Source organism: Xenia sp. Carnegie-2017, unplaced genomic scaffold, assembly GCF_021976095.1.
Source record: "Xenia sp. Carnegie-2017 unplaced genomic scaffold, XeniaSp_v1 HiC_scaffold_23, whole genome shotgun sequence".
Taxonomy (NCBI): Eukaryota; Metazoa; Cnidaria; class Anthozoa; order Malacalcyonacea; family Xeniidae; genus Xenia; species Xenia sp. Carnegie-2017.
The window spans coordinates 14,222,690-14,325,539 of record NW_025813486.1 but is presented as its reverse complement, the minus strand read 5'-3'; the positions used below and the strand labels follow the sequence as shown (position 1 = coordinate 14,325,539).

Genomic DNA, 102,850 nt, shown 5'->3' with positions numbered 1-102,850 from the left:
GATGATGGTGATGATGATGATGATAATGATGAATATTGTGGAAGACTTTAGGAAGATATAAGGATACATTTAACTATTTGTATTTCAAACAACATGGTTTTAGGGGCTTAGTTGTTTTTATTATAAACTATTTAATGTAGTTGTGATTATTTGATTCTTTAACTGGGTCAATGACTTTAACAATGTCTGACTCATTTTATTGTCATATGCATGGAAACATCAGTTAACTTGTAAATCAAATGGTTCTTCCAAGTTTGTTTCAAACAATTCACACTGGTTGTTTTGCATTTCAGTAGAAGGTTCAGGATTGGTCATATCTGCAACAGCATCATTAATGCTTAAGCTGCTTATCATTAATTTGTTTGATTTGCTTGATTTGTTTCTCCAAATTGAACTTGGTTTGCTTGATAAATTACAATATATGAATAAGCGTTTAGGACAAATACTGAAGTATAGACATGACACAATTTTTCTCCTTTCAATATGTAAAAAGCTTTATATTATATATTTAATGGAATTTCTGGACTATAAAACATGTATCTCAACAGTAAAAAGTAATCTCGATAGAAAAAACCCAACTCAAACAAACAAAGAAATTCTCGAACAAAAAAAATTCTCGACTACTTTTGTCCACTATGGCTTTCCATACATGTTTGCAAAGCCAAAACCTTTTTGGCCAATAAGCAAGCGGCATTTTTGACCGATTAGAAACAATGGCGATCTCTAAAAGAAAAAGATTATTTCTTCTTAAAGTGCATATCTCACAATTTTTTTTATAGTACTTTCGTATTGCTTCTTCAAAAGTAATCTGAAACATATATTACAATATTTTCATGCGCTGCGTTGTTTTCGAGTTATTCTTGATCAAATATGAAATTTGACAGTAAAAGTTGATAAATGGCATAGGGCCTGGATCAAGTCTCTGGGACGTAACTTAAGGAACAAGACAAGCGCTTGTTAATCTTGAGAAAATCAACGTGTTATGTATAATGGCCATAAACGTGTTCATGCTATCAAATTTCAATCAGTTGTGGCACGTAATGGCCTTATTGCTCATCTTTATGGTCCAATAGGTAACTTTTGTTGCATATTGCATTATTGTTATTACCATTAATTCATTATATACGTAATATATATTATATTACATTTCTTGTAGTCTTGAGTTATAGTGCAAAAATATTATCAGTGCCTTATATTACAACGTGCTCTTATTCTTTGAAGGCAAACGTCATGATGCTGGGATGTTGAGAATGTCAGGCCTTCTTGAACAACTCGAGGAACATTGCAATTCTCCTTTTGGAGAACCCCTTATGAGGGGAACATTGCAATTCTCCTTTTGGAGAACACCATTTATGGTGACCCTGCCTACCCTTTGAGAAGACATCTTCAGAGGCCATACAAGCATCACAATCTTGATGAATGGCAAATTGAATTCAACTGTTCAATGAGTTCTGCTCGGGTTAGTGTAGAATGGGTTTTTGGAGACATAATTAACTATTTTAAGTTTATGGATTTTAGAAAGAATTTAAAAATTGGATTGAGTGTAGTTGGGAAGATATATTCTGTGTGTGCCCTATTGAGAAATGCATTAACTTGTCTGTATGGCTCGACTACAAGTTCTTATTTTGGAGTTGTTCAACCCACACTGCAGGAATACTTTCAACTATTATAATTACACAATTATTCAGTGTGTGAATTAACACTGTGCAACTTTCAACATAGTTTGGCCAAAATATAAAAATGCACATAATTTTCAAATCATATTCCAAAAAGAAAATGTCATGCGTTGATTACTAGCATATCAATTGGCCTTGCTTGTGAAGTGACATCAATATGATGCTTCATTTTACTGTTGCATCATTTTACTTTAATTTGTTTTCATTTTACTATTAATTATTTTCTTATTTAATTCACACACTGATTTGAATTAAAAATATGTGCATTATTTAGGAATTCAACATTTATTAACATTGGAAATTGACTTGTTTATACATACATATGTACAAAATATATTGATAATATATGTACAAATATAATACTTGTTAATTATTTCTTAACATTTATGTAAATTATTATTGTAAAAATATTATAATGATATAAATATCATATAACATGAGGTAATTTTTACATTTATTCAATAACAAAGAATTTATTAATTTAAAACAACAACACGTAACACTTAACATGTAATCTTTAGTGCTTAATTATTTAATTTCTTTGTAATTTCAGACAAAGTGTGTAAGATGGACATAGTTACAACTTGATGGCTTTGTTGAAACTGCTGTTGTTGGGTAACCATTGACTTTATCAACTCCTCTTGCTGTTTCAATTGAGTCTCCATAAGATTTAGTTCTTTTTCTCTTAATTCCCTTTCTTGTTCTTTTTCTTTCTTCTTTGTCTCAATTGAGGTCTTCATTAGTTCCATCACATCATAGTTTCGTCTTCTTTTTCTCTCTGGGGAAGCTAGTTCTTCCTTCTCTTCATTTCGCCTTCTTCTTGTTTCCCCGAACTTCTCGATAGCTTTTCTTCTCATCTCTTCAGCACTTTCCTTTTCCTTGTTTTCTTTTTCCTTTTTCATTTCTGGGGTCATTTCACATTCATTCATTCGTTCCAATATGTCAACCATTGCTCTATCCCTCTCAGTATACTCCACATCTATTCCACTTGCTCTTTCTTCCATTGATTCTTTTTGCTTAAATTCTTTAACAATCTTCTCAAACCGCTCCCTCACAGACCTTTGACTTGTCTTCATACCCATTTCAGTCAAGTTTGTGGAAATTTGTGTCAAATGGCTCCTCTCTCCTTTGAACCTTGACGATGCTGAAATGGTTCCAGCAAAAGCACTTGTCGAAGGAGAAGTTCATCTTGAATAGTCTTCTATATGAAATTTTCACGTTTACTTGGAGCGTTTGTCATCTAAAATAAGCAATACAAAAATATTTAAAATAAAATTTACACACTCAGAAATTATCAAACTTAACTTTTTATAGCAAAAAAAATCATTCAAAGCTTTCGTTGTGATAGAAAACAAAGAACTATTTAGAAATATTTTATCCTTTAAAATTTGGCTTATTAAAAGAAATTATAACAACAGCAAAATAAAGAATACTCAAATCTCCGCCGAACAAAACACAATTGACACAAAGTAATAACATGTTCTTGAATAAAAGTTCACTCTTCACACAGCGACCGAGTGTCTAGTGTCAGTTTTGAACATTTTACACTATAATATATTCATGTTTATGTATAGTGCATAATTTTAATGCTGCCGCGTATATGAGGGCAGTCAACCATTCTTTGCTATACTTGAATAGTTGTTTACTCGTCGTTTTGTCTCGCAGTTACATGAAATTTTCATGGTTTTACTTTTATATAGAATTTAGACAAAAGCTCAAAATACACCCCTTAAGGACAAGCATGGATGGTTTAACGTACTATTTTGACTTAATTTCACATGAAAAGATAAAAAATACCATCTTACCTGGCTTTTAAAAAGTTCGTAGTCGCGACGAGTTTTTTAAAAATCTTCGTACTCAGATTAATGACGGCTACGTGTTTATGTTGTCACAACAATGTTTTCGCGTCATAATGACGTATTCGTACCTGTAGTCGTAATCGTACTGTTTGCTAAAACCATTGAGTTCTATAATAACTGGAGGGGAAACGTCAACAAAATTAGTATAAATTATTAGCGCGCGGCCGCGTGGTCAAAAACATGGCGGATTTTGGTGGTCAAAGTCAGCGGAGAGACGCGGGCTCATGAAATAAAATTTTTGTCGCCCACCCTGATTTGACCACCACGATTGCGAGTATAGAAAATATCAAAACTATTTATTTTCCTAACATAAACACTTTTTTAAAACTTTATTTATTAAACTGCCAACTTTTGTGGTTTGCGGATGCTGAAATAGCGACAGAAAAGGGACATTTCTTGACTCCGGTAAGTAGCACAGTATTAGTTTTACCATTTTGTTTTTAACACGATACTTGAAGAGTGTTTCTACTACTAAGTTTTAATTTAAAGTTATTTTGGTCCAGTCTTGTTTGTTCTTCACTTAATCGCTCGCCAGACGCCAGACTCAATTTTTATCGAAATTTGCATCCATCTTGTATCATGATCAAGGCATCAAGCTAAACTCTCCTGATTTGAATTGAGTTTACCTCCCAAAAATGGGGCATAATTTGTTCATGTTTTTTTTTGAAAAGATGAAGGGAAAGTTTACAACAGAGTTGTGTTGAAATTGAATGCAGTGCCATGCAAATTTAATGAGAACTATGGTATATGTTGTATAATAAAAATAACTATTAAACTGTTTGCCTGCTCAATTTGACTGTATAGTGTAGACAATTATAATGGGATTGGAAAGTTGGATTTATGCAAACAGTTTTAAAGTACTACTTAGCGTTTCTGTAAATGAAGTATTTATTGTTATAGTAAACAGGTTACTACTTCAAAACCAAGATAAAAGTAGTGTGTTGAACAATGTGCTAAGATTTGTTTCTACCTTCAAATTTTTGTTCAACAGTAGCTTATGATTATATTATTAATATTCATTAAATCGATACTTGGTATGATTCCAGGTGATCCACAAATTCACATCGGATGCATTGGTTACAATGAAGTTGAATGTAGAAGAAGCAAAAACAGATGGCAAAGAAATTCTTTGTGTCTTGTGAAGAATTAGTAGAAATCAATAAAAAGAATTCTTTAAACAAATTGTAAACAAATTTAAATTTGCTCATGGTCAAGCAACCTAGTCAAAGAAGCAAAGTCTGTCTTCAACATGTTGGACCTTTCCAATTATTTAGCTTCTTTGTACAAAATACTATTTTCGAGAAACCTGATTTGTAAGTCTTTCATTAATATTTTTTTACCAAGAGATAAAAGGAACTAATTCAAAGGCTTGATGTAAAATACAAAGATTTAACAAGTTGTTTATCATTTAATTCCCAAATGTTAGTTTGTACATATAAATAATTAGTATTGGTAGCTGTAAGTTGTTTAAGCAAAACAGAAGTATAGTACTGCTCGAAGGGGTTAGCATTTTGAAAAATTATATCTTGTTCATGACATATATTACACAATTCAAAAAAACTGTAAGTAATGCACAATAATATCTATAGAATTTGATAAATTTCTTCACCTACACTGTCAAATAACTATTTTGCCTTCATGCTGCAATAGACAGTGTTTTTGTCAGAGAAACCAATGCACTTTAGTTTCCAAGTTTGTAATTTCAATGGAAAATTAATGTAGTTCTGTTCAGTAATAGATCCAAGATTCTGCCAAGCTGTTTACAAAATACAAATTACCAAGCAATAGTATCATGGTGTTTTTGAATTTTTTCTTTTTTGTAGCTCTTCTACTTCAACATACTTTGTTTATGAGTTTTCAGTAGATTTAACAGGTAATGACAATACACTTATGATACTTATCCATGGTAAATTTTCAGTTGACTTATGTCGTAGGACTGAAGCAAAGATTTTATCGCTTCCTTAGGAGCATGTTTACACAGATTTATCCATTTGAGCAAGAAAAATAGTTGCACCAAACTGTTTACAAACAGTCAAACACCAGGCCTGCCAATTCTCCCCGTTTCGCCGGGAGACTCCCGCTTTTGCTGCATTTTTCCCGACCTCCCGACAAAGATACTAAATCTCCCGCTTTTTTAAAGCTTAGGCTTTTAGAAGTTTGTTTGCATTTTTATTCATCGCATGGAAAGAAATACTCGATGAATAGCATTCAAAACATTACGTATTGTAGCCGCGGTGCGCCGGGAACTGGGCATGACATTGATTTTCGTTTTTTCGTATAACACAAAATGGCTGCCAGTGAAAATTTTTGTGCATAACACTTGAGGTAATTATTGCCATTTGCCTAATAATTCAATCTTAAATGTGAGTGTGATGCTCGCTATGTAGGTAGGACTTCTCAAAGGTTGAGTGAAAGAATAAAACAGCATGTACCAGCTTCTGCCAGGAATAAAATTGTTCCTTTACGACAACTACCAAAACGTGGGTGTAAAAGTGAAAATCCGATTCTATGTGATTCAGCGATTGGAAAACATCTTTTGAGCAACACTCGCTGTGCCAATGCTTATTCTGATGAAAACTTTAGAATAATTAAAAAATGTCGCTCGTTATTCCAGCTACACGTCATGGAGTCGGTATTAATTAAATTGACTAATCCTGTCCTTTGCCGACAAAAGGACTACGTGTTTAATCTGTCTCTGTTTTAAGTGTCATCTCTAAAAATAGGGATGACATTGACCTTTTGTAACGTTATAAATATATCATGGTTTGGAGGTTCTCGTTTAGCAGACGTTGACACCTGATGTGTAGTCTGCCGAAATGCATAGTGTCTCTCTCTAGCTGTAAATAACGGTTCCTTTGAATTGTTGGGTTAGTGTTCTGGTTAAAACAGTTCTTTTAAGAACTATTACATTGTTATTATTACCATTCACCATGGTATTTGCTATTTTGAAATCTATCTTTAATTCAATCTAAAAATATGTCGTATACAAGAATAGAAATCTCCAGTTTTTTTGCCAGATCTCCAGGTTTTTCTGCATTAATCTCAAGGTTTTGTATTCCTTGGGGTTGGCAGGTCTGAAACACACAGAAGCATAAAATAGTGTATAAGTTTGACGAGATTGACAGGTCTACTAATGCCGTTTGATTTTCACTTTTAAAAGTTTAAAATGTCATAAAATAACTTAAATGTTACAGCCAAAATATGCGTTTCTGTACCGTCGATTTTTTTTATTTTCATGTGTGTGTACTGTGTTTTCACGCAATGCTGAAGCGTTGGGGGTAGCTTGAAAGAATTAGGGTAGCTTGGTTCTCTAGGAGTAAAACACTGCAGCTTCAATTTCTCTCTTGGCAATGCTCATTTGATAGTGGGATAGCTTCCTTAATTGGGTTGCAATCCCCATACAGAAAAAATGGGCATCATCTTCCTCATGATTCAATTGCTGGTCAATAGACTTAAGCATCTCATCATAATCCATGGAGCTTTTCCTCTTGCATGCTTTCTTGGTTTTGGAGCTGTTGAAGTTGGTGTTGTTATTGATGGTGATGGTGATGGTGAATGTATGGGTGAGAGTGAACTGGGTGAGTTTACAAGAGATGAGGATGTAGATGGTTCGTTTGATGACTGACCTGATGTAATCGCAAGAAAGGTTGGAGTATTTAATACATCCAAATTATTGACTGGAGAAGGCGCATTTATTGGTCTATGTAGATTAGATGACGTGCTATAGTTAACAAATTAAATAAACTTTCATGTATAATTAAAAAATTGAAATGATATTAAACAAATAGCAAACCTTCTTTTTTTGTTAAAATCCAAATACCAATCAAAGTGTCGCCACCACTTCCAATTCGGCTCGTCAGTGGCAGCAGCACCACTAGCTCTTCTAAGATCGTACTGCCTTTTGTATTGCATGATTGAATCACGTAGATTTGCCCACTATTTCATGATAGTGTCAACTGTAAAATGTTTAAAAACTAATGGAAATGCATGATTTGATATAAAAAGTGTGTCGGCGGACTATAAATAATACTCACTATCCCACGCCAAGTCCGTAATTTTATTAAATTCATCCGAAACATGAATGTAAGTTATTTCTTTTCTTGTTCGACGAGTCCTTATAATCCGGGTGACTTTTATCATACAAAATTGGTTTTTCTCGCATCAGATTTATCAAAACCTCTTGCCACTCCGCCATGCTTGAACAAACCAGGGATGGCATTTATTCTTTAATAATTTTTCTTTAATCTTCTTTAATGATTAAAGAAGATTTGAATCAAAACTAAAAATTGTCTTTAATGTTCCTTATTTATGCTCTTACGTCTGAAATAGTGTTTATCCAATGTCACATTAAAATATTAAATAACAGCGTATTTTCTCCGTGGTTCACTTGTACATTCACTATGTAATATGAGGTTGTCTTGATGAGAATACAGAGCCTGGTGACTTGTTAAAGTCTCAAGATGGCGGCACAACAAAGTAAAAAATTTATATTTCATATTTGCATTTTGGCAAATGTGCATTATTATTTAGCATATATAGCACATATATTTAGCACATATAGCATATTTGCATTTTAGCTCAGGAATAAATATTTCCTTCTTGACAATTTGTTTTGATTTTTGTTAACGTTTTAATGGTTTTCTCGAAAAGTTTTCTTTAATTGTCTTTAATTGTCTTTAATTGAATTAAAGAATAAAGAAAAAAAATTTTTCAAAAAAACCTTCTTTAATCCATCCCTGGTACAAACTCTGATATTATTAGCCAATAGTGTGCGTTTTCGTTGATGAAAAAGGTCAAAAGTTCAACTCTTCTAATATACACGAAAACGAAATTTTCGTCGAGTTTTCGTTCAAAATTTTTGTTGCGGCAGTTATCGCTGATATGGACAATAGTGAGTCCTAGGCTGTACTCTTGCTAAAGCTCCCTATTATAGAACTCAATGTGGCGGCCAAGTTAGCCTTCCAGTTGTTATAGAGTTCACTGCTTTTGACATCATTAATCCATGACATCATTATAGCACATGCGCATTGACGTCTACAAACGTAAGTGCTGGATGTGTGGCGAAGACAGAGTTCAATTTGGTAAGGCTATGAAAGCGTAAAGGTTTGTTAAAAAGTTTCCTTTGAAACTGCATTTAAACGTGTGTTTGTAAACCAAGCTCATTTTCAGTAATCGTCGTACAGGATGGTTGATCTTTCCTTAATCTGGTCATCGAAATGTCGATGTTTTCGACCTATACGATGAAACACGAACTTGGCAATGTCGTGGTCAATGGTCGCACGAGTTGATTGACCGACTTATTTCTTCGTGCCACTTCCCTGCACTGTCGTAAATCTTGGCTATTTTTTTGCACTGAACCGTCTCACATCGAAATATGTCATTTATTCACTACAAATTCAAGAACAACCTCGATTACAAAACTCTTTCTTTCGACGGTTTGTCAATATCACTATGCGATTTGAAGCAGGCCATTCTATCGCAAAACAGAACAAAAGGCAGCGAAACCGACTTGGAAGTGACAAATGCTCAAACTAAAGAAGGTATGGGTGTCTTCAAGTTTAAGATTTTATATATTTTCTCTGATTTGTTTGTTTTTGTCATTTTCCATGTGTTACATGATGTGTGATTTTGAAAGATTTCAAGTATAATTATTTTTACAACCGTCCTCCTTCATTGTTTGTTGATTATATGAGAGAATTCGTTTGTGTAGCTCGTAGAACATGAAATTTATAAAAGATCTCTTATTACAGCTTAGCCAATATAGCATAGTAAAAACCGTAAGATCCGAAATAGACAATCACACTTCCCGGATAAGTAACCTTCGCTCCCCCATCTGAGAAGTCGTAAGTCGTGAGATGTTAAGGACACAACTTGCTGAATTTCTTACTAGAGTTTTATATTAGTTGGTAGGGGATCGTTATTTTGATGATTTCAAATGTTAAAATGATGGAAATTTGGTTTTACTCTTAATTTCAACGTAGGAATTTGTTTTTTGAATCTGTTATGACATGTTATGGAAGTATATCAAATTTTAAGGTTTGCTTCTCAAAATTTATGTACTGAAGGCACTTTATACGGTGTGTAAGATAATAAGTGAGGTTAGAGAAACATGGTTAAACTGTGTTCATGTTGGGATATTTAAAAATTGAACAAGTGAAATTCGATTGCAATTTTACTGATCTATTGTGTATAAAGAACAACAAACAAACAAACAAACAACATTTATATACCGGCCAGTATTAATCCCCGCTAGGGGGGTTGACCGGTCCATGAATTTTTCCACGCCAAACGTCTCTATCTCTCGCCATATCTCTCGTTATACCCATCGCCTTCATATCACTGTTCACAGCATCCATCCATCTCTTTCTCGGTCTACCTCGAGAAAGAGATGGATGTATAACTTGACTTATAGCAATGGAGGTTTGGTCACGTGTGTTGTCTTTGGTAATTTCTCTGTTGTCTACTTTTCGTGTGATGACTGTCTCAACTCTTAGTATATGACATGTTGAATATGTTTGCTAAATTTTAAAATCCTGAATGACTATATAATTGTGCAATTATATTGTAATGCCTTGTTTATGTAATGATGGTGAATTGCATTCTTGCCAGCTTTAAATATTTTCATGAAAACATGCAACATAATGTGATGTTTTGTGAACAGAAATTTGAGTGACATTAGGTTCATATTAAATACTTTCCTGATTGTAAACATGGTTTTATAACTTAGTTTTGTATTGAATCCATGTATCATATAGTATACTTGTTATGAAAAAAGTGAAAACTTTTTGTATTCAATATGTGTTTGGTTATATATAAGTGTAAAGGAAAAGATTTAAATCTGTTATGATATCATGTGTATTTTATGGAAAATTGTGAAACAACAGAAACTTAAGTAGACTTACAATTTTCTTAATGTGTTTAAAACTTTTGTGTTTACAGTATACACAGATAATGGCACTCAAATACCAAAAAATGCTTCAGTGATAGTCCGTAGAACTCGTTCAGGACCAAAGGAAAAGGCAATGACTGCAGCGTATGTATTCATGATAGTAATTTTGTTGCAAATGTGCTTGGATTTTAAATTTGCTATTTAAATTCTTTCATTTTATCACAGAGAAAGACCACAGTCGCCTGGAGAGGCATCTAAACCAGTACGTAATATGTTTTATTTTATAGTTAAATATTCTCACAGATATTGACTCGTAGTCCTTTCTTGATGTCCAGAAGTCTGTCTGCAACTTAGCCCCACCTACCCTCCCTTATTCATTTTTCTGCCTGTAATTATATAAGAAATACAATTCATGTCAATATTTGTGGGAATTCTGTTGATTTCTTTGTAACAAATGCTTTGTTGTACAAAGATTGTTCTTTTTTAATAAACATTTTATTTTCAAGTTTCTATGTTTTGCTGCACCTTGTTGTGTGAGCAACTTGGTCAGAATAAATTGATTTTGCTTTTTGAGTGTTTGTGTGTATGTGTGTCTACATGCATATTTCATTGTTATGCAAACCCATTTCTTTGAAAACCACACACAAGATCTGGGGGTGTTGTATTAACAATATCTCACCAATTTGTCATGAGAATGGCTAAAATTACTTGGTGATCTTGTGCTTAAGGCTGCATTGCCAATGTATTTGAGGCTCCAAAAGTATTTCATCTTTAAATGCTAAAAGTTTGATTCTATTTTCTATTGTTGATTTTTGTCATTTTTTTAAAAAACACAGGATTTTCGGCTACACTAGTTGTAATTTTTGCACAGTTTTAAATGTTTCCTGGACGATATTGTACCATACCATGTTTTTTAATTTATTCTTGAAAGCAAACTTATAAGCCGAAAGTACAATGAGCAAATAGCACTTACAAACAAAGGCACTTTGCTTTTGGCTCTTGTCAGCCTGACTGCTGAAATTATTTGCTAAGATAACCCAGTAAGGTTGATGATGGCTGTTTGAAGTATTAGACAACAAAGTATCAGCATTATTTCACAGTGAAATGGCTAGAAGCAAGAGGTTTTGTTTTGTTGGATCAATGTCTATGAACGAGAAACAGTCTTCTTAATGGTGTTGCTAAAAGGTGACCCAAATTTTGTAATGTTTGGTATATTGGAACTCAATATACTTAACTGGAAAGCACTTTTGCCCTCATAAATTGGACCTACTTCCAACTTTGCGTTTTGGGATTGCTAAATTTGTGCAAGCTTCATTTTTTGTACTGGCCAAAATATTAATCATAAATTCAGTGTCAGAGCTGTTTACTGTAAACTATCCGATAGTCGCCTCCATCAACTAAACGCCTCGTATCTCATAAATGCCTCATTCAAGCGTTGGTCAGTTTTAGACGTTTCTCTGTAATAAACGCGCCATGTGTAATAGATGCTCCTTGTGACATTACTATTTTGATAATAATATTAAAATTAAGTGGTTAATTGGGCTCAGAAACTGCATTTAGTCTTAGAATTTTATCATTTGTTGACATTAGACAACACTCTTTTAAACTCCTAGTATTTCTTAACGTCAACCCTAAAACTGCTAGAGTTTGTAAGCGCCCCTGGCGTTTATTAGGTCATTTAAAGTGCTGAGTGTTAGCCAGCTTTGGCTTATTCACCTTCTTGTTTGGTAGAGTTTTCCAAATCGAAACAGCCAGGGCTTTTTTCAGTTACTAAAATACTTTTCACCACCTTTCAGTAACTAAGCAAACGTTGATGCGTCGGTAAAAACGTCGTGAAAGTGATTTTAAAATGGCACATGAGTATCCATATATGGGCACTGTTCGTCATGCACATGCAGGGTGATTAACTGAAAAGAATTTCCTGTAATGAATTGGTTTATACTTCTAACTTATGAGCTGTCGACGTCAAAATATAGAGCTAGGGAAAGAGGGTTTTGAGGGTTACAGAAGGTCTTCATGGTCAATAGTTAGGGATACTGAGATAATGTTTTCACCTCTCTGGTGTTAGCAGTGATAATATTAGTATGAACATTGTAAACGACAGAAAAGCTTGGAGTATCCGTGCTGTTATATCTTATGCATTTATAAAATGTTGAGATATTAAAGTTACTTCTTGCGCGCCAGTTAGATAATTGCTCTTTGACTTGAAACTCTTTCTTGAAATCTGTAAAAATTAGCAATAATTAGTACTCTCTAGATTGTACGCTAAAACGTTGCACATAATTATTTGAGGTAATCGAGAACCATCATCTATAAAAGACACTATGAAACGATATAATTGAGTATCTGTACTATCTTCTCGTTAAGAAAATAACAATGATTCAAATGGAAAAAGGAAAATTTTAAATTCCTACATGTCGATTGTCAACTGCATAAAACAACTGAATCTCTATGAAGGGATGCTTATTTGCAAACTTAATTAAATCATCAGATTAATCATCAGGGGTAACGCATTTGTTGTTGAATATTGAACAACTACAATCATCCTATTGATGATTAAATTGTGTTTTTTAAGAATTCTTTTTTAGTATCTGTTCTGTTGGTTTACTTATTCGATAATTATTGCTTTAGAATTTGAAAAGGTCTGATGTTTATATGATTGTTGTTATTTTTAACATGAAGATGGGGCCTGGCTACCTTATTGACTTATATCGAGTCATACCGTCTTTTATCGTTGATGGCTCTCTTTTATTTCATGTTCTCTCAAGTTTCTTTTTCTCTTCCCGCAAAATCCCTTACTAAGCGTTTGTGACGATCTCAATTTCAATAAGTTCGACTAATGATTCCAACTGATTTTCAATTCACCGTCTTGATGGTTTTTACCTCAAATGAAAGTACGCCCTTAAAAAAATGTGTGTCAAGCAAGGTGCATTGCGCGCTATTGTTTATGCTTTCATCGTTATTTTTGAGTTTGCGGTACACTGAATTTAGTTTCGTCACTACCTCGTCTAATTTATCTGGAAATAAGCCGAAAACATTCATTAAAAACTCTTCTACATCAATTATTATCGTTGCATGGACTGCAACAACGAAATCTGCCATTTTCTCCACCCACAACATGGCCATGACGCTCTGCTTAACGTGCAATGCATCTCGGTTGACACACATTCTTCATATTATCAACATGTCATTCGTACATTGAACGCAAGCTATTATTACAAACTTCTAGAACGGGAAAGGTCGAAAACATGTGAAATTAAATTTTTGATACGTTTGAGGATATATAGGAGTGTTGTCTTATTTGAAAATCAAAGGTCTTGATGAAACCAATCACGGATACACAGGGGGATACATACTAACAAATAATTTGAAGCAACGTACGTTGAAGGAAACTGCTAAAGAAAAATTAGACGTTAATTTCGTCGCTCGGTTATATTAACTTACTCATATGTCACTGCTAAAGTTGTACGGTTCTGCTACGGTGATTATATCCTTTTCCATTAAATTTGTTGACAGTTGACGTGCAGGACTGCACGGGTTTTGCTTTAGTCATGATTTGTGTTGTGAATAAAGAATATGTAGAAAAAAAACGTTTCAGAAACCATTCAGTGTACGAGGCGGTCAAGCAATTGAACAGTTATATTTTGATAAAATGAAAATTAAATGTACTTCGATAATAAGAAGCGTGCAAATCAGTATCCAGTTTTACCGGGTCTTGAGAAAACTTCATAGTCGCCATTCTATAACGGTTATACCGGTTTCTACGCGCGCAAAGCTGGCTGGAGGTAAACAAAAAGCCAGAGTGATACATATGACTTACAAGTACCCCTACGGAGTATCCGTGAGTCAATTAGTTAGGAGTTGGTTTACTATGACAATATTCAAGAACATTGGTAGATGGCTTGTATCGGTAACAATAACTTTTCTAAAAAATTGTTGACGTTAACATTCGCAACCAAATGTATTAATTCTTCGTATGTAAAAAATGGTAGTAGTTTGACAGCCTTTTGGGAAACTGCTGATGGTAGATTTAAAATAAGTGTTGTTTAGATGCTCCATGGTACAGATAAGCAGTACTTACACCACACTGTTGTTACTCTGAACAACATTAGATAATAAACGATTTAGCTTGGCCTAGGTTGCAATAATTTGACACGCTTTAATAACACAATTGTGTGTTTTTCTTTTATTTAGGGAAACATCATTATGAACATTATTCAATTTCGTTTGTCTTCCGTTACAGTTGCACTGTCACTCTAATGTTGTTTTAGTTTTTTATGTAGTTGGTCAACCCCTCCAATCAGCAATTTTTACTGATTTTCACTATTTTTTAACTAATTCTAAAAATATAAGAATTTTCGGATTTCTACATCCTGAAAAGGCTGACCAATTTTTCTATTCCGCATTATTATAAATTGGTTGAAAGTCTTTACGAAGGGTTGACCATCTTCGATTGTGCACAATTCTCGTGCCTTTTTAATTGCATTTTTGTACTTGCAAACATACTTATTGTTCATTCACTTTGAGAAGACCGAGAGCTCAGACGACCCACCAGTTGTGCCATTGAGCAAGCTAAACAAGGTTAGTGGTTTACTGTAGAGAAAGTGACTCCACCTATACGCGCTGGTTCGTCATTGGTAGTTTTAGTTCATTGTGCAAAAGAAAATTGCTAAGAAAATTGTTCTCGACATAGAGTATTACTTACATGCAAGTCGTAAAGGAATGGAGCAGTGACTATGCAAATATGGTCGTGCTTGATAAATTTTAATGAGGCTACGTCGAAATATTTGCATCACAACTAAGTGGCTGGCCACGCTGCTGCGAAAGAGACTCGTATTGTAAACAATAGAAATAAGAGTTGCATATTCAAGATTACAACTCACTCCTTCTCAGTGAGCAAAGGCAATTAACTTACAACATTTAGTTTTACCTTTATTAGTATCATACAACTTCATTTTCAATTTGAGAAGGAAGCTTATTTGCAGGCTTTCCTTTATTACTTTCCTTCACGAGTTTGCTTGACCATTGTTCTCGCTTGTTTGTTTCCCATGTTGTGCCATTGTATTGTGCCTTAGCAAAAGTCTGGTATTGTTTTTCGATCACATGTGTGCATTTGGCAGTGAGACTTTAAACCTTGTTGGAGTTTTTCTTATGTTCATGTACTAGTGTGTGTGCTTCTACAGGTCGCAGATTTGGCGTCAGCAAATGCTTCCGAAGAAGACAAGATTGCTGCGATGATGAATCAAGCTGGAGAAGACTGGGATCCATCATCGTACGTTCTTTTTTTTTAAATGTCATAATGAAGTTTTCGTAGTAATAGAGCATATTTGTTTCCCGTAACCAATTCTGTTTACGATAACAACACGAATTCCTCGTTTTCTATCCTGTGTTCATGTGGTGTAGAAACAGGTCTGTTAAACTGCGACGGCCTATTGGTTGCTCATTAAGGCCATTGGAACTGTTTTCATGACATAGCCGGGACGTTGCAATGTTTTTAGCGAGTTTTGCAAAATTAAAACGACCATTGTATTTATGATCAAACCTACATTTACACTTCGTTAATGCTTATATACAGGGTGTTTGAAAAATAGACAGCTAGGAAAATGTTAGTAAATTGACTACCGCGTATTGTTTACAAAAAACCTTTGGTTGAAATAAGTAGTTGGACATCTGACTGTAAATTTCTCGCAAAAAAATAACGATTTTTAGAGTGGGAATTGGCATACCGAAAAGGACTTTCGAATTGGCCTGCGCCAAAATCAAAATTTCTATTTTTTGCGGAGTGATCAACTTATTCATAACTTACGGATTGTCTCTATTTTATTATACTTCCTTTATGGTATACAAAATGGCTATATAGCTTGTTCACATTTGCGGCATTTTCTCTCCGATATGACCCAATTTAGTTAACAGCGATATTATTAATCGCTCTCATATTTAATTATAATGATATACTTATATAATTTTAATTAATCATAATATTTATTATAATTATATTCGATGTAATTATGAATATTTTTTCTATAGCTATGCAAAAGCAAAAGGTCGACATTTTAATCCAGCTCCCCGTCAACCTCCACCGCCGCACTATATGTGCTTTCGATGTCGCAAACCTGGACACTGGATTCAAAACTGTCCCAAGAATAACGTGAGTTTATCATGTTTTGTTCACGATTTATATTCATTTGACATCATTGGGCAATGGCATTACATATTACATTGGATTAACCTAGCATATATAATTCTCCCCCATCCCCAACCCACGTTCTGGTTATGCATAATTGTTCGTCAAGTAAACAGCTCAATCAGTGTGGTCCTACTAGAAACAACTCAAAAACAAAAGGTTAAAGCTTTCGTTATGACCTCATCAGCCTTCTTTAACAACCCATTGTTTAGTCTTGCACTGTTGAATTTACCCTCACTTATGACGTTGCGGCTGCTGTCTATGACGTCACTCGCATTATTTTATATTGCTCTATTTCGTGCTGTATATTATGTTCCAATCTCTCTTGTTACGTTTAAGCTGTCGGTCGTGACGTTGTTAGTGTCCGTTCTTTACCGCTTGTTTTTTAATGTTGTATCTCGTTTACAGGATCCAAATTATGACCTAAAGATACGACGAACAACTGGAATCCCTAAGAGCTTTCTTCGTCCCGCTGAAAAGCCTGGTCAGAAAGGAGCTTTGTTGGTGCCTGAAACTGGAGAACATGCTGTACCGATTGTTGACCAGTAAGTTTTACTTTCAAGGGTTGCGTGTCTTTAATTTAGGGGCAGATTTTCTGGTGGTGAGGGGTGCGCATCCCCAGCCCCCTAAATTCTCTAGCAACAATTCCGAAAAGTTCTAAAGGGGTATCACGTACAGTAGGGGTATCACGTACGATTAATATAGCAGTATTAGAGGCAATGGAATTGTACACTTATCATTTCAAAGCCAATTACGTATTTTAAACTATCACCATTTGCAAGTGACAAATATCCTGCGGGTTTTCATTCAAACATTAAAATTGAAACAAATTACTAAACGCGCTTGCATTTCAAATTTTTTAAAAACTAACAGCACTTTCATTACGCAAATTTCACTTTTATGTAAGCCTAAAAATTCACAGTAGCCCGGGGCCTTTGCAACTTTAGCTTGGGTAACGATGCACCCCCTTGAATAATTTGCAGCTCTCCTGTAAAATTAACATTGATTTACCACTGTCTTAATCCATTTATTAAAGCTTTGAAAACTAGTAGTTCTATCTAGCATTACTAGAAAGTAGTGTTATGACTCAATTTTTTACGAAGATGCCAGACTGGAGTATACGAGACGTAAAGTTTTAGCCTAACATTTTCTGAGATGAAGACACTCGAGTAGACTGGAGTAAAAAATGACTGGATTTTTATCATAAGCTAACTTCCGCATGTTGTAGCACTTGACAAAGTGTTTAAAGACTCGTGTTTCAAAATCAGTATACTTCTTCGATTGTGGCTTGATGTAGGAGGCGAGTTTGAATATTAAATCATTTCTGAACTTCAACTTTTCAAATTTATTTAGCATTGCGTACGAACAAGCGGCGTTAAAGAAACGACCGGCAGCCATTTCCAGTCAAGCAGAAAACGAGAAACCCGTTCCACCCGAGTATTTCTGTCCATTGTGTAAGAATATTATGAAGAATGCAGTTGTTGTTCCTTGTTGTGGGGAGAGCTTCTGCGATAACTGTAAGTCACCTGTTAAAAGAGTGAGGAGTTTGGACATTTCAGACAAACGACAAATTCATAGTAAACATTTTTATAATAGAAAGAGATCTTTTGAGCAGCTTGCATCTTGTTATTTACAGTGTTGAATAAAAAATATAATACGAAATATGATATGATGAATTTATCATAAGTAACGTGTCATAGGCAGGCAACAGCCAACGTGCAACTGGTAGAGTACGTACTAAGTTTGATGGAATGTTGATATGATATTGTGTGGCTGCATTTGTTTGCTAAGGTTTGGTTTTTAGTGTATATATGTTAAAAGCTTCTTGAGAAAGCGTCATAGATTTGTATTTTTATGCACTGTCAATACTGGAGATGATTCATTTCAACTGCATTACAAAAATCAAGTACTTTTGCTTTATAAGTATATTGGCCACCGTACTCAGTCATTGCCATTCGATTCTTTCTTGCTGAGATGATGTGTCTCGATGTTCACCCATTAGAACTAAGAACTAGATTCTCCCGAAATTCTATTGTAATAAGTGTGACAAGCCGCCATCTTGAAGGTAGCAAAATTTACAGTACTTAGTATTTGCCCCTGAAATATCCTTCTGCATATGTTGTTGTCTTATTGTCTTCATTTGTCATGCTATGTTTAGGTATAGAGAAATATTTATTAGAAAACGATCACGTGTGTTTTTCATGTCACTCGGAAGAAGTATTTCCTGCCTCCATTGTTGTCAACAAGCATCTAAGACAGGTAAGCTCCCGACAGTTGGTGATAAACGTTTTTGGAATAGCGCCATAGACATAGTGTTTTTTAAATCTATTTGGGTTTTTTGTTTGCAAGTGGCTGCAGAAAGAAGAAAGTATCAGTATAAATAACTGTTTCTTAGAAATGCAGTGAAACAAAATGTTAGATTGTTCGTTTTTGGGCCTACTTCCTCGCCACATAGAAAAGAAAAACATTTCATAAAGAAACCTTGCAGAAGATTGATAATGGGGGGAGGGGGGTGTTCTCATATTCATATATTTTTATGTTATAATTCGCTATCCCAATTAATTTCAATAGGAGCTAATAGAACATGCGTGTGTGAATCTCTCCCCAATTGTCGATATTTCGCGGTTCTTGATAAGTGTGATTTTTTCACTAAAGCCGTTATTCCCTACTTTAGTCAATTATTAAGATCCAGTCTTCAGGATTTGAGGCGGGAGGATTGGGTACAACCATGTCTTCACCAAGTGGACACAGAGATGAAGAGCAAGGAAAGTAAGTTTAATTCCATGTGTATTATGTAATATTACTAATATATTGATTCTATAATAAAGGATGACGGGCTCCTGCGTAAGGGCTCTTATAAAGTGGAACCAATAGGCATTTTTGTGACTAAAATATGAGCCAAGTGACGGTTGTTTGTTGTCAGTCATTATACAGGGTGTATCAAAAAACTGAACAGTTAACGCTGCTTCACCCGCGCCAAAAATTGGTGGAAATAGCGATATTTGCCGAAACGTTTGGTGGAAATAGCGATATTTCCTAACTGTTTTTTTTTGTGGGTAGCGGCTGAACATGCGCGGTTTGTATGTTTTTTGTTTTCTCAGGAAAATATGAAAATATCGCATGTTGTTTCGATATCTGAAATATTACGCATTGTTTTCTCATTATTCTTCTGAGCAAAATTTTTCGGCGAAGTAAGATCAAACTTTGTTTGCTAAATTAAGTTAAATTACAATATCGCCCCTCAAGTAATTAAACTTGAAATATTTTTGTCATATTTTATAGTATCTCGATTGCTCATTTGTGCTTTTTTATCGAAAGTTTACGGCAGTTTATTAATCTTGTAGTGCGTAGTGCGTAATATTAGGGACCTTAAGATTTCACGACGCGCGTTACAACTACGCGAGTTTGGCGCGCATGGCCTGGTGCGAATGCGTCCGCGTGTCATTGTAAGTTAAGTCATTAAGATTGGATTTCCTTAACGACGCGAACTTGTGAGTTCACTACCTATACTTTCAAAAAAATGGCCTCCTTCAAAAAAACAAAAAATGCTATAGCTGTCGCGTATGACGCCGCTTTGATAAACGAAGAAGAATTTGCGCTTTTGTATGATATTTCGCGATTAAAGAACAATTTAGAAATATATAGTGGCCCAAATTGATATATCAGTACCGTTATTACAAAGTAAGACAAATTTCAAAGCCACTGGATGTTAATTTAGCTAAACAATTAATTTAAATCACGATAAATTTAGTGGTGTGCTTGATGAGCAATCACTTGATGCTGATGAAAACTGTTCTGCCATTTTCTTGCCTTGCTAAAAGCAAAAATGTAAACATATTTTACTCACAGATAAATATCAACATATCAATCACATACCAGACTCCACAGACAATTGTAACAGGTGAATTAAAAGCTGAAATACTTACTTTAAAACTTTTTTTTGTGAAAAATTCCACACTCGATGTAGGACGACGTGGGATTAAGCAAAGACGCCGCGTTGTAGAAGCAAGACAAAACTCAACGACGCACGCACATGCGCATTGGTTTAAAATTCATTTCCGCTCGCGTTGTAGATGAGCGCGTCGTTAAATCTTAAGGTCACTATTATCATTATGACAATGAATCTGAGCGCACTATGTGAGTACAGTCACGTGACATGCAATCTAAGGGAGGGTGTTTGGTAAATGCAGTATAGATTAGAATGGTACTTTTCACGACACTTGTCATATTCCGTAATTTCCATAGTCCATTGACGTTATTTCATGTCATGCAATGGTTTCCCTCGTTCAGTAATTCTTGATTCATAAACTCAAAACCAAAGTTTCAGCCAAAAATAACTCTGACAATGACCTCCTTAAAATTTTCATTATAATACCATATCTAGGCAAACAGGGTGAGTGTTTGGTTTTCTTTGTGGAGTATTATCGCAACGGATTAAGTTCAAACTGCCGGTAACACAACATTCTCCACTTCATCGCTGTTCGTCGTTATTAATTCTATACGCCGTGTCTAGAATTAATAAAGTTCGCACAAAAATTGACAAAAATCGCAACTTTAGGCGACTGTAGAAACAGTTTGAAAGGCCAATTTTAATTCTGTTTTCAGAATTCTAATCAGAAAAGTAACTTTTATAAAAAAAGCCTCATTTAAAGCCTAGTGAAAAATTTGTTGCATAACTACTTTAAAAATCCCCATCAAACCTATAGTTATATATCAAACAATAAAGACATCAATTTTCTGTCGCAAAAAGTACAAAATTCTCTAAAGCGAATATTACATATGAATTTAAATGTCCTGGTTGTGGTCAAACGTACACAGGCAAAACTGAACGAAACCTTATCACAAGACTTAACCCAACATGCTAATTACAATAATTCTAGTGCTATCTCGCAACATTTACTCATTTGTCCAGACGCCAGCTACATCTTACACCTCTTTTCACTTCCTGACGTTGACTCCGACCCTGATCTCACACGCGTACCATTTAATTCTTGTAATCTAATTCCAAGTAACACCAAAATCTTTTATCCCTGTGATTATAATAATTCTTTTCATAAAACGCAATATGCCACAATTTAATAGTTGTCTCGAAGCCTGTAAGAAATTATCTCTATTTTAAATGTGAATATTCTCCCTAATTGTTCAGTCTTGTACCTCTCTCAATTGCGTAACTGTCACTTCTGCTTGTAAATAATTATACAAAAGTTTCACAGCTTGCTTTGTAAACTATTAGTCTGATGATGTCTTTGGAATAAAGGCGAAATATTACACACACTGTGTTTACACTCTTGTATCATCTTTAATATCAAGAAACGAGATGTCTGTATTCGGAATTTGTTTTATTTTGTTCTATTTAAAATTGTCTGCTTGTCCTGGTTATTTGACTATTCAGTGAGCAGATATCACTTTATTAATTCTCTAACAAGTTAGGTGCAAGTATTATTTAATATATAATATTATTTGAGTTGAGTTTATGTACTTAACTTTATGGCCACATACTTGATTGGCCACCCACGTGTACGCACGTACCTGTTTTTTTATACGCGCTCCAGCGTGGCAGCACACTTTTTTTGACATGTCTCAACCCATTTCCCTGCGCGACCTATATACTGGTGAAATCTCGATTTGTGTCAATCTGCCTGTTGACAATTCTGGGACGGGGAGAGGGATAATTTTACGGAATGAGGAGAAGCGCTTATTCTCAGTGAAGTAGAACCTTTCGGAACTTATGTATAAGTGTTAGTTTGATTCTAAAGAGTCTGAAATCCGAATAGATATGCGACCTAACCAACGTAATACAGTAGATACTAATTTTGCCCGAGTGATCACCTACATCAATTATAAGTACATACTTCGTTTGGCGAAAAACACATGAAATGGATTTAACGTTCCTTATTTAGCTTTTCTGTTCACATTGTTTTTCTTGCATTCTGATAACCTCTAAGTTCAATGTTAAGCATGTATTTGTTTTCTTTCTGTGTGGATTTAACAGAGAAATAAAACGCATGGTGCAAATTTAGCAATGATTTTGTGGCGACTCGATCCGCCTTCAAAACGTAGACATTTAATGTCAGTCGCTGAGAATCATCGGGAATAAGGTCCGATCAATTGTTTTAAAGAAGATTGTGGAAGTGAAACTACAGCTGTATAGTATTGTCTGTTTTTAGGTGTGTTAACATGCGTTCGATTTATCCGTTTAGTGAACAAAGTGTCATACTCCTCAAATAGCAATTTAAAGGAAAATTTTTGGAGATATAAATATACATCTTATCCAAAAATTGTTTTCATTCGAAACGGTAATGATTTCATCTTTAAAATTATTTGAAATGTGAAATGAAAAAAGACGTTAAACTTGAGAGATATTTATGGTAGAAGCTCTCTGTCGGCTTTCAGAACGCGTGCTTTTGTTTCCACTGAGCACAGGAGCACTCGCTCCATATAAGGTCAACAGTGCATTAAACTGCGTATGGCATGTTGATTAGATACAAAGAAAGCTTTAAACTTGTCGAAATATTCCTTGTCAATGCAATCTTAAAAGTTATAGGGGCTCGCATGTAAAATTACTCAATCATTCGAATAACCCAATCAAAGCGTACCTATGAAACCACCTAGATTGTTGTACACCAAGATGTGGCCCTGAGGGGTCCGACTGTACCTTGCAAATTTTTTCTGACATTGGGGAATGGCCAGAACTTCCCCTTGCGCTTATAACACCTAGTTTAGAAATATTACAAAACAGCACCTATGTGTTTTTACCTGTAATCTTTACAAATGTTTATTATACTTGCAACTAGTCCACTACAACATTTTAAATCGCGTTGTTTACAAATTGCTCGGTTCACTATATTCTTACCATCACTTGTAACGTAAGAAGTATTTGCTTTCAAGCAAGTTTTGAGTAATAATAATATGAAATATATGTTGTTATTTGAAAGAAAAAACGGAAGAAGAACAGCTGGGTAAAATACATTACTTGGAATGAAATATACATTGCTGTCTGTACTTTTAACCAGAGAATGTTCAATTGGCTTATCAATGATTTGGTCTGGTCTTTAAATAATCAATGACTTGGTGTGGTCTTTTGTCTTTATAATTTGGGGAAAAATGCAGAAGTTTTGTCATTACTCAACTCATTAATTTTATAAGCTTGAATAAAAATTGGATCAGACTCATATGCTATATCAAAGTTTGTACAAACAGTAACATTTGTAGGAAACAAGACTGTTCTATAACAACAGAATTGTTTATAATGCACAAACAGTAATTTCTCTTTCAACAAATGCCTCACCAAATAGAAGCCTATACCATTCGGCATGCATTAGAATTAAATTTTAACTATAATCACAGTTTCACAATCAATAAAGAAATCAACAACTTCACATTAGATTGATAGAATATTAAAGAACTACTGCATCCAACAAATATTTTAAGTCCGTAATTTTACAGCAAAAAAACCTTTGTTATCTGTCTGCATTAAGTTTTCATGCCTGGATCACATGTGCTTCAAAACTGAACTTTGTCCAACTATTGACAACACTGATTCAATGGCAGGCACAGTTTAAGTCAAAATATATTATAGCAGCTCAATTGTCAATTCAAAATAGTTTTTAGTTTTAGAATAGGATTATTAGGGATGAATTTCTAAAGAATATATTTTACCAGTTAAGTTGCCTCTACGGTTTCGAAATGTAAATATAACCATAAATGAGCTGCAGTGATTTATTTTGACTTACCCTATACCTGCCAAAGCATTGATTCAGATCTGGACGTATGTGTAGTAACATGTTTTCCTGGCCAAGAATATGCAACCAAAATGTCGAGTATTTTTGCTATCGCTGTTGTTGAAAACTGCCAGAATATACGTTCACATACGTAAAAACACCTATCAGTGGGTCATGATTAGTTTCAAAGCACGAACTAGTCAACCGCAAATGTCGCTCAAACCCATAAAATTGAGTTTGGTTTGCAGTAATTATTTACAAAAATGCCAAAAGCTTGATTGTGGATTCCGATATATTTAAAATTTCCATTAAACAAGGCGGAATTGTTTCATTATTATGCTCATTTAGCCCATTTCACATAGTTTCAATCCAAGTTTAACTTGCAAGTAGGAACTAAAATAGCGGCTACGCCCTCGCCCCAGATCCATTGTCCCAAGAAATAGAGGGCTCTGGTATGTCCCAATGAATAATTTATTTGTGTTGTTGTATTTTTTTTATCCAAATTAGGTTATTGTGTGAAGCGTTTGAATTGTGTCTATCACTTCAGCGACAAATTTCACGATAACCTAAAATTCAATACTCGTAATTTTCAATCCTGCACAATAATCCTACGCACTCACTGCCCATGAAGTAATCCATTATTACCACAATATGACACTTTGTTCACTTAACCGATAAATCGAACGCATGTTTACATACGAAGAAACCACAAGACAATACTATACAACTGTACAACTACACCGATGTGATAAGTAATCATTTCAACAATTCTTTGAAGGCGAGTCTAGCGTATAAAACCATGCCTCTTGTCCAATTTTTTTGCATAATATCAACATTGACACATTTACACTATTATTGATAACTTTGAGTATTAATTCTTAGTTGTTGGCTTTTAATTTGATGTGGAATATGTTCTTGTTGAGGCAATAAACAAATTAAATAATGTTCTCACATTGTTTTTGTTTATACAGGTCAACGCCTGTTACAGCTCCCAATGCAGAAGCTTCTGCTGTGAGTGTGTTAGATGAAACCAAGAAGGCTGCTTCGGGCACTTCTACACCTCCGACAGTTTCGCAGCTCACAGTAACTGTAGCTAAAGGTATGCATATTTTTATCGCGATGTTTAACTGAACTGTGCATATGTTTATACCCTTGAGTTGTGAGGATTGAAAATAATATTTTTGTCTTTAACAGTCACTTCTGCCCCAGTCACAATGTTACCGCCTGGAGTGGTTCCACCTACTCAAGCTACGATGATTGATCCGCGCTTGCAAAGGTTTGTTGATATGTTCTCAAATTCAAGACACTCCTTTCACTCCTGATCAAGACACTTGATCTAAGAATGGAAAACACTAGACTGGAATACGTATGGACTCAAATTGCAACATTAGATCATTCGTGATGAAAAAATTTTATAGCTATATTAGGGTTTAAGTTTCAACATTTTTTCTGATGAAGACACTTGGTGTTGTATAAGAACTCATATTTCGCTGTCAGATTACCACTGGAAAAAATAAGTGCTTAGTTTCTACATCAGATCACTCTTAATGAAGGCAATAGGCTAGAGCCTATTAGAATTCAAGTTTCAACATCTGATTATTTTAGTGAAGACAATTGACTGAAGCAGGTAAGTACTTAAGTTCTAACATTAGATCACTTGTGTTAAAAACTAAGGATTCAAGTTTCAACGTCAAATCATTTTTTGGCGAAGACAATGACCGCATTTTAAGTTTTTATTGATTCAGACAATCGTCATGAATTTAGTGAACAACTTCTACATGCAAAAAAATTTCCATAAACAATATAAGCATAAGTACAGAATTAGAAAAGATAGCGCACCCAAAGTCCTTGGTCGCTTTCAACAGATATTATACACAAGATAGTATTATTAGTTATATAAAAATTATATTACAAATTATGCGTTGTCATAGAGCTGTTGCCTTGCTTGTATCTGTTTAAACTCTATGCAGGTACAAGATAAGTGTATTGCAATAAAAACTACATAATTTCCCTTTTTTTTTGCTTCCAGTCTCCAAGTTTTCGCTGCTTTTCTTCTAAAATCTTTGTTCTAGCCGTTATAACTTTGCTATTACACATTTTTCCCAAAACAAATTTGGGAGTTTTTAAATCAATTTTTGAGATCTATCAGCATTAATAAAAACCCAAAACAAGTCATGTGCAGTTTACACTTTCACATTAGTTTACTTTTGATGAAGATAGTATTAGAAGAGTGAACCTGCCCTTTAAAATTTACCAGGTCTGAAGGTATTCTCCAGCCCATGGCAGTCCCCTTGCATGTAGCTACACCTCTTCATCGACCAACCTTCGTAGTGCCAGCTCCTTCCTTCCATCATACATCGCTGGTACATCCAACGGTCCCTGCTATTCCATCACCGTTCGGTCACCATATCGCTCATTCAGCCATGTTGCCCCCAACCAGACATCCTTTTGCTAATCTTAATGCTGGCATGATGAATGAAGAGGAGTTCTATCGTGCAAAGCAAAAACTACAAGAAAGGTTAGTTATCGCGTAGTGATTATACAATTGCGTTCACGCAGTTTACACCATAGAGTTCTATTAAATTACTTGGAGTGGAAAAGGGGTGTGGGCACGGGTATCAAAAACATGGATGCCACTAGGAAACTTTGGGTGAAAAACTTCCTCTTGAAAAATTGTTTTTATCATTCACCCCCCAACCTGTGGCTGATGGCTGAACTTAAATTGAGTACTAGACAACTGACTGAATATTGCATGTAAACTGTAAAAGAGAAGTTTTTGGGGGGTAGATGGTCAAGTTCTTTTTATTACGAAGCGCTGCTGCGAAGTACTTGTTCTGTTTATCGAATCAGTGCAAATTGCGGAGATGATGGACACGTATTCATACGACGAAAAAGGTGATGACTTTGGAGTTTTGTTCATTTTTGGCTTTGTTTGCTGAATCCCGATTGCTCATTATATGACAGTCGTGTCGTCTACTTTCTTTTTCAGCCATCTAGATTCTAGGCTCAACTTTCTTTATTTTTGCTGAGAATTGTTGCACCTAAATAACTAGCTTTAAATTTTCCAATTATATTATTATGCAGTTTTTTACTATACCGCAAGTAAAGGTAATGGTGATATGTTTTTATAAGTTTTGTGTTGTATAAATTGTTGACAAACCATAAAAAATGAAAATAAAGGATTTATTACACGATTCATTGAGTTTTCGTTTTGTATTTTTTCATTGTTACAGGACTACAAATTTGACTAATATAATAACCTCAACACAAATTGTGTGGTTTTTGATTGTCATGTTAATTTGTTATCAAACAAAACGAGCTTCTGCTACTTTTTTGCCTGCCAATGAAAGTTGTAAAATAAAGAGGAGTGGTGGTGAAAATCATTGATAATACACCAAATATAAACCATCGACTATAAGCATCAACTGTAATGATAAAAGATAAATTAAAATGAGAAAATATTAAAGAAAATGAAGTGAAAAAAGCGATTGCAAAAAATTGAAAAAGTAACTAAAAAAGCGACGGCACTGAATTGTTAAGCAATAAGTACATTCATAAAAATTATATTCTTTCTTTCTTATCGGTGCATTGAAAACTTTTCATTTGCTGTACTATTTTGGCACCCAGGTACCGCACAATATTTCGGCATTTTAGAAAGAAAGTTTTGAAATATAAGACTTGCTAAGTATAACGAGTTACGAGTTACGACGGCGCAATAAGAATATGAAATTTAAAAATATTCTGGGGAGTGCAAAACTTTTCTTTGAATGAGGCAACGTCGTTTTTAACCCAAAATTTGCTGTATTTGGTATGACGGCATCCATGCTTTTGATACCCGGCCGCTCGTTAATAAAATATAGTAATTTGGATGTGGATTTCCCGTCCAAGTAATTAGTATACAGGTCAGTGGTTTAAACTAGGTGCAGAGAAATTGTAGACTGTAAACTGCAATTTTGAAGTTTACTGCAAACTTAGTTTTTTTAAATTTTTGCGACTAGGGTTTTTAATTTTCTACTTTTATCTCTTTCACTTCAAAAAACTCGAAGGCCTTCCATTTTAAATTCAAAAATGGCAGTAAAGTCGTCGCTATACACTTTTTTAGTTTTTGAACATTACAAATAGTTAGGTGATGTTGTTCATTCTTATCGCTTCCTTATACAGAGTGTGTAAAAAAGTGAACTACTTAAACATTTTTATTAGACATAAATTTAGCCTTATATGTTTTGGGTTGTTGATTGTGTGGGTACTTTCGAATTGCGTGATCCAAACACAGGCATCGACTAATCAGAGCACGCGTTTTGCTTATGCTACTTTGTAATGGTATTTCCCTTTTTTTTGCATTTGTATTTCCTACTTTGTGCACATCTCAAAACAGAAAAAGAGAATTTTTCGTTTGTGTTATTACATAAATTGATTTTTAATTCTTTATTTCTGCCTGAACAACCCCTCAAAATGTGCTTTTTTACCACTTTTTCTCAAATTTTCAAGGTTGAGTTTTCTGCTGTTTTTTAGTGTTCACTAGCACAAATGTACGAAATAATTGATTAAATTTATAGTCTACTTCGCATTTCAAAATTGTCCACTTATTTTTTTTGTAAGCAAGAAGGGTAAATGTCTTTAATGTGAGAACTTCCTGATAGCGTAGGGATTATTGTATGTGGAATTCACATCCTAAATTTTTTTCATTATGAAAATCTGCGCTATTTACAAAGCATAAAACCGCAAGAATTTTTTTATTCGGTTTAATTTACGCTTTTTATAGACTTAAAAGTTAGTAAAATACGTAATAATCAAATGTCATTTTGTCCCACCACCGTGAAACTGGTCCTGGGGAGGACATGCATTGTGACGTCACGAGGTGAACTCTCTTGTTCTAAGTATTGAAGATGTGTCTTTGGTTGACATCGAAATAAGCGACTATACACAAAAAGCTTCTTCGTCGCCTCTACTTAAACGATATTGTTCACCTCGTGACGTCATGCGTTCTTCTCTCGTCAGTCTCACGATTTTCGGTCGTGGGAAAAATGTGTACTAACTTTGCGAGTTTATTAAAAAGTGATATTTTATTCGAATAAAAAAATTCTTCAACTTTCGTATTCCATAAAAATTGCAAATTTTTGTAATGAAAAATAAAATTAGGGTGTGAGTTCCACTTTCAGTAAAGTAACCCCTCATGACGTGTTGTCAAATATATGCAACTTCTGTTTGCTGTGACATTGTTATTTATATTGTTTTTTTCTTTGCCGTGATAGACGAAAACGACGTAAAGATGGTGGCGATAGAAAAAGTCGAACGAAGAGGGATCGCAGCCCGCGAAGTCCAAGAGATCGACGTGGATCACCGGGCTCACGGCGATCACCTTTTGACCGAAAGCGGTCACCTTCTTGGTCTTCATCTAGATCTAGCTCACGTTCGTCGAGGTCGCAGTCATGGTCGAAATCTCCGTCGCGTTCTTATAGTCGCTCAAAATCGCGCACACCAATAAACTGGGACCGGTCACGTTCTCCGTCGCTCGAACGAAAACACGGTAGACATGAGGACGACAGAAAACGACGTCATGCACATGATTCCAGGAAACAATCTAAACATGATCAGTCTCATATTTCTGAGAAAGCTGTTGTGAAGTCGAAAGACAAATCAAGGATTTCCAATCCTGACACGATGAAAAACAAATCGCAAAAGTCATCAAAGAAAACAACCGAATCTTCTCGTAAAGAAGCAGTTAAAAATGAACCGGCCAAGGAAAAAATGGAGACAGGTACTAAGGCATGTAAAAAAGTCGAATCATTCCGCGATGACATTGGTAGGAAGGACATGAAATTGAAATTTAACGATAAATCGAAATCTGATTCTAAAAGTACTGAAATGATTAAGAATGTCAGCTCAAACCAATCGAAAACCGACCACCAACCTGTTGATGCAAAGTCGAGGAATAAAGTCGACAGCAGGAGTGAATCGGCTAAGGGCACGAAGAATCCCAACATAACAGGGTCGAAAGCTAAGGGCGTTGTCAACACGACATTGAAGAATAAAGATACGAAAGAGAAGAGTCAAAGGAATGTAGAGCAGAAAAAAGGTAGTAGAGAGGCCCAAAGTAAAGATGGCGAAGGCAGACGGACTAAACGAATGTCAAATTTACCAGAACCTTCAACGGAGTCGTCATCAAAATCAAAATCTCCTAAACACGACTCTAAAATTTGTAAGAAAACAGAGAAAATGGGAGGATCATTTCGTGTAATAAATGTAATAAAGGTTAATAGCAAGTGTGCTGTCTCTGATAGGAATAAGAATAGTGTATCAAAATCAGATAAAGCGAGTTCGAGAAGCGGCAGTAAAAAAGATTTCTTAGAAACTTCAAGAGATTTGCAGAAGTCGTCTACCAAAGACTCAACGAAGAATCGTGAAACGGAATTGAGTGGAAGCAGTTCACAGAATGAAAAACCTCGCAAAAAAACTGTTTATAAAACGAAAAAGAAAAATGTTGAAATGTCGACGGGTAAGAGCGAAAAGTTTATTGATAATTTGCAACGGCAAACTACTTCTCCCAAGACCGAAAGAAAGCGGAAATCTAATCGGGAAGGTAGTGCTTTATCGTTTAAAAAGGATAGAACTATAAAATCGGAAGGAAAAGGTGGTGAAAAACCTATTGTGCCAAAGACTACAAAACAGTATAAAAATGAAGGACCGACTCTCATAAAAACGATTACGTCAAAAAAGTCTACGAATAGTAGCGAGTTAGATAATAGTAACAAATCTAGTGTGTCTATAGTAAGGAAATGTTCCATATCCGATTTGAGAGATATTGTGATTAAGAATTCTGATCGATTAGATTCTGCGGGTAGCGATGAAAAGTCTATTAAAAAGCGGAAAGTTTCACGAAAGCGATCGAAAGATAATGAGGACAATTCGGACGATAGCTCAGACAAACCGAGAAAAAAGAAGAAAAAGCGATTGTCCGTCTATGAAGAAGATCATAAAGATCTAAAACGTAAAAAACGCAAACACAAAAGGAAACATCGCAAACATAAGCATAAGAAGAAGTCAAAGCGAAAAACAAGAAGGCCTGAAACAAGTGAGGAGTCAGAAGATGATTCCGATCGAGAATGCGACTATAGTGACAGTGACAAGAATGAAGATGATTCATTTAAGGTTCACAAAGGAAATAGTGCCATTGAATTTGGAGTGGGCCAACATTGGAGCAGGAAGTTTGAGCATATTGCTGAAAAGAAAAGTTTTGAAAGCGACCGATCAACACATAGGTGTAAAAATTTAACTAAGGCAGATTCATATGATGATGAAGATAACGATGACTGGAGTGCTATTGATAGTTTAAAAGTTGAAGTTAACACTGGTAGTTGTGATGTCAGTGACGATGACATTTATCTCGAGGACGTCGTGGAACAGGGCACCTCTGACGAAGAAAAGTTACAACATGATGAAGATGATGAGGACGAGGAACTTGACTATGATGAAGATACGGTTAAGGATTATGAAAGTGAAGAGGAGCTGAAGGTGGATCTTGAAGGGAAGATAGAAGCTGATGAGAAGGAGGAGGATTATGTTGTTGAAGAGGAAAAATCTGACATGGAATTTGAATCAGATGAGGGTGTTTCCGAGGAAGGTGATGATGATTGTGATACAGTTAGTGATAAGGTTGATTCTGATCTAGGAAAAGATGATGAAGAAGAAGATATCGAGGAAGTCAATGATCAAAAAGATGAGGAGGAAGATGAAGAAATGGATGAAGGAGAAGAAGATAATGAAGTGGAAAAAGAGGACGATGTGGAAGAAGAGGACAAGGGAGAAGAAGAGAACGAGGGAGAAGAAAAGGACGAAGGACAATTAGAGAATGTTGGAAGTGCATTAGAGGATAACGATGATGAAGATGATGAAGTTGATGGTGATGATGATGGTGAAGATGGTCAAGATGATAGTGAAGAAGTTGATGACACAATCGAAGAAAATAATAGTGATAAAGAAAATAAGGTTCAGATGGAGGTTGAAGAACCCGATGATAAGGATGAAGTTGTTGAAGAAAAAATTGATTTGGATAATGTGGTCATAGATAAAGACGATAAAGAGAATGATTTAGAACAGGACGTGACACAGGAAGATAATCAAGATGAGGTTGAAGAAAAAGAGAATCGGGTGAAAAGAGACGCAAATATTGAAGAAAATGAAGAAATGTCGGGGCAAGAGAGTGAAAAGGAACATGAAAATAGTGAGAATAAAGACGTAGAACACGAGCAAAACGAGGAGCAACATGAACACCATGAGGAAAAACAGGAATTGGAGGAAGAGCAAATTCATAAAGTAGAAGTTGTAGAAATAGAAGTGGAACATGACAATCCCGCTCAACAACAATTTACTGAGATTAGCGACGAACCTGAACAAAATAAAGTTACTAAAGTTGGAGTAAATGATGAACTGGAAATAAAAATGAGCGTCAATGAAAATGAACAAGTAGACCCAACAACAGAATTTGAACTTGAGAAACATAAAGAAACTGAAAGGGAAAATATTTGTGATGAAGAAAATGAAGGAGAATCAGTAACTACAAGCGTGAATAGTAGGGAAATTGCAGGTAATTTCAACAACAACACGCACGACGAAATCGTCTCTATGGCTACGGACGATAACAGTTGTGGAGGGTATGTATTTCGACATAACGTCGATGGTGACAATGAAACGGAAGATTTATTTGACGAAGCTCTGTTAGGGACTAACGAGGATGACTGGAACTATAATCAAAATTGCAATGTTGATGAACTGTATGGCGATGTTGACGTCAGCTTTCAAGCAAGTAATTACGTACACTGTGACGTTTGGAGTGGGGATAACAGGGACGTCGTGCTGGCTGTTGACAAGGTTGCCATTTCGAATGATCGAAATAAATTGGACTTTAAAGAAAGGGAGTGTACTACTAATAATGTTAATAATGGCTGGAGCGGAAAATCGTGTCACTCTTATCCGTGCCTTGATTCAGGAGTAAGCTCCGCTAAAAACACGCGAAGTGAGGAGTCACGTGACTCAAATTATAGTGCGTTTTAAAGTAAAATACTTCCCTGGCTTTTTTTACTCGGCTAATCGCGAGTACGTTGTGTGATTGAGTCTCTTTAGTCTTACTTCTACTTAAATTATTTCCTGCATTTTCTCTGCTATCGTACGTATCACAAGGAACCTTGTATAAAAAATTTTAGTGCGGATATTCTATAAAGTGATCAGCCGTGTGTCTTTTGTATGTCGTGTGTTTTGTATCTTTACTGGGTTTTTTCAAACAGAATGGCGTTTTCATAGTGTCTTCAAATAGCGTGCGAAGTGCTATTTCATGTATTCTTCCTTGCCCTCGTCTTGTTCCAGATTCTGACGTGTCGTGTACAAGCGATTAATCTGGAAAATTGAAACAGTAATACCATTTTAATTGACGGGGTAGGTTATTTGTGAATATGTAATGAGGAGTATTAAAATTTTTGTACAATGTTTTTCTTCATGAGAGTAATACATATTTTGTATATCTTAAATTTGTGTCTAACCTGATGCATGTTACGGGAAGTTGCGTGGCTACCTATTTTTGGAGGTATGTGCCTGGCTTGTATATGTAATAGCATGGTTTCGAGTGCAATTTGGGGAAAACATGCTCGAGTGAGTTTTTCAAAGACCTCAAATTGCATGAGTTCAATTTGAAGTCTTTGAAAAACTCACGAGTGCATGTTCTCAAATTGCAAGAGAAACCATGCTATTACTTAATACTATAAATGAAAAAATTCCACGAGCTGCCGGAGCGATTTTTATAATAAAATAAAAAAAATTCCCAAATTAAACCGTCAAACAGTTTGTTTTCTTTATCACCCAACACTTGGAACATTGAAAAGTCTTGATTTTGCAAATATCACGCTTACGTGATCTATAGGATTGAAGAAATGCTATTGGCTAGCTTAAAAACGTGATAAAATGTGTTTGGCTAACAAAATAAACGAGCAATGGCTGATCAATTTTGTTGAAATTTTGTAATCGAAGACGAAGTACAAATTAATGTTTAAAAACCGGGTTTTTTCTTTTTTTTCAAATACGTTAACTGCCTCAACTAGGTCGTCATGAATATCTTTATTTTCCCATTCAGAGAGGTATTGCGATAATTTTTTAAATATACCCGCCATTTTTTTGTTTTTATAAACGTGAAATTTTCTGTGACGTCATTCCGTACGTACGTCCTCTTATAGATCATAGCTCTCGACCATTGAAATTGCTCAAATTCTGGTTATTATATAAATGCTAAATAATACATGCAAAACTAGAAGATGAAATATTTAAAACATAATACAATATTTATGGTCCGTCGGCACACATATTTCTCATCAAAAATTATATAAATAGCAAAAGTATTTGATTAATAAATTCAAATTTTTAAAAAGGTTATTCAAATTTTACTAAATGTAAAAGGTGAAAAACTTGAATTTTTTAACATTTAAAGTCCTGGACCACAAAAGGTTAAAACAGATGAGTAAAAGGTTAAAACAATTTTTTTCAAAAGAGGTACGCGTTTTATACTTTCTCAAGTCATTGTGAAAAAGTTCCATAGGGAAGCTCCATCAAACCAAACTTTTCATATGATTAGTACGTGGTCTAGGCAAATGAAGTAAGCTGTGGCACCCACGAAGACTACAGTTCAAAAGTTCATTTTTTAAAATAAATAGGTTCGCAGACAATTTTGCTCTGTGTTATATAGCGTTTTGAACATCATTTTTCTTTCGTATTAAACCACTGTGCTTTTTAAAGCAATTAAGGCAATTTCCTGAATCATTAATTAGGTAAATTTGCTACTGATTTGTAAAGAACTGTAATACTTTTTTGATGTAATACTTGTTTTATGAGTCATTTTAACAGTAAAAAGCAGAACGTCTCAATGTTAAATGCCCTTTTCATAAGGAAAGTGCTATAGAAGTTCTCCCCCCCCCCTTCCCACCAACTTAAACGTGCTTTATACGCTCCTGCTGTTTCTTCACTGCAAAATTGTTTGTTGTACAATATTATGGAATCTTGATTGTGATTGGCTAAAAGCAAAAAGATAATTCTGAATGTCTGGTTTCCTCTAAAACATTAAAATTATCCGTAGGTGACGTAATTTTTAATGTACCATTGAAAACACAAAAAGTATAATGGCGGAATCTTCCTCGGACTGGCAAGCGTTTTACACTCGTTGTTTACGCTCGAATTATCTAGGATAAGAACGTCATATAGGCTACACTGTCAGTCATAAGGGTTTAAAAGCTTCTGCATTTATAATTGACAAAAAACAATTGTTGAATTCGGCTTTTGTATCACATCGAGAATTATTCAGACCCCGGTCAATATTATCCACCTCAGCTTCGTTTTGGTAGCAGGGGGTGTCATCAAAAAGTTAATTAGGGGTGTATATTCATGTATTAGTTGTACCTGATTGATTCAAATAAATTGGCTTTCCATAATTAGCTAGCAGCACGAAACAATGAGACATTTTAAACATAAACCACACATATTTTGAACTTTTTTAATGCAAACATGTTTCGACATTCTTATGCCATCTCTAGTGCAAATAAAAAAAATATGTCCACATTGTGTTAATTTAAAATTAAATATGATATACAAAAGGCAAACAAATGAAATGAACACAGAAGTCATTTACAATGCTTGTGTGATTGTATACTATGTAGTCTAGTAACTCCATTTCTTTTGCCTATATACATATCATATTTCATTATAATTAACCAGTAACCTATTTGTAAATATTTTTCTTTCATTCTGAAATGAAAGCATAAGTATGCCAAAACATGTTTGCATTAAAAAAGTTCAAAGAACATGTCCTTTATGTCAAATATTGAATTGGGAATAAATGAAGATATGAATATTTACCCACCCTATCCTCCATTCACGTTCTAGTTCAGGCTAATAACGTTCATCTCGGTCTGAACAATTCCTGATATCATGCTCAACTTTATTCAATACAGCCGATTCACATTGTGTGTTGAACGGAAATCTTTGTCACGTTCGTTGTGGCAGTTGAAAACTGATGTTTCCATGCACATAAAGATACGTTACTAAATGTATCACCATTATCCATGATCCGTCAAACGGAATGACGTGGCTTTTGACAAAAATGAGTAACATTAATTACTAAATAATTTATTTTAAAATCGTTGAATGAAGCGTTTTACAGATTTGCCAACCATACATTCACTGTTATTTACATAAGACAATGAAGATTGCGCAGTTTGTATAAAAATGTAAATTACAGCACCTGGAATTCATCTCCATGATCGTTAGCAACGTCTCTTTATGTGCATGGAAACAACACTTTTCAACGGCTTTGACGAAAGTACCTAACATTTCCGTTCAACGCTCAATCTTAATTGGCTGTAATTAAGCAAAAATGAGCAAAAATACTTACAATTTTCTCGAAGAATGTTCATCCAGCAGTTTGTGTGAGAGTCTTGATGAAGTAATCAATAATAGTCTGTAAACAGTTTAAAATTTTAAATATTATAGCGCTGTAGTTTTATTGGGTTCTTTCACCCGAGGATCGTCGTTGAACGTGAAACACTGTGTAGTGAATCATATTAAAATATTGTTCATATATAATTAATAGTTATATTGCTCTATCTGAATTGATATTGAGCACTTTATTATTTTGTATACATTTGATTTGATATTATATTATTTATAATTGTATGTTGAAAAATAAAAGTTTCTCCAGTCTTTTTAAATTATTTTATTAAACTTTCGACAAGGTGCTTCGAGCCTTTTTCAGAATATGGAAGTTATTTGTATTTACATTTGTTTTTTTTGCTTTTAGACGTTTAGAGCGTCTAATTGGATTAATGGATGGTTAAGATGATTGGATGAAGTGAAATGCGTTGTTATTGGTTTTGGTGTATTGTGAATATGATTGGTGTTAATATTAATAGAGTGCATTGATGTAGTTTTGATCTTGTTAGTAGATATTCTAGATTTTGCTGTTGAAATCGAGCATTTGGTCAGTGTGGGAAGTTTTGCGGTATACTTGTGTGTTCGGTGTGCCGCCATCTGCAGAGGCGTAACTAGAACGTTAATTGGGAGTTCATATTCATATATTCCGTTGTGCCCTACTGATTTCTTTTGAAAGTGAATTGAATTTCAAAAGAAATCAGTAGGGCACAACTGAATATATGAATATACACCCCCCCCAATTAACGTTCTAATTACGCCTCTAATGATCTGTTCTGGTTGGTAGGATATCAAGGAAAGTAAGTTGTTTGTCGTGTTCTTCGTCTTTAGTGAAGGTTATGTTTCTGTGGTATTGCTTATGGTGTTTAGGATTTGTTCAGTTTTGTCTTTGTTACCCGTGCGAAAATTTCACATTTGATTTCATAAATGAAATCAGAATTTGAAATATCAAATAGACATTTTCTTACATGAGAGAAAACATTTCACATATGAAATTACATTTTCACATGTGAAACTGAAATGTCACTTATAAACAGTCAGTTTCACACGTAACATTTAATTCTTCACATGTAAATTTTTCATATGTGAAAAACAATTCATATGTAAAATCACCCTTTCACATATGAAATTCCAGTTTCATCCATGAAACGTCTGTTTCTCATATGATATTTACACACATGTAGAAAGTTGTATTCGTATATCTGAAGTCAGTTACACAAGTGAAATTTTAACTTTTTATATGTGAATGAATTGTTTATATGTGAAACACATTTCCACCTAAAAATTTTGACTGTGAATTACTGTCACTAGAAAACTGATATTCTCGCAGCATCTGAGGCCATTTTGTTGTACTAAACATTTCCATATGCTGTATGATTACCATGATACATTGTTTACGTTGTTAAACAATCTTTTGACTTTTTAGCGGCTTCTAGTTCAAAAAATACATAAGTTTCCAATAACTTTAAATTTTATTTATTTTTCACGTTTTCAAACACACAATTGCTAATATGCAATTTGAACTCGTACAAATCTTCGGTATGTATTTGTACGATGTATTTTTATGAGGCGTGAAACGCGACATTATTCACGTGATATTGAAAATTGATCAATATTTGGATTTTTAGTTCAAAACTTTAAATTCAAATTTCAAGCACGACTTATTCAAATGCCGTATCTGAAAAAAACGTGTCAAACGTCAATGAGCCATTCGCTTTTGCAAATTTTTAGTTAAATCGAAAAATATTTGCTCAACTTTAAAAATTGGTTCTAGTTAATGCAAAATTATGCATGTTAATTTATGCGACTCGGTTTGTTATTCATTATGTCGATATGCTTGTGTATCGAAGAGTTGGACAAACTATTTTCGACGTGGAATTTCTCTACTTTTTGCAAACTGTCAAATCAGTAATCGTGGAAGTTCACACTTCTTGTAATGCAGCTTCTCTAGACCAATTGGACCTGCTTGAATTTCGTCTGGAAGAAATTTCTTCGTCTTTTTCATTGCTTGCAGAAGGAAGAGACTATACATTGACGGTGCAAAGATTGTTCCATTAATTTTTAGTTCACGCAAATCAAATAAACGATAATATTAAATATAAGTGTGACATTCTAACATCCTGCCCCTTAACACAATCGGACAGGAGAGGACGTCCGAGATACACAGTAGAAAAAAGCAAGTATATGCCATACACAGTACAAAATCATCGGGATATGCCATGTAACGGATATTGAACACGAAATTGAAGAAGCAGCCGCCGTCTCGGATAGAATTCTAAGCACTAGACGTAAAATCGAAGAAGCAAGAAAACCGGAGATTTGATAATAAAGTATAAAAAAGAAGGCAAAATCCTACACCACAAGTCGAACAGATTCCTTTAGTGGTAGAAACAGCAAGCACGAGTAACACAACGATAAGCAACGATGACAATAACACGAACACGAATGCGGTTAATTGAAACACGATTGCAGTTAATACGAACACGAATGCGGTCTATACGAACACGAATGCTATTGATACGATTACGAATGAAGTGATTCATACGAATTCTACGACTTTCATGCCCCTAAGAGAACAACACCGGCGATAATGATGCCAAAGGTTCCCAAACCGCAATTGTCAAAATTCAGTGGGAAGATCACAGAATGGAACGCCTTTTGGGAAATATACAATGCTACGATTCACAGCAACGTGAGTATGTCTAAGGTAAACAAATTCAATTACCTATTCTCATTACTTGAGGGTAGTGCAGCACGTTCGATAAAGGGACTTACCATAACATCCGCAAATTATGACGCAGCGATTGTGATTCTGTAAAATGGATTTAGTCGAACCCAACAGGTCATTGCTGCACCTATGGATCAAATCCTACAAATATCAGCATGTTCAGAAAATCGCACTGGGCAATTTTCGTGTTACCTGCAATCGTTTTCGATGAAATAAATGTTCAAGTGCGAGGACTTGATTCGCTTGGGGTATCTGCAAACCAGTACGGCAGTCTGCGAGTACCAATTATTATGTCCAAACTACCCAGTGAAATACGATTGCAGGTAACACGAAAAGCTACTAGTGATGTTTTGAAAATTGACGAGTTGCTTAAAACCATAAAGTTTGAAATTGAGGCTTCGACTGTACTAGCGAAGTTAGTAGAGCCTTTGTTAGAGGCACTCAAGTGGAGTCTGGAAGTTTTTTATTGGGTTGACTCGATGACAGCACTTCACTAGATTTGAAACGATCGAGAATGGAGACCATTCTTGCAGCATCGAGTGAAGAAGATTCGAAGTATTTCGTTGACGGAATCTTGGAACTTTTGTCCTGGATCACTTAATCTGGGCAACTACTTTCGAATTTTTCCTTATGGTTCAATGTACCCAAATTCTTGGAAAGGGGCGAAGATGAATGACCAAAACGTCCAGTTGGCAACCTCTCACAAAGTGACGAAGTTCTGAGAGAAATTGTGAAAGAGCGTCCGAATGTCGTGAGATCACTAGTTTCGAATGAAATCGAACAACGAGCCACGCCAGATCTTAACAAAGCAATCGACATTACTCGTTATAGCTCCATGAAGAAACTTCTTCGAATAACTGCTTATGTAATGAGATTCATCAACATGTTAAAGAAGATGCCACGGTGCAAGCGAACAACAAACAAACTCAAAACCTCAGAAGAACTAAGCTCTGACGAAATAAGCCGCAGCTGCTATGGATAAGGTCTATTCAACAACTATCCTTTGAAAAAGAAATATTATTCCTTCTGTCAAAGAATGCGAATCCTTCAATACCTATTTATGTTAAGCAATTTGGGCTATTTCTCGACGGTGATCACGTCCTGCGGTGCCATGGAAGACTGAAGAATTCATCTCTGAATCTGGAGAGCAAAATTCCTGTATTGCTTCCAAAGGAATCAAGATTTGTCGATTTATTAATATACGAGGTTCACCACAATGTGAAGCACCGCGAGATTCGTGATACACTAACAACCATTAGAGAGCATTTTTGCATAATCAGTGGTCGAGAAGCAGTGAAGAAAATCGTCAGGAAATATGTTGTTTGTCGTAAAGCTGAAGGTCTTCCTTATGGGGGAACGCCTCCTCCAGATCTTTCTGTTAGCAGACTGTCGGATGATCCCCCCTTCACAAACGTAGGGTTGGACTTTCCAGGACCGTTGTTCGTACGAGAGAGTTGCTATGGGAATAATTTGTCGGATAATCGAACAAAGGCGTATATTCTGTTGTTTACGTGTGCGTCTACTAGAGCCATTCTTCTGGAGTTTACTTCCTCCTAAAGCGTTTCAGCCTTTCTCCGCACGTTCCTCAGATATGATAGTCGACGAGCACTGCCAGCTCTTCTTATATCCGATAATGCTAAGAATTTTCGAGCTGCATGCTTAGAAATTCGCAAGTTGTTATGTCGTTCTGAGGAAGTGTTACGCTATCTTGCAAACCATCAGATTACATGGCAATTTATCGTCAAAAAGGCCCCTTAGTGGGGACGCTTCTGGGAACGTTTCATTCGAAGCGCAAAATGTCCGTTGCGAAACGTAGTTCGTAGAACCAACTAACCTATGACGAGTTGCATACTATTGTGGTTGAAATGCACGACCCCTAACCTACGTGTACAAGGATGAATCTCTTCCGCTAAGCTCCTCGCACTTGGTGTATAGAAGACGAATAACGACCATGCCAAACAGTGAGGCCTTTGAAATTCAGAGTCAAAAGATGACTACCGCTAAGGTTGTCGAAACGTCAGTCAACAACAACAAAAACAGTCCTTCTCAGGACTATACCAACCTGGACGATCTACATTTACAAACATGTAACGATACTCCCGGGTTCAAACCATTTACTTTAAAGATTGATAAAAAAGTATAGTTCAGTGCATGAGGAGATCAGACTAATAATTATAAATGCAAAATAGAAAGAGAAAACATGTCAATCATACGTTAGTGAAATATACATATAGAAAGCAAATAAATCTTGTTATTCCGTCCAAAGATTTGTGAGTATATTTCGAATGATCATAAAAAACATTGGCTACATTTTTTTTGATTGTTCTCACAAAACCAAAACAAAGTTAAAAGAAAAATTACAGCAAAGTTGTATGAAGGAATTAAAATAACTCTCATGATGAGGTTCGTTATCTCATATAAAGCACAAAACACTTCAAAATTTAGGTAAAGAACTAACAAAACAAAATTAAAGCAAGAGATAGGTAAAATCAGTACTTTGTAGTTTTATATCCAAATTCATAAATCTACCCACTGCTTCCCATTTATAGCGTTGATAATCATACCTGATTAATGGAATTTTTCTGCTGCACCATTGTTAATGCAGGAAACAATTGTTGCCCAAACAGACTAACAACCCCACGTGTAACACCTGAACCTCTACCATCTTCAATATCACCGCTTTCATCAACAATGGCAATACTTAAAGAGCTGCTGGCAATTGCAGGATCGTTCAGGTAAGTATAGTCGTGAGAAGGACTGTTTTTGTTGTTGTTTATTGACGTTTCGACAACCTTAGCGGTAGTCATCTTTAGAATCAAATGAGGAGTAAACGTCAGGTTAGGCGTATTTGTTATCTGGTTCTTACGTCATTGTATTGCGTGTACATTGTAATGTGTGGGTGTTAATTGTGTATTGTCATTGTGAATTAGTGTGAAGTGTAATGTTTTTATTCCAAAGCCATCATCAGAGTATATATATAATATATTAATCCTAACACGGTTTTTAATATGTACATGATAAACATGTGACTTGGACGAGTTCATGTTTTAGTTGATCGTTTGACGTAATGTTTTTAGTTGATCGTTTGTTTGTATTGTGAATAAGTCCTTTGTAAGGTGCCGGTAATTTCTGAGATCTGTTCAGAGTGGTTGCTCCAAGTTGGTATACCAACTTTCTAATGTAAGCCGTTGTCTATAGTCACTACTGTAAGTAATGCATTTGGCAGCTTGAGAAACAACAGATAACATGTTATTAATTTTAACGTTAGAAAGAGTGTCACAGACAGACAAATTTAGTCGATGACTGTAACAGTAAGTGTACACTCTAAAAACATCCTGGTTAAAAATAACCAGGATGGGGTTAAATCTTAACTAGGAAAGTATTCCAAATGTGACCAACGCAATCCTGGTTATTTTAACAAGGAATCGGGGTTGAATTAATTAAACCTTATTCTGGTTAAATTCAACCACGACCTAATGTTAAAATTTTGACACTTGTCCCAGTTAAAATTAACTAGTTGCCTTGTTAAATTCCTGTGTGATTCTTAGTGATTCATTGAGAGAGCATATTTATGCTCAAAAAGTATATTTATTTAAGAAGAAAACCTTGCACGGACACAACTTACATTTAGTAAATCTACAAACAGAAGATAGACAAGTATCATGTATATTAACAACAGGTACATGCAATAGCTGGAGAAGTCTAGATTTATATCAATATATTTTCAGCGTCAATGGTCTGATTACTTTAATGCTGCTCTCATTGCAACAACAGCAGGTGTAGTGCTCTGTTTTCCATGGTCCTCAATGCCATTCAAAATCTTTTGCATAAACTCCCACGACGAACAGCTCTGCCATGGTTAATTAACATCAAGTACGTAAAATAGTTTAAAGCAAACATCAATTGCCCTGACAAGATTAGGCTGCTCCAAGCCCTGGCTTTCGATTATAACGAACACTTGCGTTGGGTAGTATCGACTACCAGTTGCTAAAACAAACGGCCATCTTGAGGCTGTTTCTCAACATTTAGGTATGTTTGTACCGACCTAAAAATAATTAAACAGTAGACTTGAGACTTTACATCAAATACACGAGTTTGATTATGCCATTATGCGATATATAGCTACTGTTGGAAGAAATGATCAGAAAAAATAAAATCCAAAAACTAAGCCAAATTCTTATTGATTTTGCTATTTGTTGTTCTCTAGCACATCTGATACCGAAATTTTTGAAAATGGTGATGATGTAGCATTTTGTGCAAAACAGTACATGGATATATTGACTTTCGTCTTTTTTTAAATAATTGATATTTGTCACTGTTTCATAGGACTTAAGGAAAACTTTCTCAGGAAACAAATGCTCATGTTTTCAAACATTTTATTGGTAACAGCACGAGACAATGCTATAAAGTACCAAAAATCAATAATTCATGGTTTGTTATACCTTTTTTTTGCAATGGCAGCAATATTACTTTGATGTGGGGGAAAAACATATTCATGTACTCATACACCAGTCTAATTTCTTTTCAAAACAATTTCCCTTTCAAAAGAAATCAGGATGGCATGACAGAATATAAGAATATAGTCCCCTTCAATTAACAATGGATTGACGTCCGTGCTTTTTTGACAAATTTGTATTAGGTACTGTGAATAAGTTATGAAAATATTTTTAATGGATACCGGTTGGCAATCGATAAAAGCACATAATGCTTCATCAGTTGTACACCTCTTTTTATTCTTTCTTCCATTAGGAAAAACGCATGGAAGGAGACCAATCGCAGCATTTCTTTTCTCTTCATCTATAAAGTAGTTTATAAATAAAAGTCAGTCTTTTCGAGTTTAGATGAAGAAAGTATTTCCTGCATCACATATGTTTCATGCATCATGTAACCGTTTTTTGCAATTTTTGCCGAAATTCATGCTTGTTGCAATATTCAAGTATTTTGTCCATTTTTCTGTTTGTGTATCTGCGTAACAAATTAATTTCTCCACTGTTTCTGGTGTAAATTGCAGAAAAAGACCGCGATATCTGGATACAATGTTGCAAAGTCTATTTCAACCTGAATAAATTTTTGAAAAACATTTGGTTAGCCGTACAAGATGATGTATAACGAAAGAACGTTTAAGAATTTTCTTTACCATGCCAGGGACATCAAAAAGACGAGGGTATTCTTTCATTACCTCTAGTATTGTAAGTTGTGGCGTTTTTCTAATCCATTCTGATAGATTTAAGACGGTCTTCTGCTAATAACTTTTTAGGGTTGAGATAGGCTCCCAGTTGTCTTTTATCCCCTGCTTCATTCCAGCATAGTCAGATTCATTTAAGACTGGCTCTTTTTAAGAAAAAAAGCAAATTTTCCACAAGCACCATCAAATAAACTTCTATTATCTTTTTAATTGACGAATTTAACCTGGTAGAGATCTTGCCAAGTGTTTTAGAAAAGTTAAAGTTGAAGCCAAATTCTTGTTTAGTCTGATGGTGTTTTATGCTCTTTCTCCTAACATTTCTAAGCCTTTCTTCCAACCACCCTGTAGCAGAATGAATTCCATTTCCTGGAGTGTACCAAGCTTCCTAAAAATTTAAAAAGCGATCACGTACAAGAAAAAAAAACAAACATTTGTAAAATGCATCATTTGACTCCAAATCAAAATTTAAACGTAATGAGAAACGCATACATATCTTTGACCCTCTTCGTCTTTAAGGAAAGGAAACTGCTCCACCACTGCCTTTGCCATTTTGATTTCGATGACTGTATGAGGCCTGTATTTTAGAATTATTTAAATTTTACTTGGATGTTGAACAATCCAGAACTTTTACGGTAGCGTGCATGTGTACTTATGACGTCATTGAAAATGTAAGCAATGTCAAATTTCGGATTTTCAATCTCACATTATAATAATTTCATAGAAAGATTTTGCTTACTTCCTCTAAAAATTTATCTTTTTCTAAAAAGTATAAACATTTACATGTTTCTCGAACACGATGCTTCATTGCTAAAATCTCATTTTACTATTGTGTTAATTTGTACAACTCTTTGATTTTCGATTTTCACGATTTTTACAGTTACGATGACATCATAGGTAGACTTGCATGTTGCAATAAAAGTGGTGAATTTAGTCTTTCATATTTTCACAAACCTTTCTCCAAACTGATTAATTATGTAAGCCACTAGTATCTGAAGCATCTTGATTCTGCTTTTTCTGCTTAATTTATCCGTATCCAGTTCGAAAATTACTTGAACACCAACTTCGGACTCTTTCAAAATCGATTTGATATTCTTTAAAATATGTGAATGAAACTATAAAAAACTGCTTTTAGATGTTTGTACTCTATTTGAAATTACGGTTACTATGGCGTTGCTAGGTAGGCTTTTCGTGTACCGATTCAACTGTCCAAATTCAAAATTAAGATAGCATTGGTATACCTGAAATTTGATTTTTTTCAATAGTTTGATTCGTGGTCCAATAGGAATCTTCATCTCCTTCAAGGTTTCTTCGTTTAAAATGAGAAAGGCCTCCTCGTCAATCATATTTTCTAAAAAAATGCAATTCGAAAAACATCCGTTTCAAGAACAAAAAGCTCAAAAACAAAATAATACAGCTAAAGCTAAGTATTAAATAATATAGACACTGCATTTATTTACCTTTCATTTACTTTTTATTTACCCTTAAAACATCTTTCAAGCAGGAAAGATTCCATTCTTTAAGTTTTTCTTCAACCCTATTGTCCATAATCTTTTTTTGATGCGGCTGAAACTTTGTAGTTGTACTTGTTGGTACAGTTCACAAGAGATAGAGTAAAAAAGGCGGGAAAACTGCAAATCACAATTTGACAATCGTTACCTATCGTCAAATACCGAAGGGTGCTCGCTCGTGTCATGTGACTGTTCATTGAGCATTATCGTCGATTATCGTTCGGTTGATTATTGTCGTTCGGGTATTACTCATTGAGCTCTATAAGACCTGGAGGGGAATGTAAACCAAATTACTATAAATTATTAGCGCGCGGCCGCGTCATTGAGTTCTATAATAACTGGAGGGGAAACGTCAACAAAATTAGTATAAATTATTAGCGCGCGGCCGCGTGGTCAAAAACATGGCGGATTTTGGTGGTCAAAGTCAGCGGAGAGACGCGGGCTCATGAAATAAAATTTTTGTCGCCCACCCTGATTTGACCACCACGATTGCGAGTATAGAAAATATCAAAACTATTTATTTTCCTAACATAAACACTTTTTTAAAACTTTATTTATTAAACTGCCAACTTTTGTGGTTTGCAGATGCTGAAATAGCGACAGAAAAGGGAACATTTCTTGACTCCGGTAAGTAGCACAGTATTAGTTTTACTATTTTGTTTTTAACACGATACTTGAAGAGTGTTTCTACTACTAAGTTTTAATTTAAAGTTATTTTGGTCCAGTCTTGTTTGTTCTTCACTTAATCGCTCGCCAGACGTGGCGAAGCTGTCAATTTTTATCGAGTTTTGCATCCATCTTGTATCATGATCAAGGCATCAAGCTAAACTCTCCTGATTTGAATTGAGTTTACCTCCCAAAAATGGGGCATGAAGGGAAAGTTTACAACAGAGTTGTGTTGAAATTGAATGCAGTGCCATGCAAAATTAATGAGAACTATGGTATATGTTGTATAATAAAAATAGCTATTAAACTGTTTGCCTGCTCAATTTGACTGACTGTATAGTGTAGACAACTATAATGGGATTGGAAAGTTGGATTTATGCAAACAATTTTAAAGTACTACTTAGCGTTTCTGTAAATGAAGTATTTATTGTTATAGTAAACAGGTTACTACTTCAAAACCAAGATAAAAGTAGTGTGTTGAACAATGTGCTAAGATTTGTTTCTACCTTCAAATTTTTGTTCAACAGTAGCTTATGATTATATCATTAATATGCATGAAAAATTAAACATATTATTGTCTCATCTCATTAAATCCGTACTTGGTATGATTCCAGGTGATCCACAAATTCACATCGGATGCATTGGTTACAATGAAGTTGAATGTAGAAGAAGCAAAAATAGATGGCAAAGAAATTCTTTGTGTCTTATGAAGAATTAGTAGAAATCAATAAAAAGAATTCTTTAAACAAATTGTAAACAAATTTAAATTTGCTCATGGTCAAGCAACCTAGTCAAAGAAGCAAAGTCTGTCTTCAACATGTGACCTTTCCAATTATTTAGTTTCTTTGTACAAAATACTATTTTCGAGAAACTTGATTTGTAAGTCTTTCATTAATATTTTTTTACCAAGAGATAAAAGGAACTAATTCAAAGGCTTGATGTAAAATACAAAGATTTAACAAGTTGTTTATCATTTAATTCCCAAATGTTAGTTTGTACATATAAATAATTAGTATTGGTAGCTGTAAGTTGTTTAAGCAAAACAGAAGAATAGTAGTGCTCGAAGGGGTTAGCATTTTTGGAAAATTATATCTTGCTCATGACATATATTACACAATTCCAAAAAAAATAAAGTAATGCACAACAATATCTATAGAGCTTGATAAATTTCTTCACCTACACTGTCAAATAACTATTTTGCCTTCATGCAGCAATAGACAGTGTTTTTGTCAGAGAAACCAATGCACTTTAGTTTCCAAGTTTGTAATTTCAATGGAAAATTAATGTAGTTCTGTTCAGTAATAGATCCAAGATTCTGTCAAGCTGTTTACAAAATACAAATTACCAAGCAACAGTGTCATGGTGTTTTGAATTTTTTTCTTTTTTGTAGCTCTTCTAGTTCAACATACTTTCTTTATGAGTTTTCAGTAGATTTATCAGGTAATGACAATACACTTATGATACTTATCCATGGTAAATTTTTATTTGACTTATGTCGTAGGACTGAAGCAAACATTTTCTCGCTTCCTTAGGAGCATTTTTACACAGATTTATCCATTTGAAGCAAGAAAAATAGGTGCACCAAACTGTTTACAAACAGTCAAACACACAAAAGCATGAAATAATGTATAAGTTTGACGAGATTGACAGGTCTAGTAAAGAATGCCGTTTGATTTTCACTTTTAAAAGTCTAAAATGTCATAAAATAACTTAAATGTTACATCCAAAATATGCGTTTCTCTACCGTCGATTTTCTTTATTTTGATGTGTGTCTGTACTGTTTTTCACGCAATGCTGAAGCATTATTTTCACATGATATGCTGTCGGTATCGTAATTGTTTTTTTTTTCTCACTTGTTTTCGTTCATACAAACAGTATTAGAAATCAGGAGGGAGTGAATATTGAAAAAAGTTTTTAAAGTGGAAGTTTTGACCACCAAAATCCGCCATTACCGCCATGTTTTTGACCACGGGGTCCAGGCCCCTTTTCCCCTCCAGGTCTTATAGAGCTCAATGCGCCGCGTGGTCAAAAACATGGCGGATTTTGGTTGTCAAAGTCAGCGGAAAGACGCGGGCTCATAAAATAAATTTTTTTTAGCCCACCCGGATTTGACAACCACAATTGCGATTATATAAAATATCAATGCCAAGCACAAAAACTTTTAGAAATTCTATCTTTAAAACATGCTGCAAACTTGTTTGGCATACGGATGCTGAAGTAATGCCAGAAAGGGAAACATTTCATGACACCGGTAAGCAACGTAAGATTGTTTACTATTTAAAGTGTTCAGTGTTTTGTTTTAAGTCAATACTTGAAGTGTGATGGTATATATTTTGTGAATGTTTTTACTCCTAAGTTATAATTTAAGTTATGTGTATCCAGTCTTATTTAGTCTTTACTTAATCGCTTCCTAGACGAGGCAAAGCAACCAATTCTTATCGAGATGTGCATATCTTAAAACTCCTTGTTTCAACTGAGTTTACCTTCAAGAAATGGAGGATTTTTTCATGATATTTTTCTGAAAATATGAAGCAAATATTAAGAACAGAGCTGTATTGAAATCAAATGCAGTGCAGGATTAATTAATGAACTCTTTGGTACATGTCATACGATAAAAAATACCTGTATTAAACAGCTAGCCTGGACAATTTGACAGATTATGGACAATCGTTATGATGGTGTGTAAAGGTTTGCTTTATGCTAAAAGTTTTAAAAATGCCATCGGGTGTTTCTGTAAATGAATTGTTTGTTATAGTAAAAAGGTTAGTACACTACCGCTCGCGTATTTGTTAACATAATTTTGCGTATGATACGCGTATCATACGCGCATCGTTCTCGTATCATACGCGTATCATTCTCGTATCATACGCGTATCGCTCTCGTATCATACGCGTATCCTTCTCGTATCATACGCGTATCCTTCTCGTATCATACGCGTATCGTTTCATTTTATACGCATGTCGTTTTCGTGTCATACCCGTATTACTTTCTTAATATTCTCGTATATGGTTTCAATATAGTTTGGTTTCGATTTGTGATAGTGTTGTTGCTTCCATGTCCTAAACTTAACCCTTTAGATGCTGAAGTTTTTCTTCAATATACTTTTTCAAAAAACCATGACTTATGTTATCACAATTAGTTTCCGTTTTTGTATAAGAATGTGTCACAAACTATTCAGCTATGTCATTGATGAGTCATATGTATAGTTAGATACGACGTGAGACAATAGCAGCTCATTGCAAAAGTAACCCAAAATTTATTTATGCATAACATATACATGTATATATAAGATCATCTATTAAAAAATTCTTTTGCTATATCGTGCCTTTAAACTATTTCGTGAATAAAATATCTTAAGAGTATACTGACACTTTTTTTTGTCATCATTGTGCTACAAAGCAATTGTTAGTGTGTCGTTTCTTATGTTTATAGCACACGCAACTTTGAATGAATCTCAAAACAAACTAATCACAATTACTTTCCGTTTTCATAGGATGTGTCACAAACTATATACGTCATTGATGAGTCATATGTATACTTAGATATGACGTGAGATAAAAATATTTCATTGAAACTAAAGCAACCCAAAATTTATGGATGCATAACATACATGAACTTGAATGGTATCATTTATAAAAACCCAATTGCTTTATTCTTCCTTTTAACTCCTTCATGGTGAAAATTTCTTAAGTGTATATTGATGACATCTATATGTCACCATAGTGCCGCTCATTATGATGAACAAAGTTCTATCAAGTATCACAGCGTTTCATCCTCGTATCATACGTACGCTTATCGTTCACGCATTATACGCTCATCATACGCGTATCCTTTTCGTATCATACGCGTATCGTTCTCGTATCATACGCGTATCGTTCTCGTATCATACGCGTATGTTTTTCGTATGATACGCGTATGTTTTTTTCGTATGATACGCGTATGTTTTTTGTATGATACACGTATCATACGCGTAGCGTATGTTAACAAATACGCGAGCGGTACTGTACATTAAAATCAAGATAAAAACTAGTTTGTTCAATAATGTGCCAAATTATGCTCCTACCTTGAAATATTTGCTCAAGAAAAGCTTATGATGACATGCATGAAACATTAATTATAGTACTGCATCATCTCACAAAATCCATGTTTTTCAATTCCAGGTGATTAAAAATTCACATAAGATACATTGGTTGCAATGAAGTTGGATGTGGAAGAAGCAAAAATTGATGGCAAAGAACTTTTTATGTCTTATGAAGAAATACAATGTTATTTAAAATAAGAATAGCATTCTAGTGAAAAAAGCGACATCTGTCTTCAACATGAGACTTTTCCAATTATGTATAGTTTCTTTGCACAAAATAATATTTACATAAACTTGATTTTTAAGTCATCCACTGATAGTTTTACCAAAAGACAAAAAGAAAAATTCAAAGTCATAATGTAAAATTCAAAAGTTTGTCAAATTGTTTGAACCTAGAAAAATTAGTATAGGTAATAGTAATTTGTAAGGACACAAGAGAAAAGTAGTGTTAGAAGGTTAGCATTTTTGAGAATTAATACGTTCTTCTTGACATACATTTCACAAGGCCATAATATTATAAATAATGACTGTACAATAACAATTATACAACATGCTAAATATCTTCACCTACATTATAATTATTTAAACAGGTTTGCCTTCATGCAGCAATACGAAAAGTGTTACGTCAGAGAAACCACTGCACTTTAATTTAAGAAATCGTATTTTCAATGGGAAATTAATGTAGTTCTGTTCAGTAGTAGATCCATGGTTGTCAATGACAATCCAGTGTCTAGTATCTTGGCTCAAAACAGACCCAGCAACATGATTATAGAATTTTTGAATTTCATTCTTTTGCTCTCCTAGTTCAAGATATTTTCTTTTTAAGTTCTCAGTAGATTTATCAGGATATCATAATACCTTATAAGACACCCAGAATCAATCCTACCAAAAAAAAACTCAAAAAATTACATACCTACTTGTTATATATTTCCAGTCGACTTAAGTCGTAGGGGTAAGCTAACTTTTTCTAACTTAACAACTTAACAACACATTGACAATGTAAGGAATGCCGTTTGATATTTATTTCTAATATAGCTAAAGCATTACTTGACAAAACATACGTTATTTTACCTTAGATTTTCCTCATTTAAATGTGTGTGTCTATTTCATAAAAAGCTGAAGCATTATTTTCAATATTTTATGCTTACGGTATCGTGGTTGTTTTCGCTGGTTGTCATTAATGTAAGCAGTAATAGAATTCCTGAGAGAGCGAATGTTAAAAATTTTTCTCAAATTGGAAGTTTTGACAACCCAAATCCGCCATTACCGCCATGTTTTTGACCACGGGGTCCAGGCCCCTCCAGGTCTTATAGAACTCAATGGTATTACTATGTGTGACTTTGTATTTATCTGCTTGTAATTAGAAGCTTCTGGCTTTTCATATTCTTCCAGAGAAGATTTTAGTATTACAGTTATTTTCAAGTCTATAATACTGTGAAATGGTTGGTCATAATCGATGATGTAAACAATGTCATATTTTGATTTGTGGCGTCAGTCAGGCAATAATTTACTCATCAACTGAATTTCGTGGACCAGATGGCATTCATTGAATAAGCTAAGCTGCTTTTTGTCAGTACAAAGTGTTTGAAGATAATAATTGACAGTGTTATAATCAGTTACAATCATGGAAATTCTTTGTTATATATGTTGAAAGTATATTTAATTCAGAAGGTTGTTTTCTGAAATTTCAAGGTTTGTAGTTAACTGTTCTACCATCTTCACTGATCTTTATAGTTATCAGGTTCTGATGCTCGATGAAGCTAGTTTCAAGCCAAGTACCTCACAGGTCTCGAATACAAGGGTGGCCGAGGATTAATAATAACTAGTCAGATGGAACAAATATTTATAAATGCCTGTTTTAAAATTGTAGCGAGAGACTTGCCGAGCGGAAATCGAATTCGTGTGATAAAAATTAATGCCCAACATAAAGTTCTGATTAGAGCCATAGAAATAGACCAAAAAAAAACGAATTGTAAATTGAAATTTATTGTGACGTTTCGTCTTTACTCAAGACATCTTCAGACAAATAATAAATAGGATGTTAAGACAAGATATCATATTTACAAAAGTAGTAATTTAACACCTTTTTGTAAATATAATATCTTGTCTTAACATCCTATTTATTATTTGTCTGAAGACGAAACGTCACAATAAATTTAACTTTACAATTCGTTTTTTTTTGGTCTATTTCTATGGCTCTAATCAGAACTTTATGTTGGGCATTAATTTTTATCACATAAATGCCTGTTTTACTGTTTTAGTTTCGATTGAAATCAATTGCCATTAGAGATTACATAACAAAAATACATGAATTTTGGCATCCCAGTTATCAATCCTCCATTGCCCTTACTGGAATCACAGTTTATACTTTATCAAGCGTGTAGTGTGACTCTATCATTCAGCTCTTCCTGTGTGACTTGTCTACAAAGATAGTAAATTATTAAAGTTGTCGTGCATTTCAAAACTCATATAAATAGTCATGAATATTTATAGCCCTGAGACAAAGTGTTGTGCTTTTGGAGATTGTACCTAGTACTATGACAAATACTACTTACATGAAGACAGTGTATTTTAGAATTGAGATGAAATTATATTTTGTGAAACTATATTTAATATATTATTGTGTTTTATAGTCAAGTGTCTACTTAACTGTTCTTCTCCTAGCTTCTCAGACCAATATCAAGACCAGGCTCTTATGGGTAATGCTAGTTTGAGGACAATTCTCTTAGGTCTGCCATCACAGTTTATAAAGGCTTAAGCATAGACTCGAAACGACTATTTCGCTCTTGCTGAGTAACAAGTCTACCAAAATTGTCAATTTTTCAGGGGGTCAATCATTCCAAAATTATTGTTTAGATTTTCATGAGTAAATTTACAACTGTCTGGTACGAAATGGAGTGCTTGAGAAGATTGCAACTGGTATTTGGTGCAGTAACTTAAAACACTTACAACAATCATAATTGTTCAGAAATACACTGATGAGAATTACACTGATTATTTTTAAATATTGTAGCACATGGTTGTTTGCTAACTTTTAATTTTCAACACCAACAAAGCTGTACCATTGATGAATGTAGCTACTAATGTTATTAATTCTGATGGAAACATACTTGTACTTTAGAATTCTCATCACTAGTTTTCATCTAAACCTTTATTAGATGAAAATATGACTTTTTCTCTAAAACTTTATTGCCTAAGTTGAAAGTGTCGAGCGGTTCTCGTAATTCTCGATCAGCCATTTTTTCCCATTTCATGAAAGCTTAACAAAGCAGTTGCTCTAAGTCTCAGATGACAGGGTTTTCCTCATTATTTATATCAGGTGGCCGTCCAACCCCGGAATTCGTACAGGATTGTTTCATTTGCTATGATCAAACGATCAAAGAAACGTACGTATTCTCAACTAATTATTTAAGATCAATGGTGTTTGTCCATACTAGTGCTTCGCTTTTATCACTCAGAGGTTGTTATGAGCTAACGATTGGCAACTTCTCAAATTTTCTAAATATGTATATCGACACCAGAAAAAGTTTGTTTTATTTCTTGTTTCTGTAAAAGCTAATAGCGCAAATTGTAAACAAATTTTGACTATTTCGTCCCGAAATTAGTGAGCAACCATTTTGATTTTTGCTTAACATGGATCCTGGTAGTTCAGTGTTGAACTAAATATTAACCAGGATTTTAACCAAAATCTGAGTTAACATATTTGGGGTTGAAATTCATTCAGAAGATAATTCAAAGTTCAAATATAAATTCACTATTCGCTGAATTTATGCTAATATTTATAATAAAATTAAAAGTCCAAGCTGTAGATCTTTAGTATGCACTGCGCAAAATGAAATCTGCTTCATTAAAATTTATACAACAGTCAATAGACATAAACCATATCTCATAGTCCACATAAATGAATATTAATGGTTTGGATACCTTAAGGCCATGCATACATTTCCTTTGTCCTCGTGTTGCTTATGCACGATTTTGGGGATGTAAATTTCTGCTGAGAACTCTCTGCTCAATGGTGTTTACCCTTTCAAAAGCAATGATAAGAATTTCAATTTATTCAGAGATTTATCATTCTCTTGCGAAATTGCAGTCTGAACAGCAGTATACATATCAATACTAAACATTGTAGTTTGTAAACGATTTTCCAAATAAATGCAGTGAAACAGATTTTATAAACCACGCTAAGTGAATCACAATGTGATGATCTACCACGCTTGACTATGTTAGCTCAGAAAGCTATCAGTCTAAATCAGTCAAACAATCACAATAAAACAAAAATTCAAATGAACCAATTGTAAGATAGCAATTGGACTCCCTTATAGGTCCGGCCACACCTCTTATCGGTCGAGACGATTCCAGACTGTCCACTGATCTGGCCATTGACCAATAAAATAAGCGTTTTTGGCGTTCATAGACTACTTTATCAGTCGAACCAGTCAAGCCACCCCGCTTATCAGTCGGTTATTCCAGATCAATAAAAATTCAACTGATCTGATTGCCAACGAGATATTCATTGGATTAGTCATTAGTTTTCAATATACTCTAGATCCGCCCCTGGTGATAACCTTACCTAGATATAACCAATATAGCACAAGTCTGGCCTAGTACCTGTCATGATGTATATCAGGCTGCCTATGATCTGCATGTATACATCCTTTAACTCCTCCTGATTTAAGGGATGTAACTTTCTCTGAGCCTAGAATCGATGGAGTTGATTTTTATTTGCAATTTATCATGCCAAATCTGTTCAATAATTTTTCAATATGCAGTGATTGGTTCATTTCAATAGACCCTTTAGTGCCTTTAAATTCTGTACCTAAAAACCACGAAAGTATGCCGAGGTCTTTCATTTTAAATTTTTCGTTCAATCGATTTTTCACATTACTCAGTAAATTACTATCGCTAGACGAAATAATCAAGTCATCTACCCAAATCACAATAATTACACATATATTCCTACGATTGTGAACATACAAACACGGGTAGGCTTGGGATTGTAAATAATTTTCCAGTACTAGGTAGTTGTGGAGTAAATTGTTCAAATTTCGTCCACTCTGCTTCTGACCGTATAAAAACTTTTTCATTTTATAAACAAGCTTCTCACCATTTCCCCTCTCCCCCTCCTTTCTCATAACCTTTTGGTTGTTCTACAAATATATTGCAGTCGATGGGCGCGTTTTAATAAGCATATTTCACGTTTATCTGGTGGACAATCATGTCATTCTGTACTGCATGCTGCATTAAGATACATATTGAACTCATTCTGGCGGTGGGAGCAAAAGTTTCGTTATAAACATTCCCATGAACTTGAGAGTATCCTTGAGCTACATACCTACGTATCAGTGTCTCTTTTATCAAATCCTGACTTAAGGGTATACACCCATTTCCCCTCACTATCTTACAGTTCTGAGGGGGAGGAACAAGGAAAAATGTTTCGTTTTCTCGAAGAGCATCTCCCTTATTCAATGCCTTTTTTCATTCTACCGGTTAGGTGAATATATTGCTTGTGCATAGTTGCATGGAATATCTATCTTATAGTATAGTCTGTAAAGTACTTCCCTAATTCGTGATCCGCAACGTTATCGACGACATATTCGTCCAGATAAGATGGTTTGTTTCTCACCCTGGTTGGGTATCTTTCTTCATGAACCATCTCTTCAGTTTCATTATCATTTTCCGAACGAGAGTTTCTTTAGTGTCATGCACCAATAAAGGCATAGAATTTCCCTTTGAAAGTTTGCGTCAAAAAAATTTACGCATCTAACTTTTTCAACTTTCCCATTTTCTGGACAATAAACTAGAAAAGCGGGACTTCTGTCATATCTCACAAAAATTCCTTCCTTACTCAAGTTTCTTGGCGTTTTGCACATGAGAAAAACAAACAGACCAAAATACATGCAGTATACTAAGGTTAGGCCTAGTCATTGCTTCATATGGGAGTCTTACCTAATCTATCATTAAAACATCTGTTTCTTATGCAAACAGATGTCATGACAGCATACGTCCACATCATTTTAGGCAATTTTGCTTCAAGCAATAAACATCTTGCCATGTTAAATAAACTTGACCAAGCCCTTTCCGCCATTCCGTTTTGGTGAGTCGAATAAGGTGCACATGTCTCATTCATTATTTTGTTTTCACGAAGAAGACTCAAAAACTTGACTCGTGAATTCTCCTCCATTATCACTTCTAATACGTTTCACCTTGCCGAATGGGGCTGTATCCGCTAAGAATTGTTTGATCGCTTCAGTAGTGTCGGATTTCTGTTTTAAAAAATATACCGAAAAAACCCAGAAAAATCATCTACACACACTAAAGCATACTGGAATCCTTCTCTTCCTACTGGATGAATCAATTGGACCTGCTAAATCGCAGTGAACTACGTCTAATGCGTTCTTCGCCTTCTTGTCGGGGTTTTATTTCTCAATTGAGTCATCTTGCCTTGTGTGCATATCTTTTATTCCGGTTCGTCATGGTTTATAATTTGCATACCTCCTACAACATTTTTAATTTTACGAACATCACCATAATTAAAGTGACCACGAATTTTGTGCCATTTTGAAAGTGAAGTTGCGTTATTTAAATAGTATAAGGGCCCTTTACGCTCAATTCTAAAAATTCTGCCGCCTGAGGTCGTAAATTCGTTTTTTTATTAGTAAGGCTTCCACCTTGCTCTACTGCAGCGCAGACTGAAAAAATAATCTGCTTGAAGAATGGGACATTAAGAACATTTCTTAAGATTATGTCATGTGCCTTGCCTCTTATATCAAAAAGTTTAACCTTTGCGCTGCCCATACCCGTTACAACGCTAGCTTTACTGCCATCTGCGAGCTCGACTACGTTCGCCCTGGGATCAAAATTACCATCAAAATTTATAAACTTAGATTTATCGGTTATGATATGACTGGTAGCACCAGTGTCAACTATTAGACTAGTATTACTCTTAATGAATAATACTAAAAATAAACGAGATGTACCTGTAAGTTGAAGTTTGATTGGGATTCTACTACTCATTAGTCGGGAAAGAAGGAGTCACGTGAGAAGCGCACGCGTGCTTCACTGATCAGTTTTTGACATGAACATGTGGAGGAGAAGAACGAAGAGTCACAGGAGGTAGGGTGTGAATATTACATATGGGCATGTGACTCGTTTGATCCCGAGGGATGACTAGTACAATCCCAATCAAACTCTAACTTACAGGTAAGCCTCGTTTAGTTTTAGAATTGTACTACGTCGTCAGTCGACGTCACTAGGGGGGGTCTATGATATTTTAAAGTCCTGCAGCTGTTTACTATGTGCGTATGAATCCAACTCAACATTTAGTTGAATTCTAAACCCTTTATGTAAAATTTAACAATCTTTATCATTTACTAAATACTATTCAGGATAACTGAACTGAAATCATCACTAACTATGTGTTTTTCATAAAACTTTGCGAAAATTCACACTGCAAATTAAAACAAGTTGCTGCAAACAAAAAAAATTGCTGCAAATTAAAATAAGTTGCTGCATATTAAAATAAATTGCTGCAAGTTATTTCCACTTGATGTGCCCAGTTTTCACCAAATTGTGCGGAAAAGTAGACGCATCAAGTGTATACATGGAGAAATTAAAAGACAACAAACTGCACAACCTTCGGTTTTTTCACGAGGCCACGTAGTTATGTAATTCACTTACTTATATATAGTTTTTGACTAAATGTTTTCACTAATTGCGGGAAATCTTGCATCACTGATGCAAAGTACTGTCACGGTTGTGGTAAGAATATTAGCCAACCAAATTGCGTGACAGCAAATTTAGTTAGTAAAGAAGTATCTGCATCTGGTGATAATGTTAGTATCACACCTTTCACTTCTTGTACTTTTACAAATGCACGACAACTCACTTTTGCGGAATTCTGTTCTTGTAAAGCCTGGTTTCCACTATTGGTTTAACGCAACAAACGCGACAGCGATTAACTTTAATCGCGATAATCCCATATGGGAACGTGGTAATAATCGCAATAAACGGCGACTAACAATCGCGACAAACGCGATAAAATATCAAAAAATTTTGATATTTATTCGGGTTAATCGCCAAAATGACGTCATCTTGAATGAAAATTTAGGAATTTAAAATGGTGGATTATATATGTGTTCAATCATTTAATCCAGAAAGTATTATATTTGATGAAAATTTGGCCAAGGAAGTGCGTAAGTTTCCATGCTTATATGAGAAAACATGTAAGGATTATAAAGACAAGTTTGTCGTGGCAAATAATTAGGCAAAAGTGGCAGAAAATCTGAATCTATTGGAAGGTAAAACAATGTAAACAAAATATACGTGTGCTTGAGTGGCAGATTTCAAAGGTGTAGAGACTGCAGTCTGCCATAAAATATACAGCTTTCAACTTATCAAAAATTTTTTCAATTTACGTCTACTCTAAAACAAACACTAATAAGATTTAATGTTTTTTCATGTCAAAAAATGTTAATACTGTATAGGATATATTTTTTACTTATAGGTGAGCAAGCCAAAAAATTGTTTGAAAATTTAAAAAAAAGATTCAGCAAGCAAAGAAATGACTTCAAAAAAGTAAATAAATCTGGACCATCTCTTTCAGCTGTTGTTTCCTCTAAAACAAAATTGGAGGACTATAATTTTCTACAGTGTTTAGTACCATACATAAAGGCTAGAGCAACAAAAACTAATTTGTCAGTATCAACTACCAGCAGCAGCTCGAGAAGTAATTGTAGTTTAGTAACCGATGATGAAATTGAGCACGTCAGCTTACTAAATGAAGACAATGACTGTCAACAAATAGAGCCAGATGAACTATTTGATGATAAGATTAATGATATATCTGATACAACTGGACATAAAAAGTGGTCAAAGACAAAAGTTGATGTTGAGCAAGAAGAAATACAGTTTTCTCGTACAATGCAAAAAGCAATTAGGCATCAAAACCAAAAAAACATGTGGAAGAAGATGAAAATGATTTATTTGGAATGCTTGTTGCCTCCTAGTTGAAGAAGTTAAATGCACATGAACAGGCCATTGCTAAGCATCAGATTCAAAATGTTGTTTTCAAATATACAAATGAATCAAAACCAAGCACCGTCTAACCAATTTTTTCATGTTACTCAGGCTCTGCCTTTTCTCGGAAGCTCAATGATGCAAAAACCAACAAGTTAACTAAAGACTGAATTGTTGAAAAATTCCATTGAAGAGCTTTGTTAAAAAAAATGCTCAAACTTTAAAGTATGAATGTTATTTAGAAGCCATGTTGTTTAAACGAAATTTTTGACAAAGTTTTGTTTTCTTAATTATAAATTCTTCCTGTGTTTCTTACATACTTTTTGCTGCCAAGGCACAGAGCCTTCATTGCTATTTAAGTAATGTTTCAATGCCTCTCTCATAGCAATAGCATTACCAGTATAACGAGATCCTCGGACTTTGGCGATACTGATTACACCTGTACCATATCTGATGCTACAACTTTTCTCCATTCTTCTGGCGTGATTTGTCTATTGCTATTTTCTGAATGTACAAATCCAGTTGGGCAATATACTGGATTTTTCGTTTGACGTAAGTAGTTATGCAGACACACTGTTGCCATTACGTATTGAACAACATTGTCTCTGGATGCACGAATGGGCCCCGGAATAATCTCCACTTGGCAGCTAAAATTCCAACGGTGTTTTCGATAACCCTCCTGGCTCAGGACAGCGGATAATTAAAAATTATTTCATCCTCTTTCATTCGCTCTCTACCATCAGGATATGGTCTCATTAACCATTCTTTGATGGGGAAAATTTCACCCCCCCCCAATTAATAAGGCAATGCATTCATTGGGCAGCCATCTAATTTTTCAGTCTCTGGCACAGCAAGAGAGTTGGTTTCAAATCCCTTCCCAATTTCTGAGGCAATCATAACACCACTGTCATTATTGCTGCCCTATTGCCCTACATCTACCAATGAAAAACTGTACTTAGCATCATATACTTAAGAAACCTTTGTAATTATAATATTGGCTTCCCGAGTTGCTAGGGCAATCTATGGCTATATGTTTTCCATCAATTGCTCCTACAACATGAGGCATATCCCATAGATATTTAAAATCTTCACTTATATGTTTCCACTTTGCAGCACATTTTGACGCTCTTAAGTAAATTGGAGATAATGCATCATATATTGCCTGACAAACGTCTCTAATAATCTTGGACACTGTTGCACGCCCAATACGAAATGCATAGCTGAGTGTTTTCTGAGAGCATCCTGTAGCCAAATATCTCAAAGTAATTACTAATCGATCCTCTCCACTGATAACTGTGCGAAAGAATGTGTTCTGCTTCTGAATTCTCATATTTATAAGACTCAATAAATGGTGAAATCTCTCTCTGGACATTCTTAAGTATCTATATAGCAATAAAAATAGTATGAAGCACAGCTCCAAATTTTGTTGAGTTGCACAAAATGCTTCGCACTTCAATAAAAACAACCACAACCGTTTTGATTTTTCTCTCATTAAACTAGAGGTGTTCTTACAGCAATAAACTCTGTGCTTAATTCAGATAAGAAACTGAAAGTGTTGAAGGTATGAATACAAGAATGAAGTAATATAAACGTACCTGTAGTGGTACTCTCTGTCATTCATTCTTAGCTCCTGGTATAAACGATTGAACTTGCTATTCGTTTTGTCTTTGAAAAATTCCCTAATCCAAAAACGTTGTCTTCTTTTCATTGATGCCTTTCTACGGCGTCTCCTATGCCTCCATAAAATATAAAGTGCTGCAATTATTATAACATAAACATAATGTAAACATAGTGTAAACAAAACATCTAATCGCGCAACCATCGCGATTAAAGTTAATCACTATCGCGTTTGTCGTGTTAAACCAATAGTGGAAACCAGGCTTAAGCAGAGCGATCGAAGGCATCATTTTACTAGAAAGAAAAGCGGGAAAATAGTGAAATCACATAAAAAACCTGGGAAGTCAACCGAAGTAAAAATAAACATTGGTATGATGACAAAAAGAGAGTATACGCTTGTTTTTCAAAAGGGTTTAACACTCCCATCAACTGTACCAAAGAATATAAACTATGACGATTTGATAAAGAAAGCAGTAGCAAATATCACCGTTTTAATAAAGACATTAGAGAGCTTTAACAAGAGTACGACTACGACAACGAGTACGAAGTTTGACCGTGTAAGGGAATGGCACGAGGAAGTTTGTTGTCGTTGTCGCTTCGTCAAATTTAGTTTTAGCTGTAAACAACAGAACAAGCTTTTTTATTGTGTAAAACACCGAAGTTTGCGAAGCAGCTACAGCTCCATTTGGCGATAATGACATCAACTAATCGGTAATACTGATTTTGCGAGAACATAGGACTCTTTAGAGTGAAAAATGTTCACTATTTTAAATTTTATGTACGATATATTTATGCTATTTTCTTGTTTGTTTATCGGTCACTTTAAGTAAGAAATACATGAAAGTTTTTAAGGTCATATTTCCTTTTAAATGTACATATGCGCACAAAAAAGGTTCTAAAGTTAAGCCTGGATGCTCGAAAATAGTATTGTAAACTAATTTCTTGCACAATGAAAAAGTATACCTTCTTACTATGCTTAAGAAGACATCGTAGTCTCGACTAAGAATTTTTTACAAAACATCGTACTCAGATTGATGACGGCTACATGTTGTTGTCACAATGATGTTTTCGCACCAAAATGACGTAATTAGTACTCTTAGTCGTACTCGTAGTCTTAGCTAAAGCTCTCTATTATAAAGCACGACGACAAGAAGTTCTATTGCCTTGTTTAGAGGGACAAGAAAAAAGCTACCACCCTGCCTGGTTGTGATGAAGAATTTACTTTGAATAGATATAAAGAGGAAATCGACAATCCGTACTGTCGCATTACATTATATTTATGCTCTTTTACACATTTTATGGATAATGTTTTTAGTAACTCTGAGTCTGATTCAGATTCCGACATTAATATAATGAATCTTGAGATTGAGCAAAAAACACCAAAAGTACTTTGTGGTGATTCACAAGAATCTGCAATAGTCATAGAACCAATAGATGATGTGATGGAGTTAAACATACAGGAACAGCATCCTCTACCATCAACGTCAACATGGACATCAACAGAGGTACACTATTTTAAACAGGTATTTCCAGTAGTTATTGCACAAGCAGAAAATGAGTTTGAATTAAATTTGTAGGTACAAGACACTATGCCATCAGTAGTGGGAGACATTAATGTAATCAACCATAAGAATGAGCCAGGGATATCAGAAGTACTTCCAAGTTATAAACTGGCATCTACAATAGTTATGGCAGAGAAAAATGATATGCTTAAGTTAAACATACAGGAACTACATCTTCTACCATCAACTTCAACAGAGGTACACTATTTTAAAAAGGTATTTCCCATAGTTATTGCTGAAACAGGCAATGAGTTTAAATTAAATTTACAGGTACAACCAACTACTCCATCAACATTGAGAGAGATTTAGTGCCTAATCTGCTTTTTGGTATTTCCCATACAATACATTCAAGAACATGCTGATAACTGTTCCCCTTGGACCATGAAGTCCAAGCAATCAGAAGATTTTGTCTCAAAGAAGAATTTCATCAGGAATGAAAGAATCAGCAAAATATGAACCAGGAATAACTATTTCTTCACAAGATTTGGTTAAAAGAGGAAATTAAAAGTTGCTCTACCTAGTTATCCACTGATGTTAAACGAACGAATATAAGAACAACAGTCTTATGGGAAGATTTTAAGGCTGCAAGGAGAAGTAAAATTGGACCACTTCTAAATATGAGAGTGGTTTTTGTGGGGGAGCGTTCGATTGATGATGGCGGACCTAAAAGGAAATTATTTTCTGGTAAGTTTTAATTCATCTCTGCCACATTACAGTTAATTGAACTATTAAATCAAAGCTTGAAAGTATTTAAACTTTAGTGAGATAATGATAATGATGATAAACCTGTACTTCTATGCATTGTACACTATTCAATCTTATCAGTCTCAGTTAAATGTGAATGGTGTCTTTGCGACTAAATTTTTCTGTTCAGGGAGGCAAATACAAAAAAACTTATAATTTCTTTGATAAACGTGTGTATTGAACATTATCATTGCTTCAACCTTGATATATTAGAATATATCAATATATTTTTGAAGGTAGGTATTCAAATCTTTCATCTTATCAAAATTTACAATTCATTAACAATGTTTGACATCCAGGATGAAAAATATCTTGCCATTCCTTCAGGTGGTGTGGTTCAGCTGAAAGATTTCTTAAAGTGGTTACAGGATCATATGACATGAAACCACTAGGATTCCCTAAACAGTTTTCCATTTCATTTCTCCAGGGTTGCCGTGAGGGATGTGCATAAAGACTTACAGCATCAACATGTGAAATACCTATCAAACTGCCTGTGCATATCAGGGATGAAGAGGCAATAAAAGAAATGATTGTCTCTGCTATTCAAAACTCATATGGTTTTGATTTAGTTTAGATTGTTTAATAAAAGTGCAACATATGAAAGAATGTTATATGCAGTGCAGTGTTTGAAATTGAATGAAGATATGATCTTCGCACTTTTGCTGGACAATTTAAGCAATTGTCTCATGAACCTGAAAAATTCAGGTGACTCAACGGGATTCGAACCCATGAACTCTGCGTTGCCGGTACAGTGCTTTAATCAGCAAAAGTGACAATTGTCCAGCAAAAGTGTGAAGATCATATCTTCATTCAATTTCATTGTCCAGCAAAAGTGCGAAGATCATATCTTCATTCGATTTCAAAAATTGTCCAGCAAAAGTGCGAAGATCATATCTTCATTCAATTTCAAACACTGCACTGCATATAACATTCTTTCATATGTCATTCCTTTCATGGGAAAACATGAGCCCAACAAATTGACCTGCTCTCCACAGTGTGATTTCATAGCTCAGTTGGTTAGAGCACTGTACCGGCATCGCAGAGGTCATGGGTTCGAATCCCGTTGAGTCACCTGAATTTTTCAGGTTCATGAGATAATTGCTTTAATTGTCGAGCAAAAGTGCGGATTACAAATTTTCAAACTTATATATATATATACATATAAGTTTGAAAATTTGTAATCCAGGCATTTAATACATAAAAGATAAAAGTTTCTCCGGATTTTAAGTGATTTTTATTGAGCTTTCGACTCGTTGCTTCGAGCCTTCATCAGAATGAAGATATTTATTTACACGTGCTTTTAGCTTGGAGACGTTTAGAGCGTCTAATTGGATGAGTGGGTGGATTAATGTGATTGGATGGGGTGAAATGCGTTGCCATGGGTTTTGGTGTATTGTGAATATGATTGGTGTTAATAATATTAGAGTGTAGTGTTTTAGTTTTGGTGTTGTTTGTAGTTTTTATGTCCTTTTTCTTTAGTTGTGAGTATATGATGGGTATGTCGATATGTCTGTTTATTGTGTCGTTGTCTTTACTGTACCAAGCTTCGTTAAATGTCGTCGACATATCTTTTCCATAGTCTGATGTTTGTGTTGTTTGTGACTGATTGTGTTTCGAGGTGTTGCATGACAGCTTCTGCGAGGAAGGTGGATAGTGGTGATCCCATTGGTGTGCCTGAAATTGGTCTGTAGTATGTGTTTTGGAAGGTGAATTCAGAGGAGAGGCAAAGGTTGAGTAAGTCTAGGATGTCATTTTTGTCTAGTTGTGTTGTAGCTTGCCAAGTTTTGTCGTTTGTGAGTAGTTCGTTTGTAATTTGTTTGGCAATGTCTAGTGGTATGGATGTGAAGAGTGACATTGGACTAGACATTGGACTAGACATACCACTAGACATTGCCAAACAAATTACAAACGAACTACTCACAAACGACAAAACTTGGCAAGCTACGACACAACTAGACAAAAATGACATCCTAGACTTACTCAACCTTTGCCTCTCCACTGAATTCACCTTCCAAAACACATACTACAGACAAATTTCAGGCACACCAATGGGATCACCACTATCCACCTTCCTCGCAGAAGCTGTCATGCAACACCTCGAAACACAATCAGTCACAAACAACACAAACATCAGACTATGGAAAAGATATGTCGACGACATCTTTGCCATGGTCAAGAAAGACAAAACTGAACAAATCCTACACACCATAAACAATACCACAAAGAACATTACCTTTACTAAAGACGAAGAACACGACAAACAACTTACCTTCCTCGACATCCTACTAACCAGAACAGATGACGGTACACTAAACACACAAGTATACCGCAAAACCACCCACACAGACCAAATACTCGATTTCAACAGCAATCATCCAACACAACACAAAATAAGCTGCATTCGTACACTTTTTCAACAGGATAAACACTCATTGTAATACGGAAGAAGCCAAAAAAACAGAACGCAACTACTTATACTCCACATTTATTAAAATCAACTACTCTAGAAACTTCATAAACAAAACTATATACAAAATACAAAACAAAACACAAACCGACAAAAGCAACAAAAAACCGGACGAAACAGTAAAAATCGTCACATTACCATACATAAACGGAACATCAGAAATGACTGCCAGACTTCTTCGAACATTTAATATTGACGTCGCCCACAAACCTACACAAAAACTCAAATCATGTTTCACCAAACCTAAAGACAAAACAACAATTCATGATACAACTGACGCGATCTACATGATACCATGTAAAGACTGTTCAAAACAATACATAGGACAAACATCTAAGAAAATTGAAACAAGACTCACAGAACACAAAAACGCCATAAAACGACGAGATCCGAACTCACTACCGGCAGAACATACCCACGGAAACAACCACACATTCGACTGGACAGAAACTAAAGTACTCGGACGCGCACAGACTAAACACGCACGCGAATTTAAAGAAGCTTGGTACAGTGAAGACAACGACACAATAAACAGACATATCGACATACCCATCATATACTCACAACTAACGAAAAAGGACATAAAAACTACAAACAACACCAAAACTAAAACACTACACTCTAATATTATTAACACCAATCATATTCACAATACACCAAAACCCATGGCAACGCATTTCACCCCATCCAATCACATTAATCCACCCACTAATCCAATTAGACGCTCTAAACGTCTCCAAGCTAAAAGCACGTGTAAATAAATATCCTCATTCTGAAGAAGGCTCGAAGCAACGAGTTGAAAGCTGAATAAAAATCATTTAAAAATCCGGAGAAACGTTTATCTTTTATATATTCAATGCCTGGATTACAAATTTTCAAACTTATATATATATATATACATATAAGTTTGAAAATTTGTAATCCAGGCATTTAATACATAAAAGATAAAAGTTTCTCCGGATTTTAAGTGATTTTTATTGAGCTTTCGACTCGTTGCTTCGAGCCTTCATCAGAATGAAGATATTTATTTACACGTGCTTTAGCTTGGAGACGTTTAGAGCGTCTAATTGGATGAGGGTGGATTAATGTGATTGATGGGGTGAAATGCGTTGCCATGGGTTTTGGTGTATTGTGAATATGATTGGTGTTAATAATATTAGAGTGTAGTGTTTTAGTTTTGGTGTTGTTTGTAGTTTTTATGTCCTTTTTCTTTAGTTGTGAGTATATGATGGGTATGTCGATATGTCTGTTTATTGTGTCGTTGTCTTTACTGTACCAAGCTTCTTTAAATGTCGTCGACATATCTTTTCCATAGTCTGATGTTTATGTTGTTTGTGACTGATTGTGTTTCGAGGTGTTGCATGACAGCTTCTGCGAGGAAGGTGGATAGTGGTGATCCCATTGGTGTGCCTGAAATTTGTCTGTATCTTTGCCATAGTCAAGAAAGACAAAACTGAACAAATCCTACACACCATAAACAATACCACAAAGAACATTACCTTTACTAAAGACAAAGAGCAAGACAAACAACTTACCTTCCTCAACATCCTACTAACCAGAACAGATGACGGTACACTAAACACACAAGTATACTGCAAAACCACCCACACAGACCAAATACTCGATTTCAACAGCAATCATCCAACACACAACACAAAATAAGCTACATTCGAACACTTTTCAACAGGATAAACACTCATTGTAAGAAGCCAAAAAAACAGAACGCAACTACTTATACTCCACATTTATTAAAAACAATTACCCTAGAAACTTCATAAACAAAACTATATACAAAATACAAAACAAAACACAAACCAACAAAAGCAACAAAAAACCGGACGAAACAGTAAAAAAAATCGTCACATTACCATACATAAACGGAACATCAGAAATGACTGCCAGACTTCTTCGACCATTTAATATTAACGTCGCCCACAAACCTACACAAAAAAACTCAAATCATGTTTCAGCAAATATAAAGACAAAACAACTATTCATGATACAACTGACGCGATCTACATGATACCATGTAAAGACTGTTCAAAGCAATACATAGGACAAACATCTAAGAAAATTGAAACAAGACTCACAGAACACAAAAACGCCATAAAACGACGAGATCCGAACTCACTACCGGCAGAACATACCCACGGAAACAACCACACATTCGACTGGACAGAAACTAAAGTACTCGGACGCGCACAGACTAAACACGCACGCGAATTTAAAGAAGCTTGGTACAGTGAAGACAACGACACAATAAACAGACATATCGACATACCCATCATATACTCACAACTAACGAAAAAGGACATAAAAACTACAAACAACACCAAAACTAAAACACTACACTCTAATATTATTAACACCAATCATATTCACAATACACCAAAACCCATGGCAACGCATTTCACCCCATCCAATCACATTAATCCACCCACTAATCCAATTAGACGCTCTAAACGTCTCCAAGCTAAAAGCACATGTAAATAATATAGGCCGTATTCTATGGTGGATTATTGTTCAGGTTGAGATGCAGAAATTCATGACTAAGTAAAAACAACATAGATGTACTGATATGTACTCACTTAACATAAATCTGCCTGTTTACATCCCGAAAAGTTGCAATCAAGAGAGCTAGAGCCATCGAAAATTCGACATTTATTTTCTATATACGCCATATTGTTTTGTGTGAAATTCGCTAAATTTGCTGGCTCATATTCAAAAGAACGGTGCTAAATAATGATTAAGGTCAATCTTTCTAAGTTAATTTGAAATGATATGTTTAGCTATTAATATTCCATAGCTGCTTGATGGACAAAAAGACTAAAAATTGAAAAAACAATTCTTGAAATTGAATTGCGAAGGAGTCCTTCATCTTTTTGTGTAAATAATATAACGATAATAAATTGGCACATGAGATTGCGTACTCAGAATCCTTTGGTCGCCATCTAGCTCCTGCTGTACACACTGCTGAGCAGTGCATTCTTAATAGAACATTTCATTGAAATCGTTTATGAAGTTTTCATGTGTATCGTCGGCATCATCGTAATCGCTATCATCGCACTCATCCGGCTCTTTCATTGGGCCGTCATCTTCAGAGGCGTAGTTACTGCAGTCAGAACAACCGCAAATGTCAGTACATTGCAAACCAGACTTCACGCACGAGCATCGAAGATTCTTGCAACCAGCTTTACACTTGCATGTCACGCACTCAATAAGTGTATCTGGAGCAGATGGTCCAGTCATCCAAAGAATCTCTAACTGACCATTTTTCATATGCCATCCATGGCTCACAGGAGGTTGAACATTAATGTGCGATTGCAAACTATTCTTCCAGATGGCTGCTTGGTAGTTGGCTCTCTTAATGTGCAAAAGCATGCTATCTGCATTCGGGGGAAGGCATTCGTCCGAACACTTGCCAGATGCAATGAGAGTGTACCTAGGACCGAAAGAAATACAAAGCAAATGCAAAAAAGACAATAGTAGCAAAAATATATTTACATTTACCTTGAAGCATTAACTATCGCTGAACTCGTGTCAATAAATAAAGATCTTTACCAAATTGTAGAAAAATTGGACATTCCTCACCATCAGTAAGACAACAAAAGTAAAATCATATTGTAGGTAGATTAAGTACAGAACATGATGTTACAAAACAGGTATTGGAATACCTGTAACATATTGGTTTATTTGTTACATTATTTACCGATTGAGTGACGAAGGACTTTTCTTGCTTGCATATTATGCCTATTGATGGCAAAACTGCTTTAGTTCTTATCGGAGGTTTAGAACTGTCATGACAAAACGAGGATGATCGTAGAAGTTTCGTGTGAGGCTCATTTACATCTGTCGACTTATTTTCTTGTATATAGTTTTCATTGACAGTGGCTGCTGAAGATTCAAACGTTTTGCTCATTCTTTTTTCAGCCCGTCTAATCAGGCCGACATTGGTGAACTTTGCCTAGCAATTTCTATGGTACTTTAACTCTCCACGGTACTCAGCCAAAGGACTTTTCATGGACTGAATTTTTTTCATCAAATTTTTGTTCTTTTCAGCGATGTCTTTTTGCTCACCATTGTATAGTAACCAAAGCTCGTGACAATGTAAAACTTTTTTCAAAGATGTCTCGGTAAAATCAGTCAATGGCCCATTTTCACCTTTAAAATGGATTACACATCCCCGCAAGCTCGCCTTTTTTGTTGTTTTGATCATTGTGCATGTTACGTGCGTGGTCCCGAAAGAATAACTATTAATTTTGGTTCTATTTCCACACGCAACAAAGATAGTGTGAACCAGTTATATTTCTCAAACAATTTATTAACCAACGCGTAAATATTAAAGTGGATAAGTGTCTTAATTATAATATCAATAAGTATGAATAAAACTTATCTCCTCTGTCTGAGTACAACCGTGAGTCTTTATTCTTGAGCGTTCGTGAGTCCAACAATGATTCACAACAGTTTTCCAAATAGATTAATGGCACAAAAGCCAAAAGATAGTTATGGCATAAATGCCAAGATAGTTGTCTGGTAGATTGTAGCTTGTCAAACTACTTCGGTAGTCTATGCCACCTAAGTTTATCTCCTCGTAGCTTGTGCTCGTAGGTTGTTCTCGTAGGTTGTACTCAGTGGTGTAAACTACTCATATATATATAATATCTAATGGGAAGTATTGTGGTTTTGTGACCTACATCCCATACGCAATACAGTATGTTACAGCACTAAATAGTTAACCACAATAACAACAAATGCGGTTGCGGTTTCAAAATATGTTTACGCATGTAAGCAAGCTTCGAGCGCATGCAAGCAAGCTTCTAGATTATGTCCTAATTAGTAATGACATTGCAAAATGGATTTTAAAGTTAAAATATAAAAATATGGAATGCTTAGTAATATAATATAATATAATAGTAGTTTGTAATGATATTACATGATAGTAGTTGCTATCATGTAACAGTGCACACGCAATTTTTATATTGTCATCAGTTTCACAAATAAAACAAGATGGCGACAGTTAAAACTTTAAACGAATATTATGAAACTTTGGAGTACTGAAACTCCAAAGATTGCAATTTCAAGAGATGCAAACAACTTAAATCATATTCAGTCATTAAAAATAAGTAGTTTTCTGTGATTTTTATGTAGTCATGAATTTCGGCATTTAGAAATCATTTTTTAGCACATTTTCTTGATACAGAATACGGCCTAATATCTTCATTCTGATGAAGGCTCGAAGCAACGAGTCGAAAGCTCAATAAAAATCACTTAAAATCCGGAGAAACTTTTATCTTTTATGTATTAAATGCCTGGATTACAAATTTTCAAATTTATAAAATCGACATATGGGATAGATAGTCTCAGAAGAACAAGAAAATGGGAATTATTCGCACGTAAAGAGTCATCAACATTGGAGCAACTTCACTTCCTACACAAATGCAAACAACAACGAATCCTACCAAAATGCATCAACTATCGACCACCATTAAAAACAACTCACGCTCAACAAATTGCACAATCAAACGGCCGCCGTATGTTAAACGTCCTCATATCAGATGTCCACAACCGCTTACGAATCTACTGTCATAAACTACAAGAACATCGAGAAACCGTAACAACATACACTACACAATCAGACGCCAAATCCATTAATGAAGCCATCAAAAAAGCAACATCTGCATATAGAACAAAACGACACCACGAACTTCATCGAAAATTACAAGAATCCAGATCTTACAAACAACTCCATCCCAATAAAAACGAATTTGTCACAAACATCTCGAACAAACCACTAACCGAACAGCAAACTAAAATTTTAAACAAAGGATTAAATTACAACTTTAAAGACGCGAACAAACTTGACTACGTAGCCGACCTCGAATCCGCTTTAAAGTACACCAACTTAACAGACCAAACGAAAGAAGACATTCGTCACAAAATCACAAATAACCTCTGCCACAAACCACCTGTCACCCTAAACTACCAAGAACTACGAGCAATTAAAAACATACAAAACGACGACCAAATAATCATATTACGAGCTGACAAAGGAAGCAAAACAGTCATCATGGACAGATCAGAATACATCGACAAAGCCAAAACCCTTCTACAAGACACCACCACCTACGAACTTCTCCGCACAGACCCCAGCAAAACGACCACCAACCGCATCAATCAGAAACTGAAACAACTAAAAGACAAAAAGAAACTAAACGAAAACGACTACAGAAGAATCCGACCCAATGACGCATCCACCGCCAAATTCTACGGACTACCAAAAATCCACAAAGAAAACAACCCACTTCGACCTATCGTATCGCTTCCAGGATCACCTACGTATGAACTTTCAAAATATCTTTATAACATTCTGTATCTATTAGTCAAAAATTCACCTCACACCATCAGAAATGCCACCACTTTCCTCGCCAGTATTGAAAACATTAAACTACGACCAGACGAAATCATGATATCCTACGACGTGACATCACTCTTCACATCCATACCACTAGACATCGCCAAACAAATTACAAACGAACTACTCACAAACGACAAAACTTGGCAAGCTACAACACAACTAGACAAAAATGGCATCCTAGACTTACTCAACCTTTGCCTCTCCACTGAAATCACCTTCCAAAACACATACTACAGACAAATTTCAGGCACACCATTGGGATCACCACTATCCTCCTTTCTCGCAGAAGCTGTCATGCAACACCTCGAAACACAATCAGTCACAAACAACACAAACATCAGACTATGGAAAAGATATGTCGACGACATCTTTGCCATAGTCAAGAAAGACAAAACTGAACAAATCCTACACACCATAAACAATACCACAAAGAACATTACCTTTACTAAAGACGAAGAGCACGACAAACAACTTATCTTCCTCGACATCCTACTAACCAGAACAGATGACGGTACACTAAACACACAAGTATACCGCAAAACCACCCACACAGACCAAATACTCGATTTCAACAGCTTTTCAACACAACACAAAATAAGCTACATTCGAACACTTTTCAACAGGATAAACACTCATTGTAAGAAGCCAAAAAAACAGAACGCAACTACTTATACTCCACATTTATTAAAAACAATTACCCTAGAAACTTCATAAACAAAACTATTTACAAAATACAAAACAAAACACAAACCGACAAAAGCAACAAAAAAACTGGACGAAACAGTAAAAAAAATCGTCACATTACCAGACATAAACGGAACATCAGAAATGACTGCCAGACTTCTTCGACCATTTAATATTAACGTCGCCCACAAACCTACACAAAAACTCAAATCATGTTTCACCAAACATAAAGACAAAACAACAATTCATGATACAACTGACGCGATCTACATGATACCATGTAAAGACTGTTCAAAGCAATACATAGGACAAACATCTAAGAAAATTGAAACAAGACTCACAGAACACAAAAACGCCATAAAACGACGAGATTCGAACTCACTACCGGCAGAACATACCCACGGAAACAACCACACATTCGACAGGACAGAAACTAAAGTACTCGGACGCGCACAGACTAAACACGCACGCGAATTTAAAGAAGCTTGGTACAGTAAAGACAACGACACAATAAACAGACATATCGACATACCCATCATATACTCACAACTAAAGAAAAAGGACAAAAAAACTACAAACAACACCAAAACTAAAACACTACACTCTAATATTATTAACACCAATCATATTCACAACACACCAAAACCCATGGCAACGCATTTCACCCCATCCAATCACATTAATCCACCCACTCATCCAATTAGATGCTCTAAACGTCTCCAAGCTAAAAGCACTTGTAAATAAATATCTTCATTCTGATGAAGGCTCGAAGCAACGAGTCGAAAGCTCAATAAAAATCACTTAAAATCCGGAGAAACTTTTATCTTTTATGTATATATATATATATATATATATATATATATATAATAGGAAGTTTATAATTTATGATTTTTCGTATAAAACAGTGCTCGATGCCCAAGAGCAGAGCGTAAATATGTGTAGTGGTGTTGAGAAAAATCACAAAACTACAGATTCATCCAGACAAGCCTGTTTCGTGATTGCTCACTCTTCAGGGGATTTAGTGTTAGTTTTGTGATTTTCTCAACACCACTACACATATATATATATATATATATATATTTGAACATTGGTAACCCAGGCATATTATGATAATGATAAGGATTCTCTGGATTTTTATTTTGAAATTTTTTTATTAAGCTTTCAACTCGGTGCTTCGAGCCTTCGTCAGAATGTAAGAATATATTATTTACAAAGATTTTGTAGGCGTTTGGAGCGTCTTATTGGTTGGTTAGTAGTTGAGTTGATATTATTGGATGGTATAAGATGCGTTGTCATGGTTTCGGGTGTATGGATTGCGTTAATGAAATTTGAGTGTTTAATTTTAGTCGTTGTGTTATTAGTTTGTTGTTTCGGTTTTGTCTTTAGTTGTGAATAGATGATGGGGATGTCAATATGTCTGTTTATTGTGTTGTTGTGTTTGCTGTACCATGCCTCTTTGAATTCTCGTGCGTGTTTTGTCTGTGCGCCTCCAAGAATTTGTGTTTTTGTCCAGTCAAATGTGTGGTTGGTATCGTAGGTATGTTCTGCTGGTAGTGATTTTGGGTCGCGTCGTTTGATGGCATTCTTGTGTTCAGTGAGTCTTGTTTCAATTTTCTTGGATGTTTGTCCTATGTACTGTTAGGGGCAATCTTTACATGGTATCATGTAGACCGCGTTGGTTGTGTCAAATGTCGTTGTTCGGTCTTTATGTTTAGTGAAGCATGATTTGAGTTCGTGTGTTGGTTTATGTGCGATGTTTATTTTGAATGGTCGGAGTAGTCTTGATGTCATTTCTGATGTTCCGTTTATGTATGGTAATGTCACTATTTTTACTGGTTCGTCTGTATCTTCGTCTGTAGCTTCGTTAGTTTGTGGTTTGTTGTGTATTTTGTTTAGTACTTTGTTGATAAAGTTTCGTGGGTAATTGTTGTTGTTTTTAAATGTAGAGTATAAGTAGTTGCGTTCATTCTTCTTGACTTCTTCTGTATTGCAGTGTGTTTTAATCCTGTTGAAGAGAGTTCGTATGCAACTAATTTTGTGTTGTGTTGGGTGATTGCTATTAAAGTTGAGTATTTGATCTGTGTGTGTATTTTTGCGGAATACTTGTGTGTTTAATGTGCCGTCATGTGATCTTGTAAGTAAAATATCTAGGAAGGTAAGTTGTTTGTTCTGTACTTTGTCCATGGTGAAGGTTATGTTCTGTGTGGTGTTGTTTATTGTGTGTAGAATGTGTTCTGTTTTGTCTTTTTCGACGATAGCAAAGATGTCGTCAACAAATCTTCTCCATAGTCTGATGTGTGTGTTGTTGGTGACTGACTGCTTTTCAAGGTGTTGCATAACAGCTTCTGCAATTTCCATGAGTTGTTGTTAATAAGTAGTTCGTTTGTGACTGTTTTGGCTATGTTTAGTGGTATGGATGTGAAAAGTGACACTACATCGTAAGATATCATGATTTCGTCTGGTTTTAGTTTTACATTTTTAATATTGGTGAGGAAGTTGTGGCATTTTTGATAGTGTGATGTAATGATTTGACTAGCAGGTGCAGAATATTAGAAAGATATTTTGATAGTTCATACGTGGGAGATCCAGGAAGAGATACAATTGGTCGTAGCGGGTTGTTTTCTTTGTGAATCTTTGGTAGTCCATAGAACTTGGCGGTGGAGGAGTCGTTGGGTCGGATTCTTTTGTAGACGGTTTCGTTAAGTTTCTTTTTGTCTTTTAGTTGTTTTAATTTCTTGTTGATGCGATTGGTAGTGGTTTTGTTGGGGTCTGTTTGTAGAGGTTCATACGTGTTGGTATCTTGTAAGAGGTTCTTTGCTTTGTTGATGTAGTCTGACTTGTCCATGATTGCAGTTTTGCGCCCTTTGTCGGCTGGTAGTATGACTATGTCTTCGTCGTTTCGTAAGTTTCTGATAGCTTTTTGTTCTTCGTTGTTAAGTGTGACTGGTCTTTTGAGGCAGAGGTTTGTCGTTACTTTGTGGCGAATGTCTTCTTTGATTTCATCACTTAAGTTGGTGAATTTCAGTGTGGATTCTAGATCGGCAACGAAGTCAAGTTTGTTGGCGTCTTTGATGTTGTAATTTAAGCCTTTGCTTAAAATTTTAGTCTGCTGTACGGTGAGTGGTTTGCTTGATATGTTCTTGACCCATGACTGCGTGTCGGTGTTAATTTCCTTAAATGATCTCGATTATTGTAGTTTTCGTTGGAGTTCGTTGTGTCGTTTTGTTCGATAGGCGTTTGTTGTTTCTTTGATGGTTTCGTCAATGGATTTAGCATCTGTTTGTGTGATGTGATTCGCAACAGTTTCTCGATGTTGGTTTAATTTTCGTCTGTAGATTCGTCAGCGGTTGTGAGCGTCAGATATGAGGATGTTCAGAATACGTCGGCCGTTTGATTGTGCTATTTGTTGGGCATAATTCGTTTTTATTGGTGGTTGGTAGTTGATGCTGTTCGGTAGGATTCGCTGTTGTTTGCAGTTGTGTAAGAAGTGTAGTTGCTCCAACGTGGATATTTCTTTGCGTGCGAATAATTCCCACTCTCGTTATTCTGAGAGTATCCATCCCATATGTCGATTTAATATATTTGAAAATTGGTAACCCAGGCATATTATGATAATGATAAGGATTCTCTGGATTTTATTTTGTTTTGAAATTTTTTCGAAAAAGGGTGGATGAAAGGTGGATTCTCATAGTTTTGTTTATGAAGTTTCTAGGGTAATTGTTTTTAATAAATGTGGAGTATAAGTAGTTGTGTTCTGTTTTTTGGCTTCTTCCGTATTACAATGAGTGTTTATCCTGTTGAAAAGTGTTCGAATGCAGCTTCTTTTGTGTTGTGTTGGGTGATTGCTGTTGAAATCGAGTATTTGGTCTGTGTGGGTGGTTTTGCGGTATACTTGTGTGTTTAGTGTACCGTCATCTGTTCTGGTTAGTAGGATGTCGAGGAAGGTAAGTTGTTTGTCGTGTTCTTCGTCTTTAGTAAAGGTAATGTTCTTTGTGGTATTGTTTATGGTGTGTAGGATTTGTTCAGTTTTGTCTTTCTTGACTATGGCAAAGATGTCGTCGACATATCTTTTCCATAGTCTGATGTTTGTGTTGTTTGTGACTGATTGTGTTTCGAGGTGTTGCATGACAGCTTCTGCGAGGAAGGTGGATAGTGGTGATCCCATTGGTGTGCCTGAAATTTGTCTGTAGTATGTGTTTTGGAAGGTGAATTCAGTGGAGAGGCAAAGGTTGAGTAAGTCTAGGATGCCATTTTTGTCTAGTTGTGTTGTAGCTTGCCAAGTTTTGTCGTTTGTGAGTAGTTCGTTTGTAATTTGTTTGGCAATGTCTGGTGGTATGGATGTGAAGAGTGATGTCACGTCGTAGGATATCATGATTTCGTCTGGTCGTAGTTTAATGTTTTCAATACTGGGGAGGAAAGTGGTGGCATTTCTGATGGTGTGAGGTGAATTTTTGACTAATGGATACAGAATGTTATAAAGATATTTTGAAAGTTCATACGTAGGTGATCCTGGAAGCGATACGATAGGTCGAAGTGGGTTGTTTTCTTTATGGATTTTTGGTAGTCCGTAGAATTTGGAGGTGGATGCGTCATTGGGTCGGATTCTTCTGTAGTCGTTTTCGTTCAGTTTCTTTTTGTCTTTTAGTTGTTTCAGTTTAGTTGTTTTAGTTGTTTAGTTGTGACAACAGAAGAGAGCTCAAGAGGAAGAAGACCACAGATACATCTGCCGCTCAGAAGTATGCCAAAGTCAACGAAGACATTAGAAACAAAATGAAGAAGGCTAAAGAGAATTGGATTGCTGAACAGTGTAACATCCTAGAAAGAGGCATGAGAAATGGTAACAGCAAGACTGCATATGACACCCTCAAGATGCTAACAGGGAAACAACAAGCAAGATACTCAGTGATCGAACACAATAACAGCTCACTTCTTACCGATGGAACAGTAGTCCTTAGAAGGTGGACAGAATACTGTCAGGAATTGTACAACTACAACTTGAGACTAGATACCAGCTTCCTAACCCAACACAAACAGGGAGAATGGAGATGCACCAATTCTTCAGGAAGTCAAGGCAGCACTATATGCATTGAAAGGAGGCAAGTCACCAGGGGAAGACAATATACCTGCAGAACTTCTGAAGCATGGAGGCCCAGAACTTGTAAAGGCTCTAACCACCATCTGCCAAAGGATCTGGGAAAAGAAGCAATGGCCAAATGAGTGGACTCAGTCTTTGATCATACCCCTACCCAAATAAGGCAATCTTAAACAGTGCCAGAATTACAGAACAATCAGCTTGATCAGCCACCCAAGTAAAGTCATGCTCTGGGTTGTACTAAATAGACTGAAGAAACAGGTTGAAGAAATACTTGCAGAAGAACAAGCAGGATTCAGACCTAATAGAAACACAGTCGAACAGATATTCAACAGCAGAATTCTCATAGAGAAGCACATGCAACACCAGCATGAACTGTTTCACAACTTTAAGAAGGCTTTTCATCGTGTGTAGCATGATGACTTATGGAAAGTCCTAAGGAATTACAACATCGACAGCAGGCTTACTGATGTAATAAAGGCTCAGAGACTGGAGAATCATTCAGGACAACAGTTGGGGTTCGTCAAGGATGCCTGCTCTCTCCGGTTCTGTTCAACATCTTCCTAGAAAACATCATGACAGAGACACTATCTGAATTCCATCCATTAAGGCTCTTACAGACGAGCAAATTTTCTATGACAAAACTCTATGTTACAAGTTTTATACGCCCGTCTGTACGCGTCACTTTCCCATATTTTTCTGTGACAAATGCATTTGTCATAGAAAAATGGGCCAAATGACCCATTGTACGGCCAACAAAGAAAATATAACAAATGACGTGCCAGTGATGAACCTAGTCAGCGGAATTTCTCTGCGTACTCAGTGTTGTGGCCACAAAGGTCTCTGTCTTAGCGGCCAACATGGCGGCAGCCAACAACGTGCGTTGGACTGATGCAGCCACAAGTCACCTCCTTGAGTTACTTAGAACAAGGGAGAGTTTGTGGAATTTAAAATCAGAATGCTACAAAGACAGAAATAAAAAGAAAAAAGACTATCAAGAAATCCTGAACATAATGAAAGAGGACGTCCCTGGTATCGATCTTTCAAAGATGGGTACACTTAACGTTTAAACAGTAATTGTATCAGCGATGTCACCATGAGCCCGTTGGACTGTGCTTCGTTGTGTAGTTCAAAACAATTACTACGGCATTCTAACTTATTGTTAAAAGCAATGTGTATATGCAGACTAAACTTGTTTCATTTATCTGTACAAATTGCAGCAAAAATCCAAGGTCTTAGAACGACATATCGTGAAGAGGTTAGAAAAGTAAAAAAATCTGAATCAACCGGCAGTGGTGTGAAGGATATATATATTCCGAAGTGGAGGTTTTTTGAGGAGTGCTCTTTTCTTGAAGATATAATAATTTCAAACAGAGGAACTCTCTCCAATGTCGTGGCAACTGAACCTGCAAGAACAGCTGAAGAGGACCATGGTGAACTTGATGGTAGTGGGCAAGAGGATGCAACTCCTCCAACTGAAAATCCACAGTTACCAAAAAGGAAAAAATCAAATCAGTGGATGGAAACAGCTGCAACAGCTTTAAATGAGTTGGCCAAAGGGACCTGAGAAAGTGGATGATGAGTGGGACATTTTTGGCAGGGATGTAGCCAATTCTATCCGCGGAATAAGTAACAATGATTTACGTCGACGTTTAAAATATAACATCTAGTCGGCTATTTTCCAAACCACCAAGCAAGAGCGCAACCCACAAGCCCCCCAGCATATGCTGTCAAGCTCCTATGTCTTCAACACATTTACAGAAAATGGCCCAACCTATCATTCCTTTTAGTTTAAGATAAACTTGATTATCTGGAAGGATACTGGCAGTGCCGGATTAACCATATGGCAGAAGCGGCATATGCCGCGGGCCCCGCGCTTGCCTTTGGAAAAAGAAAAAAAGGGAAATAAAACAAAACGGCCAAGACTAATTGAAATATAAAAGCGTGAGGCCCAATTCCAAAAACGGTAACACTGCAAGTATCAATGATTCACTGGCAAAATATAGGCTATATTTTGCAATGGGATAGGAGATCCATTTGTATCGTCATATTACATGTTGCAGTTTCCGTTAATTTAGCTACACCTATTATATTACATAAAGTTTTTCGTCTGGCAGTAGGATTGCAACTCGATATTGTTGTAGTCTCGACTTTCAAACCGTATTGAATACTATCAGACTTTTTTCGATTCATTTTGATAATTTTTGAGATTGCTGTTGTTTGTGACTTGTAATTGTTGTTGACAAATTCAAACTGGAGATATTCAAGGTATTTGGCTGAATGCTGAAGCAGTGACGGCGACGCTTGGTAAGTTTTGATGATTTACTAACTGCCGTGAGCCGTCTGCATTCTTACGTTTCCTTGGTTACATGTTTATTCCTCATATATAAATTGCCGATTTATATGAAATAACAATATATTTAAAGAATGTCCTGAATTCCTGGCAGCTCCAAAGGCCCAAGAAGCGTATGCGTGTTTGATTTATTTTCTCACAATTCTGTATGTGCGATAGTAAACCGTCAAATCGTCCTTCTATGTTTTTGTGAAAGTAAATATTACTAAAACGTCACTTTCAAATTTTTTAGGTTTGCTAATTGCTATAATATAGTTAACAATTAAAGAATGAGTTCCACCAGTGGGGGGTGGCAACCGCGACCGCGACAAAAATCGCAAATATGCATCTGGAGCAGCAAAACGAAAGGCAAAGGATGAACGAATTTTACGGGAAAGTAAAGTTTTAAGTAAAATGCCGAAAATATCGGAACTGTTTCCTCCGAAGGCTGATGAAGGTTCTTCTGAGCTGACTGCTGCAGATGAAGCGATGACAACAATGGCAGAAGCAGTTGAGGAACCCGACACCGGCGACACATCCAAGGAGTTGACATCTGGTGATACGTCCATTTCCACTGATAACAATGATGGATACTCTTGTGATTTGGGATTATGGCCTACTGATATTTCTGACAATATGAGAGAGCACTGGGCAGGTCAAGGGAGTAGTCAGTGCAGAAATTCCGATGCCGATTTCAGCGCAACATCAACAAGATATGAGGGAGATGCTTACAATAGACGATGTCAAAAAACTTTGTTCACGTACACACATGAGCTTACAAAACAGCAACATACTCGAAACTGGCTCTGCTATTCACCATCCAAACATGTCGTGTTCTGTTTTGCTTGTAAACTCATGACTGACAGCATCGTTTTTGGAAAACAAGGTTATAATGTCTGGAAACGCGCATCCCAGTCAATTCCACGACATGAGAAAAGTTCAGCGCACCGTAATGCTGTTTTTCAGCTACTCCAACGTAGCGATGCTGGCTGCCGTATTGATTCAGAACTGGTCACACAGGCCAGTGATGAGCGTAACTATTGGCGGGCAGTACTTGAGCGGGTAACAGAAACCATCCGTTACCTTTCCGAGCGAAGTTTACCATTTCGCGGCACTGATGAGATCGTTGGATCGCTAAAAAAACGGTAACTACCTGGGAACATTAGAACTTATATCGATGTTCGATCCATTTCTAGCGCAACACATCAACCGTAATGCAAATAAGGGAAAGGGTCACACATCCTATCTCTCAAAGACCATTTGCGAGGAATTCATCCAGCTGATGGCAACTCGAGTTCGCGAGCAGATTTTTACAGAAGTTAAAGCTGCAAAGTATTTCTCCGTCTGTGTAGACTCTACCCCAGATATTTCCCACGTTGATCAACTGACATGCATTCTTCGATACGTTTTACCCTCTGGTCCTGTCGAACGATTTGTATCTTTCCTTAACATACGTGGACATAGCGGAAAATTGCTAGCTGAAAGGCTACTAGATTATTTGAAAACCAATAATATAAATATTTCGGATTGCCGCGGCCAGTCATATGACAATGCAAGCAATATGAGTGGGAAATATAATGGTATGCAGGCCATTATTCAGCAACATTGTAGCCTAGCACAGTACATACCCTGCGTTGCACATTCCCTTAATCTTGTTGGACAATCATCTGCCAGTTGTTGTCAAGAAGCATCAAGATTCTTCAACTTCCTCCAACGATTGTACTCTTTCTTTGCTGCTTCAACGCATCGTTGGAAAGTTTTAACCGACCAACTTTCAAGCAAGAGACTTCCAACGGTTAAACGTATGTCTGATACTCGATGGTCAGCACGTGCAGATGCTACAAAAGCTCTAGTAATAGGATACGAGGAAATTAATGCTGCTTTAGACGAGATCCATGATGATCAAGATGAGAAGCCTGAAGCAAAAATGAAGCCAATAGTCTTGCGTCTGATATGGCCCAGCTTGAAATTGGAATTCTGGCAGCATTATGGCATCAAATCTTGCAACGATTTCAGAGAACAAGTCAGATCCTGCAATTAGCTGATCAAGATCTCAACACTGCTGTTGCATTATATGAATCGCTGATTGAGTTTGTCCTTTCGCTGCGAACCAGATTTGAAGAATTTGAAGCCAAAGGAAAGGAGCTCAGTGAATGTGATCAATATAAAGAAGAGATCAAGCGCGTGCGTAAACGAAATCGTCGTAACGACGAGCCAGGATCAGCACCTGATTTGTTGCAGATTCCAGCCGACAAGTTTCGCACAGGTACTTTCCTTGTAATAATCGATAGTCTGGATGCTGAGTTGCGAAAACGACTGAGTGCTTACATCAACATTGCTGAAAAGTTTGGCTTTCTGCGAAAGCTTACAGATCTGCCAGCTGAAGACGTGTTGGAAAACGCACAAAGATTGCAAAAAGCATTTTCCACTGACCTCGAAGTCAATTTGGGTGATGAATTGCTCCAGTTTTCTAGCTTTCTCAACACAGAATTCGGGAAAAGAGCATTAGATGCGAGTCATGCAGCTGCACCTCATTATTCTTCAGCTCGAATTGGATCTTCTGCTCAGCCTAGTGAAGACCATGACATCGATGTAACATCCGATGATGATGACGACATCAAAGTGAACGTAGACTCCTAGAACTGCGTATATACAGGTTTCTTGTGGGAAATAACCTGGAAACTGTATTTCAAAACACTGTTATTGTGTTTCGCATTTACCTCAGTATGATGATATCAAATTGTTCTGGTGAACGGTCGTTCTCGAAATTAAAGCTAATAAAGGATCATCTTCGTTCAACCATGACACAGGAACGACTAAATAGCCTTGCTCTTCTGAGTATTGAAAATGATGTTCTGCGTAGTATTGATATGTCATCCCTGATTAATGATTTTGCTCTTATGAAATCCCGTAAGCATAACGTTTATAAGGCTTAACACTTCTGCACAGTAAAACCTTTTACGTCTTTTTTTATCGTGTTTATTATATTAGTCTGTTTAATATTGGTATGTAATGTTTGGTATACGTACGTGATTGTAAATTGGAATTATATTCAACGTATTGGTTTAAATAGGCCAAAATACGAGGTTTTATTGTTTGAGTTAAAAAAACAGTTTTTTATTGCATTTTGGTAAACACAGGGGTTGGGGCAAGGGCCCCGCACTGATATTATGCCATGGGCCCCGCAAAATGTTAATCCGGCCCTGGATACTGGTGTTCTTAAGTTTAATATTGTTACGTTAGATAGTGTGCATAAAGTGGTTCGTTTTCACTGGTTTATTTGCTTAGGTTTTAGTGCTCTTATGTCTAGTAAAAGATTGTGCATACTATGCACCAAGGCAATTTTGCAAACTTCTGGATAAATTTACTTCAGAATTTTCCTTGGGAGTAAGGGAAAAACTGCATGTTCTAGTTTATTAAAAATTTTGTAAATAGTATTTATATGATATTTTTTGGGAGATATTTACCCACTTGAACAAAGTAAAAGTTATTAATAACTGTTTCTTTCCAACTGCAAGAACCATCCTAGGTGAGCTACTTGTTACCATCTCAAGGAACATATTTTTTGTTACGATATGGGCAAGACCGCACATGATCGTGTAGGATCTCTCAAGGACTTGCCCAATATCAAGTCTGATATGTTTTTTAACTCATATAAGGATGTCAATACTGTGAAAGCAGGGGTAGGGTGTCGATCTACTGTGAACACTTAGGATGTGTTTTGTTCTAGTGCGAAAGCCTCATCTCCTAATATGTAATATGGAATTGGCGGAAGTGAGCTTTGCTCTATGCAGCTTGGTGATGGAAAGTTTTCAGATTCACATATTTTTGATAAGTGTCCTTGTTTGAAAATACCCCCATTTGATTGACTGCCTGCGGCACCCAAGTCGAAAGCAACAAATTGAGCTTTTGCGTTTGCAATTGCAAGGAGAACAAAGCTAAAGTATTTTTTATAATTGAGGAACTCTGACCCAGAATTAGGTGGAGCTTTAACTTGTATGTGTTTGCAATCAATAGCCCCCACAGCGTGGGGAAATTGCCACTTCGTCTCGAAATCACTCGCTAGCTGCACCATTGTGATCGTGTGGATGGCACCCTCATGTATTCGTCTTTGAGAACTTCATATAAAGCTTCACAGACCTTCGGAACAAATTCTGCAATCGCAGATAGAGATACGAAAGGCATATCTAAGTTGTGTATAGGACTCTCCCGAAGCGAGAAACCGCAGCGTCACACACAACTTGTGGTGAGCAGGAATGGATTCACGCATAGTAGTGTTTTTCGCTGTAATGAGTGGCTTCAATTTTTCTAGTAATTCGTCAAACAGGCTGACATCCATTCTTCAAAACAAGGAACCAAGCAATTTTAGAATTTAAATTACGAAAAATAGTTTATGAACAATCACTGTTTCAAACTTCGAAACTCACCGGAAAAAATTATTGAAGGCTCTATCATCGACTGTTCTGAGTTCTTGGATTAGATTACATGCAAAACCTTGTCTTTGTCGACGTTCCTGTGTGGCCCATGGACGAACCCACCAACGGCGATTTAAGTGCCTCTTTGAGTACTCGTATTGCATAAGTAGTGTTATGCCAATGCCACAAGCAATCATCCGTTTGTGTTTACTCAAATATGGCATCTTTGAACAGCCGACGATTGTTTACTTTGATTATCGCTGATTTTCCCGCGTATTCTCTTTGATATATGCTGTGCTATTATATCCCGGGCCACAACATTTGTCGCACAAAATTTGTTGATGGGTACAGACGGTCAAAGAAAATATGCCACATGAAAAACTTGCCATAGAAAATTTGCTGCACGTATACATGGACATTTGTCACAAAAAAATGGTAACATAGAGTTTTGTCATAGAAAATTTGTTCGTCTGTAAGAGCCTTTAATAAGCATCAATGGCAGACCACTTAGCAATCTTCGATTCGCTGATGATATCGACATTATAGGAGGTAGCGAGGAAGAGCTTCAAGACCTCACCACAAAACTTGAAGAAGCAGCAAAGCCTTTGGAATGGAAATCAGTGCAGAGAAAAGTAAGGTTCTTGTCAACAGTATCAGCAAGCAAGGACCAACCAACATCAGATTGAATGGATAGCTTTAGAGGAGGTAGACAGTTTCAAATACCTGGGGTCCATCATCAATAAGGATGGCAGTACAACAAAATAGATCAAAACAAGATTTGGCACAGCTATGACTAGACTCGGCACCATCTGGAAGAGCACAAACATCAGCCTCCCTGTTAAGATCAAGTTGTACAAATCACTGGTGATTTTCATTGTCTTATATGGATGCGAAAGCTGGACGTTGAATGCAGAAACTGAAAGGCGGATCCAGGCATTTGAGATCAAGTGCTACAGAAAACTACTAGGCATCCATTACTCAGAGCAGAAGACCAACCAGTATATGAGGCAACAAATTGATGATGCTGCAGGCAAACAACAACAGCTCCTAGCCATTGTAAAGCAACGGAAACTTGCATGGTTTAGCCATGTTAATCGCCACAATTCCCTGGCTAAGACCATACTCCAGGGAACCGTAGAAGGAGGACGTAGAAGAGGCCGTCAACGAAAAACGTGGTTCGCCAATGCTAAAGAGTGGACTGTACACACACTAAGCTAATTGCTGAGAATGACAGAAGAGCGAAGACAATGGAGATCCCTGACTGCAGTCTTTATTATGACACCCCTACGACATGAAAATGTCACGGGACTGACATGACATGACATGACATTCAACTTTGTGAGCAAATTTGCTGGAACAAATGCAAATGCTGCGTTGCTGTGAAATAATTTTCCATAAACAGGTTTGAATATACCCAGCAAGGACAGATCTAAGACTTGTCACGAAACGTTGAAGGCATTTTGGTGCCATCTAGGGGGTCCGTGGGAGCAGGCTTTCCCCTGAATATTTTGATTTCCATGGCACAGAATGGATAATATACAGAGGCCTCACTCGTGTCGGAACCTTTCAAGTTTTTGTGCTCATGCATTTGCTTCACGTATCTTAGCCGCCATTTTGAAAGAAAGCCTCCTTCGCCAAATCATTATATGCTAGTATGGTGAAAGTGAGAATAGAAAGCCTTATATAGCCTTTAAAACAGTTTTTGGTCTCCAACACAATTTTTATGGTCAGAAAATGCAAGACAATGGTATTTATATGCTCTGAAACGCAATCTATGAGGTTAAAGATTGGATATAAGGTGCGTTTTCATATGCTCTACAGAAGTCCATGTTTGTTGTGTTTGATGGTTTCCAGTTGAAATTGTACATTAGGTTTAGACTGCCATAATTGATTCCTCTATCACAATTTGTACTGAAATGCTCTCTTTATTATACTACTTGCATTAATAGCACATCCTCAGAGTATTCTCAAGAGTTTGTGGTGTCGTGAATTTAACTCTGATTTTTAATGTTTCTTTTTTACTTCATTCTCACTTACAATTTTTTGATAAAATTCAATAGCTGAATTGAGAGCATTTTACATTTTTCTCATTTTAAAGGGATTGGCAAAAGATTCGGTATAAAAACCACTGGTCATCCTAATTCATTTTTGTAACTAGAAGTTCGATTAGCTTCCCAAATAATGGAAAGTAGAATGGTTAATGGACTAGTCACCATTTTTGAGAATTGTTTCGTCTCACAAGTAAAAGAGAAGGAACTGATAATAATTATTTGTATGTTAAACACATGTATTTAAAAAATTACCAATGATTCTTGACATTATAAGACACATTCATGTACATATATTTAAGGAGGCTAATTAACGTACATAAGTCATTTTTATTTACTAATGTAAAAATTAATATGAATTAAATTTGATGAATCCAAGTTAACTCTATTCGTTGCATTCTGTAAAATGACCCAAGACACTCTGCCCCTGACAGTTGGATAAATAAAGTAATTGAGGAAATTGTAGGTTACTTAGCCGAAAAATCACTTATTGATTCATCCCGCACCAGGTTGCACTGATAACATTGAGATATTCTAACTTAGTTTTGAAAGATATTAAGATATATGTAGACAATATAAGATTGAATTATTTGTATAACTCATTTTCAAAATTAAAACATCTTTGGTCTTTTTATTGATTGGTATAATAACTCTTGACATTGTTGGAAGCCACGCCGGAAGTTGGCTTATAATTTGGCACACGATGTACCCCTGAGTGAAACTTCTGCTTATTATCTATTCTGACAACGGTCTTGGAAATGCAATTTCCAGCATTTTTTGTTGGTTGATTACCGCTTTTGATGACTATCATTTGTATGTAAGAATCTACATTTTCTAACATTGAAATAAATATCAAATTGTTTGGCTGTTTGGCCAAATACTAGGGACTTATCAGCATGACAGGGAATCTGACTGTCGTTTTTCTTTGACAGCCTGATTCTGACATAGACAGCCCCACACCATCACCACCTGCAAGCAGTACTTACTAATCTAGAACTACTAGAACATTTTGAAGGGTGAAGGTACTTCAAAATTACACAAGATAAACAATATGCACCATCCTCTGAAGGGGAATTACAAAGACATTGAGAATCTTCAAATCGCTCATACTTAAAGCTATCTTGTTGTTATTACTGAAAGGAGGAAAACATACTTCTTTTGAAACTTAAAAACGTTCCTAATGAGATCACAGATCTCCTTGAGAAATGGGTAGGTATACCTTTACCCATTTCTCTATAAGGGGTGCATCATATTGATTAGCATGTCGGTGCATAAATTGGTTTTCAATCAAATTGTTTTGAGCTTTCTTCTAAATGCACAGAGTGAGAGAAACATTGCAACATAGTACAAACAATAGAGGTAGTAATTGAGTAAGCATTATCTTCATGATATACTTTCACAACAATGGTTGCTGCTTCAGTAGATGTCATAACCATTATTTCTTCTTTGAAAAAAATTTGAAAATGGTTAGGTTGAAATGTTTGATTAGTTTTTTTCATATGGATTAAGGGGTTCAATGAATGTATTATATTTCGAGCTTCTCCTGATCAAGATGACATGAGTGAATTGATCTTTCAATGACAGAAGACAAGCCTAAATTTTCAAAAATGAGGCCTTCTACTTGTCATGCCAGCTCAAAAATGATTCTATCTTAACATAACCTTGGCTAGTGAAACCTTAATCCAAGCACTCCTGTGATATAGATTGAGACAAAGATTTTTCACAATATTATTGAAACATTTAGCATGATTTTTGTCCATCCTTGAAAATAAAAGGTGATTGTAGTAAATGCTGGGATTTTCTAATAGCTCCATAGAGGTCAGCAGTCTCAATATGTTTACAAGATTGTTATCAACAGAGAAAATTAGAGACACAGAGCTATAAAGACAATTGTCTGAAGGATTTAATCAACAAGTACAATACATCAATGATCTATATTCAAATAATCTCGAACAAAATTTGAATCACAACCAAAACCTAAATACTTCATAGCTGTGCAAACACTTCTTTTGCAACGTCAATCCTTCAAGGGCACATAAACCTCAGCAGACAAATCCTTACTTAATGTTTTCTTGTTATTGTGAAAGTGATTTGTAGAATAGGCTATTCTACAAATTATAGTGCACCAAATCCAAGATAACTTTGTTAATAAAACAATACATATGAATTTCAAATCAACCACCACCCTGATCTTGGACAGTGAAAGCGAGTCAATGCATTATTAACACATAAAAAGCATAGTGTCAAAGTAGTCAGTAGCTTGCCGTTGTATAACAACAAATAAGTTGTGAGAGGAGTCAAGGTTGATTAAAAAACGCTTTGGCCAATGAAATAAATTGATATAGTCACCACATGGTGCAAGATTTGTGCACTTTACTGCTGCTTTACACTTTGTAATGAAGAAAATATGTAATTACTCATTTTGACCACCTTAGATACAACTATACAGCTGGTTTTTTTGTTCTGTTGGAGTGTAGTTTTCCAGTCTGAGCAATTACTCTTTTTATGGTGACTGAACTAAAAACCAAAATAAAAAAACTTAATGGACACTTATAGACTGTAAGACAAGACATAACGCGGCCATCAAGTCTGGTGCCTCAGCAACTCCGAACTGAGAATTTTGGAGTACATTCACATGGTTCAAAAAAAAGCTGAAGGTTTTTTGGAACTGGGTTTAATATTGTACTTTAAAAGATTCTTTTTGCTTAATAGACAAAAACTGCATATCCATACCCTGCGGCAGAGCCACAAAAAAAGAGCAACTGGTTAACATTCTGGAGGATTTACCAATTTTAGGTTTGCTCGAATAAACAAATAGCAGATCACAAAACAAATTCAGGCATCAGAAACAGCGATAATGGAAAAATAGAAACCACAGCCACTAAATTTCATCATGAAAGAATTTCAATTAATCTAAGTCTATTGAAAAAGAACTTTAAGTGCAATAAAAAAGTGACAAAATGTTTCTGACAAGAAAGTAACAATGGCACCTTTAATAACTGCCGCATGTACAGAGAAAATATCTTGTTTATAGGACGGGACATAGAGAGCATCCTTAAGAAGAGACTTATGCACTACACCATCATTATTACTAACTTCAATCTCTGCATTGCCCCTTCTTTGTGCAACCTTATTTGACCCTTTTCCATTTGCTAACTCAATGAAATAACTTTCAGGAATGAAATTTGTGTCAAACCTCATAAATTCCCTCTTATGAATGTTTTATGCAGTGCGGTGTTTAAATTAAATGAGATATGATCTTCGCACTTAGCTGGACAATTTAAGCAATCGTCTCAGGACCTGAAAAAATCAGGTGACTCAACGGGATTTGAACCCATGACCTCTGCGGTGCCGGTGCAGTGCTCTGACCACTGAGCTATGAAGTCACACAGTGGTGAGCAGGTCAATATTGTTGGGCTCATGTTTTCTCGTGAAATGAATGTCATATGAATGTTTTCTGCAGTGCCGGCGAGGTCATGGGTTCAAATCCCGTTGAGTCACCTGATTTTTTCAGGTCCTGAGACGATTGCTTAAATTGTCCAGCTAAGTGCGAAGATCATATCTCATTTAATTTAAACACCGCACTGCATAAAACATTCATATGACATTCATTTCACGAGAAAACATGAGCCCAACAATATTGACCTGCTCACCACTGTGTGACTTCATAGCTCAGTGGTCAGAGCACTGCACCGGCACCGCAGAGGTCATGGGTTCAAATCCCGTTGAGTCACCTGATTTTTTCAGGTCCTGAGACGATTGCTTAAATTGTCCAGCTAAGTGCGAAGATCATATCTCATTTAATTTAAACACTGCACTGCATAAAACATTCATATGACATTCATTTCACGAGAAAACATGAGCCCAACAATATTGACCTGCTCACCACTGTGTGACTTCATAGCTCAGTGGTCAGAGCACTGCACCGGCACCGCAGAGGTCATGGGTTCAAATCCCGTTGAGTCACCTGATTTTTTCAGGTCCTGAGACGATTGCTTAAATTGTCCAGCTAAGTGCGAAGATCATATCTCATTTAAATTCCCTCTTGTCATGAACTATGTGTGTAGTTTCCCCACAGTCTACAAGTTCATGATTAACATTGCATATGAATGATATTCATGGATGTCATTGCTACTAGCATAATTATCTCTTACTGATTTAGTAGCATCGTTCGTATTCCTCGTTTTCTTCTCGTTCTTGCAACATTTTTCTGAGATGTGGGAACTGTTCTTGCACAAATCAGTGGAATTGCACAAATCTTGCGCAGTGGAAGCGTGCTGGCCCATAACCTGTTGAGGTCATGATGGTGGTAGCGAATAAATCACACCAACGATTATTTGACTGACATTCTGATATTTTATGTACTGGTTTTCTGCATCTGTAACAAACGATTTTTCCTTTGCCATGTCTCCTTTTGGTTATCTTGATCTGAGAGCTTTAACGTTTCTTCTCTCTCACTCAGCGCGAATTTAAACTCGATAAACGTTTGTTTCTTGTCTTTCTGTGTCAAAACCATCGAGAACGTATTATATTTATAAGGCAATCCTTTGATTATCATGGCAATCAGCAAGCTATCCGCTTATCGTTTCCAAGAATTTGGTAACCAAGAATTTTCATCACGGTACCACAACCTGACAGAGTGGGAATAGCCTGCTCTTTCAAGCAGCACTGCCCCCAGAAAAATTCACCCTGCAACAATGCACACTTGGTGTGCAGAAGCAACTCTTCTTGGGTTGGTGCAATGTTATCCAGTGTTCTGGACTTTTAGGCAAACAACTCTTGTCTAGCTTTATTGACTCTGGTGAGATTGCTTGTACGATTGTATAAGATGACCACATATCGCTCAATCACCTGAAAAACATTATATGAATCATAATAGAGACCTTATTTGATAGATAATGCCTTTGGCGGTTTCTGAATTTCCTGCAAGGACGAACAATCAATCCTTTCTGGCAACAAATTTACCTCTTGCAATGCTAACTTTAGCTCTGGAAATACATTCCCTAAATCCCATGCAGTTTTCTTTCCTCGACCTCTAAAAAAGGAAACAGTATCACACCCCATAAAAGTATGAAACAACGGTGGAACAGATGCCTTGTCAGGTCCGATAGTCGATGCAATTGTATGCGCGGGAATATATCGCAAGTGCTTTCCTGTACCATAAAGAATCCATAGTTCTTCTGCTTTCATGTTTTTCACAATTGAAATGGCCAGTATCAATACGTGAGTATCATTTGTTCTTACAACAATCCTCTGGTGGCCTCAGTTACTTGCATCTAACCCGCACACCATCAATTGTGTGTCAGCCTCTTCATGATTACATGGTTCCAACATTGATACTTCGGTTCTTTTAGGGAAGCACAAGACCTTTTCTTCAAATGTGCTGTAAATTTCTCTTCCTTCTGGTATCTGCTAGGAAATAACTTTCTGCGCCAAGAAATTGAAAAGATCCATTTGTTGACATCAACGCGCAGGAAGCCCTTCCAGTCAATTGGGATACATGCTGTCGATGAAACCTTGCAGCGTTGACCAAAGCCTCTCATCTCCCTTGTGGTTTTTTTCAGCGAATCCCCTTTGTATACATCCCACACTAAATCAATTCTTTTAGCTGATTGAAATTGCTTTAACACATAAGGAATGAAAGCAAACTGTGCGTACTCTTCAAACATTTCCCAAGTTCCAGGTGAAATCATTTGAACAACAACAGCCCCGTCTAAAATAATAACATCGGGAGTTGGTGACTGAACTTTGGTAATGGGCTCGATACACTTTGTCAAGTCTGCTTTATTACCAGTACGCAAACTTCCTGCTTTTGAGAGATGGCGGCCATGGTTGGTTCTTATATTTGAAGAAATCCTCGAGATCACCACTTCAATTTTGACTGGCTATATACAATCTGAAAAATAAAGCACAGTCTAGTTTCAGAGTTTGTACTTTTACTTTATCTTTTGATGAAACTCTTTTTCTTCCTGTTTTTAGCGTTGGCAGATTATTCTTTTTCACCGTTTCAGTAATACTCTTGCTTCTCTCAACAAATCTTTCTTTAACAAATGCTTGATATTGTTCTTCTCCAAGGGTTACACCATTCTTCACTGTGTCAACAACGGAACTGTTCATCACGTCATTTGTGTGGATGGCAAATAGGTCGTCGCTCTCATCTTCAAAAGGATTCCCCATCACTTGAAAATTGGAGACGACATTTGAAACATCTTTATAAAATTCTCTTTGAATGGATGAAGTTTGCTCACGGTGTAGCTGACTGTCTACATGTGTACTCGTCTCGAATTCCCTAATTATTCGTGCAAATTCTGGACCTGCAATCATCCATTTCCTTAAAGCTGAAAGGTTTTTTGGTTAGTCCCTCAACACCACCTCCCTTTACCTCTGCATTAACTTGCTCGTGAGCACGATCTAATGCTATAGCTGAAAACTGTTTCTTCGTTTTATGCACCACAAACGAGCCCTTGGAGAACTGGTTTAAGACGTCAGGATGTTTGAATGGAAGCTCCGACATATCACAGATATGGACAGAAAGCCATCTTGCATAATTAACATTGTCCAAAGCAAACATCCACGGACACAAGTTGCTTAATTGACTGGAAGTATAAGGTGAAATTAGCTTCTCTAAATGATCGCACTAGTTGTAAACAGAGTAATTCTAGTTATAAAACTCTGGTCCAATACACAAACTGTAGATGATCCTTTGACATATCTTCTTTCCAAATGTGGAATTCTTTAGCTTCTCCATTGTCAACTTTCATGACATACTCCTTATAGGCATCTTGTTGTAGGTAGTAAAGACTGGCTGCTGTAACTTGATTGCAAGCGATGAAAGACTGTACAACACCTTGGTTAGCTATACCTGTGTCAGTCAAAATTTAGGTCTAGCCACTCCCATCAAGCCATTTTCCTAGAACTTTGAAAGCCGTCATCTCAATGTGTAAGCCACCAAACATTACCACAAATTTATCCTCTCCATGATTGTTTACATAAGTCCATTGAATTTGCTTGGCTAAAGCAAATAGGGGCTGGTCTACGGCGATAACTGTAGTTTGAGAGTAATTGACATGACGAACAGTTCATTGAATGTAATATCATTGTAAATGAATGAGCATTTTCCCAAAAGATTGGGAGAAGTGCAATGATTGCCGGTTCGTAAAAGGTTGACGACGTTTTTGACGCTCGATATGCTGCCCATGAAAATTGTTGTCCTTACTCAGGTCTTCCTTTTGAAAGAGATGTCGCACATGTTGAAGCCAGTCTTCCTCCAGATCTTGTCTTTGGTTGACGGTGGTAGATACAGTTTGCATAACGGTATGAGGTGGAGGGGCATAAAGTTTGCCACATGTTAAAGTCACTGGTGGGACATTACAATATGATGGTGGAAGCTGTGAAATTTTTTTGGAACTAGAAATAGACGAATGAAATAAATCTACTTCTCTACTCTCACCATTTTCATGAACTGTTGGATGCTGTACGAGAAAAATTGCTGTACCGTGGAAAGAGTGTTGTGCACTTGTGGAGCTGGGATTATGATCTATGTGCTGGTTGTTTGTATACAATGGCTCCTTTAAGTATCATATCTATGACAACTTTTAATGATACTGGAACAGAATCCTTTTGACAATCTTTGAAGAATTTTCCGTTGAATGAGTTCTTTGTTTGAAATATATCTCTTCTTATAATCATAGCCGCTCTTGCTAAATGCCATGCTTCCGAATCTTCTTCCTTTGCCCTTTTAAGAGCGTTTCCAATTACATGTTTCAATACAAGTGTAGTGTCTCTTCCTTGACTTTGATCAGTAAGATTGGGAAAAACAATCAAGATTTTTCCTTAAGTCTGGTAGTATTAATTGATCCACTTTCAACTCCTAATGCCTTCAACTTCATTTTAAAATATGTTGTCAGCTCCGTCATCTTAAGGAAAACCAAACAATCTGATTCTAGTCGTTATTCAATATAAACAATAAGTTCAGCAAACGCTAGCCCATCAAGATTTCGTCCTGAACGTTCAGAGTTTGTTGAGGTCTCAGCCTTCATTGCCCTAGCTTGAATATAGAGAGAAATAAGATATTTATGATGGTACTTTGCCTCCATTGCTACCATATCACGATTCGATAATTTTGCTATAAGTTGTCTGTCGTTTAGCAAAACAGCACATTCCCTAACCTTGCCGTCTACCTCAAGCATTAAAGCTGCACGAAGGTTTGAAGAGTTGTCTGGTTTATCAGAGAAAATGCACTCGTTCTTGGAAACTGCAAGGAAGCTTGCTCTTTTGGCTTTAACTGGACTTCTTTTTTTGATTTCAGATGTTTGTTCTTTGTCTGTCTTCTCCGCACTTAAGCTTCTTTTCAGGGCACGTAACAATTTTGTATTGTTGAAAAGATCCCTACATGACTTATGCCATGATGCTTGGCGTTCTTTCAGCGTTTCTTCTATTCCATTACTTCCATCGAGACCCTTTACGTCTAGATTCACAGGTAACATATCAATTTTAATAAATTTTTCGGAAATAAGGAGTACTCAACTCCTGCATCCTTTCTTTTTGAGTTTGATGGACATTGTAGACGTTCTGCAGTGTCTTTGACAAATTATGCATAGTTTCCTGTCCATAAGTTACATAATATTCGACAAAGGAAGCAGTTATTGACACTACATGTGCGTGCTTTGTACTTACAGATTAAATTGAACATGCAAATTATGCGCACATCATTAAAATCTTAAAGCAAAGTTTTACAACAAGAACAAGTAAGGATATAATGATAGATTACTTTATGGCTGGTCAGTGCGTACGATTTTAATGCGATTTTTATGGTTGGTCAGTGCAAAGCGATTTGAACAACTTGACCGTCGTTTGAGCGATGTTTTTCAATTTGCAACACACGCACATGTCTACAGCAAAGTCAGCAAGTATCACGAGGAACTATTCTACGGCAAACTCATATTAGTATTTCCAATTATTTGTAAAGTGATATTGCTATTTATATTATGTATGGCGACTAAACAGCCAGAAGAAGAACAGAAATACAAAGATTTTCTTTACTTGACTGTTTCTTCGCTAAAAGATTTTTTGGCGTTGAGTGGATTTAAACAAACTGGGAAAAAAGCAGAGTTAATCGCTAGGGCATTTGGTGCTTATGAACTTAAAGTTCCGAAGAAATTTACGCAGGAGCAAATTTATAAAAACATACGTGAGGAGTATTCAAGAAGGCTGAAATTAAACAGCATTAAAACTGATCCCAACTTGCTTCCCGATCAAGGGTGGCTTGATGACGTGAGAAAGTGGCATGAAATCGATGACGGGCAGTTGTTCAGTTATATATTGAGAATCAAACCGGTAGATGTTGATTATATTGGAAAATATAAAGACCAAAAGGCTTACTCGTATAGGATGAGTGGATTTGTTGACATCGTTTACGTTGCAAAATGTCCTTCGGATGGCAAATTTACTTTCTTGAAAGGTAACATCTGTCCTTCTCGAAAACTAAATGATGATCCACACAAAGTTTGGGTTTGTGTCAAGGGAACTGGCAATGACTGCAGGATTGTAACGTCTTGGTGTTCGTGTACAGCAGGAACTGCAGAGGCATGTAACCCTGTAATTGCCCTCCTTTACAAGGTAAATTATGACTTTAATAAACACGTTATTTCACCTGCCTGCACTAGTGTACCACAAGGCTGGAATAAAGTAACCAGAAGAGAAGTTGCACCAACCCAGCTGAAAAATATGAATTTTTGAAAGGATAGAAAAACTAAAAAAGTAAGTAATTGGGACAGTAACTTGGAACAGAAAATGCAAAAAGAATTTGATCTAAGAAAACATGAAGACAGACAGTTGACCAATGAAAGAGTTTCTTCCTTGCTGAAGAGTGTAAAAGACTTGGTACCAACTGTATGTGTGTTGTTCTCTGTTGAATATGCTATTGATGACAATCTTCCACCTAACATTATTGAAAAAGCTGCTGAGTTTATGTCAAATGATTTTAAAGACAGATCAGTGGAACAAGCCACTACACATTTCCTTATTCAATCACAAATCACCCAACATCAAGTGAAAAAAATTGAACAGGAAACAAGGCAGCCACATTCCATCCCATTGTGGAGAAAGCAAAGAATTGCAAGTATAACAGCTTCCAATTTTCACATGATTCACACAAAAACAGAGAGGATTATAAAGAGCAAAAATGCTAGCGAAAAGAAGCCTTATTATAGCCCAACTGTATTTAAATTAGTAAACGAGTCTGTAAACATTTCCCATTTACCTCAAATTAAGTGGGTGGTGGAACACGAGAAAGATGGCATCAAGTCCTTTTTGTCTGATGTGGCTAGTCAGCATGATGGTGGCATTGAAGGGTTTCGTCAGTGTCGACTTTATGTATAACATGACTATCCATCACTTGCTGCTTCTCCGGATGGTTTGTTCTCATGCAAGTGCTGTGCTCCTGCTACAGTTGATGTGAAATGCCCATATTCTGTTAGATATGGTAATAAAATGAAGAAAGAGGTTTTTCAGCATGTGGACTTCCTTGAAGAGTTTAATGGTAATCTTCGTCTGAAACGTTCTCATCGCTATTACACACAAGTACGAGCACAAATGTGGGTTTGTAGTGTACGTCATTCTTTCTTTGTAGTTTGGACATTTAGATATCGACCCTTTTATGAAGAAATTGAGCTGGACATGGCATTTATGACAAATGTGGTAAATAATCTTACTATATTTTATAAGACTTATATGCTTTATGATATATGTTATGCCTTGTATTTTGGGTTATCGTGATCTTTTGTAATGTTCAAAGTGTGAGGTTATTTTGGATGAAGCAGAAATCAATTGCCCTGCAACTGAAAGGAGTAAAACTTTTGTCACATGCAACACTCAGTGGCATTTGCCATGTGCAGGCCTGACTGAACAATGTCTCAACTCAATGGCTTTGCTACAGTTGTGTCCTTGAAAATGCTGGTTATAATGATAACAGTTTTGAGGAAGAAGAAATTAGCATAAATGACACATGCCTCATCACATCCCAGGATTACTCACCTTTAATATCAGATGAAATAAACAATATATGCCCAGTATTCATGTTGAAAAAGATTCATGGGGAATTGGTCAATCAAGCTCCCTCTTTGGCGATGTGCTTATTTAGTCAAACATATTGTTAAACTTACAAATATAACTGAAACCTGGTACATGCACATGATGTTGTAACCTTTAGTTGCGAGCTGTTCAGTTTCTTCAACAAAAGGTTGCAGCAGAAGATTCATGTTTAATCTGCACTTAAAAAACCATAATGCTGGCATAACAACTTGCTTTTTACAAAGGTCTGTTGGCATTTCTTAAATGGTACACTGTATTGGCCATAGATCGTTATTGGATGACCTATAAAATAAGCAATAAAATTTTTAAACAAAAGTAGCAAATGGTCTTTATGAGATAATAAAATAGTTTGTTATAGCTAGCACATTTTCAATTCAAAAAATAGTTATTAGAAATTTCTCATCAAAGACAATTTAAATATATCTGAAGGTAGCAAACTTAAGCACTTACTAATTAAATTTATTCATACACTAAAAATGATTTGTACATTTTACGTAAATTGCAAATTCTCAAATCACTAGCTTCGAAGATCACTACGTTATGAAGTTTGCATTATTTTTTTACTTCATACAACAGATGCATTATATAATGAAATGCAAAGCCAAAGAACCATGCAATTAAATAAAAACAACTACCTACCAAAATACAGGAATACCATCAGCATTCCACTGCAGAGAAATATTATTTGGTCCATAAACATGAAGTTCTTTAAGTTTTTTCTACACATGTTCATCGGTGGCATCAGTAATAAAATCATTATCATGATGCTTTACAGGTTGGTTAAGTAGACACCGGGCAACAGTATCATCCTGCAGAATCAGTTCAAGTTGTGATTGTAACAACCTGTAACAAAAATAAGATTTATTCTTCTTTGCACTTTTCACATCTCTTGGCACATAGCATGAACACTTTTTATTCACTTCACACATGTCACTTGGGCCAAAGTAAAATGAGCACTCCTCACGAAAGTAATGGTGTACAAAACTTTGGTGATTGAGTTTCTTGTAATAGGTACTTTGTTCCAGGCACAACATTTGGTAAATGCAAGTTTGTAATTTTCGGAAAGTCACTTAATGCTTCATCAGTCACAGTTGGTGTTTCATGACAAATGACATCAAAAGAACCAGGGACTGATAGTGAGTCAAAACTGCATCTTTGTATATAGGATGGTTTCTGCCAGTCACAAAACCATAATTTTGCTCTTCACCACACCTTGTACTACCAAGGGAATCATCCACGTCATCACTTAAATCATCTGAAAGTTCAGTAGTTTCTTCAAAATTATCAGTACTTTTAATTATTGCTGGGCAAAAACCCATTTCTTTGGCTGCGTTCAAACAGAATGAGTCTTGTAAACGGCATCTGACCTTTAATTTTGTAGAAAAAAGAAATCGAAAAAGCAACAAGTTGATGAAACTTATAAAAAGAACAAGGCAAAATATGTGTGTTTAGAATGCTTAGAGCTTCATCTCAGGGGAAAATTGGAGGAAAAGTTTACTAAAATTTGCCGTGTGGATAAAACAAGCATCCAGCGTCACAAGAATAGGTGGCACCTTTCTCCAGGAAGAGAATCATGCACTTTTGTGCCTGAAGCATCGCCAGAGATTAGCAAGCTAAAAACTAAGCATTCTGTTGTTGTGCCAAAATCTTATCTGCACAGTGGGAAACAGGCAAAGATCAAAGAATCAACTACAGAAGCTTTAGTTTAAAATACACAGCCACCATTACATAGTGCTTCTCATGATGATGTTGTATCTGAAGATGAAATGTACGAAAATGATCAATATCCATCTTCAAATGTAAAATTTGGTTCATCATCAAGTAGTCAAGCAACACTGCTGTCCTTTACACAAAAAAACCTGTTAGTGAAGAGCTACCCCTCAAGCAAGTATTGGATGCAATTTCAGGATTAAGTATTCAGGTGAACGTCATTGGCAAACGTCAAGAAACACTTGAACACTTTGCATTTGAAGATGATAACGTTCGCCGTTCAGTTGAAGGCATAAGGAGAGCTACAAATATAATTGAACTTTGTGAGGCTACAGATTTAATCCAGTGGTTCTACGATGAAACAGCAGAATCTGCCATTATACAATGCCTTCCTTGTTTTGAATTTCACACAATTGCAAAACAAACACAAAGCTGAATCTATTTAAAGCAACAGAGTTACTTAACTCGAAATCTAATGGAAACCTTTCTACTGGCATTTTTCTTAATAAAGAAACGAGCAGTTTGCTGATCAATGGCCATAACAAAATTTGGTACCGTCAGAAGTTCCACATCATTGATCACTTGTGTTACGTGGGAGATGGATCTAAGCTTCACAGAAAGGGAATGAAAAAGTACACAAAGAAATTGGTATGGATAAAGAAGAGGTTGACTGTCTGTAGTGATCTATTTAGAGCAGCAATCACAGATCTGAAGCTTGGAGCTGCGGGAAAACATTTTGAAATGCTTATTTCGTTTCTAGCTTGCTGTTCAGTCGAAGTTGGCTCCACGGGTCATGGGCATAACAATTTTAATGGCACCCTATTTTGCTTAGAGAAAGTTCTTAGTGGCAAAATTTTAGAATGGCTGAGCACTCTTCTTCCATACACTCATCTTCCTCACCACTTTTGAGCTACCATTGATAGTGCTACCCCATCAAGAATCACCAACCAAGCTGTTCTTATTGCTCGAGACAAAAGTGGAGTACCATGCCAAATACCTGTTGCTGTCCCACCTGTGTATAATGCATTTCATCAACCGTCCTATGTTCTGGGTCAGCAGCTACTTGATGGAATTTCAGAGCATTTTTCTAAAGATGTCTTGTCCCGCCTGTGTGGTGTAAGCGCTGATGGCCCATACCAAGCTGCTGGCTTTTAAGATCTTTTAGAAGTGCTTGAATTGAAGGTAGATTGCAAGCTTACTCTTCCAGTCACATGAGATCCAGCTCATCTTTTAAACCTGGCTATTACAGACGTACGCAACTCCAACACTTTCAGTGGGGCATTTTTGAAACTTTTCATTAAAAGGTGCAACGTTTTTAACCATGTCCTATCACATGGAAAAGAATTTGCCTTTTGAGTAATGATTGATGAACATGCCTTTCGTCCAGTGTCGTATGCAGCACAAAGATTTGCTAGCTCCTCGTACAACCAGTGGGTGAAAATATGAGAAAAGTTTTGGATCGTTTTGGAAAGCATTTGATCTGCTTCACCCTATTCGAAGTGAGGATGAGGAATGGCAGTATATGATTGCTGGCTCAGATTTTGTTGCAGACTTGTTGGCCCTACTTGATATCCTAGGTCACTTGCTTGACCTTATGCTTTGTGTACAAGCCACTGATTTGATAATAGACTGGATATAGCTTCTACAGTTAGCAAAAGTAAAGCCTAGTTATATATTCAAAATTCACTTCCGGGTACCACGGCGAGATACAAATTACTATAGAAATGTATGGCGGATAACGTTTACAAACATGGATTTTCGAATATTTAAGACTCCTTACTAACCTCAAGTATTAGTCATGGATAAGACAGGTTATGCGAATTGAATTGACATCAAAATGATTCCAATAGCTGTAAGATATCGACATTAGTGTTGATTTAAAAGTTGTACATGCAAGAATATATTTTGTCCCATTGTTGCCAATGCAAGATAGTTCACTGCTCGCTTTCCAATTTCTGAGGCAGTTATGATTTAGTATATGTTTCAATTTTTTAGAAATGAGGTAAGTAATTTTTTTTATGATTCTTTCTTTATGTTGAGAGATTGTTGACGTTTTATTTTTTCTGTAACTTCATTTTTTCATGAGCAAAGTACTACTGATGCTTTAATAAAACAAGTTTATTTAGTTTCTTTCGCACTTTATCGTTAGTTTTCATTTCTGTAGTTGTTTTTCTCAAATGGTATGGTCGCACTTTGCGCTTAATTGCTTAAAGAAGTATGATTTTCATTGACATTAAAATCTAACAAATGTGTTCTACACACATTAGGACACTTTAGTAAACTACTTTTGAAACATCAAGGTAATGTAGCCAGCCAGGTATGGATTTGCAGGCCCTTTAAAAGTATAAAAGCTGTGTGCATTGTCTAATCTTTATAATCATCTTGGTTTTAGTTTGTCCCTTAAGCAGATTTAAACTATTAACAGCAACATAAGACTGTGTCCACAGTTTATAATTATAAATGTATCCAATTGTATTCAGTATATCAGTTTCACATTGTCTTGTGCTAATTCCTTTACAGCCATGAATACTGCTTCTCAGCAACAGTTTATTGTCTACAGCTGTAAATTGGTCAACGGTTTGATTGCTAGTCACACGTTACAAGTGGAATAAAGCTCTTGTCTTTCTTAATACTACAAGACTTGAGACTGATGATCAAACTATTGCTGAAAAGGATTCTAATGTCAACTGCAATTCATATTC

General features: G+C 35.9%; 4 protein-coding genes and 1 long non-coding RNA gene across 10 annotated transcripts; 3 read left to right on the top strand and 2 right to left on the bottom strand.

The window, feature by feature from the left end:
* Positions 1-1,945: 1,945 nt before the first annotated feature.
* On the bottom strand, positions 1,946-3,553 carry LOC124448445 (vicilin-like seed storage protein At2g18540). Its single transcript, XM_046999460.1, has 2 exons — positions 3,482-3,553; positions 1,946-2,916 (listed from the first exon to the last, which is right to left on the bottom strand). The coding sequence occupies exon 2, from the start codon at positions 2,756-2,758 to the stop codon at positions 2,201-2,203; it is 558 nt and encodes a 185-aa protein (XP_046855416.1). The 5' UTR covers positions 2,759-2,916; positions 3,482-3,553; the 3' UTR covers positions 1,946-2,200.
* A 4,998-nt stretch (positions 3,554-8,551) lies between these two features.
* Positions 8,552-33,850, top strand: LOC124447830 (E3 ubiquitin-protein ligase RBBP6-like). Of its 6 annotated transcripts, none has more exons than XM_046998827.1 (15): positions 8,552-8,616; positions 8,719-9,075; positions 10,475-10,568; positions 10,650-10,686; positions 14,952-15,005; positions 15,608-15,696; positions 16,452-16,572; positions 17,017-17,153; positions 17,962-18,125; positions 18,767-18,867; positions 19,283-19,377; positions 25,301-25,428; positions 25,524-25,605; positions 26,587-26,847; positions 29,582-33,850. In XM_046998827.1, exons 2-15 carry the CDS (start codon positions 8,910-8,912, stop codon positions 33,378-33,380), a joined length of 5,328 nt encoding a protein of 1,775 aa, XP_046854783.1. In that variant the 5' UTR covers positions 8,552-8,616; positions 8,719-8,909; the 3' UTR covers positions 33,381-33,850. The 6 variants fall into 6 exon arrangements, with proteins under 6 accessions (XP_046854783.1, XP_046854779.1, XP_046854781.1 ...); XM_046998823.1 differs by having other exon boundaries at positions 8,575-8,638; positions 8,705-9,075; XM_046998825.1 differs by having other exon boundaries at positions 8,582-8,616; positions 8,705-9,075.
* Positions 33,851-43,089: 9,239 nt separating this feature from the next.
* Positions 43,090-64,637, bottom strand: LOC124448647. Its single transcript, XR_006949190.1, has 3 exons — positions 64,621-64,637; positions 56,512-56,515; positions 43,090-43,301 (listed from the first exon to the last, which is right to left on the bottom strand). It is a non-coding gene; the product is annotated as an uncharacterized LOC124448647 (long non-coding RNA).
* A 16,661-nt stretch (positions 64,638-81,298) lies between these two features.
* Positions 81,299-82,033, top strand: LOC124449179 (zinc finger MYM-type protein 5-like). Its single transcript, XM_047000126.1, has one exon. The coding sequence runs from the start codon at positions 81,299-81,301 to the stop codon at positions 82,031-82,033; it is 735 nt and encodes a 244-aa protein (XP_046856082.1).
* Positions 82,034-82,061: 28 nt separating this feature from the next.
* Positions 82,062-83,524, top strand: LOC124449178. Its single transcript, XM_047000125.1, has 2 exons — positions 82,062-82,823; positions 82,901-83,524. Exons 1-2 carry the CDS (start codon positions 82,062-82,064, stop codon positions 83,522-83,524), a joined length of 1,386 nt encoding a protein of 461 aa, XP_046856081.1.
* Positions 83,525-102,850: the final 19,326 nt, after the last annotated feature.

Bases quoted from the DNA above. Each gene is read 5' to 3' on its own strand.
- LOC124448445 (XM_046999460.1), bottom strand. From the start codon at position 2,758: ATGGGTATGAAGACAAGTCAAAGGTCTGTGAGGGAGCGGTTTGAGAAG.
- LOC124447830 (XM_046998827.1), top strand. From the start codon at position 8,910: ATGTCATTTATTCACTACAAATTCAAGAACAACCTCGATTACAAAACT. The intron at 10,569-10,649 runs GTATGTATTCAT...ATTTTATCACAG, and splicing joins GAAAAGGCAATGACTGCAGC to AGAAAGACCACAGTCGCCTG. The intron at 25,429-25,523 runs GTATGCATATTT...TGTCTTTAACAG, and splicing joins CACAGTAACTGTAGCTAAAG to TCACTTCTGCCCCAGTCACA.
- LOC124449179 (XM_047000126.1), top strand. From the start codon at position 81,299: ATGCCGAAAATATCGGAACTGTTTCCTCCGAAGGCTGATGAAGGTTCT.
- LOC124449178 (XM_047000125.1), top strand. From the start codon at position 82,062: ATGTTCGATCCATTTCTAGCGCAACACATCAACCGTAATGCAAATAAG. The intron at 82,824-82,900 runs GTCTTGCGTCTG...CAACGATTTCAG, and splicing joins AAGCAAAAATGAAGCCAATA to AGAACAAGTCAGATCCTGCA.